The 110,150-nt window shown below is 40.8% G+C and overlaps 4 protein-coding genes across 6 annotated transcripts; 2 read left to right on the top strand and 2 right to left on the bottom strand.

The window, feature by feature from the left end:
- The first annotated feature begins 4,166 nt into the window (after window positions 1-4,166).
- Window positions 4,167-15,016, top strand: LOC306734555 (jun dimerization protein 2-like). Of its 3 annotated transcripts, XM_079215912.1 has the most exons (5): window positions 4,167-4,235; window positions 5,380-5,432; window positions 12,255-12,472; window positions 13,577-13,681; window positions 13,923-15,016. In XM_079215912.1, the coding sequence occupies exons 3-5, from the start codon at window positions 12,278-12,280 to the stop codon at window positions 14,112-14,114; spliced, it is 492 nt and encodes a 163-aa protein (XP_079072038.1). In that variant the 5' UTR covers window positions 4,167-4,235; window positions 5,380-5,432; window positions 12,255-12,277; the 3' UTR covers window positions 14,115-15,016. The 3 variants fall into 3 exon arrangements, with proteins under 3 accessions (XP_079072038.1, XP_079072040.1, XP_079072039.1); XM_079215914.1 differs by lacking the exon at window positions 5,380-5,432 and having other exon boundaries at window positions 4,177-4,235; XM_079215913.1 differs by lacking the exon at window positions 5,380-5,432 and having other exon boundaries at window positions 4,199-4,235; window positions 12,258-12,472.
- A 1,306-nt stretch (window positions 15,017-16,322) lies between these two features.
- On the top strand, window positions 16,323-19,876 carry LOC306734383 (uncharacterized protein; the record flags this gene model as incomplete). The annotated part of the gene is made up of 11 exons (XM_079215739.1): window positions 16,323-16,458; window positions 16,552-16,727; window positions 16,894-17,001; window positions 17,525-17,606; window positions 17,751-17,836; window positions 17,923-18,117; window positions 18,237-18,332; window positions 18,475-18,603; window positions 19,048-19,152; window positions 19,307-19,392; window positions 19,855-19,876. 11 exons carry the CDS (start codon window positions 16,323-16,325, stop codon window positions 19,874-19,876), a joined length of 1,221 nt encoding a protein of 406 aa, XP_079071865.1.
- A 3,311-nt stretch (window positions 19,877-23,187) lies between these two features.
- On the bottom strand, window positions 23,188-57,891 carry ylpm1 (YLP motif containing 1; the record flags this gene model as incomplete). The annotated part of the gene is made up of 37 exons (XM_079215738.1): window positions 23,188-24,301; window positions 24,673-24,840; window positions 24,968-25,051; window positions 25,148-25,221; window positions 25,344-25,474; window positions 25,722-25,819; window positions 25,911-25,978; window positions 26,099-26,236; window positions 26,755-26,863; window positions 26,987-27,042; window positions 27,136-27,210; window positions 27,303-27,367; window positions 27,639-27,681; window positions 27,982-28,015; window positions 29,569-29,806; window positions 30,075-30,168; window positions 33,027-33,133; window positions 38,079-38,215; window positions 38,427-38,539; window positions 39,109-39,160; window positions 46,744-46,818; window positions 46,905-46,988; window positions 47,095-47,178; window positions 47,259-47,435; window positions 47,551-47,670; window positions 47,842-47,904; window positions 47,996-48,147; window positions 48,329-48,519; window positions 48,771-48,951; window positions 49,054-49,143; window positions 49,238-49,373; window positions 49,582-49,705; window positions 50,639-53,277; window positions 54,162-54,704; window positions 55,003-55,191; window positions 56,094-56,315; window positions 57,319-57,891. The coding sequence occupies 37 exons, from the start codon at window positions 57,889-57,891 to the stop codon at window positions 24,167-24,169; spliced, it is 7,662 nt and encodes a 2,553-aa protein (XP_079071864.1). The 3' UTR covers window positions 23,188-24,166.
- An 18,111-nt stretch (window positions 57,892-76,002) lies between these two features.
- Window positions 76,003-109,927, bottom strand: LOC306733985 (steroid hormone receptor ERR2-like; the record flags this gene model as incomplete). The annotated part of the gene is made up of 7 exons (XM_079215303.1): window positions 76,003-76,247; window positions 78,915-79,184; window positions 85,280-85,441; window positions 85,969-86,079; window positions 94,951-95,067; window positions 99,142-99,557; window positions 109,878-109,927. 7 exons carry the CDS (start codon window positions 109,925-109,927, stop codon window positions 76,003-76,005), a joined length of 1,371 nt encoding a protein of 456 aa, XP_079071429.1.
- Window positions 109,928-110,150: the final 223 nt, after the last annotated feature.

Raw genomic sequence — 110,150 nt, 5'->3', positions numbered from 1 at the left:
TACTACGACAAAACACTTCAACTTTACAGAGAGATTTCAGTCACGGTGAATAAGAGAGAAAATATGGCTTGTTGATCCTTTTTAAGTAGTCAACAGGAGTGCAAAGTATGAATAAGAAGCTGGTGCATTAGCATCAAATGTAATGACAAGTACTTGTGTAACTGTCTGTCAAAAAAATAATAAATAAAGGAACAGAAAAAACCCAATGCTTGGTTGTGCATAAAGCTGTTTCATTGTTTTTACCTCGACTTCTGACATGCAAACTGCAAGAAGTCTGCACGATTTTGGCAAATCTGCAAAACCACAAACCGCTCTCCGTCTCCATTCATCATTCAGGCATCTGGTGAAAAGTGCAGCAAAGATTATTTGTTAATACAAAGACTCTGAACTTTTAAACAGAGCAAACAAGCTACATGCAAGCACTTCACGAAACACAACAGCAGGGCTTTTAGTCATTTCAGCGTATTCCTACACGTACGTCCACAATTTTGTAGCTTTGTGGAACAAATTAACATGCTCTGCATACTTGGGCTGCATATCCAGACTGGTATATATTTTTTCACAGTGTCATCACCAAAGCTTATTGTTCTTGGCAGGGACAATTCCCTCTTAAAGGCTTTAAAGTGCCAAATGGGCCTGCACCATATGTGTTCATGTACTGAGTGACATCTCCGGATGCCTTCCTGCAGGCACAGAGGAATTCAGCTGAAAGTCCACACCTGCAAAGGGGAAAACCAGGACCTTCCTGTTCATGAAATATGTCTGCTTGTTGGCTCAGTTCTGCTTTATTAACTCCAAATGCATCACCTAAAATTTGTCATCTATGTTAAGAGCGACTGTGATGCACAGTCCCCCCGACCTCCCCTCAGATGCGAGACATAAATCACAGCAGAACCAAATTAGAGTCTAAAAAAAGGAACTGAGTGGGGTATTTTAGAGCCTTGAATAACTCGTCTTCTTGTTGGAGGTGGAACAGTTGAGAGTGCATCGTGTAAAACCCAACTGAGCCTCAGATTAAAGGTAATATTACTAATCTGAAATATAATACAAGATACACAGGGTGAAAGGGTTATTCTTGATTAAAATGATATATGAATATGTCAAAACTTCCATTATCATGCACAACTTTAAGCATTGAAATAAAAGATGAAAGAGACATGGAGCGAGAAGCTATTCAGCATTATATTTCCAAGGGTATAGTTTTCAATCTACACGATTTTTATTCAAGTATTGCAATATTTATATATTTCCAGTTTTACAAACTGTCTGAGGTGACATTCCAAGTAAAAATAGTCTATTACAGTTTTTCTCAATTTAAAAAAAAACTTTGCACATAATTCTGAAAACTATGACGGCTAAACTCTGAGCACGATGTCGTTGTTATCACTGAAATATACATTTTATATCAACCAGGAATGATATCTTAAGGACTGTCTCTCCAAACAGACACATTTTAGTTTTATAAGAACAGAACAGTGGGAAATATGACTGCTCACACTAGAGGGAAGCAGCAAGAGGAGACATTTCCTGGAACTTTCTGGAACCTCCATCAGAAATACTTAAACATGATTTTGTGCATGTGTGTTTTTATTTCTTATGTGTTATGAATCAAGTCACAGCTTTATTAAGGAGAGCAAATACAATCAGGTTTCACAGCAGCTAAAGCTACATGGGCAAATACCCTGCAGGATTTACTGCATTACTGAGGCTTTAAACTTCCTCTATACCACCTGGAATAATACCATTTCCACTCTCTGTGAGTTTATCTGAGAAAAGCTATGGAGTATTTTTCTCTTTCAGTCTTACAAATGTGTGTAATAGGCACATTTGGAATCAATCTGTGCAAACATCTGAATGCATGTTTGAAGGCCAAAGGACTTTAGGGTACAGTGAAATAAAACTAATGAAAACATTTCATAATGTACTTTCATTGGTTTGTCTTTGCATAGATAAACAAGGTTCCAGTCTTTATTAAAAGGTAAAACACCTGATTAAACAGAAAGGGATGGATCTTCTTTGTACTGGAAAACAAACCCTAAATGTTTAATTTGGGACTATACTAGGTGTTAAATTAGTTTGTTTTTGTCACTTGGAGGCTGCCAATTTTATTGGGCTGGTGAATTTTATTTGATCCTTAAAAGAGTCATGTCATGTCTTGAACCATTACGGGCTGTTGACGAACCAAACCCCCTAAGTGGCTTATTTCCTTATTCTTAGGTTTTGCTGTCATTTAACAAGTTAAACGTCTTCTGAAAGTAATCAGGCTTGAAGCCACATCCTTGCCCATAAATTATCACAAGTAGTGTGTTCTAAGGGATTTAAATGCCATTTCAATCTAATAAAGGCTAAAAATAGAATGTGCTGCGGGGTAAAGTGTCCTAGTGTCAATCTTCCACACCGGAGGTTCCCAACCTGGGCTACGGACCTCACAAGGGATCACAGGATGAAGCGGAGGGGTCACAACATGATCAAAGGAATCCGAGAGAGGAAAATAAATAATTCCGAAGATATTTTTCCTCTAATTGTTTTGCTCATGTCTTGTAAAATAGCCGATACTACTACAATCCTTCAAATGAAACAATCTGAGACATTAAGTCCCTGCTGGGTTAACATCTCGTGTTCACACTGTATCTTGTGAGGAGGAGCAGCTTACGGGGAGACACGGATTTGTTTCAGGGGCCACAAGCAAAAAGGTTGGGAGCAGTGCTACTATATGTCCTCCAAATGTATTCAAATGCCTCGCACCACTGTAAAACATTTCAAGGCAGTTCAACTTGCAAATGAAAGTTCACCTGCTGCCTTGAAAATGCAAGTTAACTCAACTTGATTCAACTGAGAAATTAAAGTTCATAAGGTTTATATAACTACAACGTTCTAGTTGTCTCAACATTATGTTTCAAGTTGTCAGAGTTGAGTGAAGTTTTTGTCCCTTGTTGTTAAAACTTGATCCACCAGGTTATCAGTTCAAGACAACTTTTCTATAGTCAAACAAACAGACATTTCTGCTTTTTTGTAACTCACAGTTTCAAGTTAAAATAACTTTACCATGTGTAAACAACTTGCCATTTCAAGTTAAGCGGATTTACCTTCCAAATTTGTTTCAACTTACATATAAACGTTATTTTGACCTGGCTTTATAAAAAAGAGATGACCAATAATACTTACTTCTGTTCAAAATATATAACATTTATTGGAAAAATATATACACAGACTGAAACATTGGCTACAAGTACATCTCAACACATTGTTCCCACAAACAAGTACTAACATGTTTTAGAGAAACCTGTAGACAGTAGCGGATGGTAAATACGTATGTACTCAAGTATTAGCTTACTTAAGTGCAATTTTGTGATCGGTCTCCATTGAGTGTTTCCATTGTATGCACCATATTCCAGTGATACATATTGTACTTTTCACTCCACTACATTAATGTTTTACTAATATTTACTAATTACTTGTCATGGTTATACTTCACAAAGAGAACACCCGAGGAGAGGAGCTCATACATTGTGATGCAGCGCTTCACTCGCCATTAGTGTATAAAGTTTTAAAAACATTGAACACATACGTACAAGTTGGGATATCTGATAATAATCTTTGAAAGGAGTGTTTCTGCATAATGAGTCCACTTACCTTTGATACTGTTGCTGATAATACCATTATACTAATAATAATATGTATTTGTCGGTGAATGCAGGACTTTTACTTCTGCTGATGGAGTATTTGGAGACTTCTACTTGAATAGGACCTTGTCCACCACTGATTATAGGTCATAAATAAAAAAAACAATTGGGCTGATGAAGAGTTGTATTTTTGGCAAGAGCTCAATTCCCTCACCCCCCTGCCAACTGTCAAATACCAAAACACTTGCAGCTAAGACTAGAGTGTGTGTGTGTTTATAGCCATCACTTTATTTACTGACTCGTTTACGGCTGCAGGCGTGCGTTCATTCTGCCCATCTCTCTCCCTCTCTTTCTCTCTCTCCGGCTGAAACTTTCCTCTCATCCAGTCTGTGTATGTTATTCTGTTGCTAGGGGTGGAGCAAACATCTTCAGCCCTCCTCTCGCATTATTTTCATCCATGCTTACGTCTGGGACAGCAGTTCCGCATTCCTGAGCCCTCGCAGACAAGATCAGTACTTAAACGGGCTGATGCAACGGCTTCAGTTAGTCCCAAAGCCCGCATCCACTCCCGCACCGTCCCATTATTACTGCGGATTTTCGGACGCACAACAGGTAAAGACTGCGCGTGACCCGCAGAGCCGCGTCGCTGTTGTTTCTTCCCGTATGTGTGTGTGTGTGTGTGTGTGTGTGTGTGTGTGTGTGTGTGTGTGTGTGTGTGTGTGTGTGTGTGTGAGTCTGCGCTCGCTAAATGTCGGTAATTACAAGCTTATTTGCATTTTTTTTTGTGTGTGCCACTTCTCTCACCACGTTGTAACGTTTAACGTCAGAGAGGCTCAACACGCTGGATTCCGTTTCGAGTTGTTGTTGTGTTTTTTTTGCATCGGTTTTGATATTAATATACGAAAATGAATTTGCACGCAATCGCTGTGGAAAAAAAGTCTGGAGGTTTTAAATAGTTGCAAAGTCCCCCCACCCACCCACCTCCCCGTGCTCTTTACGGCAGAAAGGCAATGTGTTGCTACAACCGATCGCCGAGTTGTTGTAGCAACTGTCGCCTGTAATGTCGGCGACATTAAACGGCGGCTGGCGACGGTGTTTTCGTTTCACTAGTCTTAACCTTCAGTGTTGCTTCACAGTGGGTTCGCGAGTGAAGACAGTTATGTAACGCGGTGGGTTTCAATGTGACTGCAACGCGAAGCGAGTCTGACGCACCAAACTGCACCGACTCGGCGATGTTTTTATACTTTTCATACGAAAGAAACGTGTAAATTAAACTTTTGTCACCACTTAATTATCCAGACTGTTGTGACATTATAATCGGCTTGCTCTTCCAGTTCATCTACCTTTGTCTGACTCTTTAGTTGATACCAGATTTGCAAAATGACTGTAAGATAGCAGCCTGTATCTCTCTGCTGGTGTGGATGGAGAGATGATAACAAGGGCTGCAGCTAATGATTGTTTTTGTATTATTAATTAATTGATGCATGTATCATTACTTATTGATTAATTAATCAATTATACAGGCTATAAACGAAGCACTGCCCATCACAATTTTTCAGAGCCTAAGGGGATGTCTTCAAATAGATAAAGACACAATGGCATAACATAGGAAAAAAAGAATATCCTCACATTTGAGAAACAGGACATTCACTTTCAATTACAAGTAATCAATTATGACAATAATTTGTTCAGCTCTCATAACAACCCTAAGATATGTACTATGAATAGTAATACATATCCTTATACTGCTCTACAGCGTCCAAACACAGTTGCATCATTGACAGAAGACGACTGACAAGTTTTCTCTGAGTAAGTATCGTGCATTTAAATCCGTTTTACATTGAAATAATCAGAGCTGCTTTCTTGAGTATCGGCTTCTGCTGCATAATTTATTTATTTGGTATAACTGGTTCACCTTGAAACATAAGTGATGTAAATGAAGTGTGAAGTTTATTTGGCAGCATGCAAGGACAACAAATAATGTGCACTCAGATTTACTTATATGTGTAATCTTTGCTTTGGCCCATAACAGTGCACATGCTCTGTATGTTTAACTGCACTGGATGAGGATCTTTTAAAAGATGTACACTTTACTGTGTAACAGGAGCCTATAGCTTTAGTTGTCTTCCCCTGTTGGCCTAAAGGTTAAAGGCCAATCATGGAATGGGAAATATGATGGGTAGGGGTGGCTCATGTTTGTGGGTTTGTGACTTGCAAGTTCATGGGTTCAGTGTTTTCCTATATAGTGAGTGCATGCTCTTCAGCTGGTGCAGCGCTCACTCGTATACAACTACATACCATGCAGCAGGGGAAAACTATGTGTGTGTTCTTTAAATATGTGTTTCCTTTGTCTCTTTATTTGTATTTGTGTGAAGTGAACAAGCGTGTGTTGCAGAGAGGTTTAAATGCCCCAGCGCCTGCCCGGGCACATCCGTAGGATGGTTTCTGCATAAATGGAACGCTGCAGTGGATTAATGGGGAAGGGCTGGCGAGCTGACAAGCAAGCAGCACAGGGCCGACAGGGCTGAGAGGCTGGACGTGGGCGCACAGGGTTTATTTTAAGTAGAAATGCCTTCCAGTGCGTCTCTGGAGAGCTGGAATTGCCAAGCTGCACCCCAGTACACTGAATAGACAGCAGACGCATTGCAGGCGAGCGAGCCAACAATGCAACAGCTAGGCTCAATGATACTAATATAATGCCGGGGGGAGCAGCTATTCACTGCCCTGTGTATCACATTGTAGCCCCCATAAGCCTTTCCACATGGGTTTTTAAAACAGTGTGTCAGGACAGGCTAGACGTGCACTGTGGAAGCAAACACCCACATGTCCAAAGGTGTAACTGAGAGACGAGACATTAAAAGCCAGTGAGCGTTTTTTTTTGTGTGAAAGAAAAGCACACAATAAAAGCTCCCTTACATAGTTATGATTTCCAGATTTCCTGAATTTTGTTTCTACTTGAGGCCAGTTTTCTCCATTTGCACGAAATTGCACTAAATGTCGACCTCAGCATTGACGTTGAGCTCGCAACCTGGAGTGAACAACAGGGCTGAGCACATACACAGTGCAGACACTGGGGCTTGTTTAATCAGAGCAGGCGTGTGCTCGACGTGGGGCAGATGAGGAAATATCAGAGGACAAAGTATGAAACGGCATTAAAGTGACAACACGCGTTACGTAATAACGACGATTGCTTCAACAGGCGGCATTATATCAGATTTTCTGGACTTGGTTGGCCAATATCTTATTGCTGTGGATTGCACATATCTTGCCTTGGATTTGTCACAGACGTGGCGTCCACACATTTGAAATGTCTTTCGTCTGCAATTTGTATTTTGATTCGTATTGATTGGTTTATTCCTCGTCTGAGCCAAGCTGGAGCTCAGAGCCACACAAAGTCTAATCCTGATTTACAACGCAAAGAAAAATAGTAACAATATAATATTTCAACCAGGACCACCCAGGTGCAGAATATAGCTGTTTGACTGTTTGAATGGCATGAAGCAGGCCGAGCAGGAATCCAGCCAATGATCACATAGTAATGTTTGAATGAAGGCAGCCACAGTCCTCAAGCCATGTGCATATCTGCAGGTGCTTTGTGTTTTGATTTGCCTGAACAGTTTTGCATTTTTCGGCTGAAGTCTACAATAAAATGCAATAGTTAAACTACCCGCTCTCTTGTGTAACTTCATTGATGACCTCTGCAGGCATTGTGCTTCAGCTCGCTCACTGCTGAGACATCCAAACTGTTATTGTGAGGGGAAATTAAGCTCGCAGCTGAGGGTCTCATCATCGTCGACAATATTGCAAGGTTAAATGTTTGTAATTGCGTTGAACTGCTTTGGGACGGTTTAATTATGTTCACAAGAGGCGTCGTGAAAGGTTCCTTTTATCTGTGGCAGCTGTTTAGCCTTTAAGAACGGCCAAAAGAGAACTGAAAGCCGAAATGAAAAGAGATCCCATTTTCTGTTGTGATAATCACTTCCACTCCCACACACTATCACCCCCGAGTTTAATGGCCGGAGATGACCGCGGTACGATCGGAACAACAGCCATTATTACAGTCTCTTCCCCCCTCACGCCTGTGTCTTGTCCCTCCAATGAAAATATAATGAGGGCTTTGAGGAATGTTGATGCTGTATATTTGGACTGTCCCGTCCTCGAGGAAAGTCGGTGCCAAATTCCCTGGTTTCCTCAGAGGATTGCGAAAATGCTGTAACTCAACACACAGCCTGACTGAGTGCAGACGGTAATGATGATCGCTGAGACCTTGGCCAGAGTTTGAGAGAGCATGCCTTGGCCTGAGCCTTTGCGCTCATTGTTCATTTTCAGCGCTTCGAGCTGTAGACGCCGCTTTAAAAAGAGTTTAGCAAGATGCTGGTGTGTGGGCCGTGCAATGCATTATTAGTCCAAAATTAGACTTTCATAAAGCACACTGACAAAAAGTGGTCGACAGAATCTTGGAGTGTGCGCGTCCTTTCCCATAATGCCACGATCCAGTGATTTAAAGTCGAGTGGTCTGGCAGCACAAAGATTTAACTTTGTATATCAAGCAGAGATAAATTAACAAGCGTATATACTTTTAAATCCTGCTTGCCTGCCACCAAAAACACTGCATTGGTAGAGGTAAAATGTTAGTGGGCTCCTTTAAAAAAAGCAGCAGTATATGAAGGTAATGAGTGGCCTTTGAAAGCCCCCACACCCCTCCTTCACCGTCTCTATAGGGGATGAGGATAATAGGGCCTCCAGTCGTGCTGCAAGCTTTTGGTAAGGGGCTGAATTCCTCAACACTGTTAATTGGTCTCAGGAATGACTCTGGAAATGGACACATTTGGTCGAGCTGAAGACATTTTGAGTATGTGAGCAAAGAAACCAGCCAATTGTAGATGTATGGAGTATCGGACACACTGACTGCCTACACATTACATATTATATATGTATATATATATTACATAGGAACCCTCACATGCATGCACACCTCCGGCTATCTGCTGCTCACATGCAGTTAGATTAGTATTGGGCTGAAGCCAGAACCTGCGTAGTGTACGGCTCTATATTTCATAACTAATAAATGACATTTTCGCTCCCCGCCTTTTGGCTTCAGCTCGTCCCCTCTCAGTTCGCCCTGAGAGGCAGCAGCAGTTCTGGGCTGTGTAGGTGTCTTTGTTTGAGGCTAGTGTGGGCCCAAAAGCTGCAGCACTGGCTTTTCTGCTCGACTGCAAAAGCACAGTAACCACGTTGCATCATCAAACGCTGACCACTAATCCTCGGCTGCAGGCTGCTGCTGACAGAAAAAAAGAAGAGAAAAATACCCCTCTTTTGAAAAATGTAAAAGTCACTTTGACTCATGCTTTTTGGGTATAATTACACAGAGCGAGACATGCATCAGCAAACTTTCCCTGTTTTGTACAGATGATACTTCTTCAGGCTTTCATGTCTCATAGCTTGACGGGGTGTTGAATTTTGCGAGGGGGGTTTCAAGACACGTGTGTGGCAGGTTGAAAGAGACGGAACAGCTTGAACATAAAACAAACTTAAAATGCACACTAACTATTGTGTTTGAGTTTACAGCAGTACTATAACGTGAATGGTGTGAAACATAATTGAAGGCGTCTTGCATCAGACATCATTTCACCTTTTGTTTGCAGGCCGCTTGTAAAACTACTTCAAGGGGGGGTTTTGATTTGTGTGATCTGATGTCATGCAGAGAAATATGAGGGTTATGTATGTTTGTGGTGAAGTATTTCTGCGTGCGTGGTGAGGTCTGGCCTCAGCTGCATGCTTCGACAAGCCATTGTATGGAATGGGAGCTTTACTTGCAATGTATTACAAAGTACTGTACACAAGCCAGTCTGATAGGCATAAAATATAATCATTCCTGGACTGACTTATTTTTAAGTGTCAATTTCCATTGAAAAAAAACGTGTTTGTCCAGGACAGAGCCTAATCTGAGTCTGTAAACGAGTCCTGAGTGTCTGGCCAACTTGGATATTGGACTCCATTTTGGCTCTGAAAGTGATTTGCTCAGTCATTCCTAATGGGTGCTTCAGTTTCCTGTGGCTGTTCTCTCAGCCCAGGGGTTAGTTTGCATTACATCCTTTGAATTCCAGCACAGTTATTGGTCAGCAATGAACAATGTAAGAACAAAAACATGGCAGACTCTTTTGTCACAAGCCATCAGATCGGATCTAGCAGTCGAAAGACTTTGTAGTAAATGCACTGGTTCAGTCACTTCAGCCCAACAATCTTTGGTTTGGCCATTAGCTTAAGAGCTCTGCTTCTCAGTCACCCCTAGATTAGATGCCATATGGTTTTCCTTGTTCTTAGACAGCCTCCTCTGCAGAGAGAGAAGGCCTTGGCACCTTCCATTCCTCCACCTCTCCCGGGAGTTTGAGAGAGAGGGAATTTTGTTTGAGAGAGATTTTTTACCAAAGCTGTCTTGTTCTTTTCCTCTCCAGCAAAAACAACAGGCTTCTGCCAAATGCAGTGTAAATGGGAGTATACATACAGTGAAAGAGAGGGAGGGAGAGAAAAAGGGAGGGAGGGGGCAGTCTGGATTTAAATAATAAAATGCCTCATTGGACACTGGCTCCACACACCAACTTGTCCTTGGAGCGAATAAATCATGCAGACTGGAGGTGGTAAGGAACAGGTCAAAGGCAGTGTGGAGGTGTGACAGACTTGACAGTCGCTGCACTGTAATACTTGATGTTTGTGGTAATTAATATCTAGATGCTACGGTAATCCCCCCAGAAAATAACCATCACTTAGTGCCTACAGATTGTTAAACTTAAGAGTGAAACTTACACGAGTTACAATGCAGACAAGATGGTAATAAACATCAAATGAAAGCATTATGTGACAGATATAGCTCAGAGTCTAGAAGAAAGACTATTGTGCATCAGAATCTAGTCCCTCTCGATAAAAGTGGGCAGATTTGGTTTCCACCACGCTTGACAGTAAACTCCAGTCCAACTGTAAAAACACTTTGAGACCAGCCCATAACCAGGGTGGAGTACATCAGAATAGAGTTACATAACCTTGTTTTTTTCATTACCTCCTCTTTGACTTTTGTAATAGAGTGAGTCTTTCAGCCCTGCAGGAAAAGTAGCAAAGAAAGAAAAACCTGGTTTAACTTACAATACGGCAGCCTGTCAGCTAGTCAGCCACCAGCAAAGTCAGCTGTTTCCGAACCACCTCACAATACTCGTCTTTGTTGGTTCCATATGAGAGGGGCTTTGTTCGGGTTGTGCCCAACCTGTGGAGGTTCAGCTTCGGCTCAATACTCACGAGGCAAATGTGATTCAAGACGTTAATGTATAAGTCACACTGATATCATCAATGTTTTTTTTAAACTCCTCGTAGCTTTGGGTTATTCGGGAAATCCTAGACGACATTCTGTCAGCCTGCCAAAGTTATTGGAGTATCAGTTATTCAGTTGTCTCAGTCATGCAGGGGTTTTGTCAAAAACAAAATTTGATCCACAAAAGAGTTTCTGTTTCTAGTCAGGGAAACATTTCTTCAGCAGAAAATGTGTAATGGCTGCTGAATGTTTGCCTCTACTACCCATCTTTTACCTAACTGCACATGTTATACCGGTATAGTATTCTTCTACATAAATACTAAACAGTAAAAGAACCAATTTCTGATTATTTTTTTTTTAAATAACTGGTCTCACGCTGCCTCTCCTCAGAGATGGCAGGGATGGGCAGGGTCCAGTCGGCTCATGTTTCACTGTTCCCATCTGTAACATTTGTTTTTTATTTGGCCATCAGAAGTTTTCCAACTCTTGGTCGAACAGTAATTAGAGAGACGTCTTAATTCTCCAGCCACTTCCTTTAGGCCTGTACAAGTTCTCAGTTTTCTCCCCTCTGTACCTCATTCCTCCCTGATTGCATTAAAAAGTGCTGCGGTAAACCCCTTTAAAACGACCCAAAATTGTTGAAAGAGGGTGGCAGTGGAATGCATGAGCGTTACCCGCTCAGTTTTGACATGAGAAAACCTGAATGAACATTCAAGAAGAAAACCAATCCATAAATTACAAGACGCACAACTGTGGAAAGTCTTCAATTTGTGTGATCATTCCAACGGGTTTTTATTGCTTCCCTTTGCATGTGAAAGTACAGAGATGAGCGTGTCGCTGCTGACAGTGAGAAGTTTGTTTTTTCACCGGCTGCTCACTAAGAAGATAACACAGCTGTCAAAGCTGTCAACGTTTGAATGCATTCTTGGAAACAGCAACCTGTATTTAAAAGATATTTGATGACAAGGACAGAAGACAGTAAATTAATCTTTTTGTGGATGGAATGCCATCACTGTAAGATCATAATAACATAAAAGATACTGTCAGATGACGGCAATATGACAAGGAGCGTTATAAATGTATAGATCGCATTACGACCAGCGAATAGAAGAATGAGAAGTAAATCTCCACAAAAATCCCCCTAAACCCCCCAAAAGATGCTATACTATGAACTATACGCAGTATAAACGAGATGATTTACATGTGGGTGTACACTGCTTTCCACTGTATGCAGTAAGAACGTTGCATTACATTTTCTGTGTCAGTGACTTCTTTAAAGGCTTGATTCTCCAGCGCTAATCGTTCCCTTCCTCTTTTCTCCGTCCCCACAGCAGCGGTGGTGGCCGGGTCGGACATGATGCCGGGACAGATACCTGACCCTTCGCTGGCGGCGGGCTCCCTGCCCTGCCTGGGCCCGCTGGCGGGCATCTCGGCCACCACGCTCACTGATCAGCTCAAGCTGGCCGACTTCCGCCAGCTGGGAACCATGCTGTCCCCGCTGCATTTCCTGGGGAGGCTAGGGAAGAGGCCGATGGCCATCAAGACCGAGGTGAGGAGGGAGGAGGAAAGAGGAAGTGTGCGGCAGAAGGGTGTGTGAAGGACGTACGTCAGAGGGTCAAAGAGAGTCAGAGGGTAGAAAGAAGGAAGAGCGTATTTGATTCAGGATGTTTCAAAACCTTCTATCAAGGCAGGTTTCATCATTGACTGAGGGGATTTTATATTCTAGCGGGCTCAGTGTCTATAAATATAATCTCCATCTATAAAGTATTACTGGAAGGAGTAAATGCTTTGATCTGAGCTGGTGATGGGGCCCTGTAATTTAACATTTTAGGATTAAACAATGAAAATATGTTCATAAGTATATCAAAGTGATAAAAATACATATATACCATATGTGGGCATGATACAATTATATGATAATACAATCTATGAGTGTTTATTTTGTAGATTAAATGTTGCCCCCTCTATTGCTCACAACTAAATTTGTTGCACAATATAGTTTTATTTTGATCTCGGTCAGTATTTGACAAACTTTTTTTTACTGTGGACCCACTTTTTAAAAATGACAAACCATCGCAATCCCACTTCACACATCTTATCTATAAATTGTAAGAAGGGCAAATTTGTCCGTCAATTAACATTCTTGACAATTTTTACTAGCATTTCCACATTTTATCTTAAAGGGGTAAACCAGCCATTATGAAGAAATAAATGTTAAAAACATAGTTTTTAGTATGTGCTATTGAAAACATATACACAGTTAAAAATGATTAATACATGAGACCAAATAAATGCATTTAGTAAAAGTGAACAGGCTCCTCTTTTTTCCTCATCAGTAAAACAAACAGAACGTAGCTCGCCTTTCATACTAGATGCAATGTTATAAGTAGGCTACAATTATCAGAGCAATACAAACATTCAGGCTCCCTCACGCGGCTCAACGGTATAAATGTAAAATAAAAGAAGAAATTCTGCTGTTTTATTTGGCGACCCCATTTAAATTTCCTGTGGGGAGTCCCGCCCTAGTCTTTGGGAATGACTGATCTAGATGATTACTACTATTAGTTATAGCGTTATGTAATTTAGAAAATAGTTTTATAAAATACATGATATAACGCTCATTTGTCATATTAACAATACGTTGTGTTTGCAGATGGACGAAGATGACAATAGGAGGAAACGGAGACGAGAGAAAAACAAGGTAGCAGCAGCGCGATGCCGAAACAAAAAGAAGGAACGGACCGACTTCCTTCAAAGGGTGAGTTCACGCCGCGGTGATGCTTACTGATGAGCAGAAGCAGAGCAGCTAGGAGTGGTCGCCAAAAATAGCCCAACTACAGTTAACCCGAACAGCTGATTTTGGCCATTCAACCCAACTCAGATCTAACACAAGTTTAAACGATCAAGTCAGGGTTTTCAGAATAAACGATAGGTATATGATTAACGACTGCATAATGTATTCGTCTCGTGGTTTCTAATAATTCAACATCTCCGTCCAGGAATCGGAGCGTCTGGAGATGGTGAACTCCGACCTGAAGGCCCAGATCGAGGAGCTCCGTCTGGAGAGGCAGCAGCTGATGGTGATGCTCAACCTCCACCGGCCCACCTGCATTGTGCGGACCGACAGCGTCAAAACGCCGGAGAGCGAGGCCAACCCCCTGCTGGAGCAGCTGGCCGTCGACGCCAAGTGAAGCCAGGAGACCGGGGACGCAGAGTCCCCGTCGCCCAAACTAGCAGCAAAAGTGCCAGCCTTTTAAATGAAAACCTAACTGGCAATATATTTCTAGAGAAGCACTTGAGCTCCAAGCCGAAGACTTTTGGAGACTCTGCCCAAAGACCTGAGGTTGCACAGCTTCCTCAGTACTGCTACATGAGCTGGCTCTGTCCATTGGAAGACTGGCAATACCCAGTTTCATCTCTGCATTAAGTGTTGTTGTTGACACCCGCTGTGCCTAGTTGTTACTTCAACCATCTCTACATAAAAGGGACCAATGGAAACAGTACAGTTCGCCTGGAAACAACGCTGAGGAAACACACTAATATCAATATGGTGCTCTGTTACAAAAGCCCTGAATAGATTGTGTGGCATTGTTTCAATGCAGAGGCTTAGTGTTCTGCAGCTTTTTTTGTATGCTAGCCGACATATACAGGTGTAGAGTTTTTAGGATATAATACTCAATACAAGTACACCAGACAGAGTAGAGTTTTTTTGTTTTTATAATGTTGATTTCTATACTCTGCCTCGACGATGGCAGTAACCGGTTGATCCGATTTGTGGTGACGCTGGCGTCATGAAAAGCACATATACACAAAATGTTTACACCCGTGTCTTTTGGACTAGTTGTCTGTCCATTATTGTACTTGTTTTATACTGCTTTGTATACATAAACATATCTGAACTGCTTGTTAATCACTTGATGTGATTTGTCTTTTCAATCTTTCCAGCCCGTGTCTGTCATGTTGTGCTGTCAAACAGCTGTGAAAACAAGCAGAAATCCTTTCAGATGAGCAGTATTCCAGTGTCTGCTCTGGACCTGTATTTGCTATGTATGACTCTGTTACCATGAATAGATTAAATTTTATTTTCTAACTACAAGAACGTGCATGTTTTGTTGTTGTTTTTTATTACAAAGACAGACGAGGGAAATCTCAAGCGTTTCTCAGTGAAATTAGTCAAAGTCCGTTTGTTCCCTCCTCCCAGTCATAACACGAGAACTATCAAATGACAAAAGTTGTGCAATCATGTTTCTTCAGCTGAGGCACATTGCCAAAAGTGGGACTTAACTTTCATTTGCGAAACTCGCAACGCGTTTATTTCTTCAAGGCTTGATTAAAGCTGCATTATATTGCTATTTTTTTTTATATATCCTAAAATGTTCTTACTTTCTTTAAAGCTCTTTCTCTAATTGTTATAATTATCATTGTACTCCAGCCTCTTAAAACTACTACCATGCCTTGATCTTAGTTCTTTAAAGAACACTTAGTAACAGTGTTTTCCTGTAATGTAATTCCACGAGTCATATTGCTGCTGAAGGAGGACAACGGCACCTCCACCTACTCTGATGACATTTTATTATGAACAGCAGGAAATAGTTCCCCATTTTTTGACATGTCCAAAAAATGATTTGCGATTAATCACATGAATACGTGTTATTTGGATAGAGCTATAACAAAAAGAATAATTAAAAAAAAACACACTTGGAACAAAAAGTACATTTTCTCGAGGGCCCTGATTGGTTTGACCTTTACGTCCCTGAAGCCACACTGAGGTCCACAGCGCCATCTAGTGGAACCTTCTGTGAACTGCGTGATTTACAGCCCAGTAAATCAGTTTGACTTCACAATACTGGGCAGATACTATAAAGACAAACGTAACGGATGATATTTCCATACATCTTTATTTGTTTTAATTAACCGTTATATGGTTCTAAAATATAAGCTCCCAGTAACAACCGTTGGTTTCCTGTCGTCAAACCCGGTAAACTCCAGAAAGGGACAAAACGTGCTCAGGTAGGCTGGTTTCTCTTTTCTGAACAATAAATACAGTTTAACAGGAAAGCGTTTTGAATGCGGATCCGATGTAAATGTTCCTCTTTAGACGTTGTTCTGCTTTAAGGACGAGGCCCGAAAGTCTCACGCAGGTGTTCGCAATTAGCGAACTGTTAACGCCAGATAGAAACGGAAGTGTCTTTCTTCATAGTCGCACAACTAAGGCGTCACCAAACCTCGTGTCAACTGCGATTCACCTTTTAACTCGGGTATAAACTGAGTTTAAACTGTTTCACAGTGTATTTCTACACTATTTCGGCTCACGCAGCATCAGAAAACATCCAGTAAAAGCTCTCTCTCTTCTCGGATTTGCGCAGGTGCCGCCGAGCTTCTCAGGATCTTGTGACGTCATGGATCCCTGTGAGGAGAAGCAGCCACCTGATCACACAGTCCTGCCCACCGGAAGCCCGAATCCGGTGGAGAAGCCAACCCAGGGTCAAAAGGTCGACAGTGGAGATGAGTGGGACACTGATCTGGAGACAGACAGTAGGTCAACGTGGTGGTACATTCATTGACAATGCACGGTCTCCAACCCACTCACCTCTTTCTGCTTTCTTCTTCTTGTTTGATTGCCTTTAGATATCACCTATCAGGAACAGAGTTTGTCCGGTGAGGACCAGTACCTGCAGGCCTGCCAGAAGACGGGCTGCGTCCCCGTGTCCTTCTTCCTCTGTCACCTGGGTGAAGCAGACCTCAACCTGAACCACTACGGGGTGGGACCTATGGGAGCCAAAGCTCTGGCCGTAGTTCTGCAAGTAGGGTGGCTTAAATCCCTTCATCTATATTCTCACAGAATAAGTACAATAATCACTAAAAATGACCATCATCTTTCTTTTTTTAAACAGAATGTGTTCCCTTTGTACATTTTTTAAGCGATAGATGTAGACAGAGAAAACACATTTTCTTTTTTTCACGTTTTAGAATAACCAAACCATAACTAACCTGGAGCTGGAGGACAACGCCCTCCAGGCAGAGGGGACAAGCTATCTGATGGAAATGCTTCAAACAAACATCAGCATCCAGAGTCTCGTAACTATTCTCAAACTATCGAATACATCGGTTCTGAGAAATGTGCCTGATCCTCATCTGCCCTGAACTGCAAGTTGATTTAAAAAAAGAAAATTTGACTGATTTCTATTTTTACAAATGCTTATTTCATCTCAAAATGTCTTTGTCAGAATCTTTCCAACAACCAGCTGCACCTTGAAGGAGCCGACCTCGTCTCCAAAATGATATCAGGCAACTGCTTCATCAGATCCATCAAGCTCTCAGGTGGTCAACGAAGTCTTTCACCTTTTAGATAATGTATGTGCACCTCTGTAGCACAATATGAATAAGTAAGTTTACATTTTAAACTAGTAATTCAATTAATTTCTACTTCCTCACTTAGGAAATGGTTTTGATTATTCTGCAGCTGAATACTTGGCTGATGCTTTAGAGGTTCGTACAAAAAATGATCTGTTGAATCCGTGCAAAAGAACATTTGAGCTCATGAACACATCTTATCTACTGAAAATGTGACTTAAGCTTCATCATTTTCTTTTATTCTTAGAGAAACTATATCCTCAAAGAGCTGGACCTCAGTCACAACAAGATCTGTGATAGAGGAGGACAACACCTGGGCCACATGTTAGGTACAGTAGTTCATCTCTGACTGTGTAAACAAAGTACTTATCTCACAAAGCTCACACACTTAAATTGAAATTTTCATGATTTCCTTTAACAAAAATATGAACAAAAACAATATTAAAGCTACTGTGCATATTTGTTTTTCAAAGCCACAAATATAGGCATAGAAGTCCTAAATTTGAGCTGGAACCATCTTTGTACGGGTAGCGCGGTGGCTTTGAGTGCTGGACTAAAGGTGACAAACAGAACACATGTCACAAGCCTTCAGTGTTTATTGAACGGTTTCCCATCGTTGCGGTTCGTCACTCACATCTTCCTCAGGTGAACTCGACCCTGAAGCAGCTCCAGCTGTCGCGGAACGGTTTTGGCCGCATCGAGGCGGAGTCACTGGGTCAAGCTCTGAAACAAAACAGCACGCTGATGCTGCTGGACCTCAGCAGGAACCTCATAGACAATGAGGCTGCGGCCCTCCTCTGCAAGGGCTTGGCCACCAACGACGGGCTCAGGGTACTCAAGGTGAGCTGACAAAAGGGTGAAAACCTGAAGCTCTGGTACCGTCGTGCTGCATTTGATCGGCATTATTGCAATCTGTTAACTCGTGTATGTTAAATGTAAGGTTTCTGTACTCTGTCCAGCTCTCCCATAACCCCCTGACAAACATTGGAGCTCTGTCGCTGCTCCAAACGGTTACAAAAAACACAAATTCAGCCGTGGAGGAGATGGATATTTCTGTAAGTGCAGAACAAACTATTTTCCCCTCAGCATATGAACTTAAGTATAAATATGAATTGTGTCTGTGTGAATATGTGATGATTACATCTGACCGCAGTACTATTTATACACTCCGACCATGTATGCCTGTGTGTCATGCAGACAGTTTTTGTTGGTGAGACCTTTGTGGAGCTGTTGGAAAATGCCCGTCAGAGGCGTCCTGTTCTGGCCGTTCGGCACAACGTCATGCGCTCCGTAACCAGGAACATATCGGCCCTCCGGGTCTTTCAGGTGAGAGGTCAGGAAGACAAAGACATCTGGTGACAGATGTTTATAACTGGGATTTTAACAAGATGGCGTTTATGCTCAAGAGCTCACAAAGATTGTCTAAAGCAGTGGTTCTCAAATGGGGGTACGTGAGATTTAAAATATATATATATATATATAAAATAAGCATCCATTAAAAAAATCCTTTTAAAAATAGCTATTAATACATATTCAATAAAATGTAAATCAGAAAAAAAAAAGAAAAAAAAATCAGACACTGATGGCACACTGCTGTGTATTACATGATTTTTTTCAACCAAAAATGCTTTGCACTGGTTAGGGGTACTCGGCTGAAAAAATATTTCACACTTGGGTACATCACTGAAAAAAAGTTGAGAACCACAGGTCTAAAGCATCCCAAAAAAGGTTATCGTCTGTTCATGAAACATGATCTGGGTTCTTTCATAGAAATTCCTCAAAGGCCGAAATGAGAGCATCGTGGACTTCTTCCAAGCTTTGGATAAAGAAGGAACCATGAAAGTCCCCACCGCTGCCTTCAGGAAGGCTGTAAAGGTCAGGCTAACAACTTCTCACACGCACTGAAAACATATTCATATATATCATTAATGAGTAGGACAAATCTGTCACAGAAAAAGTACTTCACTAGTCTGAAGTATTCAGATATTCACATTGTCTGGATGAGGAGCAGATGTTGTCATGCATGCAGGAAGCGAACGCACCTCTGGATCAGCGGCAGCTCGAGTGGTTGATCAAGAAGTTCGATGAGAACTGCAAATTCACCATCATCTACAGGCAAGTCTGTGAACCAGTGTATGGAGCATCATTTTGGTAGTCCATTACTCACCATGCAACTACAATATTTAACAACTCTAAGTTTGAGTTGGCCCAACGTTATTAAAAGGGCCAGGTCACCCACATTAAATAGAAAACATGCTTTCCCGCTTTGCCTTTCGGTGTCAAACACATAAGTCGTTTCACATTTAATTGCCTGGATTTTTAATACATTTTGGATTTCATTGGTTTGAGTAGGAAAGTGTGTTTTTGTTCATTGTTGACCTTGGAAAATAGTAGTTTGACAATCTTAAATCAAGGCCCACTTTTTCTAGAGCTTTTAAGCAGAACTCACGTTTTTAGTGCATGGAGTTTGCTTAGTTGTCGTGGCGATATTGTTTTATTTGGGTGAAAGTACACTTTAAATGTAGTTTGAGCAAAGTGATTATTCACGGTTAAGATATTGTGATCTCTTTGTTGCAGTCAGTTGGCTGAGCTGTCATAGATGCAGAGACGTACGGCCAAGATGAGGAATAAACATCTTCAAATAAAACTTCATGAAGTCTCTTTACTTGATTTTGTTCTTTATAGCTAGCTAGCGGTGTCTCTTTGTAAATTCACTAGGTTCTTCTTTTTTCGCCATACAACTCTCACGATGGGGCAATTCCAAATTTTTTTGCAAAAATCATTTTTAGCAAAATTTGAGTTACTCAAAAAGGAGATTTAACTGACACCACAACACGATGGCGATGTGCACCACTGACAGGTTTATCCTAATAACATCCCCTCTCCTTCCACTGGGGTCCTCAGCTCAACCCCATTCTGTCCAGCATGAATACTTGAACCTCTGACACCAACCAGCTGCACCCACCTGAGCACTGCCAGCTGTGTCTGCGGATGGGCCACAGGGTCCTCTGCCTCATTCTCTCCATCCAAAAATAATCTTCTGGTATGACAACAGAGGAGGAAGAAAAAGAGAGCTGGCGTCCATATCAAAGGAGCGAGAGGAGAAAAAGAATAGGGCCAGATGCAAGCTAGTTGTTTTCGCCACACTGGTTAGCTTTGAATGAAATGGCCTGTAAAGGAAACGGCCCCGTTATGAATATGCATTACTTAAATAGGCCCTGCAGAGTGGGTTTATTAAGGGGGAATTGTCTCAAGGTGCGATATCCCACAGTGCATTTTGTTTCCGTCTGGTGGCTCCAGTGGTAACGCACTGTCTCACCCGCACCTCTTTATTGAAACATGTGTAAACGGCGGTCATGAGGACAACTAACATCTCGTTTCAATTATATATGATTATACAGTTTTCCTGAGAGGGATTTTGTAAACCGGCATGTGAAAAGATGAAACAACTGCTTACCGTGATGCGAGCATGACTGTCACCTTGTTCCTGCATCTCAATAAAGAAAGATGAGGGAAATAAACTAGTTCTCTTAAATTAGTTTATTTAAAACAAGTAGAAACTCTCAAACTAGGATGAGTGTTTTCGAATAAAGTTCATGTAATTTAAGAGTTATTCAAATAAAGCAGCATTTTTTGGTATAAGCACGGCTCATACATAATCCTCCTTCACAGAAGTCCCTCTGAACTATGATTCGGCTTCCAAAGTGAAATGTAGTTGAAGAAAACTCTCCACTGGATTCAATTAGTTTTAATGCACTTTTAATATGTATTTATTAAAGTTTTAATAAAATGTATTTATTAAAACTTTATTTTGAATCTTTTTCTTCTCACACCTCATTAATTTCCTCCATGTTTGTCTCAACATCCTCGCCGCATCCCAAGTTTGTCCCTCTCCTCCATCTCCTCATCTTTTCATTCACTTACTGAAAATATATAAAAAAATCACACCATGCATGATGCAGTACTCAAACTTGCAGTGTGAATTACAGTAGTTGTGGATTAACCGTAGGAATATGGGTTATGAGTTGTGTAGTTACTGTCCAGATAACTTTAACAGTAATACAAAAAATGCAACAAAGCTCATAAACTGAACACAGAAAACTAACTTCAGGTCCACTGAAAGACTCATTCAACTTTGTGGTCTTCAAAGTTTTTACACTAAGCCAGTACTCTTGTAAATTCACACCAGCAGATAGATTTGACTAGTGAGATTTGACCTCTGAGCCACAAACTGAAGAGCGAGCAACCAAAAGTTTTTAACATCTCATGTGCACAAGACATTAACACCAAATATTAGTGGAGCATTTGCTCAGCGAGAAGTGTGGAAAGTTTAACTCTGACAGTGTTTCAATACTTTAACCACAAAAGCATTTTGATAACACAGATATGAAAGACTGTAAATGTACCTTATCTGGACGAGCCTCTGTCAGATTGCGTAATCCTATTATATACAGGATCCCTCGTGAAATGTGAGTCATGGATGGGGAAGTTTTACTTTACTTAATGTAACTGGAACTAATGCCGCTATTTCATGGTTTTCTGTTCATATCCGATTAGAGCCAAGATAAAAAGTAATCCACCTAATGCAGTTACTCTTTTGGTTTTGGTCCATTTGTGGTGATTAATTTGTCCCCGACTGCGTTCATGGGGGATGTGTCCAGATCATCTCGTTCACGTAAAACCATATTACGGTTAAAGGGCTGTTAGTTAGAATTAGTTTGTACATGCATACATGGGATGTTCCACTAAATGAAGAGTACATAAAAGCCTTTACTCTTAAACTTTACATGGTGTACTTAACAAGTTTAAGAGTACATAAAAGCCTTTACTCTTAAACTTTACATGGTGTACTTAACAAGTTTAAGTGTAAACGGACAATTTTTGCTCGTTAATATTAGGATCACCTTAAACTTAAACCCTACTTTTTCCAAATTGGACTAAAATACAATTATTTATTTAAAATTTATATAAATTAGCTATTTAAAAAAAAGACAGAAAAAAATAACAGAATAATTTAGGTAAATTATCCCTCTGATGTGGCTTAATGAAAACAAACAGCTAGCTGCCAATTTCTAATGGGCCATCTTTCATCTGAATGGACACAAAGACTTAAAGCCCACATCTTATTGAGCAGTGCAATTGCAAATTCACAAATTTGGCCAAATTTTGAAGACGAAACAAAAACCTGCCAACGAACCCTTCAGATATCTATGCACCCACTGGCACAGGCTGCCAATTAACATGATCTCGAAAGCGCTAATGGAATCTTGAGCGTTAATAAAGTAAATAATTAAATTAAATAAAGAACCCTTGTATCATTGTTTGCTGTATTCAGGCCCATTAGGACCTCCAGTATTCTCATGGTAATCTAATGTTGTTGTTGTTGTTTTTGCGTTCTCATAATGAATTCTGTGTTTTCCCTCCAAAACAGTGTCGTTCAGACATTTGTGTAGGTGCTGGCAGAGAAACAAAGACGTACATTAGGACCCTTTTGTCCCCCGCGATTATTAAAGTAAACAGAGATACTGAAGGGGTATCATACACAGCTGCACACACTTGAGCCTGTGTTTGTGAAGTGGGAGAAAAGGCCAAGCAACCCTTAAGACTCGGTCAGAGATGATCCCATTATTTGGAGCTTCTCAAGAGCCGAGCGCCAGGCTGGCGGCTAATGAGGCTTTGAAGATCGGTCTTCGGCACAGAATTTATCCGCAGCAGAGAATTCGGGAGCAAAATAGATTTGGCACGAGATAAAATACTTCAGCCAAGACCGGCTATGAAGACCGTCCCCACCTCAGCCGTGTGCTTTCATTACGACATCGTCATAATTCTGAGTCCATTCTTCAGAGGGTGAGACTGAAGGTGAAATGTTCAGTAAACCATTTCTCTTGAAGTAAATGTGCAAGACAAATGTCAGTAAAGAAAACTCTTGATGTTTAATGTTCAAAATTATTTCTTTAAATAGATACAAGTATTTTTTATATATATATATATGATAGCACAATGAAAATCTCAACATAAAATCCTGCTGCCAAATTGTGCCTTTTGAACATGACTCCCAGCATATGGAAAACAAACTAATAGTATTTGGTGTTTGTAAAGTTTCTGTGAATTCCCGAGTGTGTTTTACGAAAAGCTTGGAGCAGTTTGATCAACATTTTTAGACTTTGATGGTCAAAGAATCTGCAAGGCAGTTTTACATGGATGAATATAATTGTAGTTAGCTTGAACAGCGGCACGCGTTACCGACAGAAACCTGGTTCCCGGTCACCGATTCCTTTTTTCAGACTGTTGATCACAATTACTAGCAGAAAACCAAGAAAATCTTTGAATTCTGTGTTCACATTAAAACATCTTGAACTAATTTGTGTGCGCTCTGCTTGAAAAAGTTGCTCGGGGGCACCGACTAACGAGCAGGGGAGAAAGTCAGGCAGCCAAATGCTGTTTCATGATTACACAAATGTGACAAGGATGCAGTGAGTGTTTATCTACTGCCTCGTATTTTAATCTGAAGAGTGCATCGGTATAATAAAAACGCACCCATGTGCGAATTATCTTCAACCTTTTCAGCCCATGTGTGCCAATTTTTGTCCCTAGACATGTAATGTAAATGTGACTCGTCTCTTTGCTAAACTCAAAATGCAGTAAAAACAATAACCTTTGGAAGATGGCAAGCAATCTTTTTGCTTTGTTAATGTAGCCAAAGCCCATTTTAAGTGCAGTCTCTACAGATAATACCATGTATTTAAGCTCGAGTGTGTGAAGTCAACCTCATTATCCCCAAGAAGTCTGACCGAACGTTTTAAAGAGATTTTGTACGACTTGTGCGTGTTTTGTGACGTGGAGTTAATCTTATGCTGCATTAAATAAGAGTAATGTAGTGTTAGAAACATCACATGTCCAGAAGCAGCACGCGTGGATCTTCCACCACCGCTTTGATCTTGCGGAGGAAAGTGACCGCTTCTCTGCCGTCAACGAGTCGGTGGTCGTATGTCAGTGCCACATACATCATGGGCCGGATCTCCACCTGCCAGAGCAAAAAAGAAGATTGGAATTTGGAAGACCACCAGTAGATCCATACAAGTATGTTTGATCATTGTCTGTCCAGGTAGCTTTACATGTAGATCAGATCTGTTGGGGACTCGCCTCTATAATGCTTCTTCTTGCTACTTTGTCCCACACAACTTTTTTTTTCTATGTGGCGTTAATAATTAAAACAACAACTTTCACACTCCATCTGAGCTTTTATACTCAACACCACTTTTGCAAACCCAGTAGATAAATTAAAATCACTCTTCACTGTTGTATTAGTCATCTGGTTATAGCTCAATGAACCGTTTCTTTTGAAACGCACACAAAAAATGTTTCCATCTGCATCTATGGACACACAACTCTCACCTGGCCATTGATGGCCACAGGTCGGTCGAAGATGCCGTGCATGCCCAGGATGGCAGATTGTGGGGGGTTGATGATGGGCGTGCCGAACATGGAGCCGAAGACGCCACCGTTGCTGATGGTGAAGGTGCCTCCGTCCATATCTTCAACAGCAAGCTCGTTGTTACGAGCCTGAGGCACACAACACAAATGGGTTCTCATTTTTGTGACAAATTAAATAGATATTGGTTTTAATCAAAATTGCATTGCAGTCTAAAATGACAAATATCTGGGAAACCTATCGCATCAAGCGTTTTACCTTTTCTCCCAAAGCATTAATGGTTTTCTCAATGTCAGCAAAGTTCATGGTCTCAGCGTTACGGATCACCGGTACAACAAGTCCCTAAACAGACACATGTTTTTCAGGTGTATTCCATGTGGCCCAGCATTTACAGTTTTTAACAATGGAACGTAAAGTTTTATTGAGCAAAGGTCGTACCTTCGGAGTTGACACAGCGACGCTAATGTCTACGTAATCCCTGTAGACAATCTCTTTGGTTGTATCATCAATAACTGCAGTAAAAACATTTTGGGAATAAAGTTTGGTCAAAAAAAGCAAAAAGACACAAACAAAACTATAATACTTGGCTGTACTGCTTCATTTTAAGCAAAAGAGAAAACAGCGGGCGTCTTACCGGCATTGACAGCAGGTTGGTCAGTCAGAGCGTAAGCAGAAGCCTTCACAAACGCCGACATAAAACCCAGTTTGATGTTGTGCTTCTTTAAGAAAGCATCCTTATGGATTTTCCTCAGCTCCTGAATGTTGCTGAAGCATAATTAAGGACATATTAGAGAATGTGTTTTCTGAGGAAACATCTTATTAAAAAGAAGGAAGAAGTCTGTAGAGTCAAACAAATGAAAATGAGACATTGGCATGAAAGTGCAGATTTTAACTGTGAGCCAGGTTGTTTTGTGCCGGGGCTTATAGTCCGAACTGGCTAAGGTTTAGACCAATGTAAATATTATGAAGAAAGTGGGAATAATCCATGGATCCAGGAGCTTCTGCGGCTCACCTCATGTCCACCTCATTGAAGGTGGTCAACATGGCGCAGGTGCTTTGAGCCTCCTTTAGCCTCTGGGCGATCCTCAACCTCATACGGCTCATCTTCACCTGGACAGAAGGAGAACAAACTTCACTATTTTTCACTTTTTTTAAACATGTAAATGAAACACAACAAGTGTGTCTTCAGCGGGTGGGTTACCCTGTTTTCTCCTCTCCCTGCTGACGCTAGAGGAGCTGGTGCTGGAGCTGTGGGCTTGATGGCAGCAACTTGAAGGTGGAAAGACAAAATGTGACAATAAGAGCCAAACTCAGATACATCCTGTACAATAATATTAAATAAATGCCTTCTGCAGAATGTAGATTTAGATGATGGAGAAGGAAACACACCAGGTTTGGCTTGTGCAGCCTGTGGTGGCACTTGGGGTACTGGAGGCATTGCAGTGGGCGCTGAGGCTGGAGGAGGTGGTGGTGGGGCTGCTGCCGGTGCTTCTGCTGCTGGTGAGGGAGCAGCTTTGGCAGCAAGAGCTGTGTAAGTGCAAGTAAAGAAGGACAAATGTCATATGGGTCTAAGGATTCACAGCATGGTCATTTTGCCTAAATATGCGTCATTGCTGTCATAGTTCAATGCATTTTTTAAATCTGTAGATTCTCAGCAGCATATGCAACACACAACTACAGCTGTCATTTAAAATGTACAACACTGGAAAAAAAGATGTCTGCTCAGCTCCACAACCAAATCACTGGATTGAAATGAATACACAGTACTAACTGAGCTGTGTCTGTAGTATCAAGCATTGACAATCACATCAGATGTTTCCCCATTTAAAAACATTTTTGAAAATGTCATCCTGCATATTAATAAAGTAAAGACAGTTTGTGTCAAGACAAAAACACCTTTATACTCAAAAATGTCAAGTATCCAAAATGTACCGTTTTGGTAACGGCCCTGAAACTCAGGTATCACACTGCCACCAGCCTATTAAAAAACATTAAATGTGTTTACTTCAGTGATAAAATGATAACTGATAGTCAACCAAGCTCACCTCCTTTACGGAGTTTGAAGAGGGGCATCCCTGGTTCTACCTTTCCTCCATCAGGGACCAATAGTTCCTCAATTACACCAGCTGCTGGAGTGGGGACTTGTACCGAGGTCTGAAATTACAAAATACGGACGTTTCTTAGGGGTAATTTTTTTCCCTAACTCTCTTTTAAGAGTTAAAAAAAAAAAAGAGCATTTGAGATGATTTTAGGGTTGATGGTCTTTCTTGTTCATACCTTGTCAGTCTCAATTTCACACACCACTTCATCTTCAGCCACTGAATCGCCCACACCTAAAACATAAATCAATGAAAGAGCATGGATTTAATGTGCAGAAATGTGAAATACCAACAACATTATACTTAAGATTGTTGACTTGTACTAACCCTTCTCCCACCTCACATCCCCCTCTGAAACGGATTCTGCGAACGCAGGTGTTTTAACTGTGACAACCTCATCCCCTGGTCAAAACAACAAAAACAAACGTTGCTTCAATTGAAACACAGAACAGTTGTCTTCAATACATAATGTTGAGAATTGTTGCAATACATACTGTGGACAGCAGATGTCTTGAAGTATCTGATGTGGAAGACATTTACTGAGGATTGAAATTCACATCTAAAATAAACAAAAACGATTACTTGTATTTTTCCTCAAATACAACTGTACAAACCAAATTGTCATGTTCAAATGCACACACAATACTGATACATTCTCTATAGCACACACAAACTCTTTAAGATAATAATTTGCTGCACAGCTGTAGAGCTAAGTTTATGATTCATGAATTAAAATAGACAGAGCTTACACTCTTCTTTGTGCTGAAGAGTTTTAAAACCTGAGGTGGTCACATTCAAAGACAGAAAAAAGAATGGGAGCCAACACTTACGGCTGAGAATTCCTGTAAACTAGCTGGCTGCAGACAGGGAGGCCTAAAGAGGAAAAAAGAAGAGAAAGCAAGAAAGAAAATCAACAACAACAATTGTCTCTCCTGAGGCTGCAACATGAGATACGAGTGGAGTTTTTCTGAGAGCTGCAATTAACCACTTGTGGGCTCCTGAGGCATCTCAGACGTTCAACAAGAATCACTTATTCTGCTTTGGATGATCCACTCAGAAAGCTTGTTTATTCATGAGAAATAAAATGAAGACTGCAGTTGTAGATGTCGCATTACTAATGAGGTTCTCAAACCAAGCTAAAGGTCAAGTCTACTTAGCCAGAAGCACACTCACCTGAAACACTTTGTCGGACCAGCACATTATTTGCCTGAAAGGATAGAAAAGGAAATCAGTTTCATATGCATCTATTTATAGATTGTGTTTGTGAATTTATAATGGTTTCGACAGCACCTTATACTGGCAGCTTTTAAAATCCCATCTGTGTGATCTTGATTAGTTCCCCATGTGATTAAAAAAAACATCATGTCTGCATCTATCCATAGATTTTGGGGGCGGGGGAGTAGGCTAACACAGAGGCTAAACAATGAATGAGCCTACTTAAGATGCAATAGCACTGCAGAAACACTGTAGATCCTCTAAATACGTTCACCAGTAAATGAGGAACCTCCATAGCTTCAACTTTCAGTCAAACCGCTGGATTTTCCAAAGCTGACTGGATAACCGCACTGCATGGCTGCATGTTATGAGTCATGTCTCTGGGTATTTTGAGGGCAGGGCCTCTTGTGAGGAAGGCCGGCTGGCTATGGCTGCTTTTCCATTGATGTTTGTCAAAAGGAGTTGCTCTTTACTCAAACCTATACCAACTGATGTGGGATGCCGGAGGAGGGTGGAGTAGTCAGAAAGTAATCTTCTACAGTATATCAAAGCATGTACAGGCATGCTGACATCAAGTTTCTTGAGTTTTGGTTTCTCTGGCTCACTAACCAGCTGGTGTTGATTATGAACCATGAAGAGCAGAGAGTTCAACAATACACTCGCTGGTGAAGCACCAACATATTTAGTTTAATCTTGGCTTGTGTCGTCTTGCATTTCCTTTTTAAAATCTGTTCTATTAGAGTTGTTTTCTTGGCAAAAACTCCAGAATAATTATTTTGCAAGATTTTCTTTAAATTATGTCTAATGTTATTGTACTGTGTTTTTGTTTATTGTTATGCACCTTTCACAGAGTCAAATTCCTTGAATGTGTAACGTACTTGGCAACAGTTCTGATTCTGATATTCAACAGCACCAAATGACTAACAAATTGACCGAGTAAGCACCTCTTTCAGTGACTCTCTTAGCACAAACCTAAACGTTGTAGCTTGCAGAGCTGTTGTTTTAGACTTTACTTTTAGAAGAGTGTACCTAATAAACTGTCAACAACCCACTGCGGTACATAATCCATGAAAAGCGTAAACGTCTCCTTGAAGTAAGAACCAACACGAGTTACTACTGTCGGGATTATGTTTCACCTTCATTACCTGTTTAAAGCACCAAAGAGACAGCTGGAGCTCGTGCACTTATGTTATGTCAAACATGACATGTTCTATTTCTGTCACGTGAGCGTCCTACAAACACGACACCGTAACCAGCTCACATTAGCAACTGCTAGTTTACTGTAGTGTCAAACCAGTTATAGAAACACAAATAATATAGCTTGCACGAGATTAAGACCCCTTATTGTAATAGTCAGATAGTTATTTGGATCATGTTCTCATTTTCTTCTCAAACTTGATTGTTAGTGTCTGACTTGTCTGCCCTTGGTAATCTAGGCGAGGCCCTGCTTCACGAGCTAGCTAACGTCGGCTGAACGCTAACGTATCTCTGGTTTAACCGGAAACAAATCGTTTCAGAGTCAATTCGGTTACGTTTCCAACCAACCTGGCTCACGGCGGACAGAGAACGACCAAGCGTCCGGTACGCGCATCTGGACCGCGATAACATGACGCTAGCCGGTAGCCGTGTGTCCCTTAGCTCGGTTTGACAGCAGTTGAACGAGCGGGGCGGAAGCGAGCTCCGGAGCGGGAGGAGGGCGGTGCAGGTGGGAGGAACCACTGCGGCGGTCCGCGGAGGGGGAAAGGAGGGAGAGTTTTGGACTACCGTGCGGCGGGAGCTGGGACTGTGAAGAAAAATCATTCTGAACTAAAAACTGACAAACATTTCGAATATCAAAACATCGAAATAAAAGTTTGTTTTCAAATAACAAAATAATTACATTTACGTAGAGGAAACAGGACTGTACCACTGCCTGTATCAGGTAGTAATACACACTTTAGAATTAATTTCACAATAAACATCCACAGCATAGCCAGACTACTTCGGAAAAGCAAAACAAAAATGTTATTATGTACAGGTAGGATGGGATAGGTTGGCATATTTGACCACACCTCCTGTTTTTTGGAGGGTCTCTCAGCTGGACCACTACAAATACTTGAGTCATTCCTCCTCCTGCCAGCTCCAGACCTACAGCCTCCTCGGGTCCTTTTCGACAGGCAACAGGTGGGTCATATAGAAGGTTTCTGTATGTCGATGTGCTTCTTGTTTTCTGAGCTACACGTTTTACTTTCATATTATTTCATTTTATCTTGTGTGTTTATTTGTATCTTCAAGTTGTAAAGCGCTACTACGACAACAAATTTCCCCTTGGGGATTCATAACGTATCCATCTTTCTATCTAAAACTAGTATGTAAGATGTTTATCTCAACCTTTGATTGAGGCTAACATTTTATTATAGCCAAACAAACAAAAATGCAACTGAAAAGTGAGGAAAACATTGAACATATTAGAAAAATTACTTGCCAATATTCTTATCTGAACATTATTGTTGTGGTTTCATTCTTTAAAGTTGTACAGTTCACTTGAATGAAATAAATGGCCAGAAAAAATATTTCACTTTCAGATGTTTGTGCAACAACCAAAGTCTTGTTATAACATAGTATTCCAGGATGCAATTTAATTTTCTTTCTTTCTTTTTCACCCAACAAAGCATGAATCCAAGTGTTTGGAGCAAAAGTATGTATTCTTCCAGCAGCCTTTTCCTTGACGGCTACCCCGCGGAGCACGTCTCTTCTTTCCAACTGGATCCTGTGCTGTTGAATTCAGAAGTTTCAGGTGCTTCTGTGTCCTTACACAAAGACAGCAAGGACATAACAATGCCACCACAGAAAGCTTATTACAGCAGCGATGATGCTGGTTCAAGTTTGATCTGTTCAAGCCAGCTGGAGCTCAATCCACCAAGAGACAACCCTGCTGGACATTTACCCACGAGAAAGCACTCGTCTCCTGCATCCGGTTCTTGTGGTCACCACGAGTGGGACTTAAACAGCGGCCATCAAGCAAAGCGTGCCAGAGTAGAAAATATCATCAAAGGCATGACCAGCTCCCCTGGAGTGCGATGCACAGAAGGGATGACAAGTCAGCACGAGGAGTCGGGTGTCATGCAGGAGAATGAAAGGATTCAAGATCAGGAGCTCGCGGACAGGAGTGGATCAGGCAGCCGGACGGGGAGGAAGCAGCCTGAGAGTCAGCATCAGCACCTCAGACAGCTCAGAACGAGGTTAAACCACGTGGGTGGAGTCACCGACATTGCAGACAGTAAATATCCCACCTGGAACAATTCTACCGAAGCATCTCCAAGGGACGCATTCACAGACTCATACAGTGGAGGGAAGGAAGGATGGAAGAAGGTGAAGCTGATTAACTACTTCCAGTCGAAGTCTGAGAGGATAAAGCTGATGGCAGATGTTTTAAAGTACGAACTGAGCAGAGCCGTCAGTAGGAGTGTTGACTCGATTTTTAAAAGCGTGCCACTTCTAAAGGCATCTCCAAATGACGAGGGGAACGCGGACACTGATGCGTCTCTTCAGCCTCCAGGTGGTAAAGAGGATAAAGAAAGACTTTCCTGTGAGACGCAAGAATACCCAGGTGTTCAAACCGAAGCCCTGTCCCTGGTAGTGCAAAAGCCTCGACAGGAAAGAGCCGACGAGTTCATCGTCCAGTCCAGATCAAGAGCTCCCCGTCGCCCCGAATCCCCAGTTCCCTTCAGCCACGACTCGGCTCTGCACGGAGACCTGTCAGATCGGGGTCACAGCACTGAACATGCCCTCAGGTGCCTGCGGAGTGAACGCTCTGAAGATAGCCAAGTAAAGTCTGAGACGTACGCCGCACATTGGAAGCCGGTCAAAGTCAGATCAAAGGTCAACTCCAGATCTGTCAGAAGTCGTCAGACTCACGCTGTGTCGGTGGGTCCCGAGCTGTTGGAAAGCCGGTCTCTGCCTCACGTCAAGATGGAGTCGGAATGCCTGTGGAAGAACAGCCTGTACATGCTGAATGTATCCTTGACATGTTTTTGAATTTGTGTCGTCTAATAATGGAGCTTTTATGTTTTCTTGTGGCTTTAAAAAGAAATCAATAGAGACAGAAACTATTTATTTCCTTATTGCGGCTTTTGAAGCAGCTTCCCTTTACATAACAATAACTCTTCCTTTGCTTATTCGAGGTCCAAATTACGACCCGTTATGTCACAAACCTTTCCCCCCCTCACAGGTATCTGCCATAAAATAAGTCTGCTCATTAATGAAACGCATTTTAAAGTGGGCAGCAACTTGGCACTTTCCAATAAATACCAACTTTGATCTTCCAAACGTGCAGAAAATAGCAGACTCTCATTACGTTGAGCTGTAATAACTTCTCTGAGAGAAAATAGATCTATCCTCATAAACAAAGAAAAGTCAGACTGTTTCTTATGTCTCGAATGTGTTTTACCCCTTAACACGGGTGCGTTCAGGAGGGTCTGACCACAAATCACCTGAAGAAAGCAAAGCACATGTTCTTCTACAGCCGCTACCCGAGCTCACTGATCCTGAAGATGTGTTTCTATGATGTGCAGGTGAGAAAATACCACACATTTGTGCAATTTTAATAGATTGTATTTACAAACAAAATACAGATGTATAATTTATAGCAATTAGAACATTCTTGGAAAAGTCGCTGTATTTTGCATTTAAGCAGACACGTTTCATGCCGTTTCTGAGAGAAAATCTTCAATCTAAATCACAAAGCAGTCGTTGGTTATTCATGTGTGGCAAGTTTATGATCCTAAACCAGTTTATCCTTTCAAAAGGCATCTGTCACCACAGAATAAAGAATCAGTCCCAGACAAGTAGATAGGTTTTGTTTTTTATTTGTCATCATAATCCAGCAAGAACAGGATTAATAACTTTTTTTGATACATTCATCTGTCACATGAAGACAACTTAATTACAATACATCAACTTACACGCTGATCGTCTCACTTACCCATCTCTCCGTGTCGTCCTCAGTTAACGCGCTGCGTCACCTCTCAGCTCATCAAATGGTTCAGTAACTTCAGGGAGTTTTACTACATCCAGATGGAGAAGTTTGCCCGGCACGCTCTCATAGCAGTGGCTGACGTGAGGAGTCTGACTGTGGGGAGAGAATCAGAACTTTTCAGGGCTCTCAAACATGCACTACAACAAAACCAACGACTTCCAGGTAAACTGATGTTCCTCTATTATTCTTACTGGTGATATTTTACTGTCATCATGAGATCAAAAAAGATTAAAGAGCCTCCCGCTCGCTACTTTTAGATTGTAAGTGGACAACATCTCAGATAAAAACCAACACATCTTAAAAGTAACATTTAAATATTTAAGATATAATATTTATCCAGGTAAACTGATGCTACACTATAATTCTTCTTACTCGCAACCTCCAGTTATTTCATCATCACAGTTTGATCATGTTCAGTCGAACACACAATTTACTTTTGTTAGGTGTGTGTGTGTGTGTGTGTGTGTGTGTGTGTGTGTGTGTGTGTGTGTGTGTGTGTGTGTGTGTGTGTGCGTGTGTTACACTTTATATTTCTCAATAGTCCGAGAGCTTTATTTTCAAATCGGTCAGATTTGCTGCATCTGCATATTTATTACTGGTAAAGATTATAGTGGCTTTAGGAGCTCAATTAAATATAATGGTTCCTAATCATTTGCAGGTTATTTAATACACACATGAAGAAAATGTGAATTGCTTCAGAAATAGTTGCTATTGTTTTCTTCTCATTTTTAAATGAGTACTCTGGTTATTCGCTGATCAATATGTAGTAAGTACAGGGATAAAACAAATAATAATAATGTAAGCTCCTGCATGTGTCAACACATGGCTATAATAGATGTGTTATTGCATACAGATAGCTATTCAAACAAATGTATCATGAAGAAAATACACAAATAATAGTCAGTGTATCTATATGCATGTATACATGCTGTAATAAAATAATTGAGTCACTGATATTTTCCCTTTCTTAATCTGGGAATTTCTAACACATAAATAGTGTTCCTGTTTATATGCACATTAATCACATACTAACCAGCCTACATGTGCACTACTCCAGAGTTCTGCATATTTAATATATATAGTAACATAGCTTTAATACTAATTTGAATACAACTACTATACCAAAATAACCCAGCAGTGAGAAGTATCAAAGTATAGTGTGACTGAAGATGAGTTTTAGAAGTAAAGTGAACTAAACACTGAATACGATCTTAAATGAGAATTTGCTGCAAAAATTCATAATTTATAAGAGTGAACGCTGTCATGATGAAAATGGCTGATTATCACATGTAATAAGACTGGCAGACTAAGCTGCCTATTAACTAAGAAGCATTCTGGGAAGTCTGTGTTACAATGCGCATTTTGTCTTTTTTTCCTGGTACAAACGTTTTAATATTTACAAATTTATATGGGATTTTTACCCCTTTATTTTTTTAAAGTGCAGTAATGCAAAAATATTACTGCACATTTAGTAAGGATTCACTTAAACACAGCTTGAAAGCTGGGTTTCTGCAGAGCCCCCCCAGTTTACCTTTAAGACCTTTTTTAATACTAATATATTATGCATTCCCTTAAATACAAAAAGTTTTAAACAGCTTTTAAGAACCAAAAAATCCAGACGTATCCCAAATAGTCAACAATCAAGTCAAGCTCCCTGAGCTAAGAATAGGAGATCAGCCTAAATGAGCTGCAGATACATTGCTATGAAGCTCTAATTTTCAATTTATAAACAGGGATATTTTCAAAATTTCAATTCACCATAAAACAATATTAAGAAAATAATAATAAAAAAAAAGATTTTCTTTTCTAAAAGGGAGCAAAACTGCTCCGAACCACACTGATGCTGTGTCTCTTTAGGTACTTACACTCTTTGAAGATGGACTGATTTTTTTTACCTGGCAACATAATACTGCATGCTTACAAGCTCCAGTATTGTCATAATTCAACAATGTTACAGTTCAAACATACATTTGTAAAGGTATTCAGCAATATGAAAAACACAGGAAAAATATATATATGAAGGTTAACACTAAAAAGTATTAAAAGCAGAGTCAGGTATTGTCTGATGTGTGTTGATGCAGTTTGTTGTTAATCAATAGATCTGATTTAATATAGTTCTAAATTAACTGAGGTGCCTTTGCCATGTCTTGTTACTTACCGTCATTCTCCAATCCCGATTGTGTATTTTACAGATCTGGTCTGTGAAATATAAACAATTTGTGTGTAAAAGGCCTGAACGCTTTCAAATCTTCTCCTCTGGATTCACAGGTCCCTGACGGATTCCTGGAGGTTTCTGAGATTACATTGAGAGAATTCTACGTTGCCATTTCAATGGGAAAAGATCGTGACCCATCTTGGAAGAAAGCAATCTACAAAGTGATCTGTAAACTGGACAGTGACATACCAGCTGAATTCAAAAGTCATCCCTCAGGATGAGACCTAACCAGACGACATCATGTGCCACAGTGGTTACTGTCACAATGTGGACTTACTCGTGCCTTGAATAGCAAACTATTTAGTCTCCAATGAAGCACAGGACGTATTGTACAATAGAATATTGACGAGCATGCCCGCACATAACCAATCTCATGTCCGAGTTCATCAAATTCTTTACTGGCTTGTTGCAGCATGAGGTCGACATTTAAGTTTTTCTATATCAACCATATTATATAGCAATAACAGTTTGTATTGAACCGATTGTGAAACTATTTAATCTGTGATTATCTTCAAGTGCAACACAGTTTTTTTTTCTGTTCTTTATTAAGCACAAAAAAAGGTCCACACAACAGCAGGAGAAGAAAAACATATTTAATATTCAACAGAGCTCATTTATATGTATGTACAAGATAAAATTAAAATTACAAGTATTCTGAAATGACAGTAAATTATGTCTCTCATCCGCTCCTGGCAAACTGTTGGTAAAATAGCTCTTCCATACTCACCATGAAGATCCATTCATCCACGTTCTAAATGATTTGCTGTGGCTGGCTGTCCACGGGCAAATCAAACGTCTTCTTCAGTGGATCTGTGTGTTCGGTCATAATTGGGGATCCTTGTTTTGTCTTCAGTAACTCCCGTAACAGCGTTTGTAATCCATATTAAAAAATCGGAGTGAAATTTCTGGAGGATTTGCTTCCCAAGTGCAAAGTAAAACTGAATACAGCTGCTTAAATATTAACCATAATAATCTCACTCTGAGACTGAATTTGGTTTCCTTCGAATACCGTTATGAAGTGTGCACATACAACACAACTACACCTATGTAAGTGTCTTTTTAATTAACTTGCTGTCAACAGTGAGCGAGAACAAGAGTCAAACAGGCAAATTCTTCTCTACATTAAGTGTGCCACTGCCATGAGAAGCAAAGCAGTCAGCAGATATGTTGTATAAAACCAGCTCTCAACTTGTTTTAAGTTTAACTGGCTTGTGAGACAGACACAATAAAAGCAAGATATTTGCATTTTTCTCGCTTAAATATCATGGTTAACTATACGCTTTGATAATGTGCATTAGTGGTAGTAATAATGAGCTGAATTGTGTTGCAGGTGTAACGTGTATATCTTGTCTTTGAATGTGTTAAAACAAAAGCAAAAAACTGAACTCAAATGAGACATACAAATAAAATACTATTATGGTCATGGGAATCCACTTTGGGCTGAATTTGTCATTGATGAAACCAGACTTTAACGCCCTAAACCCCAAAATTCCCGTCTTTACATTGTTGTTGACAACCTTAAAAGGTTCTTCAATTTAATTTTAAATGATACTTAAAAAGGTTAAAAAAAACAGTTTTTCAACAGAGTTTTTCAGTCCTACAATCATGCACTCACGTCACACTTCATCCTCTGACACGCGCAAACCCATTCAAGCCACAAGTTGAGGTGAAATTGGCAACCGTCTGTGCAATTATCTCACAGTATTTACTGTTCAATGATTTCAATAAATAAAAAACTAAGACAAATGAATGGCAAATACACCACCACTATGAGACTGAGGGGTGACCCAGAGGTGTAAAACTGTCAAGGGTGCGATTCATTTGAAACAGTGTAGGGAATTGTTGGAATTTGCTAAACCAACCATTTATTCTTATCTCTATTGTAACCATACATGGTGATGAACCTGATAACAGCAAGTCTGAACAAATGTCACAGGGGGGCTAAACAATGATGTAATTAGTTATTCTTAATCCCCACCGATTCATTTCGAGCACAATCTGCTTCTTCTGCAAGCAAAAACTCTTCGGACCTCGTGTTCCTCAAGCCCCCCGCGCAAGAAAGACTCCCCAGGTTGGTGATTTTGTGAATGTTTTATTGAGTTTTTTCAAGTATACATGGATCAAAAAAACATTGCAACAGGTAAACGGTACAGAAAGCATGAAGAGTATAAAACAGCAAGAACCATGTCTGAACGAATACATGACCAGAAGAAGCACAGAGTTATAAACTACAAATTGATCAGCGTGCTGGTTTAAAAATGAGAAGGAAAAAAAAAAACTATACTGCATCCTTAATTCATAAAAGAACTAAGAATTTGATAACCATTGGTGGTATGGATGAGTCTCTTGTTTCACCACAAGTAAGCGTCAGTGTTTTCACATTCTGGAAACCTGCAGAAAGAAAAAAAGATCATTGATATTTTTTATGATCAAGTAAAAATGTTATGTGATAACTAGGAAAATGCTTTCCTAATACATTTAAGTTTTGTAAATTCAGTTATATTCATAACTGTAAACCGTAAAGAAAAGCCTTTTTGAAGAAACAGCTTGCTGAAAAAAAGCTGAGATAAACCGTTCCATTAACTTGCATTAAAGAAACTATTGATCCTTAAAGTACATTTACAGGACATGTAATAAGAAAAGGCCTTAAACATGTCACCGTCATGTCATTAAATGTTACATTTGTATTTTCAAATCACTGATACGACAATTTCTTACTCATAACATCTACAGCCATCCTAACAACATTATACAAAAGAGGAACATACATACCTTTCATTGAAGGGGGGAAAAAAGGGGACAAGATCATCTTCTTAGAAATACTTGGTACGGTTGAGAGCTCTTTGTGCCAGCTGTCCACTCTCGTCCGTTATTCTATCCCAGTCCGTTTGACCCACCACGAAGCCGATCGCGCGCTTTCGATCCGCTTCCTTCTGCTCTTCGAGGTCAGCCCAACGGACCTTGACAAAGCAACCACGGTGGTGTGTTATGACCGGGAAGTGGATGACTGAGCATCACTTCAGAAAAATCTGTTACATTATTTAACATTTAAAAAAAAAAAGGTGTATACAAATTGAAAACAACCGTGACTATCTGGATCTTTACCTTCAATCTTTTACCAATTAGTTTTAAAATGACCAAAGCAACAGCTCTACAGAAGAGGCAATTTACCCGTTTCTTTCCTGGTTCCGACATGCGTGTGGCATAGTCGTCCGGCAGCTGAAGGTAGTCCTCCATGTCTTCACGTTTCCTTTTCCCACCGCTCCCCAGACCGTCCAACTTGTCTGTATGAATGGAAGATCACTGTAGCGATCAGTTCTCCTCCCCCGTGAAAACTTTAACTTCATACTCCGAACATCAATTTGTCCATGAAAAGCCAGCTAGTCAATCGGCATCATCTGTTTTTAGCAATGTCCTCCTTCACAATCAGATATCAATAACACAGTGCAATCACATCAACACGACTAGAGGAGGGTGTCCTATTCACTTTCCCGCCTCATTTGCCTGGCTTGGGATCTGTAGAAATTATGACCATGTTTACATTTACATGGATTTTGAGTTGGAAAACATCTATATGTCAAAGGAGGCTCACTTTGCATGTTTTGGTTTACATGCAGAACCTCATCTTGTCGTTCTCTTTGTACATTCACCAGTCTATAACCATACATGTTTTCTCCAGAGGAAAACAAAAGTGGGCTTTATTTAAGAGTGTTTAATTTGAAGCATCTCTCAATCGTTAAATTAATAGTTTAGGTTGTTATCATGCTGAATCCAATCAATATCATCAGCCTTTCACTGAGGGGTAAAAGATTGGGTCGTCATAAAATTAAGACCAACAAAGAGAAATACCTACCAAGTTTCGCCTCGGACGTGTCCATCTCCCATTTGCTTTTTGGAATGTAGCCCTATATTTTATAAAGAAACACTGCAGTGGTTAAACATCTAGGCGACACAGGGAGAGGGAGAGAGAAAGCAGGGGGTGGCTGAAAAGAGAGCAGACTAGTTTATCAGACGTTGAAAGACAACAAAGACTACTGAAGGATGAGGCTGCGTGAGGACTTATCTGGTTAAGACAGAATGTAACAGTGGCATGCAAATATTTTGATCTTGCAAGTTGAGGGAAACTAATATGTTGAGACTAAAGCCTTTGTTCTTGGCGACATGCAAAAGAAAAGAGAATGGATAATTAGTGTGCTCTGCTTTGGAGAACACAACTTCTGTGCCAAAGTGCTTTCCTTTATAAAAAGATTGTCAAGCAAACCGCTATCTGCTCTCAGAAGATAATAAAAAAAGCAAAACAAGCACTCCAGTCTCCAATCACGTACTTTGTCTTTTTGAGCTAATGATCGACACAGGTTTATTGTTGTTTGTCACGTAAACTGAGTACAAGTTTGCAGTGCTGTTAACCAAACATGTAAATGTTCCTGGTCAAAAAGCATAGTGTGCATCACGTTTCCCTAACTAATCCTTAGCTGTTTAATTACACTGATGTGATTTTGGCTGGCCAGCACTAGCCGGTTCCCAAGTAAAGACACAGCTCTGTATTCTTTTGACACTCTTCAGACCACCCAATTGAAGCAGCAAAGGGTTATTTGAGAGGTAAAAAACAAATTAAGTATTTATTTTTGGGAACTTACAATACATTAAAAATGCAATTCAACCTTGCAGGATAATTTGTTAATCATGGAGGAAGCCATCTGCGACAGCTATGTGCTCCAGTGTTGAGAGTAACGCAACATACCAGTCAAAACCTTGACCAGCATGTGAGTGTCTGGTGCTGGACTTCATATAAAAGGGTTGACACCTTTATACCCAGAGTAAACGGGCCTCTACGACATGCTATGAAAGGAAATTATTATGGTTGCATCAGTGGCCCACCTCTATCAAAATGTTATGATTAAATACCAAGTTTACTGGTTTCATTGGTTCAATTTATCTCTTTTTGCTTCAATGTGTTTAGATTTTTTGTCGACAGTTTTTGTTCTTACATACCTGCTATTTTTCTAATTATTAAAAAGGAATACTGGATCTAAAAATCTATTCACAGACAGTTTTAGAAGTCGTTGAATTCCCTATGGGACATTACATTTTTATGCATTACTGAGTTTTTAAAAAATATTTGTGAGATTTGTTTTTGTGCTGTTTATGATTTTTTTCCTCTCTCTATTCTTCAGGTTTAAATGTTTTTTTGGAAATTTGATGTAAAACTTAATACAGATGTTTTCCATCATATTTTCTGATTAGACCTCTGCTCAGGTTTAAGATGGGCGAAGCTTTACTTAGACATTCGCAAGACCCGCCCACTCAGTCCAGACAGAAGTCTTATCAGGAACAGTGAGTGAAGCACCTGTGTGGGTGGACATTTGGTGGGTAGAAGCTTTAGGGAGTCAATCATTTCATTTGTCTTTCATATTTAAGGCACTTATTCTAATAAAAAAATAAAAAAATTGGGAACAATATTGAAAGTGTGTAAAATGATGGTCAGTATACCTGTTTTGCGCCGTTTGTTACGAGTATATACAAATGGGACGACAAACAAAAGCAAAACACGAAAGCTAAAAAATGTATAAATGCTGCAGACAATTTCAGGCGCTCTTGATTCAAACCAAGACTCTCTGTCTGTTCAGATTATTCTTTAATATATTTCTCACATAGATGACACATTGTCTCTCGACAGACTTTGAAGATTCAACTCAGAAAAAAACAAATCAACTTTCAGGCTTAATATCTGTGAGTGGCATCACAGGTCGCAGGTGCAACAAACAAGATTGGACCACGGCCAACTGTGATGTCAGGTGAGGTCAATTAAAATGTAGTGTATTAAAAGGTTCAATGTAGGGCTGCAACAACGAATCGATAAAAATCGATTATCAAAAGAGTTGGCAACGAATTTCATCATCGATTCGTTGTGTGGCGCGATTATTACGCCATTCAATAAGTCGCAGAGAAGAAAATAAAGAGCGCAACAGAGCAACTGGCCGGCCAGCGTGTCTGAGATTGGAGTGAGACGAGGAGAAAAGCTAAGGTCGGCATCGTAGCAATAGAACATCTTTGATGTGACGTGTCTTGACCAATCAGCGTTAAGATGTCTACAGCGGCTTCATTTCCTTCTAACTTGTTTTTAAACGTTAGCTAACGTGTTTGGGTTGTGTACTGTCGTTAAAGTTACATTATGTTTCGTTACAGCTTTTAAAAAACGTAACGTGATGAAACATGCCATAACCCCCGTCTGGTTCAGTTCACGCTGTCACTCAACTTTAAACCGGCACACCGGCGGATCTGGCTGCAGTTTTTTTTACATTTTTTTACTCAAAGTAGAATGAATCAAATCACGTAGTTGGGCTTAGCCAACAACATGACGTTGAGGTCACAAGAGGCCCAGATATTGATCAGATGATGTGAATGAAAGAGTTTAAGGAAGTTGGAGGTCAAAACAGACGTGAGAGGAGCAGTACAGCTTCCCACTGTCCCAGTATTTCATACATATTGATAAAGCAGGGTATGCTAAATGCAGCCTCTGCTCCAAGGAGATCAATTACATTAAAAAGGGCTCACATTTGGCAGATGTAAAGCATACGTATGCATGTGTATGTTTTTTGTGTTAGTCCATTTTTAATTCATTTTTTTTATTAACAGCTCAGGGATGTTCAAGGAGCAACCTGTTTGTGCACTTTCTGAAGATGTTTTGCACTGTCACTTCTGTTTTTTGAATAAAGGGTTGGAAATTAATGTTTTTTTTTCTTTTTTTCTTTATCCGATTCATAGATTAATCAAAAAAATAATCAACCGATTAATCGATTATTAAAATAATCGTTAGTTGCAGCCCTAGTTCAATGTGTAACCTATTACATTAATTGTGGTTTGTATTTATTGCCAACGGCCGAATGGATAGTAACACAACAAAAATGAGACCTTCCCCAACTTTCTTGCTCAACAATCGTTGACAATGATTTTAATGAAATCCATGTGTGTTGTTTCATAACATTAAAGTTATTTTCAAATAGCAAGCTAGTTAACACACCAATCAGGCCAGCCCGACTGTGGATGAATTAACTGACGTTATCGACTCAAGACAGTATTTCTACGTTAGCTAGCTAGCAAGCAAGCAAACATTAGCCAGCTAAAACCCCAATATCGCAATATATTTAATATGTGTGCACTCTGTTGTGGTGGGTATAAATACAATATAGGAACATTATATACAGCAACACTATCATTATGATATTTCTAATAAATTTCTTGCATTTTCTAAAAATGATGCAGGTCATACAATTTTGTTTTTGCCAATGCTCGTGCATACAGATGGTAAGCAGGATGCTGACTGCTGTTCAAATAATGGTCACCGGTGTCGCCGCTGAGTTGCCGCTGACGCCTGCCACGGACTCGCCGCTGCCAGTAATCGCACTCGCTGTCTCTCCCAAAAACATTAGCTAACATGATAGCAAGCTAACTACCTTGCCATTAAAAAACTGGTGGGAGGGAAATGAAGCCACTGTAGACATCTTTACGCTGATTGGCCGAGACACATCACATCAAAGAATGTTTTATTGCGAAGATCACAACATCAGCTTTTCTCCGTGTCTCACTCCAATATCAGAAATGCTGGCCGGACAGTTTTTTCTACTGAATGCAGCCAAACGCTAGTGAAAAAAAAGAAAGAAGGGAGTATGATTCTTTTAAAATTCACTGTTTATTTAGCCTCTCTCTTCCCACTACTTATGGCTGGGATCAAGAGGGTCTTGCTCCCAGCAGCAGCACAAAGTTGGCTGTTTACGGGTCGAGTTCTCATCAGGGGGAGGTCGGTGCTTGTATTAAGTAATCCTGACCCGCGCATCACTACAGCACACTCTGCTCCGACGATTACAGAATGTGGATAAACATATGATTCAGTGCCTTTTTAAATCAGGCATCAACCCTGTAGTAACACACGTACAGTTGAAAACTAGCTGGACAGACAGCTGGCAGCTGTAGACGATAAAAAACCCACTTCTGACAGCCTTCAGTCTAGAGACGCACGGGACAGACATGAATGAATGACATCCTTTTAACGTGTTGCATTAAAGGGGCAATATTTTTGGGGATACAGTGATTAAAAAAATGAATGGGACAGGGCTGTAAAGTACCTAGAGAAACCAAACAAGTACCATATAGGGGACTCCTCGTGTGCTCAAGGGCACAGGCAGCCCTATGAGGTGAAGTGTTTAGTGCCGCTGGATGAGGTTGTTCTGGAGATGTCAGTGACGCTTTCAAATGTGACTTATACTTTCTTGTTGTGACTGAAATGAGCCATATTTTATATGATTAAATTTTGCTCATCTAAAGCGTCGATATAAATGTTGTTTTTCTGCAAACCAAGAACATTGCTTTTGACACTTAAAGTGAAATTTGAGGACTATTTGTAAATTAGTCTAATGTCTGTAACTTCCATTTGTTTTCTTGATTTAGAACAAATGAAGAAATCAACATTTTGTATACAGTTTAAAACAGGCCATTATCACTGTCTTGACTTTTGATAACAGACCACCATCCAGACCTCTGCCTTTTGCATCGCATCCACTGTTCATTGCTGTTACAGCAGCGTTACATTTTGATTCATTGGCCCTCCTGGAAACAATATATCCCCCCCACTTTGGAGTTTAATGCACATATCTTCAACCATTTCGTCACTATTTTGAATTTTTTGCAAACAAAAATCATCCTTAAATCTGATAGATAAAGGACGTTCCATAAACATGTTCACAGTTAGATCATTATTATAGTATCATATTTCAAAGAATAACCAACAATTAACTGACCATGTCTCTAAATTTAAAACTTTGTTGTGTTCATTGACCATACCCACACTTCACAGTAGGGTTGGTACCGAAACCGTCTATACGACCGGTGCCTACGGGATAGAACCGCAACGCAGATTTCGGTGCTTCCTTTGGGGCCGATAACACCAGACGCGACTCTCATAAACGCGTCGCTAGCAAAACTATTGTTTTCCTGTGGTACGGCGCGCCTTTCATGCGCGCCTTTTAAATGCCACGCTTCGCGTTTTTATAGTGTTTTTTAGGCGAGCATAAAAGTTTAAATACTCTCAGCTTTTAAGCGCAAGGCGCGGAGTCGCACAGCTCATCAATGTACCTCGATTGCGCATGCAGGCCCGCTCCACAGGCGCACCAGGCTGTTGTGCCCGGCGCATTTTTGCCAAGGCGTTTTTGAAGCGGCTGCACTTTTAAAAGTCATGTATAGTGTGATCGGCCCCTTTCGGTGCCTGAGCTGATTGAAATACTTTTTTTTTACACTACTCTGATGACTCCGTCCTGGCAGCAGGTAACAATAGCCTACCGTTTGTATAGCTACAGTAGCTAGCTAGCCATCAACCAAACAATTGTGTCAGGCCACCTGATGCAAAACAATTGCTGAAATTCGAAGCTGTGTACAGTGTGTGTGTTTTGTATTTATTTATATTTATTTAAGTATACTGTAAACTGTTGTTAACAGTTAATATATTGTTAAGTTTGAAGTTAAAAAGTTGGAAGCTATAGTTGGAAGTCTAGTGTTTTATATTTATTTATATCTATAGTATACTTTAAATAGATAATATATTGTTCAATTGGAAGACAAAAAATTGTCTTGTTTTCTTTAATGTATAGTTGTTTTTTTTAAGTATTGGTTCAGGCACCGGTATCGTTTTAAAAGTATCGTTTTAGCACCGGTATCGGGGAAAACCCAAACGATACCCATCCTACTTTACAGTGGACTTTTATAGACAATTTGTTTCCACAAACTACAGTCCTGTAAAAGTCTACTTGTGAAATCTGGTCATGTCTAAAGAAAGTGGTTTTTGGTTTGTAAATAATAAGGCATTAAAACTTAGGTGCAGAGCTTGAGTATAGGATTTTCAAGCAAGAATGGTCTACAAAGCAATCTCTAAATAGAGCATTTTCCTGAGCCAGTGGATATCTTGCTGCCGTACCATATGGACAGATGTGGCCTCACGGCACAGTTTGAACCGTAATGGGACAAAATGCGTTTTTCTTATTTCTTCTTCTAGTTATTTGTCTCTAAGAACTCCTGAATTTAAAAAAAACTGTCTCTTTAGCTGCTAAACTCTCCACTATGTTCACCAGCTAGTCACAGATTGTGTGTGATGTTTGCTGCTGAGCAGGTAGTAAACAGTGGGTTATGAGAGCTGTGAGTGAACAAAAACAGTAAAGCTGCAGGCCGGACGGCTAAACATGAGCTGAGGGGAACTGCAGCTTTGGTTGATCACGACAAGGGACTCCTTTCACATTATTTTCCATTGACATTTGATACATTGTTATCACATAATTGATAATAGCTGCTTCAAGGTAAAGCAGATTTGTTGACAGGCAATTATTAGGCAACTGTGCTATCGAGGCCAGTTGCATATTTTTTCTGCAGATCTCTTTTTCTTCCTAATAAAATCACTTTTATTACCCCCGAGTTTGGTCCCAAGCTTGATATACTCCATATGGAGACAATCCCCCTGAAGGTGGTATCATAGGAAACCTTTACATTTGGAAACTTTCAAAGTGCGTTGGCTGGAAAGACTTCATAAAAATGTCGACACAACTGGAGAAAATCTTTCACTGACACCTGATATTAGAAAGTCCATCCTTTTGATTTCATCAACACCAATGTAGGTACACTCATATTTGAACTTTTCAACCAGAGTAGTTGTACAACAGCTATACAGCTGGTTAAACAATCATATTATTTGCTTTGAAAATGTTTTAAAATCTGAGCCCCAAAACACTAATGTATTATTATAAATGCACCTGTAAACATTTTCTTTTATGTCAAAGGCAATATTTACCTCATTGTTTTAATTTGGCATTTTGTTCTTTAAATCACACAATTTTGAATGTTTTGGTGTTTTCTTAATCAAGCTTGATGAGTATGTTTCACACATAATTTAATAGACACGTTATATTTTTTCCAACTCAATTTTTGGATCCAAATTAAATGTATGTCTTTTGCTAAAAAAAAAAAAAGGTTTTGACTTTCCTTGAATGAAAAGCCAAACTCAGCAGAATGGTCCAGCTTCATCCGCAATGATGGAGAATAAAGTTTTGGAACATTTTGCTTGATGGTGGTACTTTAACAAGAATAAGAATTTAATAGCGTCCAACATTTTTAAAAACTTTTAGATGAAAATTAAACTTTTCAAAAACAAAGTCTACTAAACAAACCCTAATCTAATCCTAACCTGGAAGCCTTGAAACTGACCCTTTTGTTAATGGACTATGATTTCCTTTTAGGAAAGATTCACGACAGTATATTAATGGTCTCCATCTTGCTCCCACATATTTGTTATTTTTATAATTTCTCTGGTCTGCTCTTCCTTGTGCATCTGATATTTACTACATAGTAAATCAAATGACTAGATACGCCTTATGTGGAAGATGGGAATACAAATCAGAGAAAATGATTCTGGAAGCTATGTGGCTATAAATGTAAGCTTTTCATGTCCTACCAGATCACCCTCTTCTTCCTCCTCCCTCTTCAGCTCCTTGGGCTCGTCATCAGGATTGAAGTCTTCCATTTCAACCTGATAACACAAGCACATATTAGTTCAGCTCAGGTACTAAAAAGGGACTATAATATTATAAGAACATCACGTCTTGAAGACCTCACCTCTTCTATAGCAGCATCCTGAAGCAGGGACCGGACATCCAAGCGCACCATATGACGTGGCGAAGGCTCCCAGTTGTTGGACATCTGTGTACAGAAGGTTCCATTAAGAAGTGCATTGTACATGTATTAGCTTTACTGGACATTCCTGTTATGCCAAATGTATCTGAGACAGTAATTAGATATTACAGACCTTCAATATATCCTTAAGAGTGCGCGCATGGACATTTCTCTTTCCACATGTCTGAGTGTCTGCAGTGATTTCAGCCAGATACACCTTAAAATATGAAAAAACAAACCAATTTAGCACAGGGCCGATAGGATAAAAAAAAAAAATCTGAGACATTCACAACTCACCTCAAAGCCTTTCGTTTTGGCTGCGCTCCAGAACTGATCAAAATGCTTAACCCTGTCATTAATAGTGTCTAAAATGATGAAGGGGAAAAAGCCGTCATCCAGAGTTTTCTTAAATGTTTTAAGCATGCTGTTCCGGTAAGTATCTTCCATCTCTGGCTCATACTCGTACTCAAGAACCTGCAAAACAGATATTTGTATTGTATCACATCGTTTATAATGTTCACAATTATAACGACGATTTCCAACAGCACTACGTTAGCACCACTTTGTTGTTGTTAAGTGTCAGACTCACCTTGTTCTTGACCCTTCTCCCCGTGTCTGGATCTTTTTGTACTTTCTCAATCTCTGTCATGAAATAATCGTCCAAAACAAGAACTCTTGGAGGTGCACCGCCACAATCGACTTCCTTATCCTTGATAACGTCAACAACATTAAAAAGCAAAGTTTTTATGTTTTGATTGGATTTGTTCCCAAGGCAATAATATTTGTTAAAAAAAAGACATATTACAAGTATTGTTGTTTTTGACGATCAGTCACGTTACATTATAATTACACTATGATTTGCTGGTATAACGCCACTCACCCGTATGAGCTTTGCAACATGACTTTTTCCGCTTCCTGGAAGCCCTCTCATTATGATGACAATCTGTTAAAATGTATCACATACATGAGCTCTTAATATACAACTAAAAATGTGATAGTGTTACATCAAGAAACATTGCAGCAGTAATAAATACCCGTTCAGGGCGAGATGATCTGCCAGGTGGTTTGAGAATATCGTCAATATTCTTGATTTCAGGCTTCCTCTCGACTCGTGGGGGCGGCTGAGGTGGAGGTGGGAGAGGCGGTGCAGTAGGAGGCCCTCTGTCTTCTGGATAACTTCTTCGGTCTACTGTATGATATTGATGCGATTTAAACATTTCTCTAAATGGCAGTATTTTTATCCCGTTGTAGATTTACTTAAAGTAATTACGAAATTAACTTGTGATTTAAGTGTGAAGTTAAGTTCTACCAAACACAGCCTAGGTATGCGAGTACACGTCTGTAAACAGATGTGGGATGGAACGTACCGTAAGGTGAGGAGCTATGGCCGTAACGCTCAGGCCCACTGCGATCGAGTCCGGTGCGCTCGTATGGAGGTCTGTCATAGCCAGGCCTTCCGTAATGTTCTTCTCGATCACGACTGTCACTTCTCTCCCTCTCTCGAAGATCCCGCTCTCTCTCCCTGTATGCTGAGCGTGAAGGAGGTGCCAGTGGAGATCTACACAGAGGAGGAGGAGCATTGTCAAGATTTGATTTGTCGACAGAGTTCTTTGATTCAAACTAGCACACACTGACGACTAATCCCAATGTATTGACACAATGTGATATTGTACCTTTCTTCAATCATGGACTGTGTGCTTGAATCAAAAACAGACAAATAGAAAAAACAATATTACATATGTACGGAAGCAGCGTGCTTCCCCATAGTTAGGAAAACAGGGTGTCAGAGTTGCTGAGGATACACCATACCTGTCATCTCTCTCTCGTGGGGGATATCGCTCTCTCTCATATCGGTCTCTTTCATATTCAGATGGCAGTTTTTCTCTGTATGATTCCCGCTCTCGGCTGTAGTCGCGACGATCCATATAAGGGTCCGATCGTCTATCAAAATATGGGTCTCTACTGTAAGGATCTCTGGGACCAAGAGGTTCTAGGACAATGAAATAGTTCATCAATGAACAATAGTTAGACAATTGCTAAATCAAGTTCTGTATGAGAAGAGAAAGCTAAGCTTTAAAGTACTGAGACTAACCTTTTTCATAGCCCCTGTCTGATGGTACTGGGTCAGGCCTCAACACAATTCTCTCACCATAAGACATCCGCTCAACAGTAGCTCCAGGCTCTGAAACATCAAGCGTTAATGTCACCAACAAGGTCCTGAAACTTATCTGTTATCTGTTAAAATGATCAAATATGTCCATCTTTGCTGCACATACCGTGCCCATGCCCATAATCCACAGTCTTTGGCATCATTGAGGGTTTGGGGAGAGATGTCTGGTAATCTGTGGAAGCAGGCTTTGTATCCCAAGAAACAGGTTGGGTTACAGCCGTCTGTGCTGCTGCAGTCATGCCCTAAAGATGACAGATTTAATATATTGATCAACAGTTATATATAAAATGTAAATAAAACACATAATTTTAACCAATTAATTTGTGAAAATGTTTGAAAAAATTAAGTGTGTAAAAGTCTTCCTGCTGTCCTCTAACTTAACCAGCAATCTTGCCATTCTTACAGCAATACACTCATTAATTGGGCTTAAATAATGTTAGTAAATATTACCTTCAGAACATTCCTGACGTCTGGTGGGATCTCCAAACCAAGAAGGCCAGCAGGAAGCTCAGACAGGATGTCAGTTGGTACAGGCTGAGGTTCAGTACCAGGTGTCTTCCCCTCCTGCAACTCCCTGTAGACGCAAAAGAATGGAAGTTAAGTTCAACAAAGAGTCCCCCAAAATCCATTTGATCACAAAGTAAAGTAGGTAATATGCTAGCAAAATGGCAAAGCTGCAACTAAAATAAAAACAGCCCTCTGCTTCTGTCACGGTGCTTTTGAACATTTTAGCACCACAAATAATATTCCATTCACATTCACACTGTTTTCGTGTGGTAGCAGAAATCTCAGGGGGGATGCATAGAATATAAAAGGAGTAGAGCGGAAACATGGTCATTTGACTAGTACAAAATAAATGATCAATTGTAGCTTGTTGTTATGATGACAATACACGTCCCAGTGACGTACGGTGTTGTCGCAGCTGACCAGGAAGAATAGCCGGTTCGTTAGTGAGGCAGAGCCCACTGGCCACCAGTCCATTGTTCAGCTCATCTTCTGTAACCAGTGTAACATATAAGCATGGCGGAAGTAGCAAGCTAACTAACTATTTAGCCATGTAGCTTTTTAATTCCACCATGCTTTAATGCTACACTAGTTACAGAAAGTAAGTTGAACACTGACAAGAGTATGGAGATGAAGCATCAAGTTGTTAACTTTTACTCATTTACTCTGGCTCTCTACATTTCATACTGTTACTACTCCACGGCGCCTTTTAGTCGTTTCTGTAAACCTCACCTCAATGAGTCCAGGACTTGCCATAAATCAATTTAGTTTATATAGAATATAGCCTGCTACAACGGTAGCAATGGCCACGGTATACATACAAATGGACGCAGCTCTTACCATGGGAATGTCAGTTCTACTCTACACTATTTCTATGGGTGGATATTTCCACACCTGAGCAATTACGCAGCACTCTGCATAGCTAGATTCCACTACAGATAAATCAGAATCTGTGAACCTAAAACAATGATGTATTAATTAATGATGAAAGTCGAGAAATTACCTAATTAGTTTAAGTTCTTGAGCAGCTTTCAAGATGATCTCATGCTGACGTTGGGAGAGCGCAAGTACATTTGCTCCACTTGTTCCTTGTGATGCTGGATCAACTGAGCTCTCTGGCAAGTTTGTGACCGCTGAAGCAGGAGATAAAGCTGGACGTAAATCCAAAGGAGGCTCTTCTCTGCGCTCTTCATAGCGACCTCTGCGATCCTCATAGTCAGCAGGATACCCTCTGTCTGGTGGTGGAGGAAGTCTTGAGGGCCTATCCCATTCTGAAGGCGCTGTGGATGGTGGGTATGATGATTCTTCCTGCCGGTACGGTGGCTCAGCCCCATACTCACGAATTCTAAGTTCTCCCCTTCCCCGATCATGTTCACCATAAGGATATGGCTTACCTCTTTCTCTTTCCTCTGGCCAATGGCCATCTCTGTAAGGCTCTGGAGGTGGCATGCGAGAGGGATAGTCCCTCTCCGGAGGAGCACGGTCTCCGTCGTATTCAGACTCATAGTACTTGGATTCATGCCCATAGTCATTAGAAGGATAGTTCTGTGGTGGCCGCCATTGAAAACCATGTTCCCCATGACCATAATCCTCCACAAAACCCTCATTATGTCTCTCTTCATATTCCTCATGTGTTGCACCTGGCCGCCACATGCCTCTTCCTGCCATTCCTCGACCGATAGGTCTCCTTCTCATTCCTCCCGAATCGATCATTTCATGCGGAGGCATAGGAGGGCCTCTGCCATGTGGTGGTTGCCACCCTAACTCAATGCCTTCATTGTACAATGATTTTTCCATAGGATCCATCATTTCGTGAGGTGATGGTGGTGGCTCACGACGTCTGCCTCGTCCTACGTCAGAATGCATTGGATGGCTATGAAGATCATGCCCATGGTGCATTGGATCCATTTCAGTATCATCAATTTCCATTCTATGGCCTAATGGTTCATGATCCATTGGCCCATGTGCTGGGTGAGGTGGGCGTCCTCGTCCTTGGTGCATAAAGCCAGGATGACCACGTGGGGGACGACCCCGGCCAGGTGGAAACGGGGGTCTCATGCCTCTCATTGGAGGTCTCATTTCTCCCCAGTAAGGATCCCCTTCCTCGGAGTACTCTGCTGACTCAAATTCTTCCCAGTGCCTGTCCATTGGTCCCCCTCTGCCCATGGATGGTCCCCCTCTGCCCATGGATGGTCCGCCTCTGCCCCTGGATGGTCCGCCTCTGCTCATTGGAGGGCCGCCTCTGCCCATTGGAGGGCCGCCTCTGCCCATTGGAGGGCCGCCTCTGCCCATAGGAGGGCCGCCTCTGCCCATAGGAGGGCCGCCTCTGCCCATTGGAGGGCCGCCTCTGCCCATAGGAGGGCCGCCTCTGCCCATAGGAGGGCCGCCTCTGCCCATTGGAGGGCCGCCTCTGCCCATAGGAGGGCCGCCTCTGCCCATAGGAGGGCCGCCTCTGCCCATGGGGCCCATTGGATCTTCATAAAACTCTTCCTCTGTTGAGAAGTGATGTCCACCTGGCATCCACCTTTCTTCAGGGGGCTCCTCCAATTCCTCACCATCACACTGCTCGTATGAAGGATCTTGCCAGTGATATTCTTCCTGCTCATCAGGTACCTCCACATTCTCTTCAGATGGTGTGTAGTCATAAGACATTTCTCTCATATTATCCCCAAGTGGTACAGTGTTTGGTCCCGTGAACTCTCCAGGGCCTCTCTGCCCACGTCCTCGTCCATGCACTTGGACAGGTACTGGGGGCTGACCACGTACCCTCCCTGGGGGAAGCCTTGGAGGATCTGGTCTTGACTGCATATGGCCAGAAGCTTGCAGCTCCTGTTGACTTCCAGGGGTCTTTGGAACAAGTGGGGGTTTACTGTTTGTCATTGGCCCATCTGGTTTTTGTATAGCAGTACTTTTTGAAGCCACATTAGGAGGAGCAGTTACAGAAAGGTTATCGTTTCCAGGTTTTAGTTTTTTATCATCATTTGAAGCATTATTGTTTTTTGATTCCTCAGGTTTTGGGTTTGTTTGTAATGTTTGAGGAATGGGGTCATTTTGGACAAAAAAGCCCTCTGTTCCAAGCAAGTTATCATCTGTCAAATCATCAGCATTGGCCTTATCAGCTGGCTTTGATTCAGCTTTTTCTTTTTCGGACTGTGGCCCAGTCGACTTTCCAGAAGTCTTGGAATCCATACCAGCTGGTTGTTTAGTAGCTGGTTGGGCCATAGGTTGGGGACATTGCTGTTGTTTTTGCTGAGGTACAGTTGGATGTTCAAAATGAGGTGGGGGGCCAGGGAGCCTTGTGGCCTGCTCAAATCTAGGCTGCTGTCCAAATCGAGGTTGGTCAAATCTGGGAGGACCATCAAAGCGCTGCCTTGCTTGGTCAAATCGAGGGGGACCATCAAAGCGCTGCCTTGGTTGGTCAAATTGAGGGGGACCATCAAAGCGCTGCCTTGGTTGATCAAATCGAGGGGGGCCATCAAAGCGCTGCTGTGGTTGATTGAACCTTGGGGGACCATCAAAGCGCTGTTGTGGTTTGTCGAACCTTGGGGGACCGGCAAAGCGTTGTTGTGGTTGGTCAAACCTTGGGGGACCATCAAAGCGCTGCTGTGGCTGGTCAAATCTAGGAGGACCATCAAAGCGCTGCTGTGGTTGGTCAAATCTAGGAGAACCATCAAAGCGCTGCTGTGGTTGGTCATATCTTGGAGGACCATCAAAGCGCTGCTGTGGCCGGTCAAATCTAGGGTTGCTTCCGCTGGGACCAGCAGGACTACAGAAATTGTAAAAAAAGAAACCAAAAAACATAATTATTATTAAGATTATTAATAAAAAAGATTTCTATTAGCATCCCAGTTATAGGCTATCAATATAAAACATGAATTGTAAACATGAGGTAATGTAATAACCCACCTAAATTTAAATACATTTTTCTTAAAAATTAAAAAAAAAAAAAAAAAACATATTTTAATTTAATTAAGCTACTAAAAGGAACTTTTTCTGTTAATTTTGGAAATCCATGGGGACAAAGGTTGTAATGTTTCCAAACACCAGATACCCTGAAGGAAACATCTAATTTTACTGCAGCAGGGTCTGATAGTCTGCCCGGCAGTCTAGGTTCTGCTTCTCTCGTGCCACCCTTCCCTTTCAGCAGGCCTGGGCCTTCAGCAGCATGGTGTCGGTGTTGGCTTCCGGCGGGGAATGGCAAAGCAGCGAGGCAAAGCTCTGCTCCTGGCTGGAGGAGGAGCCACTGCTGCTGGGTTTCAAAGCTCTCCACCTCCTACCGGAGCTCCAACTGCTGACCGGAGGCCGACCTGCTGAAGTCTGAGTTTAAGGAGTTTCTGGGGAACCCGCGTAACTTATTAATCGTTTTGGAGTATCTTACCCAATGACAGGTATAAAGAATAACTATATAGAAATAGCCAATATTCTCTACTTATGTAGGTTATGTTGAGGTATCAGCATTAAATTGAGACTATTAATAACCAATTAAAAAAGTTCCTTGTAGTAACTTTAGATAAAATCCAAATCACAGTGGTACATGAACACCCTACTGACCGTGGACCTCTGACGCTGTTGACGCTTGATGGCTGAATGGTGGCGGGACCTGGGGGTCTAACTCCTATGCTAGCAGGGTCCGCTCCTCTCAAAGGGGGTCCAGCAGGGGATTCCGAATGTGTCCCAAAGCCAGTCGGCCGTGGACCTTGAGCGTTGGGTCCAACACCAAGTGGGGAATGCTGCATAGCCGGCTTTGCAGTCTGCTGCTGCTGCATTTGCATGTCTTGTCCCGGGTACTGGCCAAATTGTCCCAACATACCACTACTATACTGGCTTGAGGCAAATGGCACCATGGCAGTGAGAGTGGCCACCCTTTCTTGAAGGTGGGCATTGGTGGCGTTCATCTGCTCCTGCCACTGCTTCCATTGACGCTCATAGTCCTGCAATTGGTCTTTGTGGGGATAGGTCTTGAACTGCTCATGCCACAGGACGAAAGAGTGATCCCAGTCTTGGAACAAAGGGGTGAACTGCTGCTGTTGCATTTCATAGTGCCTCAACTGCATTTCAGCAGACATTGTCTGCAAAAAAAAAGAGGACATTCAATTTGAGTTATTTGGTTAATTATCATACAAGTACATGCTGAACGAAGAATTCACTGAGACGTGGCATGGGAAAATAAAAACATATTGCCTTCCAAGCTGCTGCTGAGGTTGCAGATCAGAGTAGTTGCAGCTCAAACTCACTCTAATGCCCGCTTTTGGTTTCACTAAACATACTATGCTTGCTTTTCACCTTCATTGTATATACCAATCATCTTAGGACAAGGGAAAAAGACCAGCCAGTAAGTAGCCATCAAAGAAACTACCATTTACGTACCTGAAGATTTGTAGGTTGCTGAATCAGCTGTTGGTATTTTTCCAGGATCTGCTGAAGCTTTTCATGTTGTTGCATGAGAGCTTGGTATTGTAAGCCTGCTCTCTCTTGCTGCACCTTTTGCCACTGCGCTGCTGCAGCCTGTAACTGCTGCAGGCGGGCCGCCTCCTCTGGGTCTTGTGGGACATCAGGCTTTAAACATAAACACGATTAGAGCAAACCACATCTTTGAAACTCAAAGATTTCTTTTTTTTTTTACGTAACTGGGGATACTGAGAACATATTACACAACCATTTAATGTAAATGGCTACATTTTATAGAGTGAACATATGTACACAAGTGCATCATTATCTGTAGCACCATTTAGTTTAGAGTATTTACTGAAATACATTATGGATATTAAAGAATAGATATGATAGAATATGTTGAGTAATAAATATTTAGTCACAACAGTTTAACGGGACAATGAACCCCTAGTCCACAACTAAATAGCCCAACTAACATGACAGTGTTACCCGGTTGTTGTTGTTGACATTGTGTTTAAACAGTGAACAAGTCTGATCTTTTTTTTATTTATTACAATTGCTCATCATAAGAACCACAGCACAATGCACAATATTTGTCATAAGCCTTTGTGTAAAGCTGGCACCGACATTACCCACAATGCAATTTGACCACCAAAAGTTGGGAAATCTGGGTGTGTTATGCTAATAGCGGCTAAAGTAGCCTCGAGCTGGTAGCCTCAAGCAGAGATGAGAAGCGGACAACACAGATCTGGTAAGCTTACTTCATCTTTAACACAGAACTCTCCGATGTTTTTAAATTTTTGTATTTGTAGTCTCTTTAGCCCTAAGCAACGCTGATTCATTTGATAACTACTAAAAGGAAGGACTAAGATCTTCAACATATATTGACATTATTCAAGGGGATCTATAACCAATATACGGAACAGATATATATATTTGCAGCATAACTATTCTTGGTGTTAAAATTGAAAAGACTATATACAACTTATGTTGTCTATGCAGTAGTACTCCCCAGAAAAGACTGAATTCTTACATTCACACCTCTGTAACATAGTAGTAATGCTTACCTTTGCCTCGTCAGGCGGTGGAGGTGGTGCAGGGGGCTCCTCTTTTGGAGGGGGTGGAGGAGGTGCGCCTTTTTGTGGTTCTAATGGAGGAGAAGGAACCGCTGGGCCGGAGGCTGGTTGCAGCAAAGGACCATCACCCTCTTTCTGACTAAGTCTGGCTTTCTCTTGCTTCAACTTTTGTAGATTTTGAAGATGTTGTTTATACCATCGTTGCTGTTGCTCCTGTGTGAAACAATAACAAAGACTGCTATCAGACAAAGCGCACAAGGAATGTTGTCCTCACTTTCACAATACAAGTGTTTGGGGAAATCTTGCTTTCCATATATTATCTGTATTTCTAGCTCAATGTGACACAATAATGGGATTATAATTAAACATGTTATGTCAATGACCTGCAACAAACAGTGGCTTCAAATGTATTTTTAATTAAACCCTGAATCCTTGAAGTATAACTTAAACACGTGATTAAATGTTTATTTACCTGCTCGTATTTAATTCTGATAACTTAACAAAAACACATATAGTAAACCAAATGGGGCAACATTCACTTCACACACAAATATGAATTTAACTCTTCATCTTACAGTCCATATTATTTTTGTTTTTGTGCACGTACTTGACATTTCACACCATACAGCTGTACCCTGATTTCATATTGACCACATTTGACAGATACAATACCAGGCTATACTGCTGAATTGGATTTATATTATTTTCTGATTACCTAAGGTAGTTTGTTTTTGTATGTATTATTGTTCAACATTGTTTTAATTTTAAACAAAAAGTTAAAATTTGTATTACTAAGTAATAAAGACTCAATCTTTCAATTTCGTTACCAGTGATGCAACCTAAGGGTGTGCATATGCATGACATTTAAGATTTTAGGCAGTTTCTTGGGTTACTGTCCATCGCAACTCTCAAAAGAAGTCTTGTGGAATCCAAGAAACTCCCGCATTCTTTTAACCTCACAAAAGTCTTCACTCATGTACTTAAATATATAATAATCTGCGCTTTGATTTTGTAACCATCTGCTGGTAGTCTTTGGTTGAGAAAGACCAAAACGTGTCCAAATCCAATCAATATGTATGTATTAAATAAATAAATAAATATATATATATATATATATATATATATATATATATATATATATATATATATATATATATATATATATAAATAAAACAGCTGACTACCCAGAGCACAAACCTTATACCTTATACAATACCTGTAAAGGTAAGGACTTGTCTTCCTCTGCCGTGGGTGGATCTTTGTTGTTGGCCTCTTGGGCATTGGGAGCACTGATGTTCTCTGGTGGTTTGGATGACGGGGGCTCCGGAGGAGGAGGACCAGGTTGGGGATCGTTGGGGTGCGGTTGCGTTGGAGGTGGAGGAGGCTGTGTGTGACCCGGCTGAGGAGCAGGTGGACCTCTGGCCGGCAGGGAAGGAGTCTCGTCTTTATGAAAGTACGACTGAGCCCCAGCACCGCTGTCTGGGTGTCCTCCTCCTTCTGAATGCCACGTTGATCCTGGATATCCACCCGACTGTCCACCGCCGTACGTATTCGTACTATTCCCGTGGTGTAACACGGACTGGAGCTGCTTCTGGTGCAGCATCTGCAGCTGCTCCATCTGCTGTCGGTGCTGCTCCTGCAGACTGGAGAACGTCGAGCCGCCCGACGGGGCGTCGAAGCCGCCGAACCCCGGCGCCTGGCCTCCACCGGGTGGCCTGTGGGGTCCGGCCCCGGCCCCTCCAAAGTTTTGCGACTGGGGTGCCCCGTAATTTCCCCAGGAAGGATACATTGTTTTTAAAAACAAAGCGAGGCGGTGTCCACGGCCTTTGTGGCTAGAAGCTAGCCTTTGTGGCTAGAAGCTAGCGAGCAGCTAACGTGAACCTACCTCGTATGCAACAGACAGCTAACTAACGTTACATTTTCATGTCCCGTCTCTCCAGGTCGCATGAAACAAAGTAGTAGAGTAGAGTATAAACACCAACTCCGTAGCAGGAAACAGTTATGCTTTTGATCAATAAATGTGCACGTCTCGGCTAGCCCATGGATCTATACCGAGAACTAGTGTTATGAAAATAAGCTACCAAAACGTTTCGAGGCGGTGATATCGTTGAACGTGTGTGGCCGATGCTATGCTACAGCTCAACGAGCTCAGTGATGACGGAAGGGCTTCACAAGTCATCCGGTGACCACTTCCGGTGATGGTGAAAATGTCTTATTTACAAATGCAGTTTTTCTTAAAAAATAGGATATATAGTATTAATCATAACAATAATACTAATAGCAATAGTACTATTACATATTAACTATTAGTTAATACTAGTTTAATTGTTATTATTTGTGCATTATCATTGTTATAATATTGTTTTTATACACACATACATATTTACTGTATGTCAGAACATGTTCACAGGTAATTCCTGAGGAGCCTACTCTGGATGCTCTCTTGAAGTTTCAATCAAGGCTGCCACTAAAAATATATGATTCTGAGCAGTTGACCAGGGATCCGTGCTTTTACCACAAGAGGGAGACATTTACAAAGACATGTCTACTCAACTAGGAACCTTTGTCTGTAAAAAAAAAAATATATATATATATATATATATATATATATATATATATATATATATATATATATATATATATAAAACTCAGTAAAGGTCTTTGCCTCATACCAAGAACATTGATAATATTGCAATTAAAGTTAAATTAATTAAAGTCCATTCCAACAAATGTTCAGCTCTTAAAATGTTGCATGTACATGCAAATGTGTCAGGTGCCTCATTTAAATAACATACCATGATTTAAGTTAACCACATTTTAACAATTGTTTACAACTAGTTAGCTTACAATATATTCTTTATGAAACAATAAATTAAATGTAGTCTGAAAAATCTTTAAGGATTATGCCTACAGCATGCGTGTCTATATAATCTACATTAGTTTGTTGTCAGAGACCAACTGTGTGAGTTCAGACTTTGTTTAGCAACAGAGAAGGTATGGTGGGAGGGAGACCAGTGGGGGGTAAAAGACCAGTGACTTTAGGTTGCCCTTGAGGTCTGATACACATAAGAGTATTTTTTTCTTAAGATCACCAGTAAATCTGTATTAATTTTGACCAGAACCACTTAAAAAAAAATCGTTAAAGCGGATTAATCAAGCCCGTCCTGTTTAATGTCTCCCGTTAATTAGTTTGTCAGCAGTGTTTTAATATCGCCTAATGACTTCATATTTCACTGATGACATTAAAGGGGTGTTAAAAGAGGGGAAATGGCCCATTCAGGATTCAGTTCTTTCGCTTAAGATGCCCTCGATGAATAAGACAAGGTCACGGAGGCCTAGCCTTTAGGGAGAGATACATTATCAGGGGATGGAACTAGGAGAAATCCCACAGAGGAAGCTCTCTCTCCTCTAAAACAGCATGACGGGCACAATGTTATACAGTTCTGTCTTAGAACAATACACTGCACAGGGAATTCATGATCCAGCTTAGGACAGCCACGCTGTATAGGATGGCAGGATAGCCCAGTGTGGGCTACAATAATATGATACTTGGGACTAATGCCTCTTGCTTTTTGGAAGGGGGGGACAGATCGTTGTACTGTCATTTGTGTATTGTACTAATAACAATACCATTTTAAGCGTTTCTTGAATGCATTAGAAGTTGGCCCTTTTCAATCTTCATCAGCACTTTCTGAGGCTTTCTAAGCAAAGAACAAAGAAATCAGAAATCGTAAAGTTGTAGCTCACAGTATTGAGGACACTGCATTTTCTCTGTGATGAAAATCCTATGTTAAACAAAATGCTCAATGGAAGCTAATGGATCCCAAACAAGTCCATGCACTGCTTCCAAAATGCTTTGTTTGACAAATCAATTTTCCCATAACCCGGTGAGGAGAAAAGTGATGCGGATTGATCGCCCCCCCTGACTTTGTTTCCAGAATATTGTTTGATGGCTGGATAGATTAATTGGTATGACATTTGAAAGCCTTCTCTTGACTGTCAGCATCCGAGCCTCTATACGCCAATCGAACCCCAGTCTAATTGTCTCCTCTATAATACCCCACTTCACAAATTAGAGATAGGGCTTCTATAAACTCTTCCCAATGTAAGACCCAAACAACATCACACTGCTCAATCAGAGACTGGTTTGAATAGGGGTGATGCCTGGCTGATAAGATAGAGCGCATTAAAGGGCATCACCCCAAAGTGCTGCGCCAGCACATCTTCCTCGCAGCACAGTAGATCTGAAATATACAAATCAAATCTAAGCAGCCGCTCCATCTGAGACTCGTTAACTCTTCATACTATTTGAATCTTAGTTATGAGACTAATATGAATTAGAACAACAATAGTGAGGATCACAAAGAGAAAACCATCTATCGATGACCTTGAAAACGCAGTGTATGCATGTTGTATCAGATTATGATTAAAGATTTTGTATTTAAATGTTCGTTTGTTTGTCTATATAATGCAACAGTGTTGCTTGGAACCTAACCAACATTCCTCTCTATATAAGACGACTCACAATAAAAAAAGAAAAAAGCACATAGCTTAAATAAATAAATAATGATGATGGTTGATTTCACTCTCAGGGTCGTGTCTTGTGCATGCTGGCTCACTGTCACACTGTGTAAGCTCACACAGACTCCTGAATGGAGTAGAGCCATTGGTATTGTTATAAGGAACATCTTTTCTACAGTGAAATGTCAAAATCTGTCTGTGAAAAAAGCAGATTACGCTAAACGTAGGATTGGGCTCCAAGACAATATGAATTTGTGCAACTGATATTTGTTTTTACTGATTATGCCGTGGTATTAATTTCTCTGGTTGCATTTGAACACTGTGAGACATTCTTTACATGATTCTTTATAAGAATATTTAAAATATATGTATTAAATTATATATGATATCACAATATCAAATTACAATATGTCATAGACGATATCATCCATAACTGAGATGGCCATTAGTACTTAACTTGAATTACTACCTGGAATACAAGTAAAACAACACAGTATACTAGACTGCATGCAGCACAGTGTAGTATAATATCACATGATGAATAGACTCCACTGTATAATATCAAAGACAAATAAACCCTTTAATGCAGAATAACAACAAATGTTTACATTCATACTTCTTTTTTTTCATGTATATTATGCAGTTTGTGTTTTTTAGGGAAAAGTTAGTGTCTAACTCTAATGGTGACTCAGCAAATAAGGGAAGCAAATGTGAAAACGCATTCTTGTTAAAGTTGCTCAGTTATTGTAAATAGAGTTAGACATTTCTGCTTTATATAAAACTTAAAAAAAGCATTGTTTTGTAGTGCCATGGTCTATATATATACTGTATACATACATTGTATATATACATTTATTTGCCTTAAACAATCAACAGATGGCTGAATTATTTACAAGATATGGGATTTACTTTTGTAAATTTTGTAAATGCTTGAAAGATAAATTATTCTTTTGATCAGTTTTGGAGTAAAAGAAGATGGACACAGTTTGGTCCCAAATACTAAAAGAGTCAGTAATCTGTGGTCCATATGGTCTCTGTGTGAATGAAAGACTTGCAGTTATCTGCCCGCAACAATTCATCACCATGTATTTATCATTCAGAATGACTAATTGCCTGACTTGACTTCAATTTTGTGGGCCGGGCTCCTCACGGAGCAAGCTGCTCAGCGGCCCACCTCCCTTCACTCGCCGCTCCTCCCTATCACCCCAACACACCCACTTGCCTTTGAAAAACTGTAATTGAATGAGTTTATGTCGTCAGATTGATTAATCATATTAATTTGTACTTATTAGTGGGATGGTTGAAAGCGATGACAATTAGATTAATGAAATTAGTTAATTCTTCCAACCCACACCATGATACTCCCAACTATAACGAACCAGGAGAAGAAAAAAGCATAGAAAGGGGAGACTGTTATGACAGAATTGGCAATCAAGATTTGGCTGCTAATTGAATGTCTGCTTTTATTAATGATGAGGTTTATAAAAAGACCTTGAGAAAGGAATATTAATTGATTAATCAAAGTGCTTCAAATTAAGGGGGAGTATACAAAGCAGAGGACTGAAACATTCTCTTCACATTTAATTGTGAAGAATGCTGCGTCGTCTTTTACAGCACGCAAACACACCTGATTGACTGTTTATTGACATCTGGCTATACAGCTGTTGTTTAATATTCCCCATTGACTGAACTATTTGTGAAATATGCTATAGAAGCTTGCTGATGATGTAATTCATATAATTTTCGTTCAGTAAATTGTGATTAAAACTAATATATACTAACATATTACTATATTTTGTAAAGACATTGGTGCAATAATGTCGTCCTAACATTACTGTGAAGAAAAAAATGTAGTCTTTATTTGTCAGGACAACATGTTGACATGATAAAGAGAATCCACTGTAACAAAACAGGCCGAGGTTCTCCAGACTACAGTAAAGCTGGAAGTTGCCTGACCACAGATTAGTTCTGCAGAGAGCCACATGTCCCAGTGGGCCCGCAGCTATACATTCATCATGCCTGTTTGCCTGTTGTGGAAAAACAAAAATCCATATAAGTATATGTAAATATAAGTAAACAGAGCCCGAGATCCCTCAAGCCGATAGACTGCTTTGAATTTCATTACGCAACAAGCTGTCCGGCAGTTATAAACGATGCTCATGAGAAAGAAGTGATGCTCATGAGAAAGGAGTGATTGTTCGATATGATAAAGATGAAATGTAATAGTTTATGCCACCATGAATCTGATTGTAACGTCCACATTATTAGACAGGCAGATACGAGCATTTATGACTATTTGCTCTGTGTCGTAAAGGGAAGTGAGCTGTTTGATTAATATGAGCAGCTGGCTGGCTCTAGGTTCAACAGATTGTGTTGTTGCATATAACTTACAGAGGCGGTAATGGGCTGGTTTATACACTAGAATGTGAGCTGCCACACATGGGAGATAAGCAGAATTATGGCTAGTACACTCTGCATTTAGAAAGTATAAGGTTTGATATGCATGTGTAAATGTAGGTGAGTAATGTTTTTGTTTTCACTTCAGAAATATTCACATAGATGGCGATATGATATCTGGTCTATACAAAAGTGTAAAATAGGTTGGTGTCCACGTTAAAAACATATAAATCTTGCTCATAGTTATGCTGCAGTAATGGATTACACCTAGACTTAACCCATTCCATCAACGTATTGGGTCAGCATTTCTTTTACACAAGTATATTATTATTATTGTTATCTTCAATCTATTCCTTCATATGAAGGGAATTCTTACAAGTGAAACAAAAGGAGAACTCCATCAATTTCACACATCAAAGACTACACTTTTTTTATTTAAATAAGAAGTGAGCTCACCAGACCTTGATAGCCCTCTTCTCTTCTCTGCCTTAGGCTACATTGGCAGCTACTAACATAATAACTGACCAAACTGTCAGAGTTCAAGTTGCATTGTGGGTAATGTAGGTACAAGGTTCTGACAAAGAGTTCACATTTGTAACTTGTTAAGAGATTTTTTAAATATTGAACTAAACTGGAGAAGCAAATATCCGAAGAATTTAGGCTTTTGTTAACAGCAAAGGAGTAAGTTATAATTTGCAGACATTAATTACAACTTTTTAATATGTATCGAATCAATTTGCACACAAAATGTTCTGCTGCACCTTCTCCTGGGTGACAGTTCTTAAACAAAAAGCCAGTTGTGAAAATATTACCATTTGAAAGCCAAATTTTGCACCTCTGCATGCCAGTTAACAGACACACCCAGAGCTGCCTCACAGGGACTGGATACTGTTATGACATCTAGAATCTGTAAATATAAACAATCATACACATGGTCCATTAAAACTGCTGCATATGGGAATAATGCACAAAAAGCTGACGCCTGATATATGGTAAAGAAACTCTTCAAAGATGCAGTATAATGTTTTATTTATAATAAATCACGTTTGAAAAGGCATGCCATCCAGGTTTTATTTGGGAAATTTCAAACCGATAGCCTATACATAATATTTGAAACAGCTAATTTAATCTTCATGAACTGAGGACACACATTTCAGACTGATTTCTTGTAATGGTCATACATTACAAAGTGTTTGCAATCACTTAACAATTACGTTTACTAATTTATACACCCATTAAAACCAATAATCTGCATCTAAACTGCTACACTGAACCTTAGACTGACATGAAGGGCCAAATCAACTTCTTTTCACCAATTTTCTGTTGATCAACTAATCGATAAATCGATCAAATTGCTGCAACAGTTGTGTTTAATGTTAACTCTTCTTAACATTAATAAGCGTATTAGCAGGATGCACGTGTTCTTTAGCCACTCTAACTGAACAAGGTGAATCCACACACTGGACACCCACAGGATGTGGTTATTGGATGCCTATTTGCCAATACCTGCCTGCAACTTCAGATCCCTAATGGCCTCGTTCATCCTCGACTGACCACTCATCTTTGGACCAAACCCCTATACATATCACTATCCTGATGTCCCGCTGACAGGGTCCAAACATCTCTGTTGCCAGATGTATTGACAGCCATCAATGGTTCGACTTGATCAAATGCTACCGCACCAGTCAGAGGCCATCAGTGGTCAAGGCATCCTCATCGGCAGGATCTATCGTCTCTGTTTACACAGTCCATCCTCTTTAAACTGTGTTATTGATCTTGGCCTAGGTCATGGAGCTTTGGCATCAAGGTAGGGAGAGGTGGAGGGGTGGTGGATGCAAGAGTAAGGACGGAGAACGAGGAGGATAAGGACACAGAGGAGGAGGATTCCCCCGGGTGTCTCTAGTGCCAGCTTCTTCTTATTTAGCATTTGACCCTGCTCTTGGCTTTACTGCTCAATGCGGCGGCCTTATTTTCAGCACATAGTCAATGGCTGCCAATATTTTGAATGAAGACTTGTCAGTGTTCTTCAACGAAAGCTTAAAAATACTCTAAACAAACAAACTTGACGCATTTGAGGTCAAAGGTTTCATTTTTACCCTCCAAATTCTTTTTGTCAGGTCAACATTTGACAGTTTCCTAATCAGTTGTCCCGTTCACAGGTTCTCTGCACCTCCACACTTGCCGTTCATTTATGGGCATTTCTTGTGGTCGCCTGTTGCTGTCGTTATTTTACAGCTCCGCGCTTCAGTCCATTAGCAACACCGCTGCCAGAGCGGAGAGCCGATAAACCATCTGGCCAGGCTCCTGAAACAGATAGCAGCCTCTTAATGGAGTGAAAAAGTAAAAGCAATTAATGTCACATTAGCACATCACTAATAAGGCCTGCCCTCCAGTATGCTGCGGCGAGAATAATCGGTTAGTTCAGACTGAGATGCATCCCAATAACCCGTCACTGTTAGCAATGATACTGAGTCCTGAGTCCTGAGCAAGGCCGTGTTGGCAGAAGTCATTTCCCCAAACAAATGAAACACTTTCAGGTGAGCTGATCATTCAGAATGTATTTCGACTTCTTTTTTCATATTATGTAAACCTGTAATAATGTATATTGTTTGCCTCTTGAGGGCAGTGCAACAAGCTGTCATAACACTGACATATTATCACCTCATGAAGCTGATATAATGAATGCAACAACATTCTATTGCACTGTGTGTCTTGCTATTTAAATCCCTTTTATCTCTGTTTTTGGTTGCTACCAACTTAATTAAGCTGCTAAATGCACCAACTTTGTCGGTCTGAGCAGGTACAGTGGGGTTTACCATGTGCACCTAATGTGTTGTATTAGCATGCTAACATTTGCTGATTAGTGCTAAACACAACAATAGCTCAGGCTGATTGGATTTTTGCAGGTATTAGCTCGTAAACCAAGAGGGCCGACAAGTTATTCTCCTCACCAAAACATACTTATCTCTGGAAACAGATTCTGCATTCAAATGCAGGCAAATGGACAAGATGTTTGGTGTCGGAAGCGTTCTGGTTTCCATTTGTAATCAGAGTAATATTGACCAATCCCGTTCGAGCAGACTTTGGTTGAATGCAGATAAAAAGTCTGTGTGGAGAGCAAAGGCCCAACACAACTATCATCTGACAAGGGTTAAAATGAGCTTGTAAACTGGCTACTTGTGAAACTATGCGGTCGTAGACGTCGTCTCGCTCCTCAAACTCCAGTCTGGCATCTCAAGTTGCTAATGACAGTGCAAACAATGATCAGTGCACGGAAAAGGAAGTCTTGGCCGGGATATCCGCTGGCTACTCCAGAACTCCAGAAATACAACCCTGTGACCCCAGAGGCTTACCCGTCGTCAGACTGATAGACTGGGTTCTGAAATTGACAACATACCAACGTGTCTTTTTTGTTTTGTTTTTGTGTTGGCTTATTGTCACGGTGGCAGCAATAGGCCGCCATATAGAATACTAATCTGTGCAGAAAGTTTGTACCAAGTAAACTCCAATAAGATCCAAGTCCAAGCACCAAAGGCAGAAATAGTGCTGTGAAATTTACAATGGATGTCATTCAGTTCTCTAGAACAAACATGGCACCTTCTGCTAAGTCGCTGTGTGAGAGTCATCTGGCCTCCATGAATCTGTCACATTGTTGTCATGACCTCCCTCACTTACAGCTCTTGTCTTTGAACTGTAATTCAAACTTCACACAACAGCAGCTCTGTCTCAAGAGCTTTTCCTAAAACAATGCATGCCCTCTCTGGCTTGAATGAGGCTGGGGTTTTAAGATCTGGATTAATTGTTGTCTTTTCCCTGTGTTTAATTATACAAAGACCAGAGCACTGTCTTTGCTGCTGTCTAATTCCACCATGTTCCGCTAATTATGTTGTGTTAATAGAGGTTTTTCTTTTACGCCGTCACACTCATTAACTTAGCGGTGACACTGACCTTAATTGGATAAGAGGCCATAAAATCACTTTTCTTTGAAATTATTGCTTCCTTATGAACATCATCCCTGAGTCTAACTGGTTCAAAGCCCATGAAACAACATACAATCTAACTTTTACAGTGATGTGTTTATAAAGTTCTGTATGTTTACCTCTCGGAAAGATGTCAGCAAAATGTATATCAACACATTTCTAAATATAGTAAAACAAAGTCCACATTATAAAATCTTGTCATCATAGCTGCGCTAACCAACACAAAGAAAAATGTGCACACAGTGAATCCTCCCATATCAGGGGGAGATGTGTCACTTCTTGCTGCATACTCTGGTTGAAGATACGACACAGCTCTATAGGTTTAATAAGGGTCAGACTGAAAAGAGAAGCTGAAGAAAACCTCCAAAATGTCAGACACTGCAGTATCATCACTCACAGTAAATGGGCTTCTTTTTCCAGCGTCTCCCTTTTTCTCTTCCTTGTTGTGATCCTCCTGGGTCCGGTGCACGGTGCGATGCTGTGAACTGATATGCAATTATTTAAAGCAGCTTGTAAAATACCAACTTTCAGGTCAGTCAATGAACCAACAACCTAATGTGTCAGTGGATTTATTTTATGTAGAGTTCAAGTTATTCTAGTAAAGGATAAAGTAAAACTACAGTTGTTTTCAAATCAATAGCACTGCCTGTCACCATGTTAAAACATCTTCATTTTAATATCAAGCAGACCTCCAGTTAACAAAAGGCCCGTTATAGACAAAAAACAGACTGCCACCACGGCTGCTTTCCAATCCCCAGTACCCCTGTTCCCATACCCACACATGCCCTCAATTACCCTATGAGCACCACATGTGCAACATCATTAATACGATCCACTAATAATGGTGGCGAGCTCCATTGGCCGTGAGTGAGATTTGACTAATTACTGTAATTGTATTGGAGTCATGCTCATTAAATATGAAAATTGTGTTCTGTGAAATGAATGGGTTTTTATGATCACTCTTGTATGGACAGGCGAGAAATAAATTAGAGAACAGTTTCTCGTTGCGCAATTAACTACAGCACACACAGCTACCTGCCACACCCCGCGGTCTGTGTGTGTGTGTGTGTGTGTGTGTGTGTGTGTGTGTTTGTGTATTTTCGGCATTACTTGTTGCCTAGGATTTTCTATACACGTACTGTATGCATGACCTGCTTACCCATGAAACGTGGAAATGTTAATATTGCACAGAGCATATAATTACAATTGTAATGATGTTTTTCTTTATCTTTCAGTTTTTCAGCTACATTTAGTTTTTTTATTTGATTTTATATTACTTGTAGCTCATATCAAGTGTTTTTTCTTTTTCTGGTAAGGTTGTTCTGTAGGAATAAACATCTGAAATGACAAATGTTTACAAAAACTAAAATGCCATTCATCCAATTTAAAAGAACATTTGTGACTCTAATGGCTCTGCAAATGTAATGTGGGCTCATCACCGTCATAGGTAAAGAAACGCTAAATTTGCAAACATGAACATTCACACAACTAAACCCCATTTTATACTGTCGACTTCATTCATGCCATTTCTTGCCAAATGCAATTAGTGGGGAAAAACTTCCTATCCATACATAACTGGTTGTGCCCGTGACTCTTTACTGTAACTTTAGTTCATACTTCTTTCGATCATCTCTGGGGATTTCAGCAGCTGTCAGGGCTCCAGAGCCTCGGCGACAGCATCTGGGAGTGGCTACGTCCCGGAGGAGCAGAGCACCTCCCCACCCCCTTGTTTCTGCATGCTCAAGTTGTTTGAGAAATCTTGCAATGCAAATGTGGTACTTACCTTTACCGCCCAGTAACAAAACTGTGTCACACTCACAGCCTTCTGTGAAAGCCCTGATTTTGTCTGAGGAGATATAGAGGTGAGGAGAGGCAGGTAAACAAAGCATAATGTGGAGGTCAAATGCTAATGAGAGCTCCATTTGTTACGTCTGGCTCCCTCCAAAGGCAAAGTAACAACGTCAGAGGCGCCCAGACATAATAAATCATGCCAATAAATAATAAACTTTAAGATTCAGAGAAGACTTGATGGTATTCATTGTGCCGCCTCGAATGAATTTACAACCAAGTCCTGATTTCTCTCATGTGACCCTATTTAAATTGCCCCATTTTAAGCTGCGTGCTTGAGACAGCAAGCTGCTTGCAAGTCCATTTTCAGGCCTAACACCCCACCATATAATTTCCATCTGCTCACTGGTTAATAGGGTGAGGCCAGAAAGAACCCCACTATGAACTATAATGTAACTTGCTTTAGTTGAGATACAAGCCATAATGCTGCGAGACTTGAACAGATGCAATGCCATGCGGGGTTTGCAGCTGTTGCGAGGCCTCAAAAAACCCACAGCTGGCCCCTCTCTGTCTGAGTCCCCAAGTGAAAGGAGAGTGAAAGACGGACGTGACTGATGAGGTGATGAACAACCCAAAGAGGCACGTGTATCACAGGTAGAAATGTGCACTATGTTAATGCTTAGCTGCTTCTCTCTGGACAGCAGAGGTACCGAAACTCAGTCACCGTGGCTGCCTATAGATGGCGCTCAATTCATTTTGAAGAACACTGGCTTTTCTCAGGGCTGTCCATCACAAAAGAGCTACAGACTTCATGGTGGCGGGGACTAGCTGCGGAGAAAGGCACCCTTACCTGTCCTTGAGCCAGGCGACAGAGTGAGGGAAAAAAAAGAGGAGATTCAGCATGTATGTAAGCTGTAGCCGGGAGCCATAAATCATGACCTTCTTCAATTTACACAGGGAACATATTGATGGTTTCCTATCTCCTTCACTCACTTTCACCTGGTTACATTGTCTTACCTCTCTGGGTAACCATGACTGACACTTTACAGCCTATTCTCAGTGGACTCTCACCTCCGCCACTGAATAATCCTCACGTGAGGCAAAAGAAAGGATTGTGAGTGTATGGCAGTGGTGAAGGTTGCACTAACAGTGTGATCATAGATTTCCTGAAAGAGGAAGCCGACAAGGTTGCCTGATTAACAGACCGCAGTGTGACAGTGTCAATGCCCCTTCTTAAGCACAGGCATGCCGGACGACTGGTGACGATTTAAGGAGAATAAAACACGGTTGACAAGATGGAAAGTCACTCTGAGGACAGTGGGCCGTGCCCTGATTCCTCTGAAATGACTAAAAACAGAGAGAGAGAAAAAACACTTGCAATCCTACGAGCAAAGAGCTGCAACAATGATAAGTTCATGAGACAAGTGATTATGTGTTTTATTCTCCTTGCATTTTTTCTTCTTTGTCTTTATTCAGTTATTTCTCAGCAATCCTTAAGTGCCAGTGGGGGACACCCTTACATCCACCACACTAACATACTGGGGTTGCAGAACAATCCACAAGTTAATACATAGTGGTTATTTCTAGCAATAATATGGAGTGGCGGGCGTAGCCGTGCCAAGAGAATAAATACAAAATGAAAAAGTGACAAGCCCATTTATTTGTTTAATTAAATCTCCTGTTGAGAGATCTTTTCGCTGGACATCATAGTTGATTTTGTTTAAGGGAATGGTTTGTGGCAGGCTGATTAAACACAGACTTAGTCCCCCATCCCCCATATTGGCTGAAGTTGAAAGCCCAGTAAATGAAATGACTTCCACAGGATTGCACCACAAAGGAAGGGAGTGTGTCAGATGTGCATTCAGCCAGTGTTGTAGCCAACGCAAGGTCAAACGGGACATTGTGTAGACAGCTAACCAACTGACAGTCGGGGCGGGAGGATGCCGCTACACCCCAAGGCACCGCCTTGCTAAACATACAAGTGCACACAGACAGACGCACGCATACATGATCGGTCATGCTCGGCACCGTTTGACTGTACGTTTCATATGGCAAGGCTCTACTGCAATACTAGTGAAAGGAAGTTATTAGTATTCGCTATTATTTTCATATCCATCAAATAGAAAAAAAAACTGGACGATCTGAAGTGGCTAAAAGCAACACCTACTGCAAATCATTTTAAAGTTGGTTTTTATTATGAACTAATAGTCTGTTTTTCTTTGGGTGGAATTATTTATTATGAATGGGAAAGACAAGACCTTTGAATGTTTATTAAACCTTTACAGTATGTAGACATTTTTATGATTTTAAAACTAACCTGAAAACTGTGAGGTGAGTGTGTCTAACTGCAGCCTTTCTTTTCTTTCATCTACTGAAATGTCAAAACACTCCATGTGTTTCTTTATGTTAGGGGCAAATTCCAATAAAATGCACATTTTATAACATTGTGTCAGCATCATTGTAGGGTGAAAACATTCTAACCTGCAATTTCATCTACGTGTTACAAGCTAAAACCAGCTGCTTTATTCCGTGCCCTCACATGTTTATCAAAGAGTATATATACCGATGCTCAAACCACTGTACAATACATACACTGTATCCATGGTGGCAATCATCAAGAGGTACAGGGCTAGAGCCGGGGGCCTTTATTCACAAGGTTGGGGGTTCGATCCAAGACTTCTTCTGTCTGCATGTTCAAGTGTCCTTGAGCGACACACTGAACCCCATGTTGCGCCCCTGTTGCTTCACAGCAGCCCACTGCTCCCAATGTTTAGGATGGGTTAAATGCAGAGGGCAAATTTCATTTCTGTATGTGACAATACAAATAAAGTGTATTAGTTTAGTTAAAGGAAAAAAACCCACAATGGTCTTTCTCAGGACTGAGGGTTGGGGTTAACATCTGACAAAGACCACTGTGGTCCAAACATTGCCATGTTCATGTATAATAAACAGCGGTGTGTGTTTTTTTTTTGTTTCATTTTGTGGTATCCATAAAGTCACCCCCCGGCCCAAAAGAAGGGTGATATAATAAGTGAACCATGTCCGTAAATAAACTTTTTTAAAGATTGATACCTTCCCATGTTCGTTGATATAAAGAAATAATTTGCAGTGATTACATAAATTATGTGATTTTATTGTCACTGTACATTCAGTGCAGATCTGACTCACTCCAAAAAAAGCATATATTTACACATGAGTACATCAGGCATGAACACAACAAACAAAACACAAGAAAATGCCACACAATACTGCAGAGAAACCCAGCTGTTGTTGGCTTTTTGCTTCTTCATCCCAACATTTCACATTTCCCCCCCTTTGTCTCCCCAGGACTGTGTGTGCATAGCTACCCCATCCTTTTCCATAGGTTACGTTTATAATTAAAATGCACCAAAGCTCCCTTTTAACTTGATTCATATATCACAATTGCTAACATATTGCTTTTGAGGGGAGTAAACCTCTCGGGTAATCACATGTCTACGGTACACACACCTAGCAGGGTCCTTTATACACCGCGGACCAGAGCGGCCAGGGAGGTTCCTCCATGTTTTATGTAAATCTCGTCATCTCAGAGTGCACGGAGATAAGATAACTCCGCAAATGGAACAGCGAATAAGCAGCTTTCTCCTCCGAGGAATGTGATCCCCAATTGCAGCAGGTTCATCTACATTTTTTTTAATACCCAGTCAGTGATGTCACTTTATTTCTGTGCCACCGATTCCCAGGAGGAACCCATGGCCCGTTTCCAAACCCAGTGTAATTTTCAAAATATGAATTGAGGTATAGGGTCTAGACTACTTCACTCGCTATACATCCCGCTGTGCTGATGACCAAAATCGATGATAACACAGGGTGTGTGTTTCAGCCTTGAGGGACACAGAAAAGAAAAAGAGAACATCCCACCAAACATAACAGACTCACATGACTCAATACAGTGATTTATATTATACAGCTATTCAGGAGGGCTCCAAATGTGTGTTCAAGTTGCTGATACACCATGAAAAAAATAATTATACGGGCAGATTAAATAAACAATCATAGTAAGATCAATGCACAGCAGCTACAGTATAGTATGATGAAATATGCACAATACATTTGCAGCGTACAGCACTTTACAGTATGTCCACGTTGTATACAAAGCACAGCTAAATGTCAGTCTGATGCTCCACAACACAAGGAACATAGGTGGCCATATTTGCCTTGCATAGCCCAGTGATCGCTCTGTTATGAAACTATTACAGACACGCATGAAATTGCTTTTGTAAAGGTTTAAACAATCCCTCCCCACTGTCAACCGAAATAAAACTTCTCTCGTCCCCAAGGTAGAGCCAAAGCAGACATTTAATTGCTCCATTTCTATTGAGAATTTCAGCTTAAGAGACAATTAGAATTAATTGGATGTAGTAGAACCGTTTTAGAACTCTGAAAATAAATTAAGCATTTTTATTTTATTTTCTTATATTAATTTGAGAAGACGGGAAAGTTTGGAAACAATTAGCTGGCACCAGTCTTCCAAGCGCAGAAAGAAGGTACGTGAGGAAGATGAGAGAAGGTCGGTTTGCATATTTTTGCAAGTTTTTGGGTCAAAACTTGTTCAACAAAACTTTCAATACTCTTCTTTAACTGTGGTAATATGAAAAACATGACTTTTTATGGTAGTTTCATCTCTCAATGAGGCTTCAGGGCTGGACTTAACACAGCATCTCACACTGACAAAGACACTGAGCTTTAATCAATGCATCTAGTGAGAGAACAAAAAAGATGTTTAGCTGTTATCACTACCGTCGTAAGTTTGGAGGATGCTCAAGATGAAAGGACGCACAGCTGGATGATTAGCAGAGTAAAAGTACATTCATATTCTACTGTAAATAACATCCATGTTCACAGGCTGGCTCAAAATGCAGTATTATCAGTTTTTCATTTTTAAGTATTTGAAGACACAACGCTTTGGTTTGCTACTGTACAGCGGCCCCACTTCAATTGGGGATGGATTAGCTGGTTACACAGTTGGGGAAGTGCATCATGGGAATTGTATTATCTACTGTATTAGGGTATAACTATCTATGCATTACACTACAGTGAATCAATAGCGTTCATTCCTGTGGGGATCATTTCAAGTGTATAAACTGGCCTACATCAGTAGTTACTGGTCACTTGGCTTTGTTTTCTTCTTGTTGGGCCGAAGCTAATGGCACTTTAAACCCCTCTAAAGACGCTGCTTCTTTACAGTGTTCACACAGGACAATATCTGTCTCATTAAAATCCTAAAGAGCAACTGATTATTGTATTATTTTGATCTTATGATCACATGTTTATAGTTGTATCACATTCTTCTGATTGCTTTCTTAGAATAATTTGGCAACTGGTTTACAACTGACAAAGTTTGCTTTAAAAAGTCTATAATTTCTGTAATATACAGATTTATTAACTTAGTTTGTATCAGTGTTGTGTAAAACATTTAAATACAGTGCCCGTCTGAATGATTAGCACCGCCATTAAAGATTAGCAAAATATTTGTCAAAGATACAGAACATCAATGAGCCGTAATCTGTGGTTTGATAGATTCTAACATTATTGTTGAGTTTCAAATCGGAGAGAAAATCAAGTTAAACTCAGAAACAGGTGTCATTATATTGTTGTACACTAACATTTAAACCTGCAGCAATCTCGTAAAAGTCTCATATCTCATATTTTTACTTACCAAGGAGACAAAGGGACTCAACACCCTCAGTTTAAAAACAAAGAGGAACATTACTTTTATTTTAATTTACCACCCTGATAGATCACAACAATAAAAGATAGAAATTAAAAAAATTAGCAAAATCATAACAAGGGATAAATTACGCCCAATATTGTCACGGCCTTTGTAAATTGGAAAGCATAATGAAAAATGTTCTCTTAGAGTTGTTTAGAATCTTAGTATTTCAAAGTTTACTCTCTTAGAGCCACAATATTTAAACCCTCAAACTATCACAATAGATTATTAGATTAGATGCGTGCGGCTAGCATGCAGATTCTGGAATAACACAAGACTTTGACCAAAAACAAATACAAAACTATTGTGATTAGCTGCAGAACTATTACTGTGAATATAATGACACTTGTTTGAACATGCGACCTAAACAAGGAGGGATGGATGCGAGAAAAAGCAAAACCTATACAATATAATGTAATCTAACACCGCACCGTCACGACCTGTGGACGCAAGAAGACTGGAGTTGAATCAGCAGCTGTTTGACACAAACTGAACATTATAAACGTCACAAAGTAGTATATATTGCAGGGCTATCAGGTTGCATTACAAAGCGATTTTAGATTGCATTCAATTGCATAGATGTTGCAGTTGTTGTACCTGTATTTAAATAAAAAAATTACCAAACCATAGAGTCTAACTAAGTTGCCAATATCTGTGTGTAACACTAAAGACAGAGAGAAGTGAATTTTGTGTCTATAATAAAATAAAAAAACACTGACTGAGACTTAATACAATACCCATTATTGCCACGTTATTCATCGATGCTTAGTGCAAACTCTTTGTGAACTATGATCCCCAGCCAACCAGTGTCCTTCTGTCAGCACCCAGTTGACTACAACCGCTGAGTCAATGAAGCTACTACGAGGTAAATATATTACGAGGAAATCGAGAACCTCCCAGACCCCTGGTCGCTGTCTTTGATGACGAATATAAGAATATGTCTAACAATTCTCCCCCCTACCCGCCCAGTGCAATTTCACACAATATACAGTACACATATTATATGTAGACCAGACTATTGCTTTAACAACTGAGATTAAAAAATACGAAACGAAAAAAATCACATATTGTGGCTACGTGGCCGTACAGTTCTTCAGGACATTTAACATACTTCCATTTTGAGATGAAAATAAGATAAGAAACAAATTCACAGAAGCTTCAGGTGATATAGAGCAATGGGTCTCTGGCTATAACAAGACCTCGGTTGCCTGATTTCTGTACACAACATCTTTATATACATCATCATGATCCCATGTCAATCAGGTTGATATTCACCCTTTTTAAAACCATTTCAAGTCCCTTTTTCTTTTATGTTTATAACCATTTAAAAGTGTTAAAATTACTCAGTAGTCCAAGCTTCATCCTTTCATTGTCAATTGGCACACCACCTTTTATTTTTTATGGGCTGTCCCTCTCCTCCCATTGAGTGATGCAGCTGTCTGTCAAAGATCTGGCCCAGGTGTCAAGCCTTGGCCTCCAACATCTCGAGGAATAGTTTGTGCATGGGGACTTTGCCCTGCATTTTGATGCCGTAGAAGTGCTGGACGGCCTTGGTGGCGGTCTGACGGAGCAGAGGCAGCGTCATTAGCAACTTGCCTGCCCGCCGAGGGTCCTCTGGGTGCTGGGGACCCTCAAAGTCCTGCAGAGCCTCGTGGAGAGAATCTTGCAGCCTTTGAACGGCCTCGATGTTCTCTATATGCATGGAGTCTGGAGCAAGAAAGGTAGTGGGGAGGGATGGCAGGAAGAAAGAAGGACAAATATTTAGATTATCCTTAATTTAAAGCTTCATATTAAATGAATGAATGAAAGCAAACATGTTCTATTGATCTCCAGTATGACAAAAGATCTACAACAACAAGGTGGTGTTTTGCAGCAGCATCGGCTGCCTTTAAATTCAGTCTTCGCAAACATGCAATTTTGGAGAGAGGTTTTCTCTTGGTAGTAGTTAATGACGCTCCTTAAATAAATGCCTGTGCGTGGCCAGGGCTCTAGGGAGAGAAAGGGAGAGGTACTGTAGGTCTGTATAAATATACGGTGGGACAGGAAAAAGATTCATCTCTTCTGGTATCATGGACCACATACATCCCCCTGCTAATGAATTCAGATGGCTGCATTACTAGGATATCGTTCAGCTGAATGATGGCGGCAGATGGCCTTCATTTCCATAAGAAAGAGCAGTTGGCCCCCTTATGTATAGGCTCTAAAATAAAACCAGTTGAGACTTATTAAAAATTGCTCTCTATGTATAAGTCTACAAGTCAGGGGAAAAAAATCAGGCTTGTCCTCCAAAGGACAAGCTGACAGAGAGCGTTTTAATGGACAAGCAGTGGTTTGCTTTCAGCCAATTTCACTGCACAGACTTACAGTGCCGGGTCTAATCCGTCTGTGTATCATATCCACAATTCATTGATACAATTGTGCACAACACAATGTGAATTCAATTCAGTATTATAATTGAATCGAAACCATTCATCTTGTTATATATCTAACAGAATAAGAGCGACTCGTCTCATCCTGAACACAGTGTATTACTGACATTAAACCAAACGTGGCTGCTGATTAAAGTGTGCGAGTGAATTAGATCAGCTCCACTATGTGTCATGAAAGTTGTGGAGGGAAGTAAGACCGTGCATAAACATGTAAATGAGGCAGAAAAAAAGGAAAGTACAAGGCTAATTATGTTCCTAACTGACTGATTAAGTCTCTTTTACCAGTCGCCTTCTGTGTAAATTGCGTTTCTATCTTGGGAAATTAACTAGGCTATGTGGACCGCACATGTGTTCCAGCTCTCTTCGTTTGAAACCTTCATGTTAATACTGATCTGATCCTCGTTTGGCTGTGTGAACATATGTGTGTGAGTGTGAAGCAGAGAGAGGAGTGGGGGGGGACATGTTTTTTCAAATGTGTGTCAGTGTAAATGCACAGGGAGAGCGTTTTCATGTGTGTGTGTGTGTGTGTGTGTGTGTGTGTGTGTGTGTGTGTGTGTGTGTGTGTGTGTGTGTGTGTGTGTGTGTTGAAGGATGTTAGAGGCGGAATGCAAAACTAACTTTGAAGAAACAATTTCCATGTAATCCGTCAGCAGCCTGGCTTCAATCCCATCGATACTCCGCTAATTACAAAATCAATGGCCATGAATTTCCACAGCTGTCACACCCACAGGACCCCTGGAGCCGAAGCTCTCCGAGACTGTGTTCAAACGAGCCGAAGCTGCCCTTTCGCCCTCCCTGAGCCTCCCTCTCAACCCCTGCCTTCCTCTCTCACACTTCTCCCTTACCTTTACATCCCTGTCTTTCCATCAACCCCCCTCCCCCTTCCCTCCGGCTCTCCCCTTCCCATTTATCCTCCCCTCTCTCCACTCTCCCATGGAGAGTTTGTCATCAGAAGACTAAAGCTCAGGGCTCAGCATTTTTCATTTTTCAGTCAGGCAGGAGAAAAGACTCCTAACAGGCATTGATTAGTGGGGGACAGCCCGGCCTCATGAAAAGCAAACTGTCGATACGGGCGCAGCGTCTTCACATTGGAACAAACGAGGCCCGTCGCTCCCCAACGCTCATTCCACTCCACTTAACACATTTTATTGACAGCCTCTGTTTTCCTAATGAAATGCTAAATATATCTCCCTCGGCTGTGGCGCGCTGGCAGCCACTGTTATGGAGATGGAGAGAATGAGAGCGCAATGTGACAGTCTCTTCCACACACACACACACACACACACACACACACACACACACACGTATGTGCACAAAGTAAAAATATAGATGCACACACACTCTCACACACAGAGATTGTGTTGAATTAAACAACCATGCTCCTGACCTTTTTGTCCCCTCTTATCAGGAATCCTTCAGCGTGGAAGTGATCGGCTCGCCAGATATAGACAATCACTTGCCATTATTTCTTTTATTTTTTTGTTGGCTTTAATTGAATGCCAACTATCTAGATTTATTTAAGATTTGATATAGAGATATACCTTCCTGCCGAGCTCGTGACACCAAAATAAAGGATGTTAGCAACTGGCTGCAATTTCCAATAAAAATATATTGTTCTTGATGATACCTTTAACCTCATCATTTTAAAATGTGTTTGAATTAAATTGGTTAGAAAGAGTAAGCTCGAAAATATTTCTATTACATTTTTCTTTAATTTTCACGGGTTGAAATATTCCAGGTTTTCACTGACTCCATGTTTAAACTGAGTGTGATTCAATAAGATTCCACCAAATAACATTATTCTTGATGTCTTTCCCAGCAATTCCCCAAAATTCATCCTGAAATATTTGATATATTTGGAAACGTTGGTGTCTCCACTACGATGTAAAACAATGTTTGGCTGCAGTGCATGTGACCAACAGTGGGATTGAGGTGTTAACTGTACCTGAGTTGGCGAGGGCGATGGCTTTGAGCGTGACAAACTCCTCCTTCTCCATGCGCAGCTTCTTGTAGCGTCGGACCAGCGGCAGGATGGCGACGTGCAGGTCCAGCAGGCCCGAGATCCTCGCCTGCTCCTCGTCCACCACGTAGTCCTCCGCGTAGACGATCTCGTCCTCACATGGCAGCGAGCGGAACACGATGCTCAGCACCAGGATCTCCATCCAGGCGCTCTGCAGTAGACTCATCTGGTCGGCCAGCGAGAGAGTGGAAAAACCTGAAGGATCAATAAGAAAATGTGTTATATTTGGTAGATTTTCTTTCCAGGTATTTGCTGCACTCACACTGTATAAGCACATGGCGAATCACAAGACAAACCCATTAACCTCACTGCACTGACATCTCGGTCCTCAGGATGTTTTATGGGCTGTGTATACAACCGGGTATAATCCCCAGAGAAGTCCAACTTGAAACAGAGGCCGATGACTGTATGCGGTGGCTTAAGGGGAGAATATAAATCAGTCAAGTATGGAGGCCTTTGAAACATGAGCCAAGGGTGCTTCAACCATCAGCCGTCGACTGAGAGCTCTCTGCAAGCCACCACATAAGCACATGAGACACCGCGTAGTGAGGACAAATCCAGTCTTAAACCCAGCCATGTCTTATTCACGTCATGGTACTAAATTAATTATTCTTCAAAACAAAAAACATGAATTCTAGATATTAAAATGGACTAAAATGAATTGGCTGAAATAATAAGCGGCCTCTGTCACTTGATCATTATCTCTGGTTTATGTCACCATCTGTCATAGTATGAAGTTATCCATCAAATAAATTGTAAAACTCTTCTCTGATATCCTGGGATTCTTTTCTCAAACACCATTTGGCTGTAATGCCTTCATCAGGGTTGATTCTTTATATGAAGTTAATCAAATAGTCGTGTACATTTTCAAGAACGAGGCAAATAAAGGCAATCTGGATTCATAATAAGGCACTTTAAGGCAATAAGGATTAAACAAGGAGTTTAGGGGATTACGTTTGTTCTCAAAAAACAAGAAATCTTAAGAAAACAAACTCAGTTAAAGCACGACTGAAGATTTAACTTGTATTTATAAATTGCAGCGTTAACAGAATAGTGTATTTTGCAAAAATTATTAAAATTAGCCTTTTTATGCTTCCCCACTGCATCTTACAGTGCAGAGTTTGCTCAGTTGCCTTGAAGGATGTATTGGTTGTAACGTTACCTATAACTCTATTTATGATCATTTCTATTTGTCTGTAAAGCCACATGACTAATTGATGAACTTCATAGAAAGTAACCTCAAATAGCACCCTGATGAAGGAAAGATTTCGAAAAATGTTTGGGGAACAAAGCACAGTGTATTTAAGAAGAGTTGTGTTTGGTTTTAGGTCCACATTGATCTGCATCTTATGTTTGCGTTTTATAACATGAGGTAATGTCCGTCATAGACACTGAATTGCAGGACTTCTCTTTAAATGGACTGCGTTATTATTATTACAGAGTGGCATAACAGTATTGTGTTGTGAAAGATTTTCAATCCAGCACTGGTGAGACAAAACAGAAAGATATTCCACCTGGTAGGCACCTTGTTGATGCTTTTGTCTCTTGTGCTCAATCTTATGCACTTAAGGTAAAAAATCCATCCAGGATCTCGAGGTCGACCCATCAAGTCTCTTCTCCAACATTCACACTGGTCGCATCAAACAGACAGATATCTGAAAGGACCTCAAGCGCCACAATACCTTTCACTCCTCTATAGTTAATAGGAAGGTGATTGGGGGTATTGACCCAGGGGCTTGAACCCACCCCGCTGCTTACTTAAGTCTGAGGTTGTATGGAGGGGAAAGGGGCAGGTTGACTTAAAAGAGGTCCTCCCGATGGTTCTTATCAAGCAAATAGAGAAGCGATGGGGAGAGAGAGGGACAGAGAGAGAAAAGAGTGCTGGGGGTGTCATTGATTAGTAGATTGTAATCAGTCCACCAAATGCGAAAGGATCGATCCAAGCCTCAGATCTGACAAACAGACAGTTGATGGAGGACATCCGGTACACGTTTAGCGGGGGGGATGGAGGGAGTACGGGATCACGGAATGCAGATACTGTACACTGCATCATAGATTCATTCATTTACTCTCCATCCCCAAAAGACAAGAACATTAATGGCTTTAATCCCATCAGGTGTAGAATAATGAGGGAGGACCAATGACTAAAACACATTACATGTGTAAGTAAGAAAAATGATTCAGACAAAAAGTAATGCTTACTATGAGTGTTTAACGAACAAACTTCCACTGAAAGAAAACACTCATGAGTCGTTTTTATACCATCTTTTGGGGCACCCTCTATTTAACTCAGTTGTTTTTTTCCATATGGCTCATTTCCACATTTTGTGAAATGAGCATCACCCTCCTAAGCCGTCTCCTCCTTTTCTTTATCATTCCTTTCTCTTCAACAACCAGTGTGTGTTTTTTTTCTTTTCACTCAATTTACTGAAGCGATGGAGTGGCTTCCTGGCTCCCTGGGGGTTGCCCCGGAGCTTCAGGTGTGTCGCCCGGAGGTGGCTGAGTCAAGTGTCGCTGTGGAGGGTGATTCCCCCTGATGAAATATCAATATTTCACCCTACTGATTTGCTGCCGTTTGACCAAACATGACACAATATTGAGCAAACTAGGGAATGTCTATGTCTCCATCTCTGAAGTCTTTTCCCCTTGTGATGACAAAAACACAGACAAAGATACCACAGGCTTTCCACTGCACATGTGAACTTGATGTATTATCTACTATGCTGCCCTACCAAACGCAAAAGAGCAGTAAAAGAGAAATTAAGGAACTGTTTAAAGTTTACAGGCTGGCAGGCAAACTAGACTACACACAGGACACCTACAAATGCAGATACTACACTCTGCCTTTGGATGAAATCCAAATAAAAAGCAATCTACAGTTTAATACATTTAATTATGTGATTTAAAGGCAACGTAAACAAATTGTATGAATTCACTAGAGAAATGCACTGAGATGGCAGATACTGACACTCTGCTGAGTTCGGCTAGTTACCTCAAACTAGCTTGAGCTGTAGTGATAGATAGTGATGATTGTTATTGTATTATTTAAATTATTATTATTACCATTATGTTTAGGCACACTCTTGGTTGAAAAGTGAAAATGTCTAAATTATATTTGAGAATGAGCCCCGTTGTGTAAACATTTGACCTTAACCTGTTGTTGTTGCCTAAACCTACAAGAGGGACTTGTGATGCACCGGTCTCCAGTTTCAAGCCATTTTGTCTTGGTAACCCTGAATGAAATTAGTGATGGTGAACCAAGTCTCCTGACGAGGGACTGCACATCAGCATGTAAAGCCCTGAAATGTTACATGGCGTACTGAACCACTGTATCATATGATTTAAAAGAATACCATGTGCCTATTTCTATAAAGGCATCACTCATATATATACATATATATATATATATACATATATATATATATATATATATATATATATATATATATATATATATATATATACAAACCATGGGATGTTAGTGATTGTTTGCAGAAAGGAAGAGTGCTCTCCTCTGCAACAGTACAGTAGCGATACAGATCAGATAAGTAATTGAATCCCTATTCAGTGCAATGAAGAGACTGAGTGGTTGGCAGTGAAGCTTGAAGCTGTCATTGAGAGCTAGGTCTAAAACAGACAGCAGTTCACTCTCTATTCATTTAGTATCATTACAGGCCTCCTAAGAGCCCTAATGGGCCTAATAAAAAGACAGAGGTAATAATGAGACGAGAGGGCCCTATGTGAGCCGCAGGAGTAGGAGGGGGAGAGTCAGGGGAACCAGAGAACAAGGAAGCCAGAGAGTGCGTGTGAAAGATATGATAGTAGTAAGAGTCTGTATGTGTGTGAGTGGCAGAGAGAAAGAGAGTAAAGAAGAAGAAAGCGACGTGGAACTGACTGAACATTAAATACCAGAGGGCGCTGAATGCAGTTGCCTGGAATATAAATCTACACATGTTGTGTGCACTTAAATGTCTGAGATGGTGTGTGTGTGGGTATGTGTCTGTTAACAGCTGCACAAATGAGCGGCCACCCCTGACCTCCTGACAACCGTGCTGCGATTCTGCTTCCATTTGTGTAACATCCAGTCACTGGCAGCCTGGTGATGAGTTACAGCCTTCCTCTCAAAACATGTTTAACTTGGGCTTCTGCTTCAAAACCACATCTCCCAAGAGTTTTGTTTATGAAAGCCAAATTGTTTATTTTTCTGAAGCTTCTGATTTATATTTGGTGTCAATTTGGTGTCAATATTTTGCTGAGCTGCCGTGAGCCCAACAAATAATTGAAGTCTTCAAAATGACAACATGCAACGCTGAGTATGTTTTCTGTTACATGTTTCCTGCCGGGTCTCCACATCTGGATGTTGAAGGACTTTTACATTAATGGAGCGATTTGCAGTAATGACTCTTATTACCTCATCGTTAAGGCCATTTGCGCAGTGGGTTATGAGTGTAATGGTGGGAGTGGACTGTTAAACTGTAGGGACCCCTTTTGTCTTAATCGTTACTTGGTGACACTCTGACCCGGTGGCCCCGGGTAAAATGTCCCCAGAGTGTCGCATACCCCTTTAATAACTCTGTCAGGTCTGGATTTAGATCTACATAGCATACGAGATCAATAGTTATTCACAGAAAATGTAACTGAAAAATATGACGGTTGAATTCATTTCTGCAGTTCTGCCGCTACTGTATGATTAAAAAGAAGAATTTGATTGTGGATCACGTTCTGAAAAAAAAACCTGAATTTGTTTTTAAAAAACGGTAATAAATAAATGTGTGTTCTCAAGATGTTTGATGAAAAAGAGGTCAGGGAGATCTTCTCAGCGGAGAGACAGCACCCTGGCTTCCCCCAGCGTCCCTCCAAAGCCAGATCTCAGACCACACAGCTCCCCTATGTCTTCGTAAGGTCAATCCTTTCACCCAGAGCCCACCTTAGAGCCCTCCACACTGCATTCATTCAACGTAAATCTGATGCCGAATCAGTGATTAGGGCTAACCGTGGACATAACAGAGAGCTAAGGAAATGATTAGTGTCATGCCAGCTGGGAAATGAGTGATAAATCGAGGTCAAAAAACAAATCTTAAGTTGCTATATGTAGTGGTCTGGTTTTTAAGAATATATTCATTATAAACGTGACGTGAGTATATATTATTTTGATGAGTGAATAATCGTTTCAGCTCTTTGGTTCCAGATTATTGTAATGTAAGAATCTTCAGTATAAATTGAATATACCTTGGTGCGATAAAACAAGCGTAGGAAGACGTTATCTTGCGCTCTGGGAAATTCTAATGGGCATTTAAATGATTAATTGAGAAAACTATTTGTAGTTAATTGATAATGAAACGTGCTTGCTGCAGCGCTACATTGCATTAAACATTTTTTTTAATTGGCAACATGTGCAATTTTGTACATACTATAGTTGATTGGATCTAATTTGAGTGCAACCTGCGCTCCCTTTAAACAATCTGGAGCCCAAAGTGTCTGTTTCAACCAAGAGAGATAAAAAGAAAAGAAGATCTAAGAACATTTAGCATAAAAAAAGTCTTATTTAAGTATTTGTCAACAAGGACTGGGGAAATCCATCAGTATTTCCCTAAATAAATCAATTTTACTGTGTAGTCTCCTTAAGTAAGTAAGAGGATTGCCTTCTTTAAGTCTGGGATTGAAATGGAATACATTGACACAGGGGCGGATCCCCCCAGATCTCCCACCCTACCCAGTCAAATCACAGGTTTCAGCTGCTCTTTATTGATTAGATTTTAGAATATGGGACTAGCTTCTCCCTTAGGTGCAGATGAGTAGCAGATGTTAATTATCATGTGTGTTCCTGTGTGTGTGCGTGTATGTGTGTGTGGGGGGGATGTTTATGTGTGTGAAACAGTTGGTGAACTACTTCAGTAATCTCATACTGTATCGTTCCAGCACATTAAAGTACAAATGAGGTCTCACTTACTTACTTTACCAACAGCATATCATATATGAATCCCCGTTTCATCAATAAAATCTCACTAATTACCACATTTTTTGGGGGGGATTTAAAAAATAAATAAAACAACTGGTCAGATAATCCTGGTTCTATTTAACTAATCCTTGTTCTATTTCGTCATACATGTATTTGTATATCAATTGGAAATACAAGAAGAAGATTTCTTTATTTTTTTATCATCGCTAGATTTTTGTCGTAACACTTGAAATCTTATAAGCGCTTGAAATGATTAAATCAAGAAATAAATATGATCTGAAAACAATATCCCAGATGACACAGTCATTCATTAGCAAGCATGTCTCTCTACCTGGGATATGTTTGGCCCAGCCGATGATGACCACCAGTTCGCGGTCGGCCAAGTCGCACAGCGTGGTCAGGGCCTTGATGTCTCCGTCGGGCATAGTGGGGTCAGGCATGGCATAGATCTTCTCCGGCTCCACCACCAACAGATGGGAAACGATCTTCGTCACTGAAAGAGGGATGCAGAAATGGAGAGAGAGAGAGAGAGAGAGAAAGAGAGAGAGAGAGAGAGAGAGAGAGAGAGAGAGAGAGAGAGAGAGAGAGAGAGAGAGAGAGAGAGAGAGAAAGAGACGTGTTGTGAGACAATTTTAGGCCACAGCATATACAGAAAAGAAAAGAAAATACAATTATGTTAGCTGGATTATACTGGGGAAGAGAAATTACAATAAATAAATAATACATCTGCATAGTGTTTGTCTTGCATGTCATAATAAACGGTGCTCAGTCATAAAAGTAGCAGGTTGGCTGATAATAGTATATTTTTTTATATTTTTTTCCCCCATGACGTTGAAAATCCATCTACAAAAAAAATGCCACTGCACATTGTAAGATGAATACATTTCTAATTGCAGCCCTCCGAGTCCCAACATTTCTATAATTGCCCAAAGTTGGTGAATTGCTTTGATATAAAAGGAAAAGCCCAAATCTGCAACAATCAGCTGTGTGAGAGAGACAAAAAGAACAAACAGTGCTCACTTGGCTTTTTGGCTGGAGGCGGGATGCCGAGGCCGAGGTAGGCGCTGTTCTCTGCGTCCAGCCTCCGCTTGTACTTCTGTCTCCCTCCTCTCACCCTGTCCAGACGCACACCTGCAAAACAAAACAACACATACATGTATAAATGGCGGCAAAACCAAAGAAATGTTAAAGCTGATCTTTTTTAGAGCAGTTACATCATTTACTTTAGCTCCAACTACTTTCATTGATAAAAGACTGTTTGCATATATTTTGCGGAGTCATACATCTGAGTCACTGCTCCTAAATGCTGAGAATGCAAGGATCAGATTTCATGTGTTTATCTGTATGTATGTGAAATAAGGATTTGTGTTTTTTATATATCTACATTCAATATGAAACTGAGGACTACTTCTGAAGTATCATATACATCTGTGCCCAGAAATGTTTTTCTAGTTGTAGTATATATCGCTGACTGGAATACCAAGCATGTTGAGGAGGCCTTTCAAATAATGTACTAATCTACTCTATAATTAATTATACATGCATACATTGTAATACAATGTAATGCATACAGTTTTTCTTTTATTTTTAAGTGAAATAGTTCAATACCTCCTTGCTGCCGATGGAAGAGTGTAAGTACCTAGTTAGTATACACACGGACATATCAGGGATTATCTTGGAAGCCACCTCAGAGGACACATCAGATGCACCTTATGTGCTGGATTTACACCCTTGTATTAAAAGTTGTTTGTGCATTGAGGGGAGAGCAAACACATCTTACATGGTCAAGCGGAATTGAGTCGTGTGAGATTTCCCTGTGACTCGTATAAATTCCTTTGATTCCCCTGGAAACGAAAGAATCCGATTAGGATGGTCTTTCAATTTCCTGACACCGACTATCCACTAACCTAATTACCCACCGTGCCCAGAGGGAGCTCATTCTTCCCAGCAAACACAGTGAGATCATTTTATGCCTGGCAGATTGAAGCTAAATCGAGAGCCCCTCTCCTAACACAGCTTTCCATTTGTACGCCTTAAAGTAATCAATAAGGCTTGCAAATAGACTTCTTGTTCTTTGAACACATGTGGATGTGGTTTTAATTAGTCGGTTAGGCAGCAAGGAACGGGGTTTGCGAGCTTTAGTAGTTGTTTCCACCATTACTCTTGGTTAAGGTAAATTTAAAATGATACATTGTGCTTCAGGAAACAGTGCGCATGTACTCCAGATATTAAATCAATTCGATAGCTTTTCTCTATCTAATGACACAGATAGGCCTAATAAAGGGATACGCAGTGAGTAGAGGCTTTCACAACAATACGCTCGCGTGATGCAGAAACTTATTAAGCAGGTGTACTCCTTAAATTCATGAGCTATAGACTTGTCAGACTCAGTGACAGCATATTGTTGCTGCTTTTGTCATTTTTATCTACTTCAATCACACACACACACACACACACACACACACACACACACACACACACACACACACACACACACACACGCACACACACGCACACATACACACACACACACACACACACACACACACACACACACACACACTCACACACACAGAGAGAGTTTTCCCCGCTGCAGGCCGCAGGGTCATGTGGCTGCGACAAGCGACAAGTGACCAAACAGCCGGAGTTAGAATTCCAAAATCTGCGGGGGCTGTTTGAACTGGAACATCCAACTGGCCCATAATTAATAGACGCTGACAAGAATTAAGAGCTCAGCGCTAACCAGTTTCAGTTTACAGCTTAGCGGCGCTGCAAACGGCAGAGACCCAAGGCAGGAGGGCAGAGAGAATGACAGAAAGGGAGAAAAAAAAGAAGAGGGTGAGATAATGTTGAAGAACAGGAGAGTCGGGGAGTAAGACAGAACAATCTGCTGTTTTTGGAACGTATCAGTTTTCTGCAAGATCTCTGTTTTTCTTTCTCTCACTTTCCCTTCCGTCTGTCTCTTTTTCCTCCGCCGTTCAGCATCGGGTGTACATCTCCCTCCCTGACAGCTATGCCTGGCCCAGCCAGCGCCTGATCCAACCACGGCGGGATTATCTCCTCCCCATGTGATACGGCACAGTACTGAGAATCTGACCACAACAAGACAGCTGGATGAGGCCCCTTGCAGAGGGGCTGGGGAGGAGGGTGGTTGTGTCATCGTCAGTGCCACATTCCACACCTCAGGCCCAAAACCACAGCAGCCTTCATGCTCCAAGACAATCAGGAAAGGTTCTGTCTCTGTCGTGTGAGACATGGGGGCAACAGATCATCTTGAAAGCATCTATATATATATATATTTTTTTTTTTCTTTCTTCTTTCTGTTGCTGGCTTTTTAAAAAGTGTGGCAGCCAAAATATGAATGCAAGGGTGAGGCTACAGGGAGGTGGTAGAAGTGTTGTGTGCTGAATGTTATGAGCTCGGTAAGATCATACAGTACAGTATAGTGTGCTCATAACATAAGAGACGACCTGAGAGACAAAGATACTGGTTGACATTCCATCCTTGCTCAACGTGTTTGTGTGTGTGTGTGTGTGTGTGTATACATTTGTGTGGAGAGACGATGAGGCATGTTTGCATAGGAACAATCTTTACGGCCACCTGACCCCGGATTCCCTTTCACATTCAATATCTTTATTGACTTGTGCAACCTTAAAGCACATTCCCGATTGAAGTGGCCGTGTTTTCCTTTATGTGGCGGCCGCTGTGTGTGTATATGTCATGTGGATTTATTTCATTCTTTTAATGTGTTTATCATTTATTATTTATTTGGATCCCTGTTCTTTCCAACAATGTAGTCACCAATCCTCCTTTTGTATCCAAAAAAAACCAAAATAATAATTGAAAAGCATACAGCCAGGTTTGTAGCCAGGAGTTTAGGTCTAATTAATTTCCTTACAAACAACACAAATAAAGTCACTAAAGTGTTGGAACTGCTTGCACGTGACACATTTATTTATTCAGTTAACTGTAATTACACGTCCTGTAAATCTCATTAAAGTGCATCTTCTCCATGCTGCCAGAAATACAATTCTTGTGGGGAAATAATGAATAATTTAAATATTTATTTTTGTTGTTATATCGAGATTAAAAATACTTGAATTACACTACGAAATACACACAACGTGTTATATAGCATGTAACTCTCCACTGTTGTTAAAACCCTTACATTTCCATTGTGACCTCAATGGCTACGGGCCTCCACACTATGATGATTAATAACTAATGCATCAAATAATGACAAATTAATAATACAAAAGTATCACAAAGTATACCAATTCTACTCAGAAGACGCGAACAGATTTCATCACACAACGATGTGAGCCTGTGTACTATACGCTACTTTATGAACATGTGCTTGCGCGTGTGTGTGTGTATCTCACGCAACTATTTTCAGCCGCTCACCTGTCAGAGGCGCTTCTTTCTAGAGAATGTGTCAGAATTGGCTGGCTGGCTAACGCTGCCAAAGGGAGATTAGGAGGTCCCTATTTTAGCTGGGAAAAATCAGAGGGCTGCAGCGTGCCCCCCTCCTACACAGTCGCTCACCCTGTAAAAGGCGCAGGGACCTTGCCCTTCCAGCGCTACTTCTGAGGACCGCGCCTGCGAGCCTGCAAAGAGCTAAAGACATCGGACAGCTTTTGTTTGATTGTAGAAGGAGAGGGAGGGCAGAAGAAAATGGGTTCTGGGACGAGGGGAGGAGCAGGGGGGCTGTATCAGGATGGCGTCCCACCTGCTCGAACCCCCAATGGGCTGACAAGACAAAGCAGGAGTTGTTCCCCCATAACCGCACACACTGGCATGGCTCTCTTTATCATGTTTTACACTTTTCATAAATCTGAGCCAGCATGTCACAAGGGGTATTACTGAGCATTACAGGACCGCGCTGACCACAAATGATGTGCGGGTCGATTCAGGATCCCTGGTGTGCGAGTGTGGCAGGTGTTGGCACAAATTGCTGTATGTTGGGAGTGGATAAAGAGGAAAAGAAATAGTGAGAGAAGGGTGCCCACAGGAAACATGGACCTCACGGTCCGATTTCCATGTCCCTTGTCAGGGGGCGTGATATACATTTCGTACTTGAATGTGTGTGCTATGAGTAGCGGAGGTCAGCACTTCGCTAAATCCCCTTCTTCAGAGGAACACGTGTTAGCCTCCATGTCTGATCTATCACCTGCCAGGCAGCGAGGACATGCCAGTGTGGAGCCTCTGGGTGGGCGCTGACACTCAGCTGCAGTTTGCCTCCTACTCTGACACCCTAAAAAGCAAACAAGTCCCCGACATGTGTTCTTAGATTGACAAGTTTGCGGTACAAAAAACAATCAAGTGGCAAAGGGGGAATTCTGTCTTTCTGCCTTGTATTTACAGACCAAGAGCAATACACGCAAAATGTAATCAGTTTTTTAAGGTATGTTCAAATGTATCGGCTAAGACATCAAAGCACCCATACAGTATATACCTTTGCTATATCTTTATTTTGATGATGTAATCTTAGTGTATGGATTGGTTTCTGATCTAAGCCTATTGATTGGAAAGGGACCTGACAGTCTGTGATATTGGATATGGCTCTACTAATCTTTTGTGTATGCGGCTGGAGGAAAATAAGGCTGTAACGTTATCCCGGTAGCCACGTTCGCTAAGGAAAGACTGCTGATCCCTATCTGTGGTCGGGCGAGGGCGAGACAGCGGTGTAGGTTGCCAAAATAGCCTGGCAGCTTGTATTTATTCACCACATTACAGCGGTGTCAGAAAATCCCCACAAGCAAAGAATACACCACAGAAACACGAAGCTAACACAAAAACCGACAAGCATCGACTTCAGAAGAGGATGAGCTGAAGTGTCTCTTATTGAAATTGTAAAAATATTCATTCATGGCAGAAACTCAGGAGGCCTACAGGGGTCATAAACCTTCAATAGGACATCTTTTTGAAACACGCCAACATGATTACTTGATCAAATAACTTTGCTGAATTTGTTGCAGCACTAAAATAACAAAAAAATATATTTTTTTCCATCTTCAGCAGAATATACGAGGACTGTCTCACATCACAATGTGAAAAAAACACTAATTCAGTCCAGAAAATTCTTGCATCATTTAACAGCATACAGTAATGCTATTGGGTCATTAGCGCTGCTATTAGCTGCGGGCACTGACTCCTGGCAGTAGTGACTGACACCATACCTTCCGCGGGTTGTAATTATGTGAGAATTTTTCCATTGGACGTGTGACCTTTTATCAGCCTCAGCTGGACATTTAAGGGGTCAGTGAGCGAGGCTGGTTTCCTCAAACGGAGGTTACCTTCCACCCAGCTCATCCAGGCGCTCTGCTGAGGCGCAGCAGTAAAGCCGAATCTGGAAAGGAGCCTGTCATCAACAATATTTTTCCAAGAGATTTTGTTCTCAGATACGAGACGTGAAATTAATTTCTCGTCACAAAAATTGCTCTCTCAAATCCAAACTGGCATAATATCCACCGACGCAGAAAACACACAAGACCATCAGGCAGATATAACGTCTGTCACTTTAATTTACCGACTCATTTTTGCATCCACTGCTCCTTCAGAACAGTGGAGCTGTTTGGGACCGACACTGGACTCAAAGCCCACCTGAAGCCACCAAACCGGGCTTGAGAGCTGAGGCCGGCTGATTAGCGGCAGGTGTTACGGGGAGGAGGGACTCCCCCCGCCCACCAATGGTGCTGGTCTGTAACTGTAGCAGCTGGTACTTTATAATTCAAGATGGCATGCTTAGAGCGGAGCTTAGAGGGTCCTGGTGGAAATATTAGACACTTTTAGAACGACTGATCACATAAGTTGTCTCAACATCTTCTGCAGAGCAAAGCATTTCTGAGGATACTGCTGCACTGAAACAAGGAACACTTGGGGACGTTGTGAGCAAGGGAGCTCTGTAATATGAACAATATGCATTCACAAGGAAATAGCTCTAAAATGTGTGTATTTTGGTCTAAATGTGTATGCGAATAGCTGTAGAATAAGAAGATCTTAAAATATAAAAAGAGGTTTACAATGAAACATGTGGTGGTAAGGTTCCTTCTCACATGACGCCTGCATTCATATTACACTATGTGATTATTCCTTTTCCATGACCAGCCCTTGGCCACTTGTTACATGGTGATCTCATTACATGAAGTAGGGCAAGCCGCTGTCCCCCACTGATTCCACGATCAAAGCCCCCCCACGTCTGTTAGAGGCTACGCCACGGCACTATGCCACGATTAAATGTCCTTTTTCCTTTTAATTGAATGCCATCACTTTCAGAGAATCACCTACTGTGTCGCTTGCCGGGTTGGCTGTGATGCCGCGTCTCAGGAGCAGCAGGCGGTGGAGGCTACAGATTCCCCCCCCCCCTCTCTCTCTCTCTCTCTCTCTCTCTCTCACACACACACACACACACACACACACACACACACACACACACACACACACACACACACACACACACACATTGACTGTCCACATCACCGGCTTAGCTCGGCCCGCCACAGACGACACCCCACCGTTTTTCCTCTAAGCATGCGCTAATAGTTTCAGCTTTATTTCTGAAGCAACTTTGTTTTATTCTGGCTGGTAGTCAAAGCCCCGGTGTGAGATATTTGGTCCGGGATGAAGACATCAAGAGTGGGCGCATTTATAAATAGTGTTGTAATGGCAGTACAATGGACGACCCTTCCATCTGCGATGAACAGACACAGCTACGTCAGTACATAGGGAAGTTGTATTAGTGGAAGTGAACCAGGAGCCTGACATACAATCTTGTGTTACCACCACAGATTGCTGTTCGCTGCTGCTGCCTTCTATTATGAGTTGTGTTTGGTGCTGGCAGAACACCACAAAACTGTATGGCCATGGTTTATTTTAGGACATTTATGACTGTTGTATGTCTAAATTCAGTCTATTGTCACAGAAAAAAAAAAAATATATATTTTTATATTGTGAGATATATATCATACAATCAGTGCGGATGGCAGAAGGCTGGACTCCAAAACGTAACCAGTCTTCAAACTGGGATACAGCGATATATTTAATATCTAATGCTCATGTCCAATTGAAAAAGTATTAAAAACACAGACAATAATATGAAGCTATCATTTGTCAATTAAACTCAAGACTCAGTGTTGGTTTGGTGGATCTAGAGCAAGAGTTTTCAAAGTCTGGATCTGTGGCCCCCCTTCAGACAAAAATCAAGAAAATCACGTCCATCAATGCAGAAGTTCTTTATAAAGAGCGTCTTTTTGTTCTTTGTCATTTTTAAGTATATTTATGGACGTTTATTCGCGGTCTAGGACAATGATGTCCTCGGAGCTGTACTAACGTTTACTTTTAAAACATCTGTATTATCTCTGTGTGTTCAGATTAAACTGAGTTATGACTCTGAGAAGGAGTATACATTTAGATGTTAATAGCAACAATTGGGGGTGGGCTAAGAGTTTTTAAGTGGGCAAAATCAATATAATTCAACATAAAATCATTTTGACATCAAAGCACCATTGAGTCTCATATAGACAAAGACAGTCAGTAACTAAAACTCAAGGAAATAAATTAAATTAATTGGAATTCAACAAATAACACATAATGCTCCTTTACTTGTATTTGGCGCCTTCACTAGTGTTTGAGAGTTATAGTGCCACGTTACAATCAAATCATTTATGCCTTAAACTTCTTTGTGTTCAAAACATGTCTAAATATTAAAGTTGCTTTGTAACACTGAGGTTACAGAGCACAAATCCAACACAGTATATGAAAAGGTATTCTATCTATCTTTTATTTCAGTCAAAGGTTTAAAAAAAATATTTGGATACAACCCACATTACTGCTGTTATTCTGTGAGGTTACAAACTAAATACAAAAAATATAACACCAATTTACAAAAAAAGTTACATTTCAGTACAGTGACCGTCTATTGTTAATAACTGTAATCCGTTCCAAATTTGTTTTAAATTCAGCACTAGATATTTTAATACTCTCAACAAAAGCATAACTAAGAGCTAGATTATTTGCATCAGTGTGGAATATATTTTCTAAACCCACAAATGTTAAAAAAAAAAGAATCCCAAAAAAAACTCTTTTCTTTGAAAGAAAGAGAAAAATCTATCGGCTAGATTTTCCCTCTGTACTCCCAAAGGTCTCTCCATGGAGGAGAAACAACACATGCAGGAAGTGAGGTGGGATGTTCGGAAAGCATTTAGCGGATCAATACGGTCCAAGCGAGAGAGGGGAAGGGAGACAGACAGACAGCGCAAGAGAGAGAGGTCGAGGGAGAGAGACACCCAGAGCCCAGGGGAGAGGGAAGTCTTTTGGGAACAGCCTGTGCTTTTCAAGAGTACTGTTACACTTCTCAGTCTGTCTTGGTAAGAACATCCAACTCAGCGGCTTCCACCCGTCTGTTTCACAGTGAGAGGCTTGTGGGTGTGAGGAGAGGTAAATCGGGCTTATGGGTGATGTCACTGGTGTCTCCCAGAGGCCACAGACATCTTTAATATCTGATCATTGACCCTTCTTCAAGCCCCCAGTGAGATGGTCGGACAATATTAGATTCACCGGCACGAGACAACTGCTTATGTTCAAAATAATTTTATATATATATATTTTTTGATCTCTTCATTGCAATCAACAGTATGACCCTAGACAGTATGTATTGGTTTGTCAAAACGTTTTTATTAGACCGCTCTTAGTGAGCTTTTTTGATGCTACTTTTATCATTACTTTCTTAAATTGTTTAAATCAATGAGCCATATTTAAAATAATGGATCCCGGTTTTCCAGAGTGCTCACGGTGAAACATTGCTTTGATTGATATGATGGAAGAGAGAAAAGAAACAATATTTTAGAAGCTTTAACAAGAAACTTCTTGATATTTGGCCTAAACGTCGTAAACAGTTGTCTGTTCCACATTACCGCATATGCTGTTGACCGTCAATTATGTGTCAGACTTATATCTCTTAAATCATATCTGAGATGGAATTAAGGAAAGAAAATCAGAACTCACCTTCTTTCAACATGCCAACTTTAAGACATTTCATGAAGCGGCAGGCCTGGCACGACTTGCGTCTCCTTTTGGTGATCTCACATTCATTGGTGGCCGGACAGCTGTACTCAATATTCCCTGCAGAAGATCAGAAAAACATTGTGTCATTAATTTAGTAATTAATTCTGTGAGCACAGAATCAGCTATTAGGAGGAGTTTTAGAATTATTATTATATTATTGGGTAGCAAAGAAGAACCAAATCAGACACAGAAGAAAATGCGTGTGCGCACACACACACACACACACACACACACACACACACACACACACACACACACACACACACCTGTCCCAAGGTGACCCCGTGTGCCGCTCCTGAAGGGGAGGAGGTTTTAGTGGCATTTTGATGGGACATGTAAAAAGCACCTCCCCGCCCCGGAGTCCCACCCCCATTTTGATTCTCAGATAAATTAGCTTCATTAATGCAGAGCATCCTCTCCGCAACGCTCACCATGACTCCTTCTAGCCCATCCTTCTTCACCCAAAGCATGATGGGAAATCTGCCCTCCCTCAACAACACAAGGGCTAAGAGATGGAAGCACAGCCGAGCGCTCTGCATAATGCTTCCCGGTAAGGACCACGACTGGCTGTTAAGACTCGCCAATCTAAGGATCCCATATCATGTGGCAAAGCTCGATGTATTATTCAAGCCCGTCTTGACATTTGTTGGCTCACTATGGAAATATTTCCTATGCAATTTAATCGCTCGGGTCCAAAAAAAGCCAGAAAAGCAGACATATTGAATCTGCTGCCATGTAACTGCTGCCTGTTTTTCTCACTAGGTTCCGGTTAACATTTATTTTTTCCCGGGAGCATTACGCGGCCACTTCAAAAGTGGACGTGACCCCAAGAATCCAATGACAAATTCTCTTTCCCAAGTATCCAAATCCCTTGATTGAGTGTTTAAACAATGCCCCCAAAGTCCAGGGATGTATTAATGGTACCTAAAAACAGCAAACCAGGTGTTATCTGTAGCAAAACTGCCAAAGCTGCCCTCCCCCACAAACACAAACACACACACACACACACACACACACACACACACACACACACACACACACACACACACACACACACACACACACACACTCCCCTGTTGAAGGTGCCAACATTTGTCAGGATCCCTGGCATCGATGGTGCCAGCGGGGTCACATGCACAGTGAGGGGCCGGGGCAGCATGCCAGGATGTTGGCAGAGGCTGCTGCTGGTTTCAGGGTGGGTTAAGTCTTTTACACTGAATACAGTAGAGTGCAGTGCTCATGTGTAGCGACACATGCTGTGTACCATATATATACTACAAACTAATATTATACATCATGTACTCGATACAAATTGTATTCGATATTAATTGTCATATGTAAGCTAAGTGTAACCGGAGTCAAATTCCATGAATGTGTAAACACACATGGTCATTAAAGCTGATTCTGATTCTGATATTGTATAGTTTGTGCAGTTAACATATATAACAATTAAATAACTGTCCTAATGTAGTACTACAACTAATTCTGTAAATTAAGGATGCAAAAAAGTAAAAGAATGCTTTCTCTTTTTAGGCTACTGTTGATGTACACTAATGGTCCACAGTGCAATGCACACAAGTAGCTCACGCAAGAAATACGTGAAAAAAAACTTGTTAATTCTTTGAAAAAACATTTCCTTTTTGTAAAGTTTTATTAACATTGCTTCATAGTCACAGTTTGACTGATGATTAGCACATGTATTGCAAATATGGTAAAGTATTTATTGTATATAAGAAAAAAAATGAATGTAATCCACTGCAATAACAGTACTTTGACAATAACTACATCGTACATTGTGTATATGATCAGGATGTAGAGTGGAATTTGGGCACAACTAACAAGAATCAATGAATTTACCTTTGAAATTAACTTTCCAGAGATAATCATAAATGTTATTCTAAAGGTTAAATTCTTCATTCTTCATTTTTTATATTCAGTAGTGTACGTCAACATTAAGCATGTGTCCTAAATCCCTCCCGATATAAAATATAGTGAATTATCTAATGTCTGCCCTTTGTTAAAAGTCGGAGTGTAAAAATCTTCCACAATGGAATGGAAAAAGTCCATCATTAAAGGAAACATTTTATACCTGAATGGATCAAAAATAACCTTTGTGTGTTCCCATGATGATGTGTGTGTGTGTGTGAGGGGACGGGGGTTGGGTTGCATTAGGGTTGCACAATAGTCTTAAATTGCCTACCTCTAAAAGCTCACTGTCGGCATACCCTCTTAGTTAATCAGGTCTTGTGTCCACCTTTATTTCTCAAAGGACATTTCAGCCACTCTAATATCCTTCCTTAACCTCTCTTATTTTCCCTCTAAATTTTGATATATTATTATGCCATGCTATTATCCACGCACTCATCTCCACTCAAGCTGGACCTCTCCTTGTCCTCCTCCTTTACCGAGGCCGGGACCCCCCTTCCTGATTACCATTCCATTAAAGCGGCCTCTCCTTTCAGTGAGTGACCACGTCCCCTGTCTCTTGTCCCTCTGCATTTTATTTGGAGGACTCCTCAGCGTAGCGCTCCTCTCTCCCTTTCCTCTGTTATTGCCCCGCTAACACGTGCCTGAGCTTCTAATTGGCCCCCATGTCCTCCCTCCCCCTTGGGTGTGGGCTGGAGGGGCCCGAGGGTAAAGAACAACAACTCCGCTCTCGACTTTCTCCCGATGAAATGCCTGGTTCTTAATTACAGTTACCCAACACTGATTGTTATTGACTGAAACTCCCGCGGCCCAGGACGAATGACGGACAGATTAGGTTCATTATGGGTCTGTCCTCCACGAAGGAGAGCGAGAGGAAGAAGAAGAAGAAGAAGAAGAAGAAGAAGAAGAGGGGGGATCGTTGCAGGACAACACAAAGTCACGCACAAACACAATTTAGAGTCCTTCACTGTTGCTGGTCAGACTGAGACACATGCAGACTTTAAATGGCCAGATAAAGCTCAAATGTAAGACTAAAAAGGTAGGTTGAAACAGTTCTTTGCAGTTTATACAAACGTTCTGAATGATGCTTGTACTTTGTCCCGCTACAAGGGGTTTGTATTTGTAGCATCCTTCTTATGTCAATTTTGCAACATGTTCAACCAGTAATCAGGTCGCTTAAATCAGCCAGAAGACAGTGAGTGGCTTTAAGATACTGTTGGTGTTGTTGTTCTATGTGATCCATTTGGCAAACTTTCATAAGCGTCCATCTAGTAAGCAACATTTATGTTGTCTTTTCTTAGTGATTGCTTATTTTGCACGTCATACAGTCGATCACAGATCGTGGTTGTGACATTTATTTCAGTTTCTACAAAATAGTAGCATCAGCTGAGCAGTCTGGGTAAAAAGCCTTGGTTAAACATTATCACTGTTAATTAAGTCACTATCATATTATATTAACACCTGTAAAATGTGTTTGGCTACAGTAAAACCACATAAAGCAACCCGCTACGTTTACGATTCAGCTTCATTCTTTAACTGCTGTTGGCAGTTTCATGCACTATTATGTTTTTTGCCAAATACTAATAAAAAGAGCATTGCAGAAGATGTTAAACTGCTTTGTATTGCCTCAGTAATTCAGAAAAGGGTTAGTACGGATGCAATTTACCTCCTCAATGTGGCCAAGGCCTCACTAACCTGCTGCCCAGCTCCATGTCTACGGACAACAAATCCTGCAGATAAAATTCTAAATACTGCAGCACATTATCTCTGTCCAAGAGACTATTCTGGAACAGCTCCCACACATGGCAGAGCCAATGCCAGATGTACGATTCACATGCAAACGCATAAAAAGAAATCACAACCCAGAGCAGATTTACAGTCTGGGCCTAATGCCGGCTGTAGACGCTTGTAATCACAACCTCGTATTAGTCCCATAAGAGCAGACGGGTGGAGAGCAGCACTAGGGAACACGTCAATATGTTTTCCTGGCAGTCCTAATTGTCATGGTAAAGCTAATAAAAAGTATCTTGAATCATCGTGAAAAATCGCACATAGGTGGTATAGTACATCTGGGTTAAAGGGCGAACGCTTTCTTTGCAAAATATTCAACCACCTGGGAAATTACATAAAATATGATTATTCTCAGGTTCTAACTGGGAGCATGCAAGCATTGGAGATGAGCTCTTGAGAAGAAGTGGCAAATACCTTGTATCGTCCTCTTGAAAAAGGCTTTGCAGGCCTCACAGGACGCCACCCCATAGTGGTACCCTGAGCCAATGTCACCACACACCAGGCACAGCCTCTTGGGAATGGCGTTGAGCATGTACTCGCACTTGATCGGCGAGTCGTCTGCCACAACGCCGGAGCAGTCCTCGTAGCGGCGTAGGCAGGCGGCGCCCCCTCCGAGCATGCCCGGGTTGAACATTGGCGGGGAGTCCAAGGCGTGCGAGTGTCTGCTGCCGCCGTTAATGTAATGGCCGCTGGCGTCGGAGTTGCCGCTGGGACTGTGGTGACTGCCTGTGTCCACTAGCGAGGAGGATGGACTGGAAGGCTCGGTTTTGACGTAAGAACCACAGCTGGATGATAGGTGTCGGTCCTCAGTGGGCATTCTGGTTAGCAACCTGGATGAACACACAAGAGGGGAGAGCCGAGGTCAGTTGAGGGAACAGAATTTATAGAAAACAACGGAGTCAAATCCGGAATTGAAAAGAAACATTTCTTGGCTGAATATCTTATAATAATAATTTATTTTGTAAGGACTCAGTCAGAGAAATTCCCTGATTTGTTTCACCTGCCATGGATCGGCTAATCTTTCAATTAAAGTAAAAAACTGGATGAGCAGGGCTTTCAAACAACATCAGCGATATGGAAAGGGAGCCTGTTTACCTCACATGCAAATCAGCACTGATTTTCTAGACTGAGACACAAATAACCTGACATGGAAGTAAATATACATCAGAAAACTGCAGTTTCAGTGAAATTACCAGCATTAACAAGTTTGACAAGATGCACAGAGCGTTGCTTTCTTCCATCATCTCCTGATCATTCTGCAAGAGATTCATCAGCTGTGATGGAGCACGCCGCTCCATCTGAGTTTGATAGATTGTGTTACACACACAACCATTTATGTGCTGGAATGCCAAGTGATATACTACAGCAGCTTATTTCTCTCAGGCGAAATGGTAACTAACGACCATATCAACAGATGCCCCATACATCTTGCAAACAATGCCCACAATTGGTCGGCTGCCAGCGGTAAATGAATGAATGAAACTTCAGAAGGCCGTTAATGGACAGAGAGAGAGGTGTTACACTCAGCATATGGAGGATCATGGGTAATACATGACCCAATCAATAGTCCCGGTTAGTTTGCCAAAGGACGGTGCTGGGTTACAGTGGACTTAAGTGAGAGGTTGGAGAGGCTGAAGAAGAGGCACTGACCTGGGATTAAGTTCCTTGGTCCCACTTTTCATTACAAAATGTGTTACACAAAATGTTACACACGGCACACTTATGGACAAAAAGCAACTGTTTCAGTTGCAGGATAATTACCAAATATGATCAGATGATCAGAAACAAAAAGGTTCCTGGAGGAATTATTGCATTGCTGCATGTATTGCTAAACTTGAGAAAGGGAACGCTTTTCATGGCAGATTTTATTTGTCGAGCTTAAAGAGGACACGGTTCTTTATTTGCTGTGGAAAGTTTGATGCCAGAATTAATGTACTTTTTGATAAAGGCATGTCACGATAATTATGTTGCAGTGTTATCGTTCAATATATGGACATGCGCTTGATAATGTTTGCTGATCCCTATTTTGCCCGTTGTGTTTTCATGCGTAAATCCATTTGATTTATTGTTTCTCGTTTTGGTTGTGTGGTTTTTTATTTAATTTATTTAGGATATATTAAGATTAAGTTCTTAAGAGTTCAAAGTATATTGTATTTGAAAGGGTGTACTTGCATTATTATGCTATTATATTAACATTATATCCCTTTATGAAATTGTCTTAAAATAGCAAAAATATTGTTAATCGCAGTTATTTCTGAGACAAAATATTTATCGTCCAACAAAAGCAGTTATTGTGACAGGCCTACTGCTACTGTTGCGCAATACGTTCTCTTCAAGGCCTCTGTGTGTTGTTGTAATTGCAGTAGCTTCAATAACATCCTCTCAAACAAAGCATGAAATGAGGCCTGGATCCACGTTAGGACCGCTGGCTCTGTCTGTCAGAGTTGGTGCTGATCTTACCCAACTTGAGCCCGACGTGTTCGCGAGTTGTAAATTCTGGGTGAGAACCGTGGAAAGCCATGTTAAGAATGTCAGAAACTAACAGGAAGCTGATGCTAAACCAGATTCCTCTGAACTTGTTGCCCATTTGCTGCCAGGGGCTGCCCCGTTTTTCAAATTTGGTATTGTGGTTGGTAATGAATTTTCCCTCTGTGGATAAGTGTTTATATAAAGCCATGAAGTCATCCGGCCCCGACAACATGAAACCTCTTTTTTAACTGCTAACGGCTGGAGGGAGGAGGAGGAGATAGCCTCTACCCCTGGGCCAAGATCAGATCTATTGATCCTCTGCTTCCTTCCTGTTCCAGATGAGGCATGAAAAAATAAACCCTCCTCTTACGGGTCCTAGACATTCCTTATGCATTTTTAATCAGTCGGGACTGTTAACATAGTGAGAGATTCAATTCAATTCAATTCAATTCAATTCAGTTTATTTTGTATAGCCCAACATCACAAATACAAGTTTGCCTCGGAGGGCTTTACAATCTGTACACATGACATCCCTGTCCCAGGACCTCACATCGGATCAGGAAAAACTCCCCCAAAAAGATAGTAAAAACCCTTTCACAGGGAAAAAAAGTGGAAGAAGAGATGAAGGATACATAATGTTAGTCTTCCTTCTGAGGCTATTGTGGTTTATAGAAGATGCACGGTGCTCACATTAAATCTCGTCAGCAATCAGCATGCACCTCAATTGGAAGGAATATTTTTTCCCATCTGAGGGAATTGGAGAAAGCGGCGCGGCAACAGTTAATACATCATCGCAGCCAGATCGGGGGATTCCCTATGGAATAGTACATTGTGGCATATGTAAAAAGTAGTTCACTCCCCACTTAGCACACAGTAACGCTGGGGAGATGTTTTTTGTTAGGTTTAATGGAAATTTCTAATGGGTCCCTTCAAATCTGTCGAAATGAAATAATGGCACAAACCACCAATTCGTGCAGACAGAAATAGATTCATAGTTTCATAATTTGGTTTCTTCTGCTTATTATAAAAAGAGACATAGAGTTTCTGAGCGCAGCCCGAGTCTCCTCAACCCGCCCCGCTCCCTTTGCAGCGCACACACACACGCACGCACACGTACACACACACACACACAGACACACACACACACACACACACACACACACACACACACACACACACACACACACACACACTCAAACGCGCACAAACGCATTGCACCTAATATCTAATGGGGTAATGTTTGCTCCGCCACGCAGAAAAATGGTACAAACCAAGCAGACAAGCAAGACTCATTAGACAGACGTGAAGGTCACCTGCCTTCTCTGCGCTGCTGTTCTTTGAGGCCCAGACGGTCCCACAATGGATGCCTCGGAGCAGCACAGACACAGGTTTCAGTGTGTCCACCACACTGAAAGAAAGAGAGTGTCTAGACGCGCCACAGTGCAACAACTAGAGAGCCGTCCATAATGTTTAATATGACCGAGGCGCTGCCGAAAGGCTGTACATGCTCAGATCAGTGAGCAGTTGTTTTGGTTTTTATTCTCATTTTTGGAGGTGAAGTGTAATGGGTGTGAAAATGTCCCACCAGAGCGGCTTAAAATCTCAAATGTTTATGTGAGCATGTGTGTGTATTTTGGCATGCCTCCTCATACTGGCAGTGTTGCCGATCCCCTGCTTCCCCACATAAATCCTGACTCCATCCACCTCCCCTCTAAACCATGAATTATGTTTCTCAGCCATCCGAATTTCTGCCCAATACATTTTTTTACCAGCAGTTAAAAAAGAAAAAAGAAGAAGCATTATTCAAAGCAATTCTTCACAATGACCTCGACGAGTGAAGGGTTAAAAAATCCGACTCTCCATATTTTACTATGTATTTTCCCACTGAGGGGAAATATTATTGTGAAGCTTGGGGTGAAGCTTGTAGCAAGGAACACAACGTAAATCATGGCGCTGAACACACAGTCGAACATGGAAGCGTAGAAGGACAGAGGCAAGGAGCCATGCATGAAATTAGTTCATTAATCTTTCTATGATAGGCTGTCCTTGTTTGGGGCAAACTCTATCAGCTTTAAACTGAGTGCCCCTTGCTGCCTGACACATAGATTACACCGCTAGTCCGCGGACGGGGTGTCTGGGAAATGAATGGTCACGCGAGTGGGAAAATGGGGTAGCGCGTGTCGCCCAAGTGTTAAGTAGCAACAACAGCACGCGCGTGACATAGCGTCGGCACAAATGAAGGTCATCAAAAAATGTGTGCGTTCTGAAATTTAAATGCATTTATGCGCCGCTGCGAATAATGTAGTCAGTTTAAAGGGGAACCGGCATTAGTCAAAATATATTTTTAAAGCACATTTTTAAGGTTATTTGTGATAATTGAAACAGCCATGTTTATTCAAATCTGCAAGCTGTGCATGTCTTCATCGCCTTTAGCTGTCAGCTCAAACCTTGTAGCTTGAGATTGCACACGTCTAAATCACAACCTCTCAGTCATTAACTAAAATATTACAGAGAAAGTTCTGGTTACTGCTAATCAAGTCTGAATTGTTGCGTCCTTAAGTTCTCTTAGGTCTCCTGATCAGTGTCTGGAGCATCCTTTTCTGCCTCTAAACTGGAGAATAGTTCCCATCAATCGTTCTTTTAACAAAATACTTCTCCAGACTCACTTATGTACCCGGATATTTTGGACTGAGGTAATTACTATTTTAATAATGGTTACCTGATCTAATTACTATTGTGTTCCATGTTCTTTTGTGCCTCAGATTCTTGCCTCTTTGGGTTAGGTTCTGCCTTCAGCATCTGTTTCAAATATGTACATGTTTTCTTAGGCTTCATGTATCTTGTGTTTAAGTATTTGTGCATTAAATGTTTCAGCTGTAAGACAGGGAAACTAAAGTTTAATTCCTTGCGAGATAATTTTCTTTATTGATTGATATGCCGATTATTTCAACGGAAAATTGTCCATTACAAGTTCCTGGAGACCAAGGTGAAGTCTTCATGTCTTTTTTTGTCCAACTAAGAGTTCAAAACTCAGAAATGTTCAATGTATTAATGTAGAAGAAAAATATCACCACCAAATATTCAAAATGAAGACGCTGAGCCAGCTGTTTGCAATAATGAAAAAAAGTTGCCAATAAATTTGTTTCAGAGTGAATACATTTAAAGCTACGGTTTGTATTTTGTGCTCTAATTTAGACGGACTTTGTCAATTTTCTGTGGTAATTATTCTAAACACACTTGTTCAGCAACCTGATGTTCCACAGCTGAAGAAAACCATGGGATATGGTTGAAACCTTTGAAAAATAAGGACCTATTTACTGCAGATTTGTGCACTGAAAAGGTGGAGAAAGAATCTCCACCCTTTTTGTTTTGTTCGTTTTTACTTTCTTACATATCTATACTTCAAAGTTAACACTCCTGAACAAGTCAGTAAGTTCCAGTACTGTTTGTACTGCATGACAGATGTACTTCGTTTCTGCCTCTGTCTCTGTCTCTCTCTCTCTCTCTCTCTCTCTCTCTCACACACACACACACACACACACACACACCCGTACACAGAACTTCCAGCATATGGCCTCTTCAATGTCACTGCCACGAGGAGAGATTGCATAGATTTCCCTCATGGATGATGTCTCCTTACCTGGAGTATCAACCCCCATCTACATACACGTCCACCACCTCCAGGAAATTGCTCTCCCTGCAAAGTCAAACACACCCCTAACTGCCTTTTAAAGAGAGACAGAAGAAGGAGGCTATGGGGGAGAAAGAATAAACGAGCAGAGACTTAAGCCGTCATTGAGAATCAGAGGGGGGACTCATGAGGGACAGTTACGATATTGATTTCATAAATAAACAGAGATGGCCATCGATCCTAATGTTATTTTGCATTTCAATTACTGCCCAGTAACATAACCTTCAAACGTTTGCTTCTCCACAGTAATAACGTCCACTGATAATCACAAGCAAGTCTTGTCCGCTGCAAATTGGCTTTTCTCTCTCTCTCTTTTTTTTCTTCAAAATGTGTAAATGACACAACTTTGCATTTGCCTAATGGTATTAGGGCATGGGCTGAATTTCAAGTGAGACTCAAGCTGATACAGTAAGCGCTCCGGTCAATTGACACAATGCAAATTAACGTGGTGAAGAGGAATTAAGTTCACAATGTGAGACCTCGTGAAGCAACGATGAGGCCCATTAAATTAAACATGCTGGCTGGCCCACACTCCATGATTAGACGCATTGCTTCTTCTTCTCTCTCTCTCTCTCTCTCTCTCTCTCTCTCTCTCTCTCTCTCTGTGTGTGTGTGTTAATTTCATTTGATCAATAAAACAAACTCATTCTAAGAAGTCCTCTCTGCTGCTTGCATACAGCCCGAGCAGATGAAAGCCACGTCGTGTTTTGATTGAATAGTGGCTACAAAAAAAAGAAAAGAAAGCGCCCATCTACGTCCTGATGAATTCAGAGTCCTTGACAGGTTGCCTAAAGGATACATCTATATCCCTATATCAAGAGGGGGTCATGACACGTAATGAAGTTATTTCTCCTCTCATGCCGTCACGGAGAGCTGGGCTGTTCCCTCGTATGCAGCAGCCATCGCCATTAATAAACACGTCAGGCTGAACACTTTTGAATTGTTTTTGTCGTTTGTCATCTTTTGCCTGACCGTCTTCATGGAAACTAAAGGCTGGCGGTAAAAGAGAAGTATAGCATTTCCTCCCACAATGTCAACACCAAACTGTCCTGCCACTTGCTCTCTCCATCCGTCAGTAGGCTCTGCTGGCTGATGGAACCAATAAAACCAACTGGGAAGCCAACTATCAAACTTCAAGATGTTTTTTATTTCGGGTACAAAAAACTACTGTGACCGTGTTACTTAAAGTGCAGTGGTAGCCGTTTCCATGCGGTGCTAAAGGTGGAAGCAGACAGATTTGTCCACTCACTGGAGTGATTAAGCAGAATATAAGACACTGTGCCTCACAAGTAACAACTACATTACCAGTAATGTTACAAGACTTCAAATTCTATTTAATATTCCTAGCGTGCTTCAGAATAACACATAGAAGCAGAAATAAGACCCAAATTTACACGTAACATATCAGATATGATCTCTTATCTGTTAAACATATCTGTTTCCAAATACTTTCTGTGGCAGACACTTTGAAAATACCACCACCTGACATTTCAATGTGTTCTAGAGTTTTATATCATACAGTTTCCAATAAAAAATATAAACTTTGGTCCAACACGATAGCGAGAACATAGTACATATACAATATACTGCTGTTATTTAACTGAGCTAAACTTTTCCGATACTACATATCAAAACATATTTAATGTTTACTGTGTCTCTCATTTGTTCAGAAAAACTGTGAAAATAAAAGGACTGTTATTTATAAAATATCAACTTTCTAATCTCTAATGTAGGGGAATTATGGGGTCATGTCAGGAATGTTGACATGATCTATTTATTTTAGTTTTGATATTAATGATACTGACAAATGGAAATGTTACATGATATACAAAATATGGCCATGTGTATAACTTGCGTAATAAATACAGACTCCAACGCATAATAAGATGCGTTTCTCTTAACAGACACAGTCAGGTGTTTCCATGATATAGCACCGCTAAAATTAGATCCCAGGTCAGTGTGCGATTCTTTGGTCTCATCCGCACATGTATATGCACGCACGTATGTGTGTGTGTGTGTGTGTGTGGGCATATTTGACCGCTTGTGCTTATGCATTCCTGTTGGTTTGTTTGTGAAGGGCACCGATGCAAACAGCAGGTAGAACGAGAGTGAAATGGATCAAAATGTATGAGCGCAAACTGAATATAAACAACATTTAAACTTGAAGTGTAAAGACATAATGTGGCTGACCATTTTAACATCAACAATTACTTTTTAAACATTACATTTTTTGTTTCTTAGTGAAGATATATTATTCTATCAAGTGTCTATGAAAATAAAAACATTTTGTCTCTCTCATGTCATCTGTCTGAACAAGTGGAGTCACTGAAAAGGCAGATTGTGATCTTTAATCCACATTTACTGTAAAGCTGCAGGTTATTTGGATTTTGGTTGCACACAAATTCGCTAAAAACTTTGTTCAAGAAACAACGAAACAGACCTCATGTGTATATTTTATGAAGTTTAAATGATAAATTCCGCGCACTGAAATATTCGCAGATTTACATGTTATTTTATCTCAAGGCCAGAACACTGGGGAGAAAGAAACAGCTCAGTTGGTTCATTTCAGCGTATTTACATTTTATGTGAGGAGACACTGTGGCACAAAACATCTGAACAAAAGTACTTAGTATCTATACAGCTAAATGTGTATATATATTTATTAAATTGTTCTATAACATAATAACTGACAAGCTATAACAGTAGACGTTGTGGGACAGTTGGACACATCAGTCTTGGGGCCTCTCACCTCTGGCCAGAAGGTTGGTCGTCAGTTCTCAAGTGATTATTAATAGCATGCCCTGCAGCCAGACCTTACTAAGCACAGCTTTATGTGACACTAAAAGCACAGATTTGCTGTGTGCAAATACATGAGCAACTACAATTACACGCAGTGTGGTTAACAATGCTTAAAAGTAAAGACAGATTTTAGGATAATTTACTGTTATTACATGTTACATAGCTGCTTTACAATGAAGAGAGTTTTTTGCTACCATAAGCTGCAGGTTCACAACAGTTTATAGAGATAGCCGGCTGTTTTATTTGAAAGCTCCATCATGGTTTTCTCTCCTTAAATAAACTATAATCAACATAGCAAGTTAAACTAACTCCCTTAGAACATGCAGTATTACTCAAAGGGAGATGTCCCTCTCAAACCAGCTCCTGATTCGCCAAATCACATATATATTTGTGTGTGTCCATAAATGCAGTGTAAACATGCAAATGCACACACACACACACACACACACACACACACACACACACACACACACACACACACACACACACACACACACACACACACACCAAAAATACTTGGCCCAGGGTCACTTTAGGTTTCAGCATCGTATTGTATCTTTTGTCTTTTTATAATTTAAATTCAACTTAAAATTTTTTCACAAGAAAAAAACAAACATGTAATAACAGTTTTAATTGAATGGAAGTGTACTGCATGCAGTTTTATAGATTCTGGAAATTGATGATTGTGCGAAAAATAAGAGCTCAGGGGTTGTGTGTGTTTTTTTAAAGTGCGCAGCAATCTGCACAGGAATTACAATATTGAATGTCAAGACAATACATGCAAGAAACCCGGATCTGTTATGTGAGCTATCAAAACAACTGACACATTCTGAAAACAATGGTGGTTAAACATTACTCTCGCATGTATTTTCTATCTGCCCGCTGAGGAATTAGTGTCATTAATTTGATTGGAGTAATTAAATTAAATGTATGTACTTCGTATAATGTATCTTACATTACATGTAAATCACCGTTCAAACAGTTTGCATTGTTAATATTGTCAATCTCACACTTTATTTTCTACTTGAGTGCCATTGTGGGTACTAGTGCAAATCTAAATTACAACATAAAAATCAATGTAAATGTAACGAGATGCACATTTTAATGTGGCATGACATTACTGCAAATGTGTGTGTTTAAAATCATCCACTTTTAAATAAATCCCACCAACACCTCTTATAAAATCTGTTACTTTTGAACGCAAAAATGTTTTATAATTTCCCTGGCTGACCAAATACATGCGGATGTTAATTCCCTTGTATGTGTTTTTGCTTTACATTGAGAGTCTTGTGGTGAGTTTGTAAATATTCGTAATCATAGTCCTGTAGAAAGTGCTCAGCAGGTTAAACCTTTACAATCCCATCTACAGCTTAACAATAAGAGGATCCCAGTAAAGGGTCTCTCTCAGCGTCTTTCCAGTCATGCAAGGAGTGTAATGAAAAACAAAAGGCAGGTGCTGCATCTGAGATGTGAGACTTTCTTTGACTCCTAAAACTAAAACAAGCTGCTTGATACCTGCACTATGAAGCGAATGCAAAATGACAAAATACAAGTACACCTTAATCTTATTTAGATATAATTCAAATCATTTGTTTTACATTATCTGCAAACTTTGGTGATGATAAAAAAATGCCTTATGTCTTTATGATTTTATCACAAGCAAAGGGCAAAATCACATAAAAAGTGATCAAAAGCTTTACAAAACAGGAGGGTCCCCTGGAACGTACCCTCCTCTCAAGAACACACACTCTCACACAGACTGGGCAACACAGTTTTCTTTCCCTGGGACACCGTTGGACAATGGCTGCTGCCAGAGGATATTGGTCTGGGATATCGTCCGCATTAATCTGTGTCTGCCTCTTCCCTGTTGCTGAGGTTAAACCCTGGATCCTGATGCAGATCTAGACAGCTGTAGGGCAACCGTCCGACCTGGACTCCCCGCGGGCTGAGCTACCGCCTCACTGACAATGCTGAGCTCGGCTGTCCCGTACGGGGAGCTGAGATAACACGAGGAACTCCCTGTTTTTTTTTAGAATTAGTTTACTTGATGCACGACATTTGTTTAAACACAGATTTTCTTTGTGATCATTTTTTAAGTGAACTAAATGTTCTCGCCTAATTTGGAAACAACTGTAAAAGGTGAAAGATGAACAGAGAAGACTAAAAGATGTGGAGGAAAAGATGCACCTACTGGTTGTGGTAGCAGAGAGCGTCAGGGATGCACAGTTCGGAAACATCCATCAGTCCACGTTAAGCATTCCAGGTGTTGCAACAAAAAAACAGATAAACAAACAGCTGGGAAAAAGCTGGAGGAGGAGATCAGTTCCTAAATCTCCACATATCTTGATGAAATGTTGGTCAGGTGTTCCTGGGTGTTGTCTCCCCTCCCTCCCCTGTTCAACACACACACACACACACACACACACACACACACACACACACACACACACACACACACACACAC

This window comes from Taurulus bubalis (assembly GCF_910589615.1).
Source record: "Taurulus bubalis genome assembly, chromosome: 3".
In the NCBI taxonomy this organism is placed as follows: domain Eukaryota; kingdom Metazoa; phylum Chordata; class Actinopteri; order Perciformes; family Cottidae; genus Taurulus; species Taurulus bubalis.
The sequence above is the reverse complement of the archived record's forward strand: the minus strand, read 5'-3'. Positions and strand labels throughout refer to the sequence as shown.

Bases quoted from the DNA above. Each gene is read 5' to 3' on its own strand.
- LOC306734555 (XM_079215912.1), top strand. From the start codon at position 12,278: ATGATGCCGGGACAGATACCTGACCCTTCGCTGGCGGCGGGCTCCCTG. The intron at 12,473-13,576 runs GTGAGGAGGGAG...TTGTGTTTGCAG, and splicing joins CGATGGCCATCAAGACCGAG to ATGGACGAAGATGACAATAG. The intron at 13,682-13,922 runs GTGAGTTCACGC...ATCTCCGTCCAG, and splicing joins GGACCGACTTCCTTCAAAGG to GAATCGGAGCGTCTGGAGAT.